The sequence below is a fragment of the Cygnus atratus genome, chromosome 1, assembly GCF_013377495.2.
Source record: "Cygnus atratus isolate AKBS03 ecotype Queensland, Australia chromosome 1, CAtr_DNAZoo_HiC_assembly, whole genome shotgun sequence".
Lineage (NCBI taxonomy): Eukaryota > Metazoa > Chordata > Aves > Anseriformes > Anatidae > Cygnus > Cygnus atratus.
In genome coordinates this window covers 102985977-103127509 of record NC_066362.1, presented here as the reverse complement: position 1 = coordinate 103127509, position 141533 = coordinate 102985977, and the positions used below count along the sequence as shown (strand labels likewise).

General features: G+C 41.1%; 7 protein-coding genes across 32 annotated transcripts; 3 read left to right on the top strand and 4 right to left on the bottom strand.

Annotated features, from left to right (window-relative positions):
- The first annotated feature begins 23181 nt into the window (after positions 1-23181).
- Positions 23182-42432, top strand: YBX3 (Y-box binding protein 3). The gene is made up of 9 exons (XM_035545725.1): positions 23182-23563; positions 26990-27053; positions 28721-28754; positions 33831-33920; positions 34575-34697; positions 38848-38942; positions 40598-40769; positions 41417-41518; positions 41916-42432. Exons 1-8 carry the CDS (start codon positions 23311-23313, stop codon positions 41480-41482), a joined length of 897 nt encoding a protein of 298 aa, XP_035401618.1. The 5' UTR covers positions 23182-23310; the 3' UTR covers positions 41483-41518; positions 41916-42432.
- On the bottom strand, positions 42186-49596 carry SYCE3 (synaptonemal complex central element protein 3). 8 transcript variants are annotated; one of them, XM_035545727.2, is made up of 5 exons: positions 49462-49596; positions 48198-48319; positions 47945-48053; positions 46754-46900; positions 42186-46504 (listed from the first exon to the last, which is right to left on the bottom strand). In XM_035545727.2, exons 3-5 carry the CDS (start codon positions 48051-48053, stop codon positions 46413-46415), a joined length of 348 nt encoding a protein of 115 aa, XP_035401620.1. In that variant the 5' UTR covers positions 48198-48319; positions 49462-49596; the 3' UTR covers positions 42186-46412. The 8 variants fall into 8 exon arrangements, with proteins under 8 accessions (XP_035401620.1, XP_035401622.1, XP_035401619.1 ...); XM_035545729.2 differs by lacking the exon at positions 49462-49596 and adding an exon at positions 49272-49289; XM_035545726.2 differs by lacking the exon at positions 49462-49596 and adding an exon at positions 49146-49276.
- Positions 49149-73505, top strand: STYK1 (serine/threonine/tyrosine kinase 1). Of its 7 annotated transcripts, none has more exons than XM_035545723.2 (10): positions 49149-49274; positions 60853-60957; positions 61941-62084; positions 63041-63289; positions 63528-63709; positions 68001-68084; positions 68341-68549; positions 68793-68833; positions 69103-69199; positions 69882-73505. In XM_035545723.2, the coding sequence occupies exons 2-10, from the start codon at positions 60891-60893 to the stop codon at positions 70084-70086; spliced, it is 1278 nt and encodes a 425-aa protein (XP_035401616.1). In that variant the 5' UTR covers positions 49149-49274; positions 60853-60890; the 3' UTR covers positions 70087-73505. The 7 variants fall into 7 exon arrangements, with proteins under 7 accessions (XP_035401616.1, XP_035401613.1, XP_035401615.1 ...); XM_035545720.2 differs by having other exon boundaries at positions 49177-49316; XM_035545722.2 differs by having other exon boundaries at positions 49186-49316; positions 60848-60957.
- A 19977-nt stretch (positions 73506-93482) lies between these two features.
- On the bottom strand, positions 93483-102527 carry GABARAPL1 (GABA type A receptor associated protein like 1). Of its 5 annotated transcripts, none has more exons than XM_035545634.2 (5): positions 102250-102527; positions 98460-98538; positions 97340-97458; positions 96152-96213; positions 93483-95861 (listed from the first exon to the last, which is right to left on the bottom strand). In XM_035545634.2, exons 1-5 carry the CDS (start codon positions 102337-102339, stop codon positions 95828-95830), a joined length of 384 nt encoding a protein of 127 aa, XP_035401527.1. In that variant the 5' UTR covers positions 102340-102527; the 3' UTR covers positions 93483-95827. The 5 variants fall into 5 exon arrangements, with proteins under 5 accessions (XP_035401527.1, XP_035401529.1, XP_035401528.1 ...); XM_035545636.2 differs by having other exon boundaries at positions 93483-95390; positions 102250-102488; XM_035545635.2 differs by having other exon boundaries at positions 93483-95878; positions 102250-102487.
- Positions 102528-109902: 7375 nt separating this feature from the next.
- TMEM52B (transmembrane protein 52B) lies at positions 109903-115029 on the bottom strand. The gene is made up of 6 exons (XM_035545952.2): positions 114898-115029; positions 114099-114235; positions 113451-113494; positions 112136-112174; positions 110986-111152; positions 109903-110564 (listed from the first exon to the last, which is right to left on the bottom strand). Exons 2-6 carry the CDS (start codon positions 114144-114146, stop codon positions 110314-110316), a joined length of 549 nt encoding a protein of 182 aa, XP_035401845.1. The 5' UTR covers positions 114147-114235; positions 114898-115029; the 3' UTR covers positions 109903-110313.
- Positions 115030-118254: 3225 nt separating this feature from the next.
- On the top strand, positions 118255-123913 carry LOC118247782 (C-type lectin domain family 1 member A-like). Its single transcript, XM_050711730.1, has 6 exons — positions 118255-118349; positions 120207-120305; positions 120639-120788; positions 122599-122750; positions 123361-123479; positions 123751-123913. The coding sequence occupies exons 1-6, from the start codon at positions 118262-118264 to the stop codon at positions 123911-123913; spliced, it is 771 nt and encodes a 256-aa protein (XP_050567687.1). The 5' UTR covers positions 118255-118261.
- Positions 123914-127784: 3871 nt separating this feature from the next.
- LOC118247726 (C-type lectin domain family 1 member A-like) lies at positions 127785-139140 on the bottom strand. 9 transcript variants are annotated; one of them, XR_004778534.2, is made up of 6 exons: positions 138899-139138; positions 137673-137762; positions 136397-136495; positions 135987-136141; positions 135321-135500; positions 127785-128187 (listed from the first exon to the last, which is right to left on the bottom strand). XR_004778534.2 is itself a non-coding variant. In XM_035545951.2 (6 exons), exons 1-6 carry the CDS (start codon positions 139005-139007, stop codon positions 128178-128180), a joined length of 573 nt encoding a protein of 190 aa, XP_035401844.1. In that variant the 5' UTR covers positions 139008-139137; the 3' UTR covers positions 127785-128177. The 9 variants fall into 9 exon arrangements, 4 of the variants coding, with proteins under 4 accessions (XP_035401844.1, XP_035401843.1, XP_035401842.1 ...); XR_004778536.2 differs by having other exon boundaries at positions 127785-128184; XM_035545951.2 differs by having other exon boundaries at positions 127785-128184; positions 135321-135433; positions 138899-139137.
- Between the last annotated feature and the right edge of the window lie 2393 nt (positions 139141-141533).

Genomic DNA, 141533 nt, shown 5'->3' with positions numbered 1-141533 from the left:
TATCTATTGGCAATAATGTATTTTTGCTGTACAGCAAGCTGTGTACGAGGGCATATTGCCTTTGTATACCTACCTGTCCCATTGTTACGCTCTCACTTAGTGGCCAAAAGCAGACAGAGAGGGAAGAAGATAAGGGTAAAGAAATTCTGCAGTGAGACTACTCCTCCTCCCAACAGCAATCTGTTAATTAATGGCTTTCCATATCAAGATTTGCATATTAGTGTCTACTAGTCCTCCATGGAGTATCAGGTATTTAATTAAGTACTGTAAATGTAAATCTTGGGCTTGTACAGCATCCTCTAACCATGTGTTTGACAATCTATTCTAATAACATGGAAAAAGTCCCTGCTGTTGTTTATTTTGGCCCTGCCATCTGATTAATTCATATATGCCAAAACTGCCAACTGGGAATGTCCTGAACTGTCCTTGTAAGGCAAGTATGGTTAGACCAGTACCTTTTCCATTTGGCCACAGCTAGTTCACCGCCAATCAGTCTGTATGTGTATGATTGTTTTTCATGTGCATCTCTGCATTTTCAAACAATGAATGAGTTGTCATGTGCTGTTTTGTTGTCTAGTTACTTAGTATTTTGCAATTCTTAATAATCTGATTTTGTTTTTATGGTCCTAAACAATTCAGTCTCAGTAGGTTTTGCACCCTCCTCTACCCATTTTTCAGGATCATTCACATGTATGTACGATGCAACAGACTATCGCAAAGTTCCTTTTCAGACATAAATGCTTTCCTTCAACCTTTGTGAAAGTGAACAATTTATTTCTCCTCTTCATTTCTACTCTTAACTAGACAATAACACAATAATACTTTGCCAGTTTTGGGGGTGGGCATTCTTCTTTTCTGGGGGGACATTTCAAGGTATTTCCTTGTAAACATTTAAAACCATCCAAAAATATAACAAATCAGATGCATGTTGGTGAGATGTGATTGCGTCAGTTAAAAGTCCATGGTAGCTCTTCTCATAAGATTATTTTAAAACTGTAACAACTCATACTTCAATTTGAGAGAGGTACCCTATTGCATTCCTCATTAAGAAGGATTCTGATGCAGGAATCTCCTGTGGTTAACTCCGCAATACAGGCCAAGAGTTTCTTTCACTTTTTTGACATACTTTTGTCTTTTCTTTGAGTGTTTCCTTTACACATGGACCATCAGTTGGTCCTATGGACCCTCGCATAGGATACATTACTGTGAACCATGACAAACAAACAAACAAACAAAAAAACAGTTAGATCCTATGCTGTGGGGTAGCTTCTCCTGAATTATTCTCCTTCCAGATTTTAATTGTGTTTCTGTAACCTATTGGCAAAGTACACATTCTTTTCTACTTTGTTTGCCTGAACTTTTTTCAGGATTGCTTATTACTCTGAAATGTCTACTTTACTGGGGTGCTTAGTCTTTCTGATTTTAAGATAAAATTCAGAGAGTGTCTTTTTGTAATATTTCCTTGAGTCTTTTCCTGATTGCTTTTTATCACTGTCCAAGTTGCTTTTGAAGTACTAAATCACTTTATTTGCTGGTATTAATTTCCTTGTACTTGCTCAGTGTAGTTCTTCCTGATAGTTAACATCAATTTAAAGTATTTGGAGGGATGCTGAATTAAATTACAGTATGGTCATTTTTCTAGAGAGGATCTTCAGTGGTATTAGTCTGAACCATGTCTTGAACACTTCTTAGAATTGCATGAGGGCTTTTCCGTCTTGTGGGTTTTATGACACATTTCTAAAGAAGCAGCCATGAGGGTGTCTGAAATGTCAGTCTTTTCATTAATAAGTTAGAAACATAAACAGATTTTAAAACAATCATTCAGTGTGTTAATATATTTCTCAATGTCCTGAGGCTGAACTGCAAACTCTAAAGATTTTTCAGTCAATTTTCAAATAACTGTTGTTGTGTAAAGGCATAGCTGTTGATGCCCTCCTGGCTGAGACCTTGGTATATTTAGGTCTCTTAATGTAACTGAAGAAACTGAAGGCAGCTGTTTCAGTGCAGGAACTCACTATGGAAGTGAAGGTGTTTTTCAGCAACTGCCCTTAGCTATTCTCCTTCTCTCTTCTGCAGCTGGATGTGTGGAACCATCTCTTCAAAAGCTGTGCTTTTAGTTATGCCAATGTGAGCTGAGAAGCATAGTTAATGTAAATGAAGATGCATTTGAACTGTAAGACTGCTAAAGACTATTTGGTACTGGGTAGTAATGACTTTTTTAGAAATATAAAAAGTTTTTCAGCTCTTAGTTTTCAGTTTCCATCTGGAATGGAATGGTAGCGCCCAGTTGTTCATTTTGCCTGTGAAGTAGTAAGCATGTTTGCTGTTGATTGAATAGGCGTCTAAACTACAGAATAAAACCACTGCCTGCTGTATCTTTGCTTGTTGAAAACCAAAGCAATGAAAAATGGGTCAAATTCACCTCAGCCTCTGGGAGGAGTGGTTGAGTAGCACATAGTTCTATAATCATTTGGGCAGAAGAGAATTTCTAGGGCTACAAAGCTGGCATCTTACTGCCAGCATTGTGCGAGTTCATTCACAACATTATGTAAACACAACTTGGAAAATGTTCCTTAAATGATTTTTTCTAAAATAATTTGTTTTTTTTTTTTTTTTTTTCCTCACTACAGCTTTATTGTAGGTTAACATCTTATTAGTCCTTTGTGAAGCTTAAGAAGACAAACTGATCTCCAGAGCATTTTTATATAGCTACTTTTGGATTGTGTAGCTGTGCACTGAAAGGTTTCACATGCTGCCTAGTGGGCATTTGCACAACACTTGCATTCATTCACAGTCTGTCATTTCCATGTGACATGGTTGAACATTTAAGGTAGAATGGAGGAGGACTGGGAAGAAGCAGGTATGGAAAGGTGGGTGCTGATCCTCCCCAGTGCTGAAGACAGAATCCTCAGGCAAGAAGCTATTCAGATGCCACACGTAGTGTTGTCACACACAGGGATTCATTTGGGCCTCTGAGGAAAGTGATCACAAGGTGAAAGATGTCATGAAATGCTGGTGACCTGGACTGAACCTCTTTAATCAGTAATTCATGTTTCTGCTTCTAAAAAGATTATTATTTCAGAGCTTTCAGAATAAGGGTAAATGAAGGAAAATAGATGCTTGCCATTTGGTTTTACATCCTTTCTTCTATGTTGTATTTGTCCTAGGAAAGAAAGCACATGTGATGCAGAAAACGTCTGATTTTTTAGAGTTTAAGTAGACTATTTGTAGCTGGGCCGAACAGTGAAATGTCTGGACGGTCTCTCAGTGAGAAGTATAGCTTCATCCACTGAGTCTCTTCATTTCCAGGAGGAAAAAAAAGAAAAGAAAAAAAAAAAGAAAAAAAAGATATAGTAGAGAGTCATTCCCAGGGAGATGACTTCTAATGTGACCTTTTCTTATGAGCCTTTGAATCCAGGGATAGAAGAATGGGGGCTTGCTTAATCGCATTAATGATTTCTAAATAAAACAATTGTAATTATTAAAGCCAGGAATGGAAGAATGGGAGCTTGCTTTATTGCATTAAAATAGATATTGCTGAGTGTCTTTGCTTACTACTGTGCAAATTAACCAAAACAAGGAGTCTCTGGGCCCCTCACAGAGGATGTTTCCTGACAAAATGGGGAACCTGTCTCAAAAACCAGCTGAGACCGACCTTGTGGTTTGGACAAGAGCCAAGGAGCAGCTGAGTCTGTACAAAGGCAGGGGGTCAACTAGTGGTGATGAAGAAGAGTTATCAGCCTTCATCCCCGTGACCCCCCGACGACCACCACCAGAAGGCACTGCGCAGGCGCAGATGGGAGGAGTTTATGGAAATGACTTCTTGGAGCTAATTTTAATACAAAGCGGGGATAGGTTATGAATATGTATAGGCGTATTGGGAATCTTCATGCATATTTAACTCTTTACTGCATATAACCAAAGCAAGTTGCCACGTTAGGGTGCGCATGCCTTTGGGAGCTATCCCACATGCACCCGGCACCAAAATAAACCACACACCTACTTTATAACTCATTTGCTTTGAGTTGTAGAGTTCTTCCATGAATTACCTTGTTATTTCAATTCCTGATTCTTATTTGGACCACCATGTGGAACTGATACTTGTCAATCTTCTGTCTGAGAACACCATTTTACAAGGTATGTCTGATCCTGCTTAAGCCATTGGCACTTCTGTAAGTGAAGACTGCAGCATGTGAAGTAAAAAGATGGTAAGCAGGATGTGATGTTTGCTGCTTGTTCTGATCCTGACTCTGGTTTCTACGTTTCTCACAGATTCTAACTGGGAGTCACTGGAGATAAAAGAACAGTAAGAAGCTGAACAGTAATAGATTAGGGGAAAAAACAGAAGTGAAAAGGACTTACAGATTGTACTTAATTCTTCAGTTGTCACAGCGATGTACTCGATGACCTCGATGACAACAAACATGGTGAGTCATGAGAAAAACTGATACATCTGGGAATAAGGTTTTACTGAACCCATAATTAAATTTATTGGGTTGCTTTCAACCCTTACAGGAACCAAGTACTAATCTCATTGGTTCGTCTCAGAAGTATTCCCAGATGAAGAGTTTATGAACTGAGATTGAAGCATATATGTATGAGATATTTTTCATAAGCCTCACAGGACTCGTCCAAGACCTGAAACTTGGATGGACTAGATTGCAGGATATGGTACATACTACATAGTAGTCAAGAAAGTTAATCTAGGATGTGGTAGGACTGGTGGCTAGAAAAGAGGCTCAGTAGGATGACAAGTCTAGAAGTCATTCCTCTTCTTTTGTGTGCCTCATTTAACATATCCCAGACTCTCATCTTCTTCATTTTACCCATTACTGTCACTCAGGAATATCAGGATGGGCAATTTACAGCATGTGGGTTGCAGTAGCAAGCCTACTATTGGTGTCCTTTTTAAATGAGACTGACTCAGGCCCAGGGAGGAGCAATTCTGTATTGACAGATCTGCTACAAGGAAGACAGTTGAGTAAGATTTTACTGAATGTGATATATTGCCAAATCACTTTCAGGCCCTGTGAGATATTTGCTATTTCCTCTCAGTCCAATTGCTGGTTCTAACACTAAGGTACAGCTAGAGCATACTATCAGATACATGAACCTGAAGTTACTGTTGTGACCTGTTGTTGCTGAGCTCTGGTTTAGAGCCATACTGGCTGTGGTACGGAAGTCCAGCTATTCTAGGTTATAACAATGTCACTCACACTGACTGCAATTTTGAGAACATTTGAGAATATCCTAATTACCTGAAGAGCTGGTGGATCATACCACTGTGCTGTGACAACAGGGTACATGCATGTCATTGGTCTTGTTAAAAATAAAGTTTTTGCTCCTTTCATGTTCTGAAGCACTGCTGCATTGTAGGAAGGAGAGTGGTAGATTTAAAAATACAGCATGAGTATGGGTAGATATTTTGCCTGTGGGTTCATAGGTATGTGTCGGAAGCCGAGTACTGGTATGAGTCAGTACAGAAGTGTCATCAGATAAATATAGCTCTAGGGTACAGTAGGATTTAGTAGTTACCAAAACAGATGAGAGCATGGCACTTTCATGGAGGGGAGTTCTTCTAACATTCCTACTCTCCCCTTACCCTCCCTTGTTTCCAGCCTTTGCATTTTCCCTTTAGCTCCTATCTGCCTGGATCACCAAGAGCTTACTTGCTTTGCCTCACGTACAATGGACTGGGTCATCGCTGCAACAAAGGGTCAGATAGCACAGAACAGTTAGTGGGGTTCCTATAGATACCTGAATTGTGGAGCAATAAACATCCAGGCTCACAGCCCAGCCTTCACCCCTCTCAGTAGCCATTTTGGCTTGGCTACCCAGTGGTGGCAGAGAGCAACAGTCAATGGTTAGGTGGCTGGATGCAATGTACTGCCTGGTTGAGGCCAGACAGAGGCTAGAAACAGTGATAGCACCGAGCACAAAGCCCTCTAGGACTGAATTACTACAGAATTGTTCATTTCTAAAGCAAACTGATTCCTGAAGACATTCTCCTGAAGGAATGGGAAAGTCATAAAATATAGAGAGTTTACAAATGGGATGCCTAAACAAGAGCATCTAGAGTCATCTTATATAACCTAGGTGTTCCTTCTGGCCTCCAGCTGCCTCCCCAGAAGGGAGAAGGCCTCCTGTAGATCCCTGTGTCTTCTTCTCAAAGAGAACTATTTGAAACCACTTTCTCTAGATAACGCATTTCCTAAGTATTTTCTTGATGAAAGTATTGTGATGTAGGAAATTCATATGGAGAATTGCAGCCCCAGGGGAGCAACAACCTTACCAAAAATGCTTGTGATTGATGCTTTCTGAAGGAGAGCCATGGAGCCTCTGTCTAATGCTGGTCATTGAAGTCTCCCAACATCCTGTTTCACCAGCTCTCACCCTGACTAGTAGAGCTTGCTGGAGAAACAGCCATGCTACCCATGAATATTGCACTGGGAGGTGGTCCTGTACGCCTGTGTAGAGATTCCCTCACCTTAGGAATGTAATGCCTTGGTGTTTGCCAGCTACTCTGAAACCATCCCTAAGAGCAGACAAGAACTAAATTAGGAATGAGGAAGTGGAGCATTTACTACATGCAGATGCTGACAACACATTTAATGTGTGCACAGGAACAGTCCTAGTCTCCAGTAAAGTAGATGGACATCACAGGGAGCAAGCCTTCAGGAGCAGCGTGGGAAGACCAGGCTTGCTGCTGCTTTCCATGAGGGAGGGCTTGGGAGCTGCTGCTGGAAGGATTGTGTCCTGCTGCACTCTCTCCCCTGCCTTTCTCTTCCAGTTCTGCCCCTTTCCCTCCCCTTTCCCCTTCCAAATTCAAGAAGTCTGGTTCACGCACCATATTTTGGGACAACAACACAGGCTTTGCCTCCAGAGTGTAGAAGACTTGAATTGGTTCTTTGTATGCAGAAAACGGAGAATTATGTTCATTCAGTTTACATATAAATGTAGATTAGCTCCAGAAGGTTTCTCTTTCATGGCACTGTCAAGCTATCCCCAAGCAGAATTTTTTTCAAATGCAAACTTTGTAGCCCAAGCCTATAAGGGTTCTCCTGTGATTCATATCTTAACCTGGTATTCAGCTTTTAACACTCCTTCAGAGGACATCTGACCCCCAAATTTAACTGCAGAAAATACCTGGCAAGGCAAAGCCACCTCCTCACCAGACAGTGAGCAGAATTCAGTAACAGCTGTCATGGCATTAAAAAATATACAAGTCACTACCATCAATAAAGACTTGTCTAGGTATGTCAGTGCGTTACTGCTTTATATACTCTAACTTGTGTTTTATATATGCCTGGTGCAAACTGATGGTTGTACTTTATACAAAACAGGAACAGGAATCACCTGCAGTTTACACTGGTTCTTTGCAGAGACTGTAACAAGAAAAAGTAATTTTGTATTAATAATGGTATGTCAGTGAATGCCTTCAGCTCTGCCTTAAAGAAATGCCATGACAAAGAATTTCCTTGTCATTCAATGAGCTTTTCAGTTGTCCTATTTACAGTATTTTATTAAATTTCTCAGCTTTACAAGAAAATATGAGTGACCTGATCAAACACTGAAGTTAGCCCCACTTTGAGCAGGGAGCTGGACTAGGTGACCTTCTTCCCACATTTTTTTTTTTTTGTGATTCTGAAATGGTGACAGTTGTGAAATGGAGAGGAAAAGGAACAATAGTACATTTCAAGGAGAAATTCATACAAATTGGGACTTACCAAAGTGTCTTGTTGAAGAGTCTTCAGTGAACACGTGTTCCTCTGGGGTATCAGGCAGAAGCCATTAAATTAAGTTCAGCCTCCCACAATGCGTGTAAGGTAGAATTAATTTAAACCCTTGTAGGGTCATGACATGGGAGATCTCTCACTCTCAGCAGAGGCAGGCCTAGAACAGGAGTCTTTGGTAGCTGGTGACTCAGCTTAAGGATGCTCTTTCTTCTAAGTGTTACATATAGCTTGTGATTAAATGGCTTTCCCCTGAGAAAACCTGGAATTAATGCTTCTATTTTTATTGAAAAAGTTTCTCTGAAAAGTTTTACCTGCCAAAAAAGTTGCAGATTTTGAAGAACTTTGAAGTAATTTTCTCTTGTCAGAAGACATTTTCTGTGAAAAATGTCAACCTGCTTTCAATCTGAACTGCACATTTTATTATTTAGATTTAGATTTTTAATGTATTGTAATGACATTAATTATATTAATTCTGTATTTTCTATATTATATAATCATAATTGTGTTATGTTCATTACAGTTTATATAATTATATGTCACAGCTTTAGCAGATTGTAGCATAGAAGTATGGAATACTACGGGTGATAATTAGAGGGCATTTATGGGGGAGAGGAGGAGGGGAACAAACTGGTTTGGGGATGGAGCATGATAAATCTCCTAAAGATGTGATGTGATGAGCATGGCTGCAAAGTCAGGGTAAAACATCTGTGTCCCAGGATTCCCTCCAGATTTACACTCTCACGTTTCACCTCTCTTGCTGTGACAGAAGGTAGTCACGTCCCTTAATGCCCAGGTGCTCATCTATCCCAGAGTGACATTGTAACTACAATGCCCAGCCTTTCATTCAGCTCACACGATGCGTGCCTATGCAGTATTCTGCTGCACAAGGCTTTGCTTTGTGTAAAATGCACAGCCTGGGCTTTGACCACTGCACTTGTTCAACTTCCTGGGATTATTTTTCTTTGCCATATTCAATTTGCTAATCCAAGTGCTGACCAAACATTACTGTGGACAAATGGGCTCCCAGTTGCTTCCACTGGGTATATCTGTACGTCAGCTGGCAGTACTCTTCACTTTCTCTATGAGCTGTTGTTTAGTTGCTGGACCATACTTACTAGTTACTGATAAGGGGAAGCTGAGTTTCAGCCGTTTGTGGGAGATCCTACCTATAAATTGGCCATTGTGCTTGCAACATTTCTTTAGGAAATCTTATTCATGGGATTAAATTGTGAAAACAAAGATTTGTTGTACAGAAACATTGACATTCTTGTGCATCCAAAAAACCTAAGGAGAAAGACACAAGTCATAATAAAAAAAAAATAGCTCTCCCAGAAACTATGCAATGCAGCCTTTCTAATCCGACTGTAAACAGAGTATGGCACCAGGACACAGTAAAGTCTCTGAATAGAAATGAGAACCCGCAGGCCGTTTCTAAATTACGGGTTTAATCTTCATTACTCCCCATCTTTTACTGCCATCTACTGGCTATGACTGAATATACTCATCATTGTCTCTCAGATAAACATGTTTCTCCTCTACTGTTTATTTGAGAGCTACAAGTTTTCGTTAAAATCTTTTTTCTACTGGCCTTGGAAAGTTTGTCTTCCTTTCCTGCTTAAATCATTTTGATTCACTGTTAGCTTTCCAGCACAGCTATTGAGTTACTCTTGGGGAAAAAAAGAAAAAAAAGAAAAAGTAATTTTGGCAACTAGAAATTACTGTGAAATGTTTCTTTATTTTCAAAATATGAACAAAACCTTTTAAATTATACAAAAATAACAAAACCAATACAGTTTTCCAGAATCTCAAAGTTCTTGGTGTTTATTCCAAATACTCTTGCTAAGAGCTAAGTTCCCTTTCCTTCAACAAGCTGGCAAGACTCTTCCCTCCCTTTTGACCTCCTCTCCACATGCCCTGTCACCAAGCTCCCAACACAAAGATCCAGTAGGAACAGTAAAGAGTTGTATGGTTTTGGAGTCCACATCCAGGGACCGGGCCAGGAAGAAGAGGATGTCTGGGAAGTTTTAGTTTTAGGTAATGAAAAGTGATAAGAGAGTAGCCAAAAAAGCCACTTCTCGGTTAGGACTCACTGGTGCAACAGGAGTAAAATGTCAGAGAACAGGGAAATAATTCAGGCAGCAGAAAAAAAAATAACAAAAACAGTAAAAAATCCAGCTTAAAAGGGGACAGGAGGTAAAGGAAGTGTAGCAACCTTTCTGCATGTGGTGACTCTCCTAGCAGGATTCCCGTGTGAGTTCAGCAATTCCTAAGAGGTAAGGAGGAGTGTTGTATAGGGTAGGGGAATAGGATTGGCTTTAACAGGACCTGACTTCTTATTATCTCAGACAATACTGAATGTTATGTTTTCAGAGGAAAGTAAATTCCACCACCACCTCAAATCTTTATTCAGTGTGGGGTGGAGTAAAGCAGAACATCCCTCATATTCATGATGATGGCTGGCATTCGCACACAAACACACACCCACACCCAATTTTATAATCACAAAACATCAGAGAGAGGCTAGGACAGGAGAAGTGAATTGCTTCTGTCAGCAGGGTTCCTAGTGTGACCATATCACTTCGTGGAATACATTTCTCCCGAAAAATAGTGTACCAATGAGGAAACCGCAGAAAGGATTTTTGGAATGAATTAACTTGTGGGAGTGTGGCCATGGGGGTCGACAAGCCCCATGGTTGGTGATAACATCGGACTCTTAACGATGAGGCCATCAGGAATGTAAAGAGTTTAGAGGGAACAAAGAAGGGTGATTCAGGAGACGCCTTGCTGTCTTGGGTTGCTTGTTCTCCAGCCGTTAAGGCATGGAAGTTGCTGGTGTTTGCTGTTGCCGGGCAAAGCTGTTGACCAATGAATAGTGAGTGGAAAAGTGCTGCTGTGGGGCGAATGGGATAAGAAGGGAGCCTGTCCTCAATAAAGATGATGAAGTTATGTCCTCGAGAGGAGAGAGTTGAAGTTATGTCATCAATAAAGCAGTAGCAGTTACTGATCCTAAGAGAACCCTGGTGTCCGTGTGGTCATTACGCAACATTAACTGAGATGCAATGCTTGCGTAATGGCAACCTTGGGCTGTATTTGAGGAGAAATTATGATTAAAGAAAGAAGACAAGATCTTTTTTTCATTTTGAGGCAAGGCTTTTATTGTTAAAAAAAAAAAAAAACATACAATCTCACAAAGTTTAATTTAAAACAGGCCTTTATCAAAGGTGCTGAAATCCACCTTGAGAATGAACCTCAAAAGCATCACAGGTTTTGTGGCCTAACCAGCAACCAGGATCGGCGAAATGGCTCCAAGGATCTTCAAGCTCCCTCAGGTGAAGGAAAGCAACTTGCTCTTTGAACATCAACATCCTGCTGCATGCCAGACAATAACATCATTCAGGTATTGGTTGATTTCATTGCTTCAGGAAACTGTCCCTGCTCTACTGCCCCAGTTAGTGTTGTAGCTTTAATTACTCTCCTGTAAACAATCAGACATTGTAAGGTAGAAATTGTTCAGAAAAGGTCAATGCTTTCATGTTCGCTGTTGACAAAAGGAAACAGGACAGGATGGATTTTAATTATGGGTGGCCTTTGATGGATTTCTTCTCTCCTCCTACGAGCAAGCATTAGATAAGCCCACCTGAACGCACCAGAGCTCCCTGTGCCAGAACAGAACAGCAGGTTCCAAATCCTACTGGTGCAACACAACCTCCCAGAAAAGCTGTCTTGCTATTTTGGCCTCTCAGTCCACTGGGAACTGCTGTTAGTCCAACAGGATTTAGCTCATGTTGCCTCTTAGGAGGAATTTCTAGAGCATATGCATTTCATAAGGTCTTATAAATGTCTAATGAGAAGGTACTGTATTAGATCACACCTTGGACACTTTTCTTATGTGGCAGAGCAGGATTCTTCTCTGCAATCTGTTCTTTGTGACTCTGATATGCTTTTATGCAACTTAGCTTTAAAGTAAATGGGATTTTTGCCACCCCCACAGAGACTGAGACTGTTTTTTTTACGAAAAACATACTGAATGACTTAGCTATAGGCATGTCTCCTTATGCCAGGTACAGAGTTGCTACCTGCCTGCAGATACTTGCCCCACAAAGATAATTCTTCTTTATTCCAGTGCTTTTCGTTACTAATCATAATCATAAACTTTTTGCACTGCTTCAGACAACTCCCCTCTTCACTTGCCACTTCTAACCTTTAAGATATCTTTAACGACTTGCCATAAAGCTTCGAATTGAGTAGGTTCAATCTCCCTACCCATTCTCCCTGTAGGCAAGTGCAGCCATTAGGTACATTACAGTTACCGGGACCTGGCTCAGAGAAACCAGAGAAAGGATGTCTCCGAAGAGCAGGCTCCAGACTAGAAGAGAATCACAGAGCCCATGCCTGCCTTGACACATCCTTCCTCTGCAAAACTCCCTGAGGACAAGAAAACAAGCCAATGACATTCTCAGAACTGGAGAAGGAATTTATTAACTCTGTGGTCTTTAGTCACTGTGACAGGCAAAAGGAGAATCCCGTATCGCAGACAGATGCTCTTTTAAACTTAATCTAGTACTTACATATAATACGCTTTCTACAAAGTGCATGTGTAGACAATACTCATGGGTAAAGAAGTATGTTATTTACTCAGTGACAGAGGCCAGTTTATATTCCTTTCATACTTCCACTCAAATACACCAGATACTTACTGCCATTGTATTTGCCACAGCGATATGAAAAATAACACTTTGGAAAAGATTAAAAAAGCAGTCAATATTCATGACATCAAAAATAATCATGAAATGCAAGGGAAAGACCACGTCAGAGAGACATGTTAGAGGACACAGTAAGATGTTCCTATATCACCTAAGGAGTGTTGCGTGTTCTACACCTCTCCATTACTTTCTCAACCTCAACTTTTCTCACTGCCGTACTGAGCTGAGCTTCTTATGCTGCACCTCTGCTTGAGATTTGACCTGCAGCTCCCCATCTTAGTCCAACCAAGGTTCCACATAGATCTGTGGTGCTCACTGTCAGTTCACTCTCATCTTTCTTGACCAAGCAGGAAGGGTGATCAGGGTTTCTGCCAACCCGAGTTTTTGTTTTGTAACACAGGCAAATGCAAGTTCATCTGTAACCTAAGAAAGGATGTGTTGGGATAGTTCTCTGTGTGTGTGGTCTCTGTGTTTTTTATGCAGTCAGATTTGTGAATGTGTGGTTTGTGGTATATGTATGTGGCTGAGGAATGGTTTTCTGAGTTGAAATTTAGGTACATTGTACTCTACTTGTTTGTCACTGTAACACAAATTATAGCTTCCAAAGTTCATTGTAAATGTAGACATCTTGTTCCTTTGCCTTTTCACATGGAGCCAACAGCTGGCTTTCATCCAGTCTTCTTAAAATTGTAAATAAACAAAGATACGGAAGCAAGCCAGTGTGACTGTCACTACACAATTCAGTGCTCAAGTGAGCAGATTCCTCTTCTTGATAAGGTCCTTCCAGATACTCAGTTAGAAAAACACCTCCTATTGTGCATTCACTTTATGTCACGTTAACCCATAAGACTCTGCAGGAAGCCTTGGCTGGAGTAATGATACAGGGGAGCATCCAGAGAAAGGAATGGAGGATGAAGCCAAAGCAGATAGTTTGGATAGGGAAGAAGAAAATGATGGGTTCTGTGGCAAGGACCAGAGGTAGGAGTAGTTAACAAGTAGGGGAATAGGCTTCCCCTCTGTTAGTTGCTATTTAATAGATTAGAAAGGAGCCAAAGACATATGGGAAGGTTCAGTGCCTGGGTGTGTGCACAAATGTTTGTTTATAAATGCTACTGCTGGAAAGTTAGCTCAGCGGCTTTATCAGTCTGTGGTCACTAATGCTTGCACCTTTTTTAACATGGTTAGAAAATGTATGGTCTGATGTAGAGAATGGTGTGATTTATCCAGGAAGATAAAACTCTGCATTAAGCTGAGCCCAGTTCTGCAGGATGATGTGTGGCAGGGAAACTAAGCTAGGGCAGTGGGCAGCAGAGGCTCACCAGGCACCGAGTGAGCTCAAGAACGGCTCTAGCAAGCTTGTGCTAAATTTCTTCCTCAGTTTCTTCATGAAAAGGCATATTTGCATGGCAGTACGGTACTATAGTTTAGCCTTGTCAACTATTCAGTTTTTGATACACTCAGGAGCTGATCAAAACTTTTTAGATGTCAATCTGTCAACAGAAATTGTTCCATGGCCTTCACTGACTATTGGTCAGGTCCTTGATTTCTTAGCAAAGAAATTCTCATTTTCCATCATCATCAGCTTTTTCCCAAGTTTATCCCAAACTTTTTCCCAAGTATTTCCCAAATAATCAAAATTATTTTGCTTATAGGCTTTTCTGCATTTTACAACACAAAAATCCTGAAGGAAAACACTGACAGTCCTTTTAAGTTCTTCCACCTAGAGGGATCCAAAAATTCTTTATTGACAATAATTCTCAGTTACTTCAACCAAATTTGAAACACATCTTCTGTCTGGTAGAACACAGAAGCCCTCAGAGGAGAGCATTTGATCCAACACTTCCCAGAACAGCGCCAAGCTAGGTGTTAAATTGGGATGGGTTGGTCTTCACTTGCTGTGCTGAAGCAGGTGTACTGTACGTAGACTACCTACATATTCATTTAGCATATTCAACTGAATTCTTTAACAATTTTTAAGTACTTCATTGATTTTATTTTGGCAAAAGTTATTGATGAATGTGATCTAATTTCATTGCAATCTCTGATAAATTTTCCACCAGAAAAAAATTAATAATAATAAAATAATACCAGATTCAGTATCATTTTTCTCACTGTGCGCTGGGAGTATCTTGCAGAATAACATGAAGATCAAGGGACAATGACTTCTGAAGTCTGTTACCTTTCTACCACAGTAACTTTGTTATTTTTTCCAAGATAACCTTCCACAACTTTAATGAAGATATTCTTTACTTCTCTCTTATGCCATTACTGTAAAGTATTCTTGATACAAGTTAGTGGAGCAGCTTTTTGCATTTGACTACTCTACCCTGCAGATATTCAATCTATGAACAGTTTTGAATCATTCTAGATTAAAGGATTTACAAGATTATCAATACTTTCCATTAAAGTCAGTGTAAGGTGTTTTTTTTCATAATAGAAGTCTTCAAAAAGAAGCAAACAAACAAAACAAAGAAGGAACAACAACAAGAAAAAAAAAAGGCTGGATTCTGTAAAATGTCAACAAACTGGCTTCAAAACAATATTAAAGATGTTACTTGAGAAGTATCTGTTGATGTTATAAGATGTAATGTAAAAGTAATTAAGATCAATCAATCCTCTACATTTTAGATCCAACCATACACTTCAATCACAAGCCTATTTTTCCACTGACTCAGTGGATCAAGTCTTGTGTTTTTTAATTTATTATCTTCTCCTTTTAAAACTTTTCTGTCTTTTGATAAATGCCATAACTTTAATTTTTCAATAAGGAATGTAAAATGGAAAGTTTAAGTAACCTCCTTGTGGTAGAGCATTGTACTTCCAATTTTATGACAACATCAACATAGGTACCAGCTGCAGTGAATATAAGGTCCCAATTATGCCAGCATGTGTGTAAAAGCATACTGTAGGACAGCTTCTATTTTGAAGAATTTGTGGTTTAAATTCATGCTTAAAGCCCATACAGTCTCTTACTTTTCCAAATAGATCTGAGAAGATATGGGTTTTCCAATTTAAAGGCAGTTCTGTTGCTTTGAATGTCTTTCTTTTCCAAATTGGAAAGAAAAATATGTATTTCTAAATTTCTGTATTTTATAAAATATATCCCCAGAAAAATACTGTTTACTATAAAAAAAAAAAAGTATTTTTTTGTTTTACGTAATAATAATAATTTGGAAATTCTGTATTGAAATGTTACTTTCTGCAATTGTTGAAGCAAAACCTTTCCCCTTTATTGAAAGTTATCACATTTTTTTTCCATGAAATAGCTTACAAAAGTCAATTTGTATCAAAGTATTTGCACATATTTCAGCTTCAGTTAACACTACATTCTCTAATTACAAAACTTGTTAGCTCAATCCGCTGTTTGAACTAGTCTACTGCATGAATGTGCTGTTTCAGAAAGATGGATACAGATACCTTGCACATCTCATGTTGTGCAAAATCTTCAGAACTCCTATTTTCCCCTTACATTTCTCAGTAGAGCTCAAGGCCCCTAAGGAGCTACTTTATAAGCAGAAAATGTTATTAATCGCTACAAATCCTCAAACAGACTCTACCCATCTGATCTAGAATTCTTATAGCATACCATTGTCATTTCCCAGCACTCAAAATTCATGGGGGTTTGTTTAAAATCATGATTTTTTTAGAATAATGATGAATTTTAGCACTTCCAATCTGTCTTTTAGTATCTAAGCCCAAAGCAGTACAAGTGAAGAGTTATTCCATAGCCAGCATGGAGTATGTTAGTTCTGTACAAGGGAATGCAAACACAGATTTTTAGGTTAACACAGAACTCCAGAGGCAAGGATTATGAAAGAGAGCCCTCTGGATAAATGTGATATTTGTTATAAAAATCACAAAGTATTTGATTTTTAGGAGCTGCACAATCTAATGCAGGTACCTGGGGGATTCCAAAGATGGAGCTGGGTTCCCTGGGCTGCCCACACAGACCATGGGAGGAATCAGTAACCTAAGGAGAGAAACTCACAGGACACAACGAACGACAACTTATGCACACCAGTGCGAAAGAGTAAGAGAAAAGGTGGGGTTCAAACCCCACGCCTCCAAGAAGGCCAGGCTCCCAGCCTGACGCAGCAGCAAGACATCTCCTACCACTCAGGATCTGCAAAAGCAACCTCCCCTTGACTCAGGTCATAAAGCAATCCTTCCTCGCAGTACCCAGGGTCTTCCTAGCCGCCCCTCAGCCTGTGTGCTCCCATGCATAGCTAAAGTTGATGGGAGCTCTGCTTGTGTACACAATACACATAATTCAGTGTGTAATGACACTCTGGGTGCTTTAGGGTATCTCACCTGACCTCCATCTGCAGGTATGAATCTCCCATGTTCCTGTGCCATGTGTCCTAGCCTCGTGCAGGTGTCTCATGTCCCACCCAGCTTGTAAGAAGAGCAAGTTCCATGGAAAAGAAACACATGTATTATTCAAGCAGCTACCCAAAATCAGCAGATACTTGAAAACAGGAGCATTGATCTCTTTTTGACTCAGTTCCCCATCCCTAGAATGGGATAATAATCTCAGCTGTTTGCAAGAGCTGCTGGATAAAATGCATCCATTAATGCTTATGAACCATGGATATATAGCAGTACAAGCCCTGCAGGATAAAAAAGAAAAAAAAAAAAAAAAGAAAAAAAAAGGAATGAATAATTCTGCATCTAGTCTGTTATATAATATGCATTAAGTAATAGCTTGAGCTGCACATTGAGTGAGGATGAAAGGGACTACTGAAAGACAGCCCAGTTGCTGAAAAAGGAAGGATCCTGTGGGAAGAGGAATATGCAATCATCTAATTAAGAAATGTATAATTATCTCTACAAATCAGGGGGCTGAACTTCAAGCTTACAAGTAGCATCAGTTCTAGTATCTCTTTACTTTCCCTTGCTTAACTTTTCTGCTTCAGTGTCTTTGTAAAATGTGTTTCAGTTCCCTTCCAAGAGTAAAACCTTAACAGCAATAGACCTCATCCTGAGGAATAGTGCAGTTGTCACACACACACGCCGACCAAGCTGCATGGGAAACAGGGTCTGGCTCTCCAGGGCTTCAGGTCAGACACCTTCCAACTGGGGAGCTGGAGCAACAGCAGGCAAAGCACATGGAGCATGAAACACTCATGGCCTTGTGGGCTGCTCCTGGAAGGAAGCTGAATTGCAGAGTCCCAAGTCCCAAGCTGCTGTCAGGAGGGTGCTCCTTCATTCCCCCTGGCCTATTCATCATCATCTACTCTCCTTCACACCTTCTTATGCTTATTTAGTGCCTTCATTTCTTTTTGTTTGCTGCCAGACCTTAAACTCTGCTCTCTCAGCCACTGTTTTCTCTTGGCTGCTATGCTGGTATTTCATCCCCTGCTGACAACATGTTCAGCCTGGATGCTTCAGTCCCTGGCAAACCCTGCTCTTGCGTTCCCTGTAGCCCATGCTCCCCAGCCATCTACTGCTTCCTGTCTTCATTGTAACTTGGGCACCAGGAAATGCATGGAAGAGCACAGAAGGGATAGTCTTCTCGCTCCAAATATTGGTGACTGGTGCCACAGTGACAAACAAGAATTGCAATAGCAAGGATGGTTGGCCAGTCGGAGTGTCCTATGGTACTCGTGCGGGAATGACAGACACAGAATTCAAACAGCAGGCATGAGCTGGAGCATGCTCAGTGCACCTCCAGACAGCAGCTTCAGATAATTTTTCAGTTCAACTCCACAAATCATTACTAACTGTAATGAAAATATTTTTTCAGAAGGCGATTACCTGGAGAAATTTGATTGCTAATATCTGGAGGGTGGAGGGGCTTTGTTCTCCCTTCAGTTAGGAACTATAAAACACATACCACACCTAGATTTTGACTTTCCATTCAAAAGCATGGAATCACTGCAATTTACGAAGCCAAGACCTAAAACAAATTCAAACGAGCAAAAGCAAAGAATTTTTACCTCACCTCATTTTCAGAACTGTGTCTTCTGCTGAACTTTTCAAACAAAAAGTACAAATTTCAGTCCAAGCTATCACAGTTTGGCCAATTTACAAGTAACTCAAGCTTGATATTTCCACCATTTGCAGTGTTAATTCTAGGGTCATAGTCAAGGGCATGGGGGCCCAGGTGGTGTTCTCCTCCATCCTGCCAGAAAGGGGAAATGGTGTGAAAAGGAGGAGGAGGAGGGGTTAGTGTGTTGACAACTGTTTGCAGAGCTGGTGTCTGCAACAGGGTTTTGTTTTCTTCTGCCATGGAACCCTGTTGGAGGATCAAAAAACAAAACAAAACAAAATAAAACAAAATAAAACAATAATAGACCTTTTCTAGGAAATCAAGGTGCCACTCTGAAGTGCCTGCACACTGATGCATGTAGCATGGGGAATAAACATGAGGAACTAGAAATGTGTGTGCAATTGCAGGGCTACAGTCTCACAGGGATCACAGATGCGTGGTGGACTGGCTCATATGACTGGAGTGTTGCAATGGAGGGATTCGGGCTGTTTAGGAGGACAGGTTGGGATGACGAGGAAGTAGAGTTGCCATTTATGTGAGAGATTGCCTGGAGTGCCTGAAGCTCTGCCTGGGGATGGATGAGGAGCCAACACAAGGATGTGAGCAATACAAGAATTAAAGAGCACACCAGTATGGGTGACATTGTAGTGGGTGTCTCCAGTAGGCCAACTGATCAGAAAAGAACAAGCAGATGAGGCCTTCTTCAGCCTCACATTTGCAAGCCCTGGTAATTGTGGAGGATTTTAACCATGCCCCATACCTATTGGAGGGGCAACACAGCAGGGCAGAAGCAATTCAGAAGGTTGCCAGAGAACGCTTATGACAACTTTTTAATGGAAGTGATAAAGGAGCCAATGAGGACAGGTGCTCTGCTGTACCTCATACTTAAAAACAAAGAGGGGCTCACTGGGAATGTGGAGGCTGAAGGCAGACTTCACTGTAGTCACCATGAAATAGTGGAGTTCCTGAGAGGAGGCAGCAGGCCAAAAAACAAGGAGACAACCCTCAACTTCGGGAGAGCGGACTTTGGCCTCTTCAGAGAGCTGCTTGGTAAGGTCCCACAGGATAAGGCCCTGGAGGGAAGAGGGGTCCAAAATACCTGGTTGATATTCAGCAGTCACCTCCTCCAAACTCAAGAGAGGTCTGTCCTAGTGTGCAGGAAAGAACAAAAATGCTGGGAGGCCTGCATGGATGAACTAGGGTCTCCAGGTCACACTCAAACACAGAAGGAAAGCATACAGAGGGTAGAAGCATGGATGGATAACCTGTGAAGAATACAGAGACAATGAGCATCCAGGGATGAGGTTAGGAAAGCAAAAGCTCATCTGGAACTCAGTCAGACCCAGGATGTCAGAGACAACAATAAAGGTTTCTGTAAGTTCATACGTGACCAAATGTAGACTAGGAGAAGGAGACACTGCTGAAGGAGACAGTGGGCCTGGTTATACAGGTGATGGAAATGGCTGAGGTACTGAATGCCTTCTTTGTCTCAGTCTTTACTAGTAAGACTGGCCTTCAGGAATCCCAGGTCCTAGAGTCCAGGGAAAAAGGCTGGAGCAAGGAAGATGTATCCTTGGTGGGAGAGGATAAGCTTATTAGATAATACTTAAGCACATTGGACATACATAAAGGGCCCTGATGGGATGCAGGATGTCATTGTGAGGCCACTCTGAATAATCCTTGATCGATAATTATGATTGGTTGAAGTGTCTGAAGACTGGAGGAAAGTAAACATCACTCCTGACTTCAAGAAGGGCAAGAAGGAGGTCCCCAGGAACTACATGTCAATCACACTCAATTCAGTTCTTGGAAAACCACTGGAGTAGGTAATCCTGGAAACCATTTTCAGGCATATGAAGGACATCAGGCATATGAAGGACAAGATCAGTAGTGGTAATCAGGAGTTGCCAAGAGGAGATCATGCTTGACCAGCCTAATAGCTTTGTATGACGAAAGGAGTGGCCTAGTAGATGAAGCGAGAGCGGTGGACATTGTCTTCCTGGACTTCAGCAAGGCCTTTGACACTATCCCCAATAAGAATCTCACAGAGAACCTGTTGATGTATGGGCCACATGAGCAGACAGTAAAGTGGACTGAAAACTGGCTGAACAGCCAGGCCCAAAGGGTGGTGATTAGTGGCATAAAGTCTAGTTGGAGGCCAGTAACTAGCAGCATACTCTCAATGGTCAATGCTGGGTCCAAACCTGTTTAACATCTTCACTAACAATCTGGATAATGGGGCAGAGTGAACCCTCAGCAAGTTTGCTGATGACACAAAACAGAGAGGAGTGGTGGATATAGCAGAGGGTCATGCTGTCATCCAGAGGGACCTCCACAGGCTGGAGAAATGGGCTGACAGGAATCTCATGAAGCTCAGCAAGATGTGCAAAGTCCTGCACCTGGGGAGGAACAACCCCAGGCACCAGTACATGCTGGGGGTCACCCAGCTGGAAAACAGCTTGGCAGAAATGGTCCTGGGGCCCTGGTGGACACCAAGTTCAACATGAGCCAGCAATGCGCCCTTGCAGCCTTAGGCAAAGTATTGCCAGCAGGCTGAAGGAAGGTAACCCTCCCCTCTCTTCAGTCCTGGTGAAGGCACACCTGGAGTGCTGTGTCTGGTTCTGGACTCCCCAGTACAAGAGAGACATGGACATACTGGAAAAAGTCCAACAGAAGGCTTCAAAGATGATTAAAGGACTGGAGCACCTCTCCTATGAGGAGAGGCTGAGAGAGCTGGGACTGTTCAGCCTGGAGAAGAGGCTCAGGGAAGTCTAATCAGCACATATAAATACCAGAAGGGAGGGTGCAAAGAGGATAGAGCCAGGCTCTTTTCAGTGGTGCCCAGTGCCAGAACAAGAGACAGGCAATGTGTGCAAACTGAAAAACAGGAACTTCCATCTGAATATTAGGAAACACTTCTTTATGTTTGTGTTACTGAGCAATGGAAGAGGCTGTGGAGTCTCCCTCCTTGGAGATCTTCAAAAGCTGCCTGGACGTGGTCCTGGACAACCTGCCCAGGTGTCCCTTGCTTGATCAGGGAGGCTGGATCAGATGGACTCCAGAGGCCCTCTCCAACCTCAACCATTCTGTGATTCTGCACTGTTCTAAATTTATAAAATACTTGCAAATAGGTGATCAAAACTGTTCAGAAAGCATAGAGATGCCGAAATTAGTCTCAACATATGATAGTTATAATTATTATCCAAGTTGGCAGATTAATTTCTTCTAACATAACTTTTGAAAAGGGATGGAGTACCAAAGCAAAGGAAATGTGTTACCAACTGTCAGCAAGGGAAGGAAAAATGAGACTACCCTGTAATTCTTAAATTTTCTAATTATTAAAATAATTTAAAACATAGAGGAAAACATTGCTAAATTTCTAAAAAAGGATGTAATAAAATACAGTACATTTCCATGGCTTGTACATTGTAATTTTTTGCTGTTGAATGCGTTTTTCAATAAAATTCTAATATTAACATGAGAAAAAAAATAATTATCGACTGCATTGAAAATTTGAAAAATGTCTGAATTTTGATAAAGCATTTCATAACATTTAAGCGTAATAAGATTTCCTTTAAAAATTGACTCAGATAAGCATCCTCCAAAATTTTGTGCCTTGAAAATTGTTAAAGTTCACAAAGTTCACAAAGTGACATAAAGTAAGAAAATAAACATAGAGTGGAGGATTCAAAATTGTGGGACAAATTATCTTTTTGTTTCTTACGTGTATAGTGGGGTGCAATGAGGAGAACTGCAATAACAATTTCCATACAGGATTTGGAAAGTGGAGTAAGTAATTGAATTGGGAGCATTGATGCCTGTGTGGGTGGAAGTACCTTGAATGCTCTGATGGCATTTTGAATTTCAAAACAGCTCACTAGTTCAATTTTGGTCTCTGGGGTAGCTAAGGCTTTGCCTGCTTGCAGTTGTGGGAGGGTCTGCATTACAGATTTTTTTTCTTTTTGTTTTGATATCCATCAAATCCAGGTTCACAGTTCATGAAGAAGTAGGTGATGCCTCATGCAGTCCAACAGCGTCCTGGCTTGTATGAGGAATAGTGCAGCCAGCAGGACCAGGGAGGTGATCATCCCCCTGTACTCTGTCTGCTCTGGTGAGGCCGCACCTCGAGTACTGTGTTCAGTTTTGGGCCCCTCACTACAAGAAGGACATCGAGGTGCCTGAGCGAGTCCAGAGAAGGGCTACGAAGCTGGTGAAGGACCTGGAACACAAGTCCTGTGAGGGGCGGCTGAGGGAACTGGGGTCGTTTAGGCTGGAGAAGAGCTTAGGGGAGACCTCATTGCTCTCTACACCTCCCTGAAAGGAAGGTGTGGGGAGCTGGGGGTCGGCCTCTTCTCACAGGTAACTAGCAATAGGACTAGAGGGATAGGCCTCAAGTTGCACCAGGGGAGGTTCAGGTTGGAAATGAGGAGACATTTCTTCTTAGAAAGAGCAGCCAGGCATTGGGACGGGTTGCCCAGGGAGGTGGTGGAGTCACCGTCCCTGGGGGTGTTCAAGGAAAGGTTGGACCTGGTGCTTAGGAACATGGTTCAGTGGGTGAAATTGGTGGTAGGGGGGTGGTTGGAGCAGACGATCTTGGAGGTCTTTTCCAGCCTTAACGGCTCTATGAAAGCATACTCCAAGGCACGGCTTGCCAGCACACACTCAGCCCGGGACTTGTTAGCAGTCTGTCTGGGCACTGGCACCCGAGCACCGCCCAGCCCGGCCGACGCTTCCCCTTTAAATGCAAACGAGGCGGCGGCGCCAGCCCCCGCGGCCTGCGTTAAAAGTTCGGCGGGGCCATTTTGGGGCAGTAAGACCCAGCGCCGGCCCCGGGACGCCCGCCGAGCGCCGCGCACCCACCCCGACCCGCCCTGCCGCCATGAGCGAGGCGGCGGAGAACACCCCTGCCGCCACGGCGCCCACCGACACCACCGCCACCACCACCACGGCGGCCGACGGAGCCCCGCTGGCACCGCCCGCAGCCGCCCCGGACGCCAAGCCCAAGAGCCCCGGCAGCGCCGCTGCCGCCGCCACCACCACGACCACCGAGGCGCCCGGTGCTGCTGCAGCCGCTGCCCCCACCGCTGCCCCCGCCGCCACCGGGGCGGCGGAGACGGAGAAGAAAGTGCTGGGTGAGTACCGGGGCTGCACGTGGCCGGGACGGGCGGCGCCGCTGTCCTCATCCCCCCCCCCCCCCCCCGCCGCTCCCCGCCTCCGCTCCGTGAGTCAGAAGCGGGGCTGGGCGAGCTGCCCGCCCGGTGCGCCCGCGGCCCCTGTGGGGGCTCCTCTTAGCCCGCTGCTTCATCGGTAGCAGGCGGGGAGGTGGCTGCCGAGTTGCCTTCCACATGCTCGAGCCCAGGGTGGCGGCGTGTGTTGTCTTCCTGACTGCGATTAAACTGGATCAACCTGTTGAAAAGGGCCAGGCTGCAGTGAAGCAGTTCTAGTGGAAATAGGCTGCTATTTATACACGGCTAATCTTATTTATAATCTACTGCGTACAACTGCGTGACTCTAGGAGGCTAGCAAGATGAAAGTGAGGCTGGCTGGTAGTGTACAGTCCTGAACTTCGCTAACACAACATCTCTGAAGAGAAAGTGTAGAGCCCTGAACTTTGTGAAGACAGTATCCTCTCTCCTTCTCAAGAGAAGGATTGAGGTCACAGTGTGGCAGGTACAGGAGCTGAGGTAGGAAGGAGGCTAGCAAAACAACTGTAGGTGCAGCCTGCGTGGTTTTTCCCTCTTCTGTTATCAGATCTGTGAGTAATCAGTTGAGGCACACTGGTATCTTCTACATCTGGCTGGTTCTGGCCTTAATGCGGCTTGCTTTGCTCTTAGTAATGTTTTTAACTAGTTCACCTTTTACTATTGCTTCATGGGGGAGTGAAAGAACAAATGCCTGTTCTGGTCTAGCAGAGAACATAACCTATCACAGCAATGCTTTTGCAAATTGGTCTTATTGCTAGGCAAGGTCTTTAGGAGATGTGAGAAAATGACGTTTGATGCCAATTCAAAATGGGCTTGAATACCTGCCTACCTCAAATGTCCCTGCTAACGGTCTGGTAAATACGTTCACTTAAGTCTCCTCTTAAAAAGATCCCATTAGAAGCAAGGTCTGAGACGTGCTCTGAGTATCTGATTTCTAGGCGTAAGGGCAAAGATTAATCAGCTTTCTCTTCTATTTTTCTTAGCCATGTTTTCATTAATTTAGTAATTTGGGCATGGGTAGGAGTAGTTGATGATCGTTTCCTCTGATAGGTGTACGGTGTCTTGTAGAAGAAATATGTGGACTTCTGCTCCGTAGTGGGGTAGGACTCATCGCATCAACTATCTTTGAATTGTCAGTAAAACTGGTTATGGTTTCCTCTGGGCTTGTCCTTCTTCCTGCCTGATCTCTCCACTATGACAGCTCAGGCTTAACAATGTCTGTGCCATGGTCACGTGGACATAGAGTATAATACTATTGTCTGGTGTTCTTCCCCTCACAGTAATGCTTAGGGGAGACTGTAAGACTAGTGCAGATAGGGAATATTTCCCCAGTATGCTGTCCTAGAGACTGACAGAAGTCTCCAGTATATTCTTGACGGCTTGTGCAAAATGATGCTGTTTGAGCCAGCTCTGAAACTGTGTGTGTGGATTTCCATTTGTCAGCAGCCAGCTGGCCACACAGAGTTTTGACTACTGCTCCTCACACCAGTTCTCTGGCTTCTCTGTGAGGGTTTCTGTTAAACTTCTAGGCTTCTCTTCCTAATCTGATTGAAATAGGCCAACAGATTCAATGGCTATTTTGAGGGGGAGGATTGTGAGGGAATCAGTGGTATTAGCCTTGTTTATTACAGCAGGCTAAAACCTGCACGCACAACTGGCTCCTGTTTCTGTGCTGGTTCCACCCCCTTCACTTTTTCCCCTCTTCACTTATGCAGTGAGGTCTTCCATGTTTCCAGTCTCTTCATGTTAACAGTAAGTGTCTGTACCTGGTGATGTCCCCATGAAACTAAACCTAAAAGCACACTTATAAATGTTGATGCCAAAGACGGTTATTGTTACACAGTCAATGCTAGGCAGTGAAACTCAGGTTTTTCTTCCTTGAAAATAAGGAGAAAGCTGGGAATGGATGCTGGATTAGGTAGTCTTTTCTCTAATAACAGTCTCAGTCTTAAATTGGTTTTGTTTATTCTAAATATGAACATTTGCCAAAAGCTTCACTTCTGAAAAGTGAATAAATAGTAATGGTATGGTAAATAGTCTGTTACTATTTTCAGTAGACCACAGCAACAGTACAACAGTGGACTGCTACCAGCAAACACTGCTTCTATAGCTGTGTATTGAGAGGAGGAGGTGGTCACTCTTCTTGTCTCTCAGGTATATGAGAATGGCAAGACTGTATGGGACTGAAAGTCTGTCTAGCTGTGTAACTGCCTAGTGAGTGTTCACAGAGAAGAATGCAGGTGTAAAGCAAATGAACTTAATTGTTTGCAGTGTGTTCTTCTTGCCTTTAGCAGACTGGCTTGGACTTCTGAACTGGAGACTCTCTAGACTTTTTCCCTTTAATTGATGCTTGTTTTTCCTGAACCATATGTTAGGCTCTTAGCAAGTAGGCATTTGCCTGATGAGACCACTTTCAGGTATCTGCTGTATAAATTATAGGATGACTGCATGGTCATGCTATGTAGTAAATAACATCTGTTAAAGAATAGAGCCCAAAATTCTCTTTCCTACAGGTTTGGAAAGTACAAGTTTGTTGTCCCCACCCAGTTGCTGACAGGGAAGGAGAGGCTGAACTTCTTCCATCACTCTTGAGTTCCTCCCACAGGAGGAACCTATATGTTGGAGGAACAGGTTTCACCAGATCCTATAAAACTCTGCAGTATGGCTTCTAAATAAGATGCAAATTTGGTATTGTATGAGACAGGAGCTTGTCTTCTTCCTAGAAGCCTCAGGACATGTAGTTGGTCAGTTTATAGCTGATATTTCATGGAAGGCTTCCAGAAGTAGGAATAAAAAGAAAAATGTTGGGCTCTTTTGGTTAAAGTGAGGTTGACAATGCAAGAAAGAGCTCATCCAAAATAAAGATGTGCTGCCTTTTTCAAATGAGAGTTGTGTGGTGTTTGTGATACTGCTTCTTTAGTCAGTTCTCTTTTTCCAATGAAGAAAGGGTGACACTGAGTGAAAGAGGAGACTTCTAAATAGCTTCAGCTAGATGTGAAACATAGCTACTAAACTAAAGAAAACTGGTGGATGGCAGGTTTACAGCTTCATTGCCTGTTTCTGGGATAAGAAGTAGAGAAGAGATGAATAGCCAATTCTGAAAATAGAGCTGGGCTTCATTTTTAGATGCTGCATGCTAAGTTCTTAATGAAGAACAGTAAGTTAAGGCACTACTGCCTGCTACCACATTCTTATAAACTGAAATAGAGATGAAGGTACACCTTAAGCGTTAAGGGAGCAGAATCAGTCTAGTCTGACTTCATGGGCCCGTATAAAAGTATTTTTTGTAATACTAATCATAGAATCACTTCTTCTATACTTATGTTCTAGAGCAACTTTAACTTTTCTTTCCAGCCACAAAAGTTCTTGGCACCGTCAAGTGGTTCAATGTGAGAAATGGGTACGGCTTTATCAACAGGTATGTTTAAACTATTTTGTATGCACAATGTACTAAGACTTGTGGTACAGATAATATGCCATACATTAGTAGTTGCAACAACAGACCTGACTACAGGCTCATGCAGTTAGTGGCCAGGGTTGGCCAGGCATTTAGTAAACTTGAACGCCTTCTCTGGGCCTCTTTTCACCATATACCCCTCATAGGGAGTGGGGTGTCAAACTCTGTACAAATGTAGTCTGAGTAAACATACCTCAATTCTAATGAGCTGTATGGTCTTTCATGACTACCTGGATTCTTTTAAAGATGTGAGGAAGGCAGGAAGATGGGGGAAGGGAAAAATTTTTGGATAAAATATCAAGTGTATTTAGAGACTAGTCAAAACACCCATTCTAAATGCAATTTGAGCTTCTCTCATATGAGAAGATACTCCAGGCCTGGTTTCACAGAACTTCATTCTCTGAATATAAATGAATATCTGAATGGCACCAATAATAGCTGAGCTGTAAGTCAGGTTCATCACATTCCAACCTTATGTGTTTGAGACCAATACTTCCAAGTTACTGGAGGGAATTCCAGCTTTTAAGGCTGGAATATCTGTGGTGTTGAGCTTAAATCTCTTGTGTGACTTATGAGAAATGAGGCCCCTGCATAGAACAGTTGTCTTGCAAAAGACATACCTGGCATTTCATTTTTGTCCTGCAAGTTCTTAATCTATTACACAACAGGTAGACTTGGTGAAGTTGGACACTGTAGAATGAGATAGTCCAGTTTAATGGATCTGAAGCCAGTTCTGGTACAGGAAATACTGGAATTACTATTCCAGTATCTAGTGACTACTATCTGGTGCTATATAAAAGAAAAGCTTGAATTAGGAAATGCTCTTAGTCTTTTGTAGTGCTTGAAAGTGGGAGCCTTCAGCTGGATATTGTGAGACAGCTAACAAGTTGCTACACCAAGCTGAAGTCAGTCAGACCAAGGACAGGAGAGTTAGGATGACATCTTCACAAACTCTTTGTGAGGGACCCAGCCATTCCCTCTGCAGAGAATTGAGTGACCAGACTGTAGGGTCTAGTTGTTTCTGCTGTATGGGAATACAGAATCAAGGTCTCTGACATCTTCATGTTTTGCTTGCAGGAGTCTGAACTGGCTGGTGTAATCTAGACAGTCTAATGACTTCTTATCTGGTTCCCCCACCAGTGGATGCTCCTAGCAACTTTTGTGTGGAGTTGCCTGGAGTTTCTCTGAAAGAAGAGCTCTGTTAACAACTGTGGCCAGTCCTGTTGATAGTCTTGCTTGACCTCTAGGATAGTAGCTCAGGTTGCAGGTGCTGTAGAAGATGGGGGGGGGGGGGGGGGATAGTGAAAGGCAAGTAGTCTAGTCATTACTCTGTCCTGTGTTGAAACAAAATACTGAATGCTACCCTGCAGATTACAGGGAACCTCCCTCCTGTCCCCCTCCCCCCCCCCATCCTTAAGAAGAGCTGGGGGGGGGGCTCCTTTCTGCTCTTAAACATATGACTGGAAATTCTGAGCAAGGTCTCGATAGTACAGCCTTCCACAGAATATGTGGAATTCAGGGGATGTACAACAGCCTGGGGGAAGGGAGGCTTTTTATTTGTAAAGCCAGGGGTTTCTATCTAAGCATGTTAGTGTGAAGTCTTATGACTTATCACTTTCTTTTCACAGAAATGATACCAAAGAAGATGTGTTTGTTCATCAGGTAAGAGAGCAGTAATTATACTTGCAGATTTGTGTTATCCTTGGCCTGTGGTAGGCTTCTTGTGTAGCTTATGGAATAGCTGGGTGGCTGAGGTCAGTTTATCTTTGCTGCTCCTTAGAATATTTACTTCAAATATCACATCTTGGCATGCATGCATTTCAGAGAGGAATAGGAGGGTATGTTTTCTTTCTCTCTGAAGTCATAATCGAAGGAGTAGGTATTATAAACCTTTGTGCTGTCTTCTGTCTGCTCTGATTCGAACACCAAACTTCTCCCCCACACTCAGGGAGATATCCTATGTTTTGTAAATACTTCTGCTGTTTGTCCTTCTTCCCTTCCCCCACTTTATAATGCTCCTCCTGTGTCTTCTGTTTCTTCCCACCCTTTTTTTCACTTGGAGGTCTGTTCTGTCTGCCCTCCCTGGTATTGGAGAGAAAGTGATCTAGCCTGGCTCTTGACCAGGCTGGGTTGCCATCAGCTGTTGCTGCATGAGGCAGCTGTTCTTGGGAAGAAGGGGAGGAAGGCTATGTGCCAAGTGTGCCCAAGTAGGGAGAGATTGCCAAGCAGCCTGCCATTGGCTAACCTTCCTTGAACTGTCAGTAGGCTGTTCTAAGTTTGTATTGTGAGTCTTGGGTCACAGACAGCTAATGGGAAGGCAGAGGATGCTGCTTCCATGCTGATGTAAACCGATTGGCTGGCATAGATCTGGTTTTGCATCATCTGAGACTTCACCAGCAAATGAAATACTATCCTTGGAGCTTGTCCCTGTGAAAGGTCTGCAGGCCACGTGAGCCTTAAAAGCAGAGCTTTCTTCATGGTATGACAGTATTTCCATGAAATGTAGCTGGTGAACCTACACTCAGAGTTGGTTACAGATGGAGAGGGTATGTGCGTATGTAGTTAAACATCTTTGGTAAACATCAAGAGTCAGTTTAGCTCCTGTAGCTTCATGACTAAATACCCCAGGCTAACTGTTTCTCTGGGTCAAGGGTTTAGACCCATTATCCCTAAAATGGGTGGAACCAGGAGGGAGTAAGACTTGTGTCTGTAACAAGTGAAGATATGAGGAAGTATTCCCAGTACACATTCCCAGTTTAGTTAGTGGTCTGGGAGCAGGAGCTCTCAATGCGTATACAGACTTCTCAAGAGGTCTTAATTCATATACAAATTTCTAACAGTTAACCTCCTTCCTTAATGAACATGTGTTTTGTGCACGCTGATATACTCCCTTCTGGCTGCTGGTACAGCATCTGTGCGTGGAGGGAGATGGGAAGAGTTCTCATAACTGAAAGGTGTTTTGAATAGGCAGCACTGTAAAACTGTCCTGAAGGCAAACAAGGTCTCCCTGAGACCTGTGTGAAGATAACCAGCTGTCCTACTGATGACAAACATGACACAGATCGGTATTTTTCTTTAAGACTGCCTGTGAAGACTCAAAACAGTGAAGGCCCACAGCAGGATGCTATTATCTGTTTTGTCTCACCTGTGGAGATGATTATTTACCTGTATGTAAACTGGTGGTGGCAAGAACTTGATTTTCAGCTGTGGAAGATAAGATGCTCTAGGCATGAGCACTGAGCAAAACTGGCTTGGTGTTTCAGAAATACCGCATCACTTGCAAGCTTGCATCTGATTAAACCTGTCTGGGGGCTCTGTATGGCAGTGTAGATTCCTCCAGATGCAGCCTACGTCAGCTGTGATCAGATGTTCCTAAACTTTTCCGTCCCGAGCTGTTCTGGTACGTGGACAATGGCAGGAAGCGGGGGTGCGAAGGAGTGATGGGTCTGCTCTCTGCTTGGTGGTGCAGTGGGAGGAGGTCCTGGCTGGGGCTTCTGCCCTGGCGCCCCTGCGTGGTGCTGGGGAGCTGCTGCCTGGCCACTCAGGGCAGGAGCTGCTGGGCAGGGAGTGGTGTGAGGAAAGCAAATCTGCGAGGAAGGCGATTCAAACATGGCTAAGCAAACATCCTGCTAGCAGCTCCCTCGCTGTTCTGTGTTAGTGCCTGTGCAGCTCCTCCTCCTCTTCCCCCACGCCCTGCCTGGGGAGGGGCTGGATTATACATCTAATCCCTTTAGAATAAGGTTGACCTAGTTGAACAGAGACACCCTCCTCCTCCCTCGGTGCGCACATAGTGGGGAGGGAACAGCCCGGTCTCATGATCGGAATGGGGGTTAACTCTCAGTGTGTGTCTATTGGATGCTATTTATAAATGAGCACAGATTAAAATGCTTTTCTCTTTAGGGCATGCATGGCTTGCTTTGAATTAACCCTTTGTCTTGTGGGGGCCTGAGCAGTGGTTTGGGGAAGGGCAAGACTTGCTTGGCTTTGTCTTGCTTGTTGTCCTTGTGCAGTTTGCTCGTGTGAGGTGCTGCTGAGGGCACTGTGTCAGTTAGGTGCAGTGCAAGCAGTGGGCATTCCGTATCCTCACAAAGGAGTGTGAGAGGGAAGGAGGAGGGAGTTCTGCAATTTAACACCATTAAAAGCGTAGGTAGTTAGAGAAGCTTTCCTTGAGGCATAGTTTGAATCAAGAAGCAGTGAGGTGAAGCTTGTGCAGCAAAAGAGATTAATATCTTTTTCTACACTTCAGCAGACTGTATCTTCATGCACAGTGTTTATAATGCAACCTGGTATAGATGTACCACTAACTGATGTGACAAATTTTGGCTATCACTGTGACAATGCTGGATGTGCACATGATGTGGTGATATCATGAGGGTACAGAAAGAACTCTTCCAAACAAAGTACTGAACTAGCTCTGAAGTTTATCATAGCTGTCTGTTCATCAGTGTTCCCTTGGGAAAGGAAAGGCTTTGTGTTAATTGTCAGTGCTGCCTGTGTTAACACAAAGGCGCTTGAGCTTGCAGAATGGTGGAGAACACAGTAACAGGGAGAATAGTGCTCTCTGCTCTCTGGATATACAGAGTACAAGTCTTTTCTCTAAGCTTGGAGCTTAGGCTTGTTAGCAGCTTATTTCTTCAGTGTTTACCTACAGCTGAGATAGTAGTAAAGCCATCCACTTACTGTTAAGTTTTGAGATATTCTCAAAATTCTTTGTGTATGCTCTTATGAAATAACCCCAAAGTCTACTGCGTGGCAGCCTCTATCACCAATTGACAGATCATTCAATTGCAAATCCTGAATTTTGAAGCTTTTGTCCATAAGTCTGAAACAGTATGCATGAAATCATGTTGATTTCATCTTCCATTATCTTTCTTGAAAGCTTTAATAGGTTGATTAATCTTAAGTACACCCTCTGCTGAAAGGATGTCTAGTAGTCCTCTTTCCTCTGCCCTTACAAGGAAGGGGAGGAGTTTGAAATGCAGCTTGTTGACATCCATCATGTGCAGAGTGTGAGACTTCAGAGTCATGTCAATTGTCTCAGTACAATGGTAGTGAAATAATTAAACCCTTAATCTACAGTGAAGGTAACAATTTTAGTGTTAGTACTTAACATTTATGGAAAACCTAGGACTTCCAGGTGGTTTTAGTAATGGGGCAGTTACTAAGAGGTCAGCAAGAAAGCAAACAAAGCTGTCCTGGCTGAAGGTGGGAGTCTCTGCTTGTTGTGGTGGTGGTTCCCAAAAGAATGTGCTTGAGCAGCTCGTTCTCTTCCTTTTCTCTATCTCATCTCTTCCTATCTGTTTTCTTTCCTATCAGAAAAATTCCTGGATTGTGTTTTGCTTTGGTAGCAATACTATCTACACTTTCATGTTCTTCTAAGGCTTAAGAGCCTTTCAGGGACACTGCAGTGTACAGAGAAAAACTGGATAGATGTAGAGCTATAGGGCTACAAGGACAGGCTGGCCTGTTGCCTGAAACAAAGGGGATTGTTTTCAGCAACAAATGAAAATACTTTTCCTAAACTGGTCAAGCTCAACTTTAAACTGACTAGAATTTTTCTTTCAGTACTTCAGTGGGAAATATTTTGGGGCTAGTGTTGACTGAATGACTATAGTTGCCATGCGCTGGTAATAACTTCTCTGATCTTCATTCTGCCTGCCTTTCTTCGACTGCAGACATATTACAATTCTCTTATTTTACTCTGTAAACGTACTTCAGTTCTGAAGCAGGATTTGTGCATTTCTATGTACTGGATCTACATCTATCTCCTTCATGCTAACAAGACATCCATATCAGGAGACTTCGAGTAGATTGGTCTTTAATCAAAGAGGACTTTAGTAAAAAGCTGGTTCCCTAGATTGTATTCTACAATGTATGTATGCTTAATGTTTTTTGCTCTCTTTCAGTTTGTGAACCTGTACTTAATGAACTGGCAGTAGCCTTCCCTTGCTATAAATGCCTCTGAAATCCTGGCAGTGTTCTACTAACTGAAAGACATCCATAGCTGATAGGCTGAAAATCACTCTAGGATGTTTGGGTGTTTCTGTGAGTCTGGGGTTAGAGGATAGGATGATGTCAGCTAGTTCTGATTGCAAGCAATGTTCATAGTATTTTGGGGATTCTTGTCTGAAAGAGATGACTATGCTCTGGTAATATTCCCCTGTGTTCAGCAGGGACTTGCTGAACTTTCTAGGGTCTCCCTTAGAGTGCTTAGGTAAAATGCGTATTTTTGTTACTCCATAGTTCATAATTCTTTTCTAGTTACAAAGAGCTGTCATGATACCTTATAGTTAATGCCACCTCCTACAAAATACTCATGATCTAAACATCTTTGTACATGGTCAACAGGTCTCCCAGTGATTGTAAAGGAATGGGTCACAGTTGTTGCTGGAGCTACTTCAGTATGGCTTGCAGGAGACCAAATGCTCCATTTGAGTGTATGGAAATACAGAAAGGTTCTGATACTTAGTAGGCTTAAAAGGGGGAGTCCTGGGGCAGCAGCAACTTGTAAGCTTGTGAGCCTTGAAAAAGGAGCAAGCCCTGACTAAGGGAGGAAGGAGGCCCTGTAATAAAGTGTAGGGAGGGAATCAATATTTTTGAAGTATTTTGGTGTGGTGACTGATTTGGTATGTGGAGTTGGGACTGTAACAGGAAAATATAATTCTTCCCTCATCTATAGTGCTATGAAGGAGTAAGATAATGAGTAAGATTAACTAATGTATTTTTCTTTATCTAAAGACGGCAATAAAGAAAAACAATCCACGGAAGTATTTGCGCAGTGTTGGTGATGGAGAGACTGTAGAATTTGATGTGGTCGAGGGAGAGAAGGTAAGATTATAGAGGTGTAATACAGAGTTCCCATCACTGTCATGGGAAGTAACACAGAGCACTGTCTGTACATCTAGTGTTTTTGTCTGATTCCTGGGATGGGTGGCACTCATACAGCTTCTCTGTAGAAGATCAGGTTTTTTAAGGCTTTATTGAAGTGTAAATAAGTTCTGAGAGATCCAGAAACACATCTTATTGCTCCTAGAATTTCTAACTCTTACTTGATAGAACAGTTAATGCTTATTTAGCAGTCTGTAGGCCACAACTGATATATATATATATATATTCCCCTGAATAATTTGGTTTGGAGTCTGGTAACTTGAAGGTTCTTGAGCTTCTACTTTCTCACTCATTTTCTGAGTTCTGAGCTTTCTGGATCTTTATATTTTAATCAGTGATTTTTTTCCTTTTTTTTCCTACCCTCTGAACTTAGTCGGGCTGGTAGGATCTCAACTCATTAGCTTATACAGTTGTAACTCTTGTGTTGCAGGGTGAGAATAACAGACCTGCTTTTGCACTACAGGAGGAAAGGATCTGTGTAGCTGGGAACTGATGTTATACTCATGCAAACAAGTTTCTCCTTGTTTCTTTCTTCCCTTTCTGGCTTGGGTTCTTTTCTCACAGAACTGAGGTTTACTTTTTCTGGCCTTTTAGGGTGCAGAAGCAGCTAATGTCACTGGTCCAGATGGAGTCCCTGTAGAAGGCAGTCGCTATGCTGCAGACCGGCGCCGCTATCGACGTGGCTATTTTGGCCGACGCCGTGGACCACCTCGAAGTGTAAGTTTGACTTCTTAGTGATGGTTGTCCTACCTCAGCTGTCTTCCATTCTTGTCAGGAGATGGAACAACAGGTTCAACAGTGGCATGTGCTAAACTGTTAATGCTTAAGTTGTTAGTGTTCTTCAGTAATATTCTCATTTTCGCTTTGTCCAGCATATCATTGATGTTAATACTGATAGCCTTATTATTGGGTGTCCTGCAGGCTTTTTTTTAGCATCTTTCAGAAAGATGCTAGAGCATTTTTTTGGGTGTTAAGCTATTTCGTTGAGGAGCAAACACAGGAGTAAAACTCCTGATTGTTTCCTTTTGCTCTCCTAAAATTAATCTCCCTCAGCTCACTTTAGTGAATGGTTTAGTTAATAGTATTTGTTTTAAAATTTGAATCAGCTCCAAGATAAATGAGCAGACATATCAAGGCTTTGACACCCCTGTGTACTGCTGAGTATGGAAAGCAGCTGTTTCCTTCTGCCTGAAGAGTGATAATGTGAGACCTGTCTTGGACATGGGGAACATTCAGTCTCAGGGTTCTTGCACTGGAATGTATTCTCTTGGATGTCTAATGGAAATGTATGCAGCTAAAACTCTGGCTTGCATGTGATGCTGTTTGGATCCCAGTAGTTGAAAGTATACACAAGGGGGACAAATTGTGATACACTGTTTTTCTTAAGCTTGTTTATATCCAAGCCTCCACATTAGTGTTGGGAGGGGCAGTACTAGGCCTTAACTGCTTCATGACCTGGTGATTGATATAAGGCCCCTTTTGAAAACTGAAAACATACTGGGCTTTCTCTGGTATCGCTTCTAGAAGAATTACAGCCTTCAAAGCTTGCAAATGCTCCACTTAAAGTTATTAACCTGGGTGCTTATTGTGCATGGGGCTTTTTCCTTCCATTTGGGTTGAGATTCCTTTGAATGTCAGACCTGCCCACCAGAGCATTGATATGTCCTCTAGATCTGGTGTAGTCTGTGAACTGACAGCAGAACAGAACTTACTTCTAAGATTTTGGACACATCATAGTACCATCCCCTTAGCATACCATTCTTTATCAAGTAACCAGGTAGACTGTGCGACTGCAGTGACTTCTCAAAGATGATAGTGGCCAGGCAGTGACACTGGCCAGCATCTTTAGCACTCTTAACTGTATCCTATCTAGTCCCATAGACCTGGATGTGTAAGATTGTCACAAGTGACACTTTCTCATAACCTTAGTTATGAGTTCTCCAAGAATGCCAGCTTTGGCTGCAGCTATGCCTGCTAAACTCCTTGTGTATTGCAGTGGAACACTCTTATGTTCTGAGCTAGCCTGAGGGCTGACCAGTTCTGATGGGCCTTCTTTACCGACTTACTGATTGATTAGTTGCCTGAACAAGTAAAAGGTCCATTCTGAGTGTCCTAGTGGAGCGAATCCTCTTCTGAAGCATTGTTTCTTTTGGGGAATTTTTTTCTTGTATCAGTTAACACATTCTTCATGTTGCAACTGTAAATCTACTGCATTTCAAGAGGCTTCTTTCCAATATCCCTTTTTCTTTAACAAGGCCTCTGCTTTACCATTCTGTTTAGATTTGCAAAGGGGAAAAGGTAGCAATGTCTGAGCCATAGCAGTATGTATACGCTATTTCCGTGGTACTGTTCACAGCTGAACTAAAGGTGTTGCTGATTGACTTGAGGAGTTGTTTCCATCTAGTTATCTTTCAGAACTCTTCTGAAACTTGTTGGGTACTCATAGTACACTATTCTTAGACTTCAATGTCTCAAGGAAGTTCAATTGTTTATAAGCAACTGTTGTTGCACATCTGAAAAAGAAATTTCACTGTACCTTCGCCTGATACACTTTAGATCTACTAGGCTGCAGAGGTGACTCTTCAAGAACTCAGTTCCATGTCAACAGTACTTTCTTTACTAAAGAGCAAAGGGTTCAAAAAAATTTTTACAGCTTAAAAAGAACCAACAGTGCTATAGCTTAAGAATGGCAGTAACATTCAGCTTTAGTTTAAGGTGAATTTTGATGCAGCGGCCTTCCAGGTTTTAGGAACTTCTCATTGCTTTCACTTAGCAAATGTAGTTCAACCTTGTAGCCCAGCAAGAGATGATTTTTCTTTGTTTATTTGTGGTTTTTGGCAAACTTTAGATGCTATCCATTGTTTGCCATGCTAACTCAAATATGTCTGTATTCTGGACGTAATTTGCTGGGCCTGTTCCTGAACACCTGTGATTTTCTTTAAGAACAAGAAGAAACTTCAAGAATATGAATCTTTTAACCAGCTTCAATGGACATTTGTCTGGATTGCTTGGAGGGCTCTGTGGAGAGCAGAGATGCTTCTTAATTGCATTCACTGAAGAAAAGAGGCTGTGGTCTTCCACAAACTGTGGTAACAGACATGGCATGGAGCTGTAGTCGGAATGTTAATACAGGCAATGAATCACGAATAACCTTGAACTGATGAGGTCATCTAAATCCTGTGAACGAGTGAGTCAGATAGGCAAAATTGTTTGGGAAACACTTTGAAGCCTGACACTTCTTGTGCAGATGTGAAAATATAAATGGCTCATTCTGTAGCTTTTGTACAGTACTGAAATGGAAGAACACTAAATTGGAGGAAGCAGATGAGTAAAAAGCACCTTGCAGTTACAGCTAATGCTTAAAAATACTTTCATTTGGGGAGAGAATAAAGCTTCTTACCTTCATGGGAAGTTACAGTATGCCTGCCTATTTTGTAGGAGGAAAAATGTGGAGTGAAGCTGGCTAGGCCAACTTCTTACATTCATCTTTTAGGATGACCTAATGTATTAACAGGTATCCTACATTAGAAGCTTTCAGTGGAATATGTTAAATGAACAGGACTGTGTGCTAGAGATGTAGTGGTGTTTTAACAATACAGATGAAGCTTTCCCAGTCAATGAATCTAATAAATTTACTATTAGTGTAATAAAACAAGATCTCAAAGCTCAAGTTTTGGCTTCTCGTTACACTGTCAGAAGTTAGTGAAATAGTGTAACAGCTTTATTCTGGAAGCATACTTGACCTCTGGCCAGCAGACCTATTTGACTTTCAGTTAAATGAATGTATTACTTTTTGTGATACTACAGAGGATGCAGGAAACTACTGATACTTCTAGGCTAAGCAGTTCAATGTTTTCAACTAGCTGTGCAACCCAAGCACACTTAAAATACTGAAGCATCAAAATTCAGTTCGAGGTGAATAGGAAAACAGTGTCTGCATTGTATTCCAGTAATGCTTCATGAAGTTCAGTCATTCCTTTTTGTCATTTTCACTGTGGGAAATGCTGTTCTTTATCTGAGATTTCAATGCAGGTTTCTGTAGGGAGAATGCAGGCTTCTATAGGGAGGAGTGGACCTAGGTTGTGCCATTAAAAGGCAATATTGAATTTCTGTGTGTCTTTAAAGAGCAGTGAATGTGATGCTAATTGTTAAGTCCTATAGGAGAGGTTTTGGCTGAAAACAGTTTTGCATTCCTCCTTACTGTTAGCTTTGCTTTAACTTCTGGCATGCTGTCCTTTTTGACAAGACCTAGGTCTTCATGATTTCTAACTTCTGGTACTACATGTTAGAACTGATTGAGATTCCAACTGTTAGCTCACGTGTTGGAGGAGAGAAGTTATAATTATGCTGGGACATGCACAAAAGGGAGGGAGATGTGAGGGAGTGTTTTCTCTAATGGAGCCAGACCAGAAGCAGTCTGAAGCAACTTTGAGCATGATGACTTTCAGATAGCTATCCCAATTCAGAAGTGTCCAGATCAATGGCTACCTTTCAATAATGCATTTACCTCTTGCAAGTCAGTGACACTTGTTTTGAAATGTACTCTGGTATGTGTTAGAACTGTTGGTTTCTCTCTTCTCCTAGAGAGAGGGAGGCAGCATCAGCAGGTGGCTTTATCTGCTACTAGGAGGAACAAGGACATCTGTTAACTCTTGTTTTGCCCCCACTGTCGCTTTGCTAAAGCAAAAGCCTTATGGTATGGTATCAATGCTTTGAATGTAGAACCTAATGTGTTGGGATCCTTGTACAGGTTTACTGTTCTGTATGAACTGGTATTCAAATCCTTGGGCTATAGAGTCAACATATACCTGTGAAGAAAGATAACGCTTCATCTTTATCTTGGTCTTCTGATTTACTTTGCTTGCAGGGTGTTGAGGGAGAAATCAAGGATGGGATCACAGAAGGAGGACAACTTAATCAGCAAGTCCATAGGAATCCTACGTATCGTCCCCGCTACCGCAGGTTTGTGCTATTTTCTCTGCTTGTTATTGCAAATAAATGTGGTCTATAAAAACTTAGAGTAGGAAGTTGTATTCCCCAACATTCATGTGCATGTGAGTGGTAGGGAGAGGTGAGAAGCATTTTAATATTGATACCTTTCTCCTAATTATTAGGAGTAAGGAGGTTACTGTAGATGTAGTTTAATGTGACTGTTACTCAGAGCCAGGAATAGGTCAAGAAAGGGCAAAGTTTTGTATTGTTACTTCTCACAACTGAGCAACATTGAAGTGAGTTGGAAGCGCTCTTGTCCTAGCTGAACTCTTATGTCTCCTTGAATCTAGATTCACCATTGTTCCACTTGATCTGGGACAGGTAGATTCAGCATCTGCAGGGGCAATGTGTGCTCTAATACTTCACATAGACTGCATCCACGTGTAGTAGCATAGGAGGTTGCAGTTCATTGCTGGACTACTGGTCTGTCTGTATCTAGCACAGTCCTGTGTGTTGCTTAGGCTTGTTTCTAAGCACTGGTGTCTCTTGTAGGTACAGAAAAAAGCCTCCTGTTCAGGAAAAATTCAAGTCATGCCTTATCTCTTAGAGGCCATTAGATTGTATGGTAGCATTTCAGTGAACTTGTAGTATCCTGTGCTGGTGAAGGGATCCCTGTAGGGATTCATAAAACTGAGCTAAATGGGTGTTTGAAGACCAAACAGGCTGTTCTTGGGTTAAGTCAAAGTTTAGATTGTACATGAGCACTCATGCTTTCCAATGGGATATGCAGCATACCTTGCTGAGTGACATGTTAGTCATCCCTTTAATTGGCCAGCATAGGATTTTTCTTTATTTTTTCAGTCTTAATTCTGACATGGCCACTCTAGTTTCCATGTGTTTGCACTGAGGGAGCAATTCCATAATTGAGTGATTCAGTGTAGTTCAAAATATCAGTATATGAAATACCCAGCCTCTGACTGTTACATATTCTGAGATGTTGCCCAACTTTTTTTTTTAACTTCCTTTAAGTGGAAAAGCTTATTCAGATTCCTGACTTCTTGTGACTTGTTTCTGTTTCCTCTTGGAGGATGAGTGACAAGGCACCAGCGAACACAATCCAGCAGTTGTCTTTCATAATTCCTTATAGAGACTACTCTTCAGGAGCTGAATTGTATTAGTATGCCATTCAGCAGACCTCACTTGCTCCTCTAAATCTTGTCCTTGTTTTGTGGTCAAGAGGAGCAACATTGTATTGGTTACTTCAGAGGGAATATACAGAAGTGGTTCATGGGTGTAATAGGAATTACTAGGAATTAAACCATTTGATTACAAATAAGGCTGGGCTAGTCCAAGGCTAACTTGGTAGAGTTGTGTGGCCACTGCTGGCTTGTTTCTTCTCTTAGCCAGCAGTTCAGATGGCCTAACTACCTCTTATAAAGACAAGCAGCAGAACGTTCTGATGTAGTTTCAGTGGTGAAGAGACAACCAGGCTGCTTGTCTATTCCAATGAAACAAGTTTTTCCTTTAAACTACATGACAGCCAAACTGCAGAGGGATTGTTTGCTAGCATTTGAAACCATTAAGATGGCACTTGGTTAGAGAGGTCTTTCGCTAGGCTGAAGTTAAGGTAGTTTAACCTTCTCAGGATTCCCATGTACTTGATACATATTTCCCTGCCTCTTCAGAGGTCCCCCACGTCCACGCCCTGCCCCAGTGGCAGGAGAGGCCGAAAACAAAGAGAACCAGCATGAAGCCAATGCTATGAGTCAGCAGCCACTTCGCCGTGGGTATAGGCGCCCGTACAACTACCGGCGTAGACCTCGTCCACCCAATGCGTCAGCTCAGGATGGGAAAGAGGTAAGCATGCTCCTAGCAATGCAGCAGAAACTGAGTTTTGATGATACAAATATTCACGAGCCTCTGTTCTACTGGGAGGATTTACCAGGTGTGTTGGTGTGTTGGAGGTTACTGATGGCTGACTCCAAGATGCTGACAGTAGAGGTAGCTGTTTTCATTGCCTGTTCCTTATGAACTTATTTGAGCAGCTTACCTTAAATGGAACCAGCAGTAGGATAAGAATTGCTTCTGGATAATTCTTAGTTGGAGTCACTAACACTCTTTTGAAGTAGAGAGAAACACTTTGAGCTTCTTCAAATATCCTCAAACCATCTCTTTCTAGGATAAGAGAGCTCTGAAAGCTTTGGATCAATTTTCTGAGCTGCTTGAACTAGATGAATCCAGGTTGTAAACAGACTTTACCTAGTGAGCAAATCTCTCATTCTGTATCCACCTGAGGTAGTCTCTTCCATATTGGAGCTGTATTGAAAAAAGCGTACCAGAAATGATTTGTGTAATGCTCTAACTATAAGAAATACGCTAAAATTATATTTTCTGAAGCTTCATCTTCCTTGCTTGTATAAAAACCTGGGTTATATTGGTGCTGCCACTGAACAGAGAAGGGATTTTTTTAGTCTTTGTCTCTAACAAGGTTTATTGTGTCTCAGACAAAGGTGACTGAAACACCTGCTGAAAATCCTGCTCCGGTGACTGAGCAGAGTGGTGCCGAGTAATGTCCAGCTTCCCCAGGCACCTTTACCATCTCTCAGGTAAGGAATATGGGTAGTTCTTGTACTCAATCTAAAACAGGATTGTGTATATTTCTAGTACTTCAGGTTGTGGCTGTATCCCCATATGTCTGGCTATCTAGTAAGTTACATGTAACTTCTGAGAGCCTCGTGTAGGTGAATCAAGGAACTGTCTACTGTGCTTTCTCTGAGAAAACAAGTCTTGCTTTATCTGTATCTTCAGTAATAGCATCTGTTAATGAATTGGTGCTGTTTTGCTGTAGGAAAATGCTGTATTTTCAGTTTGTAGATAGATTAAGCATGACTAGCATATCCTGTTAATCAGAACACTCACCCTTCTGACATTCCACCTTTTCAACAGTGAAGTGAAATTAAGTTACATATTCTGTAATATATTTTCAATCCATCTTTTCAACAGGTGTCCTAAAGTACAACTCAAAAGTAACACCAAAGAAATATTCAAGCAATAAATAGTCAACAATGATGAAAGCAAAGATTTGAAACATCGGAACTTAAAAATAATACCAGCAGCTGAGATCCAGGGAACGCCTGCAAGACAGATGCATGAAGAGAAAGAGAGCGAGATTCAGAAAGAGCAACCTCCCCAGTTTCAACAGCAACTGTGGGTTTTTTCTTTTTTAGAATTTCAGTGTTTTGCTAGTATTGAATTTTTCAGTTTTTCTTTTGGTATCAAACTGAAAAAAGGGAAAAATACCCAACCAAAGAACTGAAATTGAAATCAAATGCTTTTTTATTGGATGCTGGTGCTAAACCTCCCAAGTGTGTTGAGTTTTCTTTTTTCTGTGCCAGTCCTGTTCACTGCAGGACATGGGGAGGAGAAATTTCCGCTTTCCTTGGTAAGATCTATTTGAAACTGTGCAGCATGGGTGACGTTCCTCACAAATAAAAATGATTTCAAGTACCAAAAAAGCAAATCCATTGAAGTGTTTGTTCATGTTCTCCTTTAAAATAATGAATGACTGTATCTTACTGCTTCAGCATTTGTGTGAAAATGAGGGCTACATCCGTAAATGTATAAAGATGTGTCTTGTCTAAAACTATGGTGGATGATACATGAGCAGTGTTAAGTAGGGCTACTTGAATGCAAAACAACTTCTACAGAAAATTATGGCTCCATTGTATAACTTAAAATGCCTTCTGATTTTGTGACTCAAATAGCTAGGTTTTTCTGTTACTGTCTTCCAGCAGGAGTCTGGAGGATTGGGAAAATTATCCTGCTAATGCATTCCAAATCTGTTTTGCAGGGCTCTTGTGTTCTGTAAACAGTAGAATCCAAGGTTCTTTGAGATCCCTATCTGCTCAAAAAGACAGCTAACATAATAAATGCCACTTCATTCAAGCTTCTGTTCCAGAATAGTGGCAGTAAAATTTATTAGCCCCCCCAAAAAACTTTTTTATTGAAAACAGTAAAATATTGTATGTCTTCTGTGTTGAAGAGCAAAGTTCTTAAAGTTCTTAACTGTCGTACTAATGCATGTGTTTGTGTTCCTTCCTGAAGTTTGGCCTTCATGAAGTTTGGATATCTTGCGGGTGTTATCAGTCTCCTTCCAGCTGTTGAATATGGGTGTGTTCCTTCAGCGATCTTGTTGCATGCTTCATTCTCCAACATGTCCAACACTTTTCATGTTTGTCTTACAGTTGCTGTTACTCAAACCTTGGGTAGTGTATTTGTATCCTTAAAACACCTCTTCCTGAACTTAGCTATACAATCCTCACAATCTTTATTGAATAGCACTTCAAGTAAACCCTCTTTGTATGGAGCAACACTGTACATGTGTATGACAAAGGAGTAGAGATTCCTGGCAGGTGAATTCTGTCCTCATCTACTCTAGTTCCCATGTTCAGGAAAAAGGCAAGGATTTGGACTGAGATTTCTAAACTTATATCAATCTGTAAAACAGCCCAACTTTGTAAAACATCTAAAACATGGACTTGCCTCCTAAACCTTTGTAAGATAACATGAATTGGGTTTATAATAACTGGGAAGCAGAACTGGTAAGCACTAGTATGGGAGGAAATAACATTCTAATTGAAGTGTGGGCTAATGTTCTGATGAGGACTGATAAGCTGAAGCATTACATTTGAAATGAGAAGTTCCCCCCAGGCCAGGCCTTGTCAATTCTATTTTATAGTGTCATTACAGCCTTGTTGTATCAGACAACATATGACTTGGTTTGCTGGTTCTTGGTTACTTGTAGGCATCCAACTCTTTCCCTGCAGACAGGTTAAGTACATAACAATGGACTATAAATTTTGTTGTGGTGAGTACTGTAAAAAAAAGTGGCAGTGCTAAACATCAGAGCACTTACTGGCCTTAACAAGTGTTTAAAGATCAACTCTGTGCCCTCCTTGCTAAGCTTCACACACTTATCAGCTGTGGAATTAAATTTGATCTATCCATTCATGCAAAATGAACCAGCGTGAATCTATTCCAGTGTCTGTCCAGGTCTCTGCATTAATGATAACTTAGAAACAAAACAAAGTGAACTGATTTGTGATGTGCCTATTAAGTGTTACCATAAGTGGATAAGGGAAGAATAACTTAAGAACTGAGGAAACAGAATTCCGTACTGTTATATTTGAGTTTAGAGTGGCAGTGTACCAGTGCCCCCTTCTCTTATTTTTGTGGCTGTTTGAAAAAGCATGCTCTTCCTTAAAATACAGTACAGGAATCACCTATGGATAACTGCTGCACAGGCTGAAGTCACATCAGTGGAGTTCACTGAGAGTGAGCATAAAACTAAACTGCTACTTATAATTTCCATTACAAAAATCTTCCTACTGGATGGTTAGAAGATGTCAACCTAGCAGTCATAATTACTGTTACAGTTTAAGTTGTGAACGCTAGATGGGGATGTTGATCCATGTACTTTCTACTTCTGTAAACAAAATTTGTATTGTGCACCCCTGTCACAGAAAAATCCATACTTTGATGTGGCTTCTGTGGCAAGTCGTAAGTATCTAGGTGGGCTAGAATGTGGTAGATGCATACAACAGAACTGTCAATTTCCACAAGATGATTATCAATCAAAAAAAACTGTAAGTTATTTTTAGAAGTAAAAAAAAGTCATCTTGCTGTATTGTATTACAAGCAGTATGAACTGTTCCTACTCTGGTGTATATCCCTGACTCCTCCAGTTATGTACTTGGGAAGAAAAGCTTAGGGACAAGGCAGCAGTCCTAGTCTATTTATCCAGCCAGATTCTCTAAGCTAAGTATGTGCTGTAGTCCCTACCTGCAACCTTTGGTTTTCTTCCTAACTTTTGTCCCTACTGCTCATCGTAGTTAAGCATTTGTTGGGCACGTGGTTACTAGTTTAAAAAACTAGTTTAAAAACTTTCAAGAGTAAGAAAAAGGATAGTACAGACAAAAAATTTTCATAGGTATTCACAAACCTGTCCTGTGAACTCAGTTCACTCACAGAGGGGTGACCTAGTACCTTAGCATGAGCATCTGTCCTTAAGACTGTATTGGTGTGCTATCATCTCTCTGCTTCCTGGTGAGAAAAAATTTAAGGTGTGCTTAATGGTTTCTGTTGCTATAATCCCTACCTCTGCAGTTATACAGAAAAAAAAAATCCAAGAGTGGGAAAGCTGTAAAATGATGAGACTTCAGGGCTAGGAAAAAAAAATCATACTAGATGCTTTCTCTCCTGACAGTTATGCTCCCTGGCTGTGTCTATTTGTACTGGAGAAATAAAGTATTCAGAAAGACTTACTTACTGTAAGATTCAACATTACATAATGATAGGTCAGGAGAGGGCCACGGGTATCAATATCACAGAGGACATTTTAATGAATAAAAGCCATATTTTGTTTTTTCCCAGAAGTGGTGGTTTTGAGCAGTATTCTCTCAGGACTGCTGGATTAAAAAAAAAGTTTTATTGCCTTTGTTTTTGCTTCTTGTTTTCTTTTAAACGCTGGCCACTTCGTCAAGTGTCTACATGAAAACTGAGCTTTCTGGAAACCTGTAGTCAATCTATACTTAGCACTTGGTAGCCAAAAGGTCACACAAAATTTGGTAAGTTTCTACATAAGTTGTTAAAGACAATGCCTCTTCAAAAAAATAGTTTTTAATGCAGCATTAAAGAACAATGCCAATGCTGTAACAATGCCAATGCTGTCAAAGGTACCAAAGTGACAACATGCCATGAAAATCTTCCAAGGATTAATCAAAGCGCAAGATTCATCATGCTGTTCTGCTGTTTTGCCCTACCTTGGCAGGAATGAAGACCTATCTGCTGGAGCAAAAGTCAAGAATATAGTTCAAAGTTAATATTCTTTACCATTTATGCCTCTAGAAATGCCAGCTACCATTGCTAAACTGCATTTTAATGAAATGGGAATTATTTCTCAAAGCTTACGTTGACTTCCAGCTCAGGTGAAATACTCATTTATGCAGTAACTACAAGCCATGAGGTGATGCTCTTAATCCACACCTTGACAACAAAATAAATTTCTTTTTCTATTCTTTTTTAATATCCCACAGTAGGAACATATGGAGAAAAGCATGTTTTGTAATAATGTTAATTTGGTATTTGCAGCAATCTCACAAACCATACCACAAAAACTACGGTCTATAATTGTAAACATTTTTTTCTTAAATAAGACATGTTACCTTCAGAAAGTTTGAAAGAAACAATCTTTCTGGGATAACCAGTCCAAACAAATGGTTAAAAATCCAAGGAAACGAAACAGGTGAGCTATCTAACAATAACATTGTCACTGAACACCTATTAGGCAATCCCACATCAAACTAACCTGATCAATCTGCACATCTAGAGTTTTTCATTTGGGGAAAAAAAAAAGTAATTCTTCAGTTTTCCTTGATAGGTATATGCTGGTGCAATGCAGTTGTCCGTTGTACACAATCTTTCTCGCTCCAACACATTTGTTCAGAGGTCAAACTCTTCCATGTGTACGTATTGACTATGAAGTGAGTGTGATCTTCCAGGAAGTTGTATATGCACATACACTACAAGGATGGCTGATGAATGCAGTAAAAATAGACACATTGTTACCTTGTATATTCAACAATATTAATACATGTATGTATACTCATCAAAATATTTCCATAAATGCATACACATAAGTATTTCTTAGTAAAATGAATGGCAATCCATTTTCCATGGTGTTTGTGAAACCTCCATGGCTGGAAAAAAAAAAGACTGGAGAGATTTTCCAAGGGATGTAGCTCTGACAGCATGACTAATTTATTCCTATTTTTGCTCTTCACCTTTAGATTCCCTTAGCACCTCTTGCCATCTTTTCTCCATCTCTTCTTTGCAATTCAGGAAGGCATCTTCCAGACGCCTCATGGAATTGGCCAGGTCTGGGTTGGTACGCATTACTACCATGTCATATGCCATCCAGGTTGCCTGCACTTTAAACCAAAAGATATTACCAAGACAGGAATTTTGCTAAAAAAAAAAAAAAAAAGCAGTGGCTGATTCAATAAAAGAATAAAGGACATTAATTATTATCAGATCAGATTTTATGTCAGAGAAGGCCTGTAATAAAATAGCAGAAGCTGCTCACAGTAATGCTCAAAATTAAAAAATATATATATGTTTGGTGTTACTTTTTTATAAATGTCTCAAAATACTTCAGAATGGAAGTATACAGATGTAAAGTACAAAAAGGAGATGGACACTTTTACCTAACGTTTACAACAAAAAGGGTAATTAAAAAAGGTGTAATGGACTTTTTTAAAATGAATGAATGAAACCCAAGAATTCTAGCTCCAGACCAGTAACAGTTAGGAGGCTCATGTTAGGTGAGGAAAAGTAAAGCCAAAGATCACAGCGTGGAGATGGAAAAACGATTAAGAACAACCTAATTAGATCAGTTCTTGAATTTCATACTTTCCCTTTTATTTTACCATAAATTGACTAGTTTTCTCAACAACATTCCTAAATCATCATTAATTACAAATAGTCTAATTATCAATTTCCATCTGTTTGTGTTAGCTGTACAGTTTCTGATAGAATTGTTGCAGAATATGAAGAGGAATATGCAGTCCGCTCCATACATAAGGGACTATGATTAAATTTGCAAAGAGTCTTCCAACAGGGTAATTGTCATGCATTGACTGGAGAGTTACCGTGTACTCCACCATTTTTTAAAATTAAATTTTCATTTTATGTTTTTATCTATGTTTTAATCATTGTAAATTAAATGTCTTAATAATATTTCTGCTTTCAGCCACTACTCTGAACTAAGCATCATCTTAGTGTTAACGCCCAATTAGATTATTTGCACTCTTTTTCTCTCAATTAAGAACGTTAGGGCATTTGCTGATGGCAATTTTTTTTCCAACTACATTTCTATCACATGAGGAAGTTCACAGCAATAAATATAAATAATAAATCTTCAATGTCTTCACTCTAGTAGACAAATCCATATTGTTCTTAATAAAGACCTTTACCTGTCATTTTTTCCATTTCCTCCAGAAGTTTCTCTAAGTCTCTGTTCAGGTCCTCTACCATCTTTACCACATTATCATAATTTCTGTCCTGAGGTTCTGATCTGGCCATCTGCAAGGAAAGCAAGTATTTCATACTTTATTTTACTTTGAGGTGAGTTGATTTTAACAGTTGAGGGAAGACAATATTGGAATAAAAATTAATAAAAAATGTGTAAGTTTCTCAGTTTACATGTTAATTCATTAAGAATCTGACCTGGAAGTTACTGGTTATCAACTGTATGTCACATGCTTCCTTCAATCCATTTTAAAATCAGCTTAAGTCGAAAGAATTACACTGAAATATGCTGTATTTGTGTGAGGTAAAGATTTTGGTATCTGTAATAACAAAGATTACTGTGTCAAAGAGATCATTAGAAAATTTTATCTATTTTCCCGTTACAGTTGTCTTCAGAATATCTCCCCCAGATATTCTGACCTAATTTTCCAATGTATTGTGAAATCTCCATTTATATTGAGCATTTCACATGTGTTTCTCAAGCCAGATAACTGCATATAGTAAATTCTGTACCATATAAGCAGCTAAGTTGCAGGAAGCAACCTCAGCTTAACTTGTAGGATGTAAATTTTCAGGAAGCAAAAAAGTTTAGGGGCAAAACCAGAGAGACCCAGTTTCAGAAATTAAGTTTCAGAGCATTGGTGTTAACCAAAAACGGGACATACAGCCTGGCCTTTGATTTCCTTTTCTGAAAGCCACAGATGGATGGGGTGGAACTATGGAGGGAAGAGCTTCACTGCCGCACTGAGACATGCCACGCAGCAGGCATAGGTTTTGTCAGAACAAAAAAACAAACAAACAAAAACACATAATTTGTCTAACGCAATTAGGGGGTATCCCTTTTTTTTTTTTTTTTTTTTTTAATTGTGGATTGACGTTATGTGGAAGAAACGCACTGAGTTACCAGGGGCTTAAAGCGTTTTAACGGAACACCGAGCCTCACGAGGACGCTTCGCGGTGAAGGCTCTCAGCGCACCCCCAGCTTTACCAGCTGCCCAGAACCCCGCAGTCTGGCACCAAACCGCCCATTCGCCCCCCGCCGTGCCACCGTGCAGCCGCGGCCCCATCCCCGCAGCTCGGGGCCCCCCGCAGCCCCTCACGGAGCCGCCGACCCCGCCTCGCCCCGGCGGCCGCGGACGGCCTCACCCTCCCCGCTCCCCACCGCCAGCGGGGCCCGCGCGACAGGGGCGGGCGGCAACGGGACACGAGAAAATGCCGTTCCGTCCTCCCCGCCCGCCCGCTCGCGGCTGCGGCGCCCCCGGGCTGAGCCACCCGGTAAATTTTGTGGTTCACGGAAACGAGCGCTGCGGCGGGGAGGTAGGCGGCCGAGGGAAAGGGCGGGGAAGGACACGGCTTTTTTTGGGGTGGGCGGTTGGCGCGAGACGCCCCGCACGTCTGCCCCTCCTGCCAGAGCGGCCACGGTCCGCGGCAGAGCCGGAGCCCCGCCGCCAAACGTAGTTACCCTTCCCCGGAGGCCGGAAGGCAGGAGGTAACCCCCCCCTTCCCTGCTGCCGCCCGGCCCCGGCCTCCTGGGGGCCGTGGGCTCCTGCGGGGCTGGTTGCAGGGGGCCGGCGTGGCAGGTCCGAGGGCAGCCCCGGAGCCGTGCCCCGAGGCCAGGGGCTGAACGCTTGTTCAAGGCGTCTGCTTGGCCTCCTGCAGGAAAGTCTGCCCGTCTCCCTGGTCTTTGTCTTCAGATAATAACAATAATGGAGTAAGTGTTTGCAGGGCTAGAAGTATTCCGGTTACTGAGACACGACACGGAGTCTGTCAGGAGTTTGTAGGTAACAGTCCTTAGGTGGTGTATAGGGGGCAGAGAGTCGGGTCCCTTTGAACGGCTCGCACCCCAAATCGTGGCACAGACCAGAGCAGCGTACAGACCTTCAGCTGTCTGGGCTGCCTTTTACTTTTTTATCTGCACAACCACGAGCTTCGTCCCGTTTTTAAGTGTTTTAAGTATATTAACGCTTTCATTGTGCACAAAACTTTTATTCGTCTCTTGCTATCACCGTTTCTTTCACTGCCAGCTGAGCACAGTAAGCAGCTGGTTTGAAGGCTGGAGTCCATCTTCAATACAAACAAAAAGAGGCATAACACTTTTCACGGAAGCTGAGGAATTTGTCACGGAGCACTGTGTTGCTAAAAGTTTGCAGGGGTTTGAAGGCAGTTGGGCAAAATCCTTCAAGGCATATGCAAGAAAAGGCCGTATCTGGCTAAATAAATGCTTATACCAAAGGTGGCTGGAGGCAAGGGAAGGTGTTGTGAGAAATGTCATTTTATGTTGTTATGGTCTTTGGTTTCCCTCACACTGCTGGCTGTCTGAGGAACAGTGCTGGGCTGACGGCCCCCTGGTTTGAGGTGGCACAGGCATTTCAGTGTTTGGTAACCTCAGCTCCTGAATTCTGTGCTACTAAGCTGCCTCCCAGATGCTGCCTCCTGCTGTGTATGTGTGTGTTTGTCTGTGGTTAGCAAGCTCTGGTGTTGCTTTTTAATATAGTGCTTCCTTACTCCATGAAAATCTGGGCAGCAAACATCGTCTATTTATACAATAATTAATGTACGCACGTAATTCCAATAGTTTAGTAATAGGTACATTGCTAGTGCATAATAATAAACGGGCTAAAATCCATTTCCAGTGTCACTGGCAGACAGGAACAGTATTTTTTCAACATACCTTGGTTTGTCATTCTTCTTGGCTGTCCTTTAGGACACAGCGATATGGTAGAGGGTGAATTACAGGTTAAAAAAGGTGTTATTAAATGGAAACAAACATACTTTTATGTAACAGTGTTACATTGAGTGAACTTTTGTGATATACATACTTTTTAGTTCTTGTGAGGTCTCTATTGGCATCCTTGCCAGGGAAGAGCCGGCTTCTCTGCTTCTTTTTGTGTGAAGTGATGCAATTTATTCAATAGTTAGACTGGGTGTTTTAGGCTATTATACCTCTGTTCAACAGCTTCCAAGTTTTGCCAAGAGGAGCTGTTGTATTCTCACTTGGAAATGTGAACAATGTGAAAATGCAGTGGCAAAAGAAATGGAACTTAGGTGGAAAATGTGTATATCTAGCAGAAAGAACATAAGAAGCTGAAAGAGAAAAGGTAAAAGTAACTGAAGAATGTGCATGCCTATTGTGCTCAGGATGTTAGTTGCTAAGGTCAGGAGCACCAAGAAACTACACAAAGCTGAAGGGAATGCAAATGGTATGTGCTGCACCTAACTTCCAGTCTAACAGTTCATCAATTGATAACTACTGATTTGGGGATCCCAATGAGCTCTCGCTCTGGGAAATTATTTATTTGAAGAAGAGGAAAACAAGAGAATCTAGCTCAGATGCATGTTATCTAACTTCTGTCATTTGACAAAGATGTGAATTAGGAGCTAGGCTACCCTTTATACCTGTCATGTAGGGAGAGAGGATTTTAGTGCTTGACCTGCTTTACAGAAGTGCCTATGACCTTGTATTAACTATAACAGAGAATCTGTGGCAGCTATGCTCCTAACTTAGTTTTTCATCTCTGTCAAATGAATCCAAGCCTCTGGGCCTGGAAAATCTGCCAAAGAAGCCAAAGGGGAAAACTAGTGTAACCTACTGAGCTTATGTACTTAGAGCATCTAACCATCCTTCAGGGTCTTTCCTGAGCATCTGGTTTGAGTAGGGAGGGCTGACCACCAAGGCAGAGACTGTAAAACTGCAAAGGAAATTTCCATTTAGATTCATGAAGAGAGTTGGGAAAGGTACGGTCTAGTTTGGCTGGAGAGTGGGTGGAAAAGATTACTATTAGATGTGCCTCACCCTAAATAGTGTAAGTGCTGACAAACTACTGGAACTTCAACTGGCTGATGAGGATTAATCCTTCGGTCATTTAGTTTTTATATGGAAGAGCTCTTTTTTTTTCTCCTCATTTTTCTTCATGTAATGCAGCTCCTCCTAGTCTTCATTCTTATGGAAATTTTAAATAACAAAAGCAGTAGGGGTGAATTGAAAATCACACCATTTTCAAGAAGAATTGAGGCAAATGAATTGTTCTCAAGTCAGAATATCTTGTCATCATGAGAGGCAGAGCTCCTGAGGCAGAAGTGACTTGGGATAATGATGGGAATGTTTCTTTCACTTCTAGATCATCTCTTCTTACCCTGCTCAGGGATTCTTACCCTGCTCAGGGGTGAATGGCTAGCTTGTAGAACCAAAGGAAGAGGTGCTAAGCCTTTCAACCTCTGTGGGCTTCGGTTGACCAAAAGATCAGTCATGGTCCATCATCTATGGGCATGGTTTTCAAATCTTACAGTAGGATGTGAAAGTAAACGTCAGAAAACTTACTGCCTCTAAGTTACTGCAGAAAAAAATGTAGATACCACAGCAAGATTAAACAAGAGGATCCCTTCATGTGAAGCTTACTTCCTGGACCAGTGACAGTTTCTTGGAGTTTGCTGACTTTCTGGAAGTTGAACTACAAAATTAGCAGCCTGCTTAACAGTCTCATCACATAGGACAGAGACTGAATGGTTTGTGGCTGCGTTGCCACTCAGTCTCAGAAGCATTTTGTTGAGGTTACTTAGCAGTTGTGTGTGGTTTGCATGGTTGCTGCACGTGGTAAAGAGGACGTTTTTGTTAGCAAGACTGACAGTCCATCATCTTTCAGTGCACCTAATCATACATAAGGAAAAAATTGCATAAGGGAAAAAAACAGAAGGACATTTAAACAGGCAATGTTTTCTTTGTGGATGTGCACACAATAGAAGACTTGTAGCAGAAGTTTGCTTTTCACAGGACAATAAATGACTGCTGTCCCTTAACCAAACAGGGGGAGGGGGTTATGATCTGTGAGGAAGACTGTAGTTTAAAGTCTGAACTCTGAACTGTTAAAACATCTTCTCCAACCAGTCTGACTGGGATCCCAGCAGAAAGATTGACTGGGGAAACTAAAAGCAACAGGGGTTGCTGCTTTTGCATATGCATACCTTGAATATTAACCCCATGCCTTTCCTACTCTTTATTTCTACAGGTGTGGGCTGTAGAAACTGTGAAAGAAGGAGCAAACGGAGAAAGACTATCAGTTATTATATTTTATTTATATTTAACATTATATTTGAATAGGTTCCCCCAGCTGCCCTTAGGGAAAGTGCCTGTGGAAAGCAACGCATTTCAGTAGTGAGCACATTTAAATGAGGAACTATCCTTTGCAATGTAGCCACTTCTTAATGAGGAGTGAGGTATAGATCCTCAGATCTTTTACTTCTTCATGGAGAAAATACTGCTAACAGTCAAAGCAAGGTAGCACCAGAATAGGAGGAAAACAGAAACCAGAGCCTGACCCTACAGTCTGCAGCTGTAGTGATCTTTGTAACTCAAGAAAATTTTCAGTCTAGAGGATGTCTCTGCTGGTTTCTCGGGGTACAGAAGTCCACATGACGTGACTATTTCACTAGTATTATTTTGCTCACTTCTGCCAGGCTCTGTAGAGATCAAGCCATAAAGAGATCCACTCCTGAGTTTAACCATTCTGTACACCTAGAAAGTAAATGCCAGGTGTAACAATAATCCCAGAGAGAAGTTTGGGAGGTACTGCTGTACAGATACATGGATATGCAGTCGCTCCTATGGATAAATTAACTATTGTGTTTCAGTATCTAAAGCTATTGCCTCTACCACAGCTAAAAACTTCCCAAAATGAATGTACACAGCACCAAAGTGTTAATAGGAATAAATCAGATTTTCTGAAACAGTTGTCAGAGATCATATGATTTTTTACTTTTCCAAAGCCACCAGTAGAGCGTAATGACTGTGCAATGAACTTTGTCTCTCAATGGTAGGTCTCATGTTGTTTCCTCATGTAATACAACTGCCTCCCACTTGTGTGAAGTAGATAAGCAAATAATCTTCTACAGGCTCATATAATCAGGAGTCAGGAATCTGAAACACCAGATGTTTTGGTGATAGCTGAGGGCAGTCTTTGAGCTGATAGGGGGAGCCTACAGCCCAGCAGCTGGGATTCAAATACACTGGTTGGTTGGGAAGAAAGTCCCCAGGGCAGAAATGCTAAGGAACTGAAATGCAATGAAGAATACACCACATGGCTGCTCGGGACTGAGGGCACTAACAGAGCTGAACAGTGACTTCATGGGCATGGTAACAAGACGAGGTTGCAGGGATGTGTTCTAAAATATTTAGAGGACTTATTGGGGAGATTAGGATGGATTTTGAAGGGGCTTTGTAAGTGGGAGTCATCGTCAGGATTGTGTGGGAAGCTCCAAGCTGGGCTACTGAGAGGAAAGGGAAAGGGAAGAGCTAAGCAGCAGAGATGGAAAATGCTGGCAGAATGCATGGACAGCCTGAGCAGGAGGGATACAAGGAGCAAGCCTGAATGTGAAAAAAGCTTGCCTTGCAGCTATCTGTTTGAGTATTATTAATCTTTTCTCCCTTTGTTCATTTTCATGTTCTCTGCCAGGTTGTGTTCCTGCTAGAAAGCTTTTACAGCATGTGGAATTTTTTAGGGGGGTTGTCCAAATGTTCTGTTCTGAGAACCCATTTTATTTCTAAACGTGAGCCATTAGTCTGAAGTGTGCAGTTTCCGCTTGTTATGTTAGCCCGTCCTTCTTGATGGGTGCTTGCCTGCCCTTCGCATTATGCTCGAAGGCCCCCGCCCAAGGAGTCTTTGCCTTGCCTGTGTCTGTCATCAGTGGGTGAGCAGCTGGTGTGTGCAAGCCAGGCAGACCCGTTTTACGAGTGTGTGCCTACCTGTCAGCTTGCGTGTTGGACTTAAGCTCGTGCGATATCCCTGGGGAGACGGCCGAGAAAACCTCGAGGAGTGAAGAACTGAATCTGGGCAGGTCAGGGGCAGGAAAATCAGTGAGGAGGAACTTAGTCATAAGAAATACAGCTGCACGAGGTAACCATCAGCATTATCAGGAGTGGCCTCAGACAAACAGGGAGCTGGCAGCAGGCAAGTTCCAGGAAAAGAGTACTGCAGGGCAAGAGAAGTGGTGTGATTGAGGTAAGTGAGAGAAAACGCTGCTAGAAGACTAGCTGATGATTATTTAAATATTTGAAAAGACTCCTGTTAACATAAATGTGACCTGAACTAGGATATAACTGCACTGTAAAATCTATACGTGTGTACATCTATGTGTGTGCTTACTGCTTGTACAGAAGTTACTTACACGTTTCTGTGACAAAATCTTGTCATAATGGTATTGGGGTTTGAGAAAATAGAAGAGGTGATATCCTCTACACACAGCTTGATGAAAAAACTAAAATAATGAAATAACTTCTAGGCACATTTTAAACAGGGAGAAAATAAGAAAGGAAATAAGTTCTGTTTAAAATTAGTCTCAGTTCACTGAAACAATGCAAGGCAATGCAGTACCCATGTATGTAAATATGTTCAGTGCTCAGTTAAATAATATGTGCCTAGGTGTGGATTCAGAATTGATTAGCATTTGATTTCTGTCACTACTGCTTGATTGTAAGGAAACTAAATAATCGTATGTGGTGCAGATATCTAGCTTTTTCTGTGTATTTACCTGTTTCCATCTATGTGCGCACGCACATAAGCTACTTAAGCATAAAGACGATCTACATTAAATGCGCCAACAAACAGCCAAAAGTTAAGGACTTGTGAAGCTAAAGTTGTGTGCACAACTTCAGCTAAATTTCCATATGGCCGTGTGTCTATGAAAGCAGGTTCACATTGATTCTTAAGCCATTATGCAGCAACATAATATGCAGTATTTTTATCATGCAGTGTTTTTTACAACAAGAACTACATGTGTATGTGGTCCTTTGAAAAACTCTCAACTCTTCTTATGTCCTGGTACAGCTTTTTCTGTCACAGTATTTCCGAATATCTGTATTAGGTTTGTGCTGGGGTTTGGGTACAGGCTTAGTGCTTGCAGCTACTACTACCAAAATCAGTCAGTCAAAAAGATACAGCATGGCTGGTACTTTCAAAAGTAGCCTGTGATTTTGGAACTACAAAAAAGAAGGTAATGGGTAAGTGTATGCTTGTGAATCTGGCCTCTAGACTTTTCATATTCTTTCTCACTAAGGGCTTCAGGTTAATGTATTTGTCAATTTTTAAAAAATTATTTTAACTTATATTTTGCAGACTACCTATGAGGAATATTTTTTGTGGCCTTAATAAAGGGGAGTGTGATTAAGATGTATGTTAGTATTTCAGAAACTATAGTAGGGCTTGTCTGTATTAGAAAAAATATTTTTGTCTTAATCACCATTCAGTTTCTGTACGATTTCACACTTCTATACTCAGGACTTCCTTGTGCTGTACAAATAAATTCATTTTTTGTGAGATGATCTAAGTTTTGCTTAAACTTAGCACCATGAGATCTTGCATATCTCCACTGACATGGTGCCAGTTTGGACTAATCTCATTAGGATAAAAGCACAACAGTGCAGAGTCCTCTTCACTCATATTTTTCAGTGCAGTGGTGACTGCTGACTTTGCCCGTTTTTTCTGCTCCCTTGAAAAGGAGCCAGGTTTGCCCTAAGTGATCCACCTGCCCAGGTAGTAGCATGAACCTCATTATTTGCTTTTAAGGTTTAATGAAGATCTGAATTAATCTTAGCCTTTATTTTTATCATAGTTAATTAATTTAATCACCTGTTCCTTTAGCCAGAGTAGCTAATCAGTACACATGGATTTGTTTTAACAGTGGGAACTGATGTTGCAAGTTAGATACATTCACTGGCAAACTGTGTACCATGAATACATACAGCATCTTATTTTCCTGAATGTGTCAGGTGCAGGCAGCAGCCAGTTTGTGTGCGCAGTTCTCAAGCCAGTTATTCCCATATATTCCATTGACACATAAGACTTTATATTTCTGTTACTTCTCAGTCTTCACAGCAATGTCTGTCTCTTAGGCTTCATGACTTTTAGGTGCTGGCACTTAAATAAGCATAAATTGAGTCTGATGAAAAATGCAAGAGAAGATTATTTATTTTAGGGCAGATCACCTGCTCGATTCAGTTTACCACATTGCCATGTAAATTCTTGTGCTAGCACTATAGGGGCAGCATGAACATGGGAATGAGTGACAGGGAATTGAAAAATTCATAGTAGGGCTTATGCTGGCATACAGTGCCTGTGGCTTGGTGCTGACCTAGGGAATGGTGTCATGGTACAGCTTTAGACAAAATAGTCGTTCAATATTCTGGGTAGTGGAAGATCTGTTTTCCCTGTTCCTGCTTCTGGATGTATGCTCTTGCCACTTCCTTGAGCCTGTGTTGGCACTTGTTAAATTGCTTGGTGAACTATTACCACTCACAAAAATGGTAGGAAAGTACCGTGCCAAATACAGCAGTGAATTATTCTTGTCGGCATAGTGGTTTGAATCAGTTTACCATGTGATCAGTTGCATATCTGGGAGGAAAACAAGGTGTGGGAAGACAGCAGGGAGGAGCGAGACACTCCGCTGGTTTGGTAGTGGTGAACACTTAATTCAGCTCAGCTGCATTCACAAAACCTTATTCGTATTAAGCATCAGGGCTTCCTGAGCCTATTTAAGCAACCCCCACAATTGCCATCTTTTAGCTACTTATGCCTGTGCTCATGTTGTTCTCCATCCTTTGTTTAAATCACCAGCGTGTCAGACGAGCTTGTCAAACAAACTTGGCTGAAAATAATACAGCACCTTTTTCCCCAGTGCTCATCATGTTGGCAGATGTACACAGAGGAATTAGTAAGTGGTCAGTGTAAGACAAATATGGGGGCTAATTCACCTGGCACTGTCAACAGAGGAATGGCTGTGGAACTGCTGCTTCACATGCAGCTTGCCCATTGGCTTCCTAGTAGCACTTTGCAAACACCATTGACTGTGGGATAGATTCTGCTTAAGTATTGCTATGTATTTCTCACTGTCTAAGGGCAACTACTTTTGCTATGTCTAGCTACCACAGTCTTGATTATGTGTTTAGCTTGGATGTGGGGCTTTGGATTCAAGTATTGGCCAAAGAAAGGCTTGATTGTTGTTGTTACGGTCCACATGGAGCCATGTTGTGTCTGAACATGGTTAATAATACATTGAGCCTTACTCTTAAGGGCACTATCAGCAAAGCTATATTTCCCTTTGCCACAGCAAAAGCTCCCATGTCTCACCGGATCTTTTCAGTGAAACTCCTGTCCCCTCTTTCTGAGCCCTTATCAGGGTGCCTTTTCAAAACTCTTCTTTACAGAGAACTTCACAGCCTCTTGTTGCTTTCATTCAGTTCCTTGTGTTGAGAAGCTTTGTTGAGAAAAGCTTTGCATTCTGGTCAATGTATCAAGGGGAATGTGTCTTTCAGGAAGTGTTCGGAGCCTGAAACTGCACAGAAACATATCGCTGTTACCTTGATCTTCGGCATTCTGAAGGAAGAGTAGCCTAGTACTGTGGTTGTTGCCTATCACATTTTATTTTTATGTTTCATTACCAATTAGTTTTCTTGTATAAGGTGTTATCACATTGATGTGCTGCACAACAGGGGATCTGGTGAAAAAAGTGCATGTCGTAGGAAAAAAAGGAAATTCAAGGATTTGTGTAAACAACAAAAATCATGAGTTTCAATGGAAGGAGAAGGAAATCAGAATAACCTGAAAGTTTAGATAGGCTCAGGCAAGGAGAAGCAAATGCATTTTTGGAAGTAAACAATTAAGAGAAATGAAGATCCAAGAGTTCCAGCAAGTAGATTTTAGTATATGCAAAAGAGTACTAAAAAACAGTGGAATAACTAAACTGATATTTACTTGTGATTGCACAAATTGTCCAATACAAATTCTAAATTGAAATAATACAGGATATGTTTTCCAGGTGCTCATGATTGAAACAGCACTGGTATTGGCACAACATAAGACATAGACAAGGAAAAATACAATTCCAATAAGGTGTAGGTTTTGAACCTCGTAACATATTTTTGTTCCGCATATCCTTGCTTGATGCTGGAAAATTGACTTCATATATTAAAATAAATATTTGAGCACTGTCTGTATGCTTTCTGCTCTGTGGTGAGAATGCACCTGTAAATTTAAAAATGTTAGTTCCACATAACCTCAATGGGTGCCTTACAGGTATACTGTAAAAAATGTTTATTAAATATATAAGAAGATCTGAGATCTGTGTATTTCTGAGTTAGCAGAACAGTCCACAAGAGTGCTAACTCAGGATGGAAGTGCAGGAACTGCAATGTTGTTAATGTTTGACCAGTAAGCCACAGAGCTAAGTACAAGAATTCATTTGTTCTTGTCCTGGAAAGTAGCACTGAGAAGCTTTTCAGAATTATATCACTAAGTGCAACTTCTTTTTCTATTTCTCTGAGTTTTGGAAGAGGATAGAGTGTAAATGGACTTATCTACTGTGACTTTTACATTGGTAACACCAATGCGTCTCTGTAAGCAATAGCAACCAGTGGGAGTGCCAGTGCAATTAATGCGCCAGTGATTTTATTTCTGGATCACATAGTTCTGCCTGGATATGGTTAGAAAATGTGGGTGCCACCCACTGACATTGCTAATGGGAGGTACCTAAGGTAGGTAGGAACCTTTTCTACAGAAACAGGAGCAGTATATACATGGTTCCTGCATCAAGGCTTTTTTTTGTGGATCTTTGTGAACATGTTTCTGCGTAAGTGCCAGCTGGTATGCACGTGCTTGTATGAGCCTGTGCATGCACCTTGTTTAAATACAAGCATGCATTTCTAATGAGCATCTGTACAAAGCAAAGCTGTTGACTAGTGGTAAGGTAGATCTTGGACTGTTTATGATTTAGATTATACAACATGATTGCTTGCTAATTCTCCTAAAGTCAGTTGTCCTGTGATGCCATTGTGTCTGTTTCCACTCGTCTTTTGTATCTGTGTATTTGTCTGAGAATGAAAGAAGCTAGGAATGTTCCTCTTAGGGTGATGCCTGTGTATTTGTGTGTAAGTATGTTCATGTGTTATAGTCAAGGTTGTTTGACTTTGCTTGCTTTCAGAGTTTACCTGAAAAGCTTGGTGTTATTTCTGTATCGTTGATATAATTCACTTTGTAGCCATGCCCTGAAAACAGGTGATTTTGCTAACATATTAGGAATCAAAGGAAATAAAAAATGAAGTAGACATTTTTCAATATCTTAAAATGCAGATATACTGTTTTCCTCTTTCCACCGCATCTTTTGTACAGCTGATAAAACATAAATTCATCCCTTAATTTTAAGCATGAGAACAAACTCTTTAATGTTTTATCTATCACCAAGTTCCATAAAGCCATGTTAGTATAAATAAGAATCCCATATTACTATTAGCATTTGTTGTTGAGATTAATTGCCTTAAACCCATAGCAAAAAAAAAAAGTACTTCCAGGAAAAAAAAAAAGTCCCAATATCTTTAAAACATTCTAGATGATACTGTTTGTGAATCTAAGTCTTTGGCAATAATATGGGTTGTGAAAAGAACTCTAGTCAAGCACGACAGACATCTTGTATTCATGCTTCTGATTTGTTCATTCATTATGGACCAGAAGATAAAAGACCAAGTCATTCTGGCATCTAAGAAGTACTAGGCTCTTTAAATATGATTGAATTAATGACTATGAATGTTTGTGCGTATGACAACCTTCAGATCTATGGGTACCAAATTGTTTGTGTAGCACTGTAGAAAAAACTTAATTTTAAATTCGCACTGATTGTACAGTCTACAGTTCATGGGATTTGATAGTGGATATCCTGGGTCATTCTCTAAGCCCTGTCCCAGCAGTCCCTGTGCTGCTTCTTCGCACTACTACTGAACTTAAGGGGTGGAAATCTCCATGTTCTTTTCACTAGTTGTTTCCTAAATCATCCTTCCTCCTGATAAATTTCATTAATATTCTTCATGTCAGTGCAGACGGCAGAGGTTGGAGATTCACTTGCTTGTGATTGAACATGGCAGGGGATGTGAAAAGATTCACACGCATGCTACTGGAATGCAACAGCAATGACAAGCTCTGTGGTAAGATTCACAGATTCCTTTAGTATCTTTCATATGCTGAACTTTGTTGGCCAGCTTTGCTAAAAGGGGACCAAGCTTTTTCCCCTCCTCCACTTGCATCCCAGCCCAAACAGAAGGATTTGACTGAGCTTTCCCTGCATTGTCTCAAGGTGGAAACTGCTATAGGGATTCCATCCTTTACGGTGGGATTCATCTCACATAATTTTAGCTATCTTAGAGTATTTCTACATTGAATGAGTCATAAAGGTGAGGTTAAGACCTCATGACATAGTCAATAAGATTATCTGCTGTTTTTCTAAGGACCAATTTTGTGAGATTTTGATTCCATCACTTTATGTAATCTTTGGAAACTGAAATGGTGCCTTGCCCCAGTGCAAAAATAGCACCACCCCCAAATCTGAGGATACAAGAGAGTCGATCACCTGCAACATCCTTGTTAATTATAGTGTTTTGGGGTCAAATTCTAAACCAGGTGATCCCACCCTTTTTTCTTTAAAATGCTCCCTATAGTTTTAATGGAAGTAGTTGAACCTGTATAGCACTGCTATCTAGATTTCTGATAGCACAGCAATGTCCTGCCCTTCCCATATCCCTGCTATCCCTCTGCCAGGGCCAGCTATGTTTCACTGGTGGGATATTTACACTCACAGTTACAGTTCCTCACCTCTGTATTAAGGCATCTAAATAAGTGACCTGAGGTGCAGGAGTCCCAATGGGACTCCCAAGGAGTCCCAATGGCTTCATGAGGTTTTAAATATTCAGCACCTTTGAGGAATAGGGTTGCAGCACTAAAACTGTTCCGTTGTTATTCCAAGGAGCAGCAGGTGAATGCCCCCACATACCTTTAGGGTTGAAGTTTACTGAAATGGTTCATTACTGCTATGTAATACAGAATTTGTGCACATCAGGTAATGCTGCACATAGTCCTTTTCAAAACAGCAATGCTTATGCCTTGGCTTCCCATTTTCTTTGTCTGCTTGTAGTTGTGCGTGAATATCAGACCGAAGTGATTGTTGTCCCAGCTCTCCTTGTGGGTTTTTTTGTCATCCTGCTAACCGTGATCCTTTGGCTCCATTGTCGAGGCTTGCGAACAAAGCGGGAGGAATCACCACCATCTGGACAACAAGGTAACCATCATAGTTTTCAGAGAAAAGCGTGTTGGTTTCAGTGGTCCTAAGTCAATCCCATTTCCTCATTATTTGAGCTGTTAGGCAACAGTATTTCTGAAGATCCCGAGTGGTATCCAGCAATCTAGTGAATGTAAGGAAAATTGGGGAACCGTCATTTACCCCACTTGTGGTAGCAATAATGGAATCTGTAGTACAGATGGTTCTCGACAAACCTGAACCAACATACCGTACTGTGGTTACATCAAGTGAGACCAGCAAAGTGTGCTTATGTAAGAGTCTTCATGGATGCTAATGCAGGGAGAGTTTCACAGAGGTATGACAGTCTTTTGGATGCAGATCACACCTAGTTAACTTGTTATATATATTGTCATTTAAGAAATTTCATTTCAAACTCCTGTATTCCACTTCTTATGGGGACAAAAGGAAATAGAATAGGGAGTGGTGAGAATGTGAGGAAAGGGTTGTCATTACCGCAAGCACATGCTGCTGTGTGGAAATGAAAGTCCAGTTCTGAACTGTTCTTGTTTCTGCACAGGAAAAAAGCATCTGCAGCCTATATTAAAGGAAATAATTGAAAACAAAGATAAGGCGTGTGTGGGAGCACCCTATGTGTGTCTCATAACAAACAGTAGGTGGTAATAAAAGAAAATGGCTGTTGCTTCAGCACATGAGAATCAAATACAAATTGTCTTATCCAGAAAGAAAGTTTGTATAGTTAAATACAGTACAGATCTCCAGACTTGTTCTGCCTTTTCATCAAGTAGAGTGGGAGATAAAGATCTTGAACTCCTCAGGGGCTGGGGTAAGTATGATACACTAACATTTCTTTACTTCATCCTGATTTCCAAAAACAGTATGGAGCAAAAATCAAAAGACAGTAGGATGGGCATTGCCACGTATCGCAAGAGTTCATCTGTCTGTTTTTATGCATCACATATATTTGTTTTTGTCAGTGAATGACAGGAACCAGCAGGAATCTAGCTCACCAGAGAACCACTATATACAGCTGAGTGAAACATCTGTGGAGAGCCTACTAAGTTCTGCATCCCTGACTCTGAAAGAACTGGAGATACCACGAGAGAAACTCTTACCAGGCACCTTCCAGGTGATAAAACATGGCCGCTATGGGAGCATCTACAGAGCAGAATTGGAAACTGGAAACCCCGGGAAGACTATGTCTGTCATATTGAAAGCCTTACAAGGTAAGGCACATGGCCAGAAAACATATTGTTACATATCTGTGTATCAAAGACATGATGTTGATCAGAACTTTGCAGTCATTACTAGGAGAGATAGAGCTGTGTTCAGTAACATGTTAGCTAGTCATAGTAGCATTTTAATTGGACCAAATGAAACTGCAGTCGTTGATTTTTAAGTTACTTGCCCTTTTCTTTGCTGCCTCCATGTGGTGCTAGACTGGGATTTCTTTGATTCTTTCAGATCTGGCTGGTCCCCAGGAAGTAAAGGATTTCCTGGGAAGGATTAAATTCCATCAAAATCTTGGCCATCATGAGAACCTGGCTGAATTGGTTGGATGCTGTGTAGACCGGTTCCCACTTTATATGATCATGGAAGATGTATCTCTTGGTGACCTGTTGACATTTCTATGGACGTGTCGGAAGGTGAGTCAAAAGAAGCGATGACAGTACATCTTAAATTGCTTATGTGCGTATCTATGTGTAAGTCACGTAAGATTCTTTTAATCTCTCCATGCATCCATCTATATCAATCTAAACTATTTTCATCCCCCAAAGATGTTCTACAAAAGCCTGAACTGGTCTATAAATAGTGTATTTCTGTACAGATGTGCTGTAGTTTGGAGAAGTTGACATATTTTGTAAGTCCTACTTTGCAGGCCATTGGAGTTCCTTGAAGCGTTAAACAGGCATTGGAAAAAGAGTGAGAATGAAACAGCTACTTGGATTTACAAAAGTTTTAAGTGAAGTCCCATTCCAAAAGCTTTTAAAGAAACAGAGTACTCATGACAATAGGGAGAAGGTCCTTGAATGATAACTAATTGATGGAAAGACAAGAAATAGAGGATAGGAGTGAAAAGTAAGTACTTGCAGTGAAGAGGGGTCACCCATGAAGTTCTGCTGGGAAAAGTGCAAGGACCTGGTGCTTTTCATTGTATGTGTCAATATCTTAGAAAATGGGTTGCGAAAGAGGTGGTGATGGTTGACAATGACAACAGCCAGTAAGGGCAAGGGCTGACCTTGAGCAATTGCAGAAGAATGACTGTCCAATAAAGAGAAACAGATGAAATTCAGCACAGACAAAAATGAAATAATACAGAAGCACAAAAGCAATCTTGGCTTCACATATATACTGATGGCCCATTGCTGACAAGAAATGTGAAAATCATGGGACTGATTCTATGAAAACGTACACTCCCATGAAAATATCACCACAAGCCAAAAACAGAAACTAAATATTAGGACATTTCTTCTCTAGACTTGCAATGCTCTGTGATTTCAATAGTGCAAGGGAGTTGCTGAGCAACCAGGCAGTGCTCTGCGATGTCAGCACTCTCCCAGAGGCTGCTCTGGAGGTCCAGCTTGAATAAGACACTAAGCATGCTTTGTGAATGACAGAAATGGGAGATGTGCAACCCCTTGCTTCTTTGATTTGTTTCCTATGCTTTTATTCGATATTTTAGAAATTTAGAAAGCAAGACAACAAAATCAATGGTGCTGTCTAAGCCTTTTACATCACACCCCTCTTAGAGTGCTTTTTCTGTAAAGGAAAGGTTTGATGTCTGGATGCAGGACTCAAATGCATACTAAGGAACTTTGCAGATGGAGAAGATGCTGACTCCTTGAGGGTGGAGAGGCCTTGCAGAGAGATCCTGACAAATTAGAGGGCTGGGCAGTCACTAACTGTATCAAGCCGAACAAGAGCAAGTGCCAGATTCTGCACCTGGGAAGAGGCAGTGCTGGCTATACATACAGACTGTGTGACGAGAGGCTGAAGAGCAGCCCCATGGAAAAGGATCTGGGGCTTCTGCTTGACAGCAAATTGAATATGAGTCAACAGTGTGCCTTGGTAGCCAAAAGGGCCAACTGTACCCTGAGGTGCATCGAGCGCAACATTGCGAGCTAATCAAAGGAAGTGACCTACTGTACTTTGTTGCCTGGTGCAGCCTCACCTCGAGCACTGTGTGCAATTTTGGGTGCCACAATAAAACAAAGACATAAAATTGTTAGAGAGTGTCCAAAGGAGGGCTAAGAAGATGATGAAGGTTCTAGAGGGTGTCGCGTTAAGGGGCGTAGCCGGTTAACCGTTATGGGTCTGGTCGGATTCAAGGAACTGAACTATCACGGTCGTGGATTCACCAACAACATAGCACACCCTCACTCTAGCTGCATTCAGTGAGAACTATCACAGCTAGGAACAATGCAATTAAGTGCAATTTATTACAGCAACAGCTACACAGGTTCTTTGGATTGCCAGTGATAAATTCACTGTCTGCAAAAGCAATCTAACATGCATGAAATACACAGGTACACAGCCTGGCTATTAATGTGTTAAAAGGCACACAGACTCTAGAGATTTCTAAGTTTCTGCAGAGATACCTGGTATAACCAAGTCTTCAAATCTTATCCCACGGTGTCCCAATGGAGGGGGGAAGAGAGGCTCAGCCTGTTGACTGATGTCAGAAGGTATCCTTCCTGATGGTGTCTTCCCTAACATCCCCTTTCTCTTAAGCCAATTTATATTATTTTCTATCTCTTAGGTGGAACTTGAGTGACTCTAGTCAAGCATATCTTGGTTATGACTGGTAAAAAGTTTTCTTGCTTTCGTTTAAAGGTATAGGCTCTGAGAAATTCAGAGCGCGTGCTCAGTGAGGGGTGGTTGCACCTTGGGGGCGGGTAACTTTTGGGATGGAGGTGTGTTTTGGTATTATAATGATACTATAATGAGCAAAAGTTCACTAGAGCACAGCATTTTGTCAAAAACATGACAGCTCGTTGTCTCAGGGTAGCAAATGTGCAATTTATCGGTCTCAGTGTGCACAAGAACAATCGAGTCCCCATCTTGCCACAGAGCCTAGCCGCGGTATCTCCACTCTGCTCTACGCTCCGTACTGTTCCTTAGAGTCAGCACACCAGGTTCCCCTAGTGCAATAGCATCTAAGGTTGGAAGCCTAGGGAACGCTTAGGTAGTGCAGCTACACTCCACCCTGAAAGCTTCTTCAATGCTATACATTTTCTTTAAAACGTGAATATTAGTTTAATTTTCGTAGTTACTTTACTCCACAGAGGGCAAGACATACGAGGAGCAGTTGAAGTCACTTGGTTTGTTCAGCCTAGAGAAGAAGAGACTGGGGGGAGGCCTCATGGCGGCCTGCAGCTTCCTCACGAGGGGAGTGGAGGGCCAGGCACTGAGCTCTGAGGACAGCAACAGGACCTGAGGGAATGGCATGGAGCTGCAATGGGAGGTTCAGTTTAGACATCAGGAAAGGTTGTTCACTGAGAGAGTGGTTTTGCACTGGAAGAGGCTCCCCACGGAAGTGGTCACAGCACCAAGCCTGTCAGAGTTCAAGAAGCATTTGTTCTACACTCCCAGATGTATGGTTTGATTTTTGGGTGGCCTTATGTGGAGCCAGGACTTGGACTTGATCCCTTCCAACTCAAGATATTCTGTGACTTAGTAAGAGAGGAATAGAAACAAAACACTTCTATGTTATTGTAGAAATCTGTCATTCTCCCACCTCAAGAGCACTAAATTAAGAGGGATTGCTCTTTGTCTTGTTCAGCAGAAAGACAAGATGGTAACAAATAAAGTTAAAAAGTGCCATGGTCAAAACAAACAAGTGTATATGATTTTTCAGAAAGTAGGGATTTGACTAATGGAATTCCTTTCCACCAACTAGTGTGGATACTTAAGCTTTACAAATTAGTTCAAGACAAGACTGAATAAATTCACTGAAGATAACCTGTTAAAGTTTACTGAACATATTGAAACCATAACTATCTCGGGAAGTCTTTAGACTGAAAATTGTCAGGGGTGGAAAACTACTCAAGAAAAGCAACATATGCTTACTTTGTTCTCTCTCTCTTACTTGGGTATCCAACTAGGGTTAGTGTTACAGAGAGATGGACTGTTAGTCTCATCACAAATATTCATTTGTATGTTACAGACATGCTTTTCTACTTGTCAGTCTAATTTGTAGTATTTCAGTCACTCATATATATTTCATTCATATGTATTTGTCATTCTTTACTGGTATTCTGCCAATTTTGTCTAACCTATTCATCTCTCCTCTATACTTCGGTTTACTCATCAGTCTCTAGTGTGCTTATCTTACCAGCATACCATATATCCATCCTTGTACCCCTATCTTTCAGCCAATTTACAGTCAATCTATGAAATTATTTGAGGGAGCATAAGATTATAAAATATTCATTTTATTAGATTAAAAGGAAACAAGAGGGCTAGAGTACCTGTCCTATGAAGAAAGGCTGAGAGAGCTGGGGATGTTGAGCCTGGAGAAGAGAAGGCTCCAGGGAGACCTCGATGAGACTTTCAGTACTTAAAGGGGGCTTATAAAAAAGATGGAGAAGGACTCTTTTTTCAGGTAGATAATGATAGGAGAAGGGGGAATGGTCTTAAACGAAAAGAGGATAGATTTAGACTAGATATTAGGAGGAAATTCTTCACTGTAAGTGTAGTGAGGCACTGGAACAGGTTGCTCAGAGAGGTTGTGGATGCCCCATCCCTGGAGGTGTTCAAGGCCAGGCTCGATGGGGCCTTGGCCAAACTGATCTAGTGGGTGGCATCCCTGCCAATGGCAGGGGGGTTGGAGTTAGATGATCTTTAAGGTCCCTTCCAAGCCAAGCGACTCTATGTTTCTATGAAGTTTTTCAGTACCCTCCAGCTATGATCCAAGGTCTGCTCTTTTATCTCTAGGATGTAATGACAATGAATGGTATCCTCTATGACCTCACTGAGAGGCAAGTGTATGAAGTTGGACAGCAAGTTGCAGCAGCTCTGGTAAGTCTGCTCACATTTGCTGCATTTTTTGCTTCCTGCTTGATTGCAACACAAGTCTGCATGGTGGCTTAAGTTTTCTTAGCCTAAGCTGTGAGGACGTAGTTTGTTAAAGCTGAGCCAAATATGCTTGCATCGTTTTGGTAAGCATACACCTCTGTTCTGCACTGAGGAAGATGGGTGCAAACTCAGTAAAAATTTCTGCCTATTAGAATTCCTTTTAAAATGATGAAGGTCTCTTCCTCTTCTAACTTTTTAGGCATACCTTGAACAGAAGAAATTGTTCCATGGTGACATTGCTGCCAGGAATGTCCTCCTTCAGAACAGCTTCACTGCCAAGCTGTGTGGTTTGGGGCTGGCCTATGAAGCTCATGCATACGGTGCCAGCTCAGTCACAGGGATGGTACCAGTAAAGTGGCAAGCACCAGAGCGGCTCCTGAAGAAACCCCCTAGCATTAAGGCAGACATGTATGATTTTATTTTTGGACTATACATTAATCTATCGGTCAGACCTGTCTCTTTCACTTCTTCATGTACCATTTCATGTCCTGAAGTTCACAGTAAGGCATACCTATTCTCAGTGCAATGAGTGCTTTACATCTCATACCTTCTCTTCTCATTTCTGCAGGTTGTGCCTAGTCATTTGTATGTTTAAGCTAGCTAGCTAGCTAGAACGGAAACTTAACACTGCTTTGTTTTCTTTTCTTGCAGCTGGTCTTTTGGAATTCTATTGTATGAAATGATTACATTAGGTAAGAAGATTTAATAATAATTAAAAAAAATACAGAAGGAAGTGACAAATTAACAAGTTCCAAAATCTCAAGAATGCAAAGTTGGGGCATTTAACTATGCATCCTGTTTTTTTCCATCTTGCAGAGTCTCAATAGTTGCTTTTAGACTTTCTCTCAGTGTGAATTGTGATACAAAATGAATGGATTTTGATAGGAAATGAAGACATTCTTACACGGAAGTTGCTACCTTTATCTCATAGTTTTCTACTGTTACTCCTTTCCCCTTCCAGGTGCTCCACCATATCCTGAGGTACCACCTTCTGACATCTTGCCATACCTGCAGAGACGGAACATTATGAAACAGCCTTCAAGCTGCCAGCAAGCCATGTAAGCCACTTGCTTTATGGATAATTGAAAGTGAGATTTGCAGAGATAGATGGAAGTGGAACACACAAAACTGGATCTTAACAAAGATCTCTAAGTCTAGACTGTACAAAATAGAAACCTGATAGTTGAAGAGACTTGTTCTCATGCCCGCCACATCTTACTGAAACCTTGACTGCCAAAAACTCTCTTACGGTCTGCTTTTGAAAATTGCTCTTGTTTCTGTTTCTTTCTCTGCCCTTGAATTTTGTTGCTCCACTGCTTCCATGCAAGGCATAGGGCTATTCTAGAGTAATCATTCTCCTGTAAATCTCCAAAATGATCTAAACATCCACAGGGGAGATCTGAGGCATTATACTTCCTCTCGTGAAGACTTTTTTTTTTTTTTTTAAATATTCATAGGCTTTTGTATCTATAAGAATCCCAGTTACTGTTTCAAAAGGTAATGCCAAATGTAATCTTTTCCCCTTTTCCCATACTCACAACTGACAACCTGGCAAACAACTGCAAGTCTGCCTTTGTCCTCACACGTTATTATCTGGTTGCAAATTTCACTGAAAGAACTTTCTATGAAGCAGAAAAAGTGGAAGCCTCTAGACATTCTAAGTATGAGATGATTTGACTGTAGTAAAATTTGGTGTTGGTGCTTTTCATTCCCAGCTCCTCTCTCTTCTTCATCTTACAGGTACAACATCATGAAGTCCTGCTGGCAGTGGAATGCAACTGATAGGCCTTCTCCTGCGGACCTGATCCAGTTGCTACAGAAAGCTGTAAAGACCAGCAATGACCATGCAGTACTGCAGGTGCCTGAGCTAGTGGTGCCTGAACTCTATGCTAGTGTTGCTGGTGTTGCAGTAGACAGCCTAGTGAGTGAATACACTGTACTCTGAAGGACCCTTTCCCATATTGGTAAAGGAGTCATCTCTGAATTTGCCCTTTCTAGACAGTTTGCAAGCTCAGAATGAGGTGTGTATGTTGTGAGGGATCTCTTTGTTTTTCACTCACATGATATATTTCAGATCTCTCCTCCACACCTGAAACAATGAACTAGTAGTAGTAGTAATATTAAATCACCTCGTTGATACCACTTTGATAGTGGTCATTTGGAAGCAAAGTGGGTCTAGGAAGCTGTAGCAAATGGAATGACAAATTTCAGTTGAAGGATATTTTGGGAAATATATCCTCATCTTGCTGTCCCGTAAAACTGCATCATTTAGAATACGTTTCTGAGTTGTATTCAGAAGAGGAGGTGTCCTGGGGAATATGGTAGGGGGCACAATCCTATTAGAAAAAGTGGACTGAGTAGGTAACATAAATGGGTAGTTTTCTGTCCATTACTTACACATTCTCCAAGGACCTATTCAAGTTAGTTGCATTCTTGCCTGTTAAGTGTTCAATAAATGTCTCATAAATGGATAATGTTAAGTGTCCAATAAATGGATAATTTCAGAACAAGCTGAAGACTTGCAGCATCCTACAAAGCCAAAACTAGGTTTGTTAGCCACATAGGATATGCACGGCTGGAAGAAAAAAAAAAAAAAAGAAGAAAAAAGGTTATGTCAAAAAAAGCTAATCAGTGGCTCTTCTGAAGGGCAGTATGCATCCTGTAGGAAATGTTCAACCATTAGTAGTACATCAGTATGGGGATAGTTATATACTAAGAATATATAGCTGTACAAAAGAGCTTAGGTTCTTTTTTTCCATCAAAATTTATTAATCCTCCCAAGACAATGTAATTGAAGTTTTCTCCTCTAAATGTAAAATAACATGAATAAAATGTTTGTTTGTTTTTTTCCCTGTATGGTGTAGGCTTTTAACAAAACTGTTTACTTCCAGAAATAAAGGTAACTTTGGTTTATAATGTACATACATCACCACTATATACTGGAATATTGCAAACTCCATTAAGGAGTTGCTCAGTTAGCTTTCTAGCTTGAGGAATTGAAACATCTTATTTTTTTTAGAATGCTAAAACGTGCTAAAAAATGTACAATAATATCCTCTTCTCTATCCCTCATTTGAGAAGAGGGTTAACACTACCTGGTAAACATAGGTTAAACTCACAATTACCAGTCAGTTGATATTATTTTTCATGTGTGAATAAGCTATTCATTAAAAAACGTTTGCTTGGCTCAAACCTCCCACACAAGAATAGGATACTCTCACAGGTTTTGCCAGCGAAAAGTGTACGGCGATTGCGGGTACGTAATACAATCTCAGAACCTTGAACAGCATCCATAGTACTGGTGCAGACCTAATGAATAATGCACGGTTGTTCAGAGGGAGCTTTGTTAAATGGAGAGATAAATGTGACAAATGCATCACTGTTCTTAAGCTCCCTGTCTTGTTACATCACAAAAAGCAAGGTTCTGGTTTACATGAAACCTCATACTTAATCAAAACTTTGATCAAGGGAATCCATGGGAATTCAGGATGATGAGCAACTTACAGCCTCTAAGAAAATATCTGCTTTAGTTTCATCTGAGAGCAAATCTGTGCCAAGACACTGTTTATGAATCTGTCCACAGAAACACATATTTCTGATATATATTAAAGTCTAAAATCATTTATCTTTCATTAAAGTGGCTTGAGTCTCAGCATGTGCATTCTTATGATGATTTGACAGCCTTTTCCCCAGGTTAGTTCATACAGGTTTGGAAGTGACTGAATCTAAATCTGGTTGAGTTTTATAGTGGCATAGATGAATTAAACACGTGTAGATGCCCTACAGTTCATGATAATTAAAATAGTCTATATAGCAACCTTTTCCACATGTCAATCTCCATTCATGCATGGGATTTTTAGGATCAGTATAGACTCATGCATGAATTCCTCGTTAGTGAAACCACTGAGGGCTTTGTGAAAATCTTTAACAGTTGTTTCGTGGAGAAGAATGGGTTTTCAACAAAAGACTTTATTTAATTGGGATATCTTGTTCCCATAGAAAATATTGACTTTTTAGTATTAGACTGTAATTTTCCCTAAGATGGCAGAGTTGTCTGCATAATTCAGTCAGCTCCTGCTTTCTTAGTGTGAAATGCAGCCACAGAACTGGAAGAATGGACTTTGCTCCTGAACTTTACCTCTCAGATTCACAATACTTCCATCAAACAAGTTGCTGTTACTGAGAAAGCATGACTATGATGTTATTGAGAATGCATGAGCATCAGGACAGTAAAAGTAGCTGAAATTTTTATTACATGAATTAGAATTGGTTGAGTTCATTTCTCTGGATTTATCATCCAATATACTAGTGCTTTATCTAGAAACCATCTCCCACCATTTGGCATCTCATCTCCAGAGATACCATATGTGTACACTGTGGAATGGGAGGCAACACAGACCCCCCCCCCTTAGTACTAGAGCTAGAGGCAGTGGTACCATGACAGTAAGACAGTGCCTGAGCAAATTAGTTCTGCTGAACAGCAGTGTATGTTAATCTGAATGTGGCACCTCCACAGTAACCCTGTGGTTTGATGTCAATCTCCATTCCCACCCTGAGGATGATTCCCCCTCAAACAGTGCTTTTCTGCCTGACTGTGATGTCTGTAGAGGAAAGAATTACTTTGGATAGTACTTTTGAGGAGTGTTTTGTGGCCTGGTTAGTCTTTTAAATTACATGTTCAAAAAAAAAAGTTCAAAAAAATCTCCCCTGTGCACTGCTTGATCTAGGACAGACCTGTTTTGTCAGTTGGAGCGCCAAGAGGCCAAGGACAGCTTAGTCCTGCTGCAGGGGCTGCCTCACCACCTCAGAGCTGCTTCCATGGAACAGAGTAGGAGCACGAAGGTGCATTAATCACTGGCTGCTAGGTGTTTTGGGGTGGTGGAATTTTTTATTTTTTTTTGAGAGATAGTTAAGGGGCAGTAGTCATTGACATTTGAAAAATAACTGGTCAGGAGAAGGGAGTTCAGCAATTTTGCCTTGACTGGTTAGTTCTGATTATGGTACCACTGTGCAATTGCTTGAGTTCTTGCAGTGTCTGGTGTTTTTCATGTACCAGCTGCACTGTGTAACACGACTGATGTGTGACATAGAGAACCCACATGTTGTGTTGCATGATCTCTGCAAAGCATAATTCTTTAAAAGGGAATTGTTGGAGATGCACTTTGCAGTAAAAATTGGCTTCTGTCTCTGAGATGAATCAAGAAACTGTCCGCAATACCCTTTGTGGCATTCTGGTCTCTTCTCCACTAGGAACCAGAGGAATTCCCTCACCATTAATAGCAGAAGAGAAGATATGCAGATTTGGAAGGGTGTTATGTTTTCTGGCATTGATTGGAAGAAAATAATAAAATAATACCTTAACCACTAGTGAGACAATGATTGTCAATTATTACAAAGTTTTTCAGGAGTGTTTGGCGAATAAATGATGCTCATAATGCTTATAAGCATGCTTCTGATGCCTGTGTATATTAACCATTAAAATGTTGCTGGTCACACAATAACCTAAAGAGAAAGACAATGTACCCCCATCACTGCTGAAACTTAAAATGATACTAGCATAAAGCAGTTCATCAGGACAGTAAGGAACGTAAAATATAGTCAGGAAGGAAGGAAGGAAGGAAGGAAAGAGAGAGAGAGAAAGAAAGAAAAAGGAAGGAAGGAAGAAAGAAAGAAAAAGGAAGGAAGGAAGAAAGAAAGAAAAAGGAAGGAAGGGAAGGGAAAGGGAAGGGAAGGGAAGGGAAGGGAAGGGAAGGGAAGGGAAGGGAAGGGAAGGGAAGGGAAGGGAAGGAAAGGAAAAAAGGAAGGAAGGAAGGAAAGAGAGAGAAAGAAAAGAAAGAAAAAGAAAAAGAAAAAGAAAAAGAGAAAGAGAAAGAAAGAAAGAAAAAAAAGAAAAGAGAGAGAGAGAGAGAGAGAGAAAGAAAGAAAGAAAGAAAGAAAGAAAGATGATCTTTGTAGGTCCAACTGAATGAACTAAACTTTATCCTATCCTATCCTATCCTATCCTATCCTATCCTATCTTATCCTATCCTATTCCTAGAAATCTTGAGTCTGAAATAAGCAAAATCTACAACAGAAAAAAAGAAAAAACAAAAAACCACCAACAAAAAAGAAACAAAAACAACTAAACGAACAACAACAACAACAACAACAACAACAACAAAAAACAGCAACAGGGGTTTTACATAGGTTTTTAACCTATGGAAATGTTGCAAAGCAGGCCTGTCTGCTGAGTCACACGAAAGAAAAGTCATTATGACATAAATCATAGAATCATAGAATCATTAAGGTTGGAAAAGACCTCCAAGATCATCTGGCCCAGCCATCCCCCTACCACCAATGTCACCCACCAAACCATGTCCCTAAGCACCAGGTCCAACCTTTCCTTGAACCCCCCCAGGGACGGTGACTCCACCACCTCCCTGGGCAACCCGTCCCAGTGCCTGGCTGCTCTTTCTGAGAAGAAATGTCTCCTCATTTCCAACCTGAACCTCCCCTGGTGCAACTTGAGGCCATTCCCTCTAGTCCTATCGCTAGTTACCTGTGAGAAGAGGCCGACCCCCAGCTCCCCACACCTTCCTTTCAGGGAGGTGTAGAGAGCAATGAGGTCTCCCCTAAGCTCTTCTCCAGCCTAAACAACCCCAGTTCCCTCAGCCGCCCCTCACAGAACATGTGTTCCAGACCCCTGAAAGAGAAGCACTTAGATTTTCCTCATTGCCATTCTTATTAGTCATTCCTTCATATGAGCAATCTATTCAGGCAACAAATCTTTCTGTGAAGCTAATAGTTCCTGACTGTTTAAGTTAATATCTTCAAAAGAAACATTTTCTGTAAGCTATTGCTGTCTTTTCAAATTGTGGATTTGATGTGGTTTATACTACATGACGAGACAGAGGAGCCAGAGACAAGTTGAATTATCTGTAACCTACACTTTTTGAATTTTGTAATTTCTGCACAGAAATACTCTCGAGGACAACATTTAGCTTCATTATGTTTGAATCAGTTTAATTACTTAATTTCTTATATTGATTTATAAGAATAAAACCTTTCATTGAATATAATCCTGCCTTCTATATTCAAATTTGTTTCAAAAATCCATGTTTTAAAGGAGGAATATTTTGCCCTAGATTGTGTGGTCAGTTGCAACAGAACAGTAAAGAATTCAGGGGCTTGGGGGCAGAATTTAGATCCAGCTTGCTGAGGAGTATGATAAGTCTGATGCTTCCCACAAGCATCTGTCCAGAAGGGGCCTCAGATTTGTAAAATAGGACTAAAGTTCTTCCTCAAGTCAGTGTTCATCCTTTATATGATTTCTGCTGTATGCAAAATTGATTTCGATTTTGTGAGTTAAAGTGCTTGGTATAATTACTTGGAAATAAATGTACTAGCTTGTTTTGCTCCCAGAGAGATGTTTTATATTATAGTTGCTACATTCTTTGTCTGGCTGAGTTTGAAATATTGAAAGCAACAAATTCCTAACTCTTTCTATGAAAACATCTCAGTAACATTCCACAGCACACTCATACAGAATTGTGCTGGAAACTGGAGTAGATTTGCCAGATCCTTGAACCACACGTAGCACAAAATGGAGTGAGGGAGGAGGAGGAAATCTTTAGGATGAAAAATATCTCTTTTAGATCTTTCCAATGGGACAAGACAGAGCAACCTAAAGCCCATTTTAATTTCCTAAGTCCAGAGAGCTCCTTACAGTAGACAACAATTTCTTGTATTGAAGGACTCTGGATTATCTGCATTTCCAAAATTGCTGTAGATGTCTGTTCCATTCAGCCTTCATCTTCTCTTTCATATTGAAATTTCACTACTTGTCACAGAATCACAGAATAGTTGGGATTGGAAGGCACCTCTGGAGATCATCCAGTCCAACTGCCTTGCTCGAAGGATCAGCTAGAATGGGTTGCAAAGGCCATTGTCGAGTTGGGTTTTGAATATCTTCAAGGATAGGGGCTCCACATTCCAGTGGTTTTGTTTTGGTTTGGTTTGGTTTTCGTTTAGTTTTTACACCCTTCAGGTATTTAGATACACTGATAAGATTCTCCTTATGACAGATGAAAAAAGTATATAATGTTATTAATCTGTAATAACTATTTACCATTTTCTATATTGTAAATGCTTAGTGCAGACATAATGTGTAAACATTCAGCTCGGTTTCAGTAAATACTTGAGGCGTAATGGACCACACGGACACCAGGGTTCTTTTAGGATCAGTACCTGCTACTGCTTTATTGATGACATAACTTCAACTCTCTCTTATTGAGGGCATAACTTCATCTCTCTTACTGAGGACATAACTTCATCTTTATTGAGGACAGTTTCCCTTCTTATCCCATTCGCCCCACAGCAGCACTTTTCCACTCACTATTCATTGGTCAACAGCTTTGCCCGGCAACAGCAAACACCAGCAACTTCCATGCCTTAACGGCTGGAGAACAAGCAACCCAAGACAGCAAGGCTCTCCTGAATCACCCTTCTTTGTTCCCTCTAAACTCTTTACATTCCTGATGGCCTCATCGTTAAGAGTCCGATGTTATCACCAACCATGGGGCTTGTCGACCCCCATGGCTACACTCCCACAAATACTTATCACCAGGGAGATCCTGGGAATTGTATAGCATGGAATGAAACCCAGCATGACAAGACAAATCAAATATGAGCTTGAAGTAGAATTTTTTACAACATGTGACCAAGTATCCTCTTCTAAGGTAGAGGAATATGTCCCTTTTTCAAGCTCTTCAAACACAAACTTGTCAGTCTCTGCCAGTTAGCAATAAGATACGTCTGAAGCTGATTTGGAGTAGGACAAAGCTCTGTCGTCTGAATACTGATAAGAGGATGAATCGCCAACCACTCTAGAACAAGACAGTTTTCTATTATACTCTTTAATCTATCTTCATATTATAGAATATATCAGGAAACAAAATCTATTTCCTCAGAATCATCTACTGGTTTGGCAATAATGGGTGTTTTGATCGAATCAATTTTAATGACTAATACACATCTTAGAACAAGAAAGTTATGAGGAGTAGTCAGCATGGATTCACCAAGGGGAAATTGTGCTCGACCAACCTTGTTGCCTTCTATGATGGCATCACCAGCTGGGTAGATGGGGGGAGAGCAGTGGATGTCATCTACCTTGACTTCAGCAAGGTTTTTGATACTGTCTCCCATGATATCCTGCTAGCAAAGCTGAGAAAGTGTGGGATGGAGGAGTGGACAGTAAGGTGGATTGAGAACTGGCTGACTGGCCGAGCTCAGAGGGTGATCGGTGGTGCAGAGTCTGGCTGGAGACCTGCAACAAGCAGTGTTCCCCAGGGGTCAGTGCTGGGTCCAGTCTTGTTCAACATCTACATCGACGACCTTGATGAGGGAATAGTGTCTGCCCTCAGCAAGTATGCCGATGACACAGAGCTGGGAGGAGTGGCCGACACGCCAGAAGGCTGTGCTGCCATTCAGCAAGACCTGGACAGGCTGGAGAGATGGGCAGGAAGAAACCAAACGAAGTTTAACAAGAGCAAATGTAGAGTCCTGCACCTGGGAAGGAACAACCCTATGTATCAGTACAGGCTGGGGGATGACCTGCTGGAGAGGAGCTCTTCAGAGAAGGACCTGGGGGTCCCGGTGGATGACAGGTTGACCATGAGCCAGCAGTGTGCCCTGGTGGCCAAGAGGGCCAATGGGATCCTGGCGCGCATTAAAAGGAGCGTGGCCATCAGGTCAAGGAAGGCGATCCTCCCCCTCGACTCTGCCCTGGTCAGGCCTCACCTGGAGTACTGTGTCCAGTTCTGGGCTCCCCACTACAAAAAAAGACAGGGATCTCCTGGAAGAGTCCAGCGGAGGACCACAAAGATGACACGGGGCCTGGAGCATCACTCCTGTGAGGAAAGGCTGAGAGACCTGGGTCTGTTCAGCCTTGAGAAGAGAAGACTGAGGGGGGATCTCATCAATGTGTATAAATACCTGAGGGATTTGGCCAACCTCTTTTCAGTGGTTTGTGGGGACAGGACAAGGGGCAATGGCCACAAAATGGAGCACAGGAAGTTCCACACCAACATGCAAAAGAACTTCACGGTGAGGGTGACGGAGCACTTTAACAGGCTGCCCAGGGAGGTTTTGGAGTCTCCTTCTCTGGGGATATTCAAGGCCTGTCTGGATGCCTACCTGGGCACCCTGCTGTAGGGAATCTGCTTTGGCAGGTTGATCTCTTGAGGTCCCTTCCAACCCCTACAATTCTGTGATTCTGTGAACTACCAGTTATTTCTGCTGTACTTTGTTTATATTAGGAACAAACCAAGAATTAGAAATCAAGCGAGCTCTCACTCATATTTTTTCTCTGATTTTTTTTTTTTAAAAAAAGCTTCATGCCTTTGAAAGAATTTATAAATAACATCAAAACACTTAGTGCTTTGCCTGCAGAAATCTATGTAATCAAATTTCCCCCACTACATCCACTGTCTTCATAGTGAAGTGGTGAGTATCAGTTTGGGAAAGTTTACTTCATAAGCACAAAATGAAGTGTAGCTACACCATGGTGGCAAGCCAAGGAAAAACCTGTGGAAATTTGTGATATATAATCTGTATGTTTGAGTTTTTTTACTACTAATCTGCATGTCTGAAGTTTGCTATTCAAAATTAATAAAGCAACATAAGAAATCCACATTTAAGGAGAACACAATCCCTATATTTACATTACCGTGGTAATGAAATTATAACCTTAACTCTGTACTCAGAAATAAAACAGTTGAAAAAAAACAGGTTTGTAAAACTGGCATTTGTTTTAGGTTGCTCATTTTGCTCCAATGCCAATTTAAAAGATACCTTTCATTTGCCCCTTCAGTGAAAGTAATGCAGATAGACACTACCTAGCAATCTAAACTGTGGGAGATTTCAGTTAGTCATAGAATCACAGAATCTTTGAATGGCTTGGGTTGGAAGGGACCTTAAAGATCACCCAGTTTCAAGCCCCCTGCCATGAGCACGGACACCTTCCACCAGACGAGGTTTCCCAAAGCCGCATCCAGCCTGGCCTTGAACACTTCCACGGATGGGGCATCCACAGCTTCTCTGGGCAAGCTGCTCCAGTGCCTCACCACCCTCATAGGAAAGAATTTCTTATATCTAAACTAAATCTAATCACTTTTAATTCAAAGCCATTATTCCTTGTCTTATTGGTGCACTCCCTTATAAAGAGTCTCTCCCCATCTGTCTTGTAGAATGGGGACTGTAGTATTTTTGAGTCCAATAAATCCTGTACGAGGTTTGCAGCGAAAACAGGCAAGATTATTTGCAGTCTTGCAGGTGAGTCTCTCCAAAGATGTGCAGAGCGAAGGTCCATGCTGTATAGCTCCTCTCTGGAAACCCTGGGTTCTCTGTTGAGCCCGGTGGGAAGGAAAAGTTGTCCCCCGCCTGGGAGCCGAGGGGGGCCGCTTCTGACTCAAAAACCCGTACTCAGTTGCCACCTGCTGGAACTTGGCCATCATTGCATTTTCTTAAACCAAAACTTCGTGTTTGTTTTAGTTTGTTTGTTTGGTTTGGTTTTGTTTTGTTTACTTGTTTTATTTTGGTTTTCTTTCCTAAACTTCGTTCTACATTATATTAGCACTACTTCATCTTTCAATAATTTTAATTCAACAATACTGTAGGGCTGCATAATTTATTCCAAGACATTTCAGTACAGTCAGCTTCCATCCATAGTTTAATAATAAAGCAAATAATTTTACAAGGAATTCTGACAAAATCCACTTAAGTACATATTCTACTACTTTTTTACAGGATTCAGACAATTCTAGGCACTTTCACAGATCATAAGGTCCTTGCATTATTACACCATAACATTAGTATCATTACAATATACATTATTTCATAAATAGAATTCATATTATTATTTATACACCTTGAAGCTGTGATAGGAACTGTATAAGACTTTATAAAAGTGGCTTTAGAAGTATGTGTGTTTTAAAAGGTGCTTTTTGCATTGATTTCAATGAGGCCGTGTTTCCCCAAGAATCTCGTCTGCAAAATTTTCTGTATAGGAGTGCTGGTAAAAGCAGCAGCAAACTGTTTTGTTTCATGTTGTGAAATCTGAAATGTGTTGCTCTTCCAGAGAGCTTGTTTGGGGTTAGTTTGATAGGTGTGTAAAGTGAGTGAGTCCTTCTTTCTGTTCAGAAGTCTTCCTTTGCTGCAAAATGAGAATGTTGTAGGGGTGATATCTGTAGCCTTTCATAGGACCTTTCATAGGCTTGCAAGGTGAGACTTTTGTTGAAGAGCCCTAGGTCAGAATTTATATAGTAAGTACTGCTTTTAATTGAACATTATTAGTTAAATCAGAAGAGAATGTCTCTGTCCTGGACTCACCGCTCACGGCCCTTTCCCTGGGATCTATTTACCAAAAATGAGGTGTGAGATATTGTTTGTTCCCCCACAGGATTTCAGAAAGCTGCTAGCATTTCCTTTTCCCCATAAAGAAATCAATGTCACCAAGATTTAGAGGTTTCAGGGGGTGGCAACACATTATTGCTCAGAGTACACTCTGTGAGGTGTAAACAGAGAGAAATGGTGAATCTCTGCAGAGTGCCATGGGGGAAATGTGGGGATCATCACATTGTCGATGATGACGTGCAGGGTACTGTTACCAGGTAGTTCACCCACCATCCAAAGCAGCAAAGCGAGGAGGTGAGTATAGAATCATAAAACCATTGAATCATTCAGTTCGGAAAAGACCTCTAAGGTCATCTAGCCCAACTTTTAACCTAGTACTAAAGTCCACCACTAAACCATGCTACTAAGTTCTAAATCTACACGTTTCTTAAGAAGACCTCCAGAGATGGTGACTCAACCACTTCCCTGAATGGAATGGTTGGCAACACCATCGACCTTAGTGTTTGCTGTAGAAAATGAAGACATGCATACTATCGGAATGTGCAATGCATCGTGTAGAGCTGGCAGCTTAGTCACTGCTGAAGAGTTAAGTGAACACATAAGAGGAAACATAACTAGATTTCTTTATGTCAAAGGAGTACTTGTTTAAAAAGGAAATCCTTGTTTCAGGATGCCTGGAGCTTTCCTTAGACAGACTGTATACTTCCTTTGAGTGACTGGGAGTCTAGAAAATTCTCCAAAGTCCCTGGCCTACATACGTGTCACTTATATGGTCTTTGTCCTGCTTCTTATTTTTCTCCTTTGTCACCACTTTGTCTTCCCCAGCTCCCAGTACCATGACCATAAATTCTTCCTTTTGACGGGCTTTACCCTCTGTGCCTACTAGCCCCCATTTCCAGGGCTATGAAGCAATCCTGGGATGTATTATGTAGTGCAAACTACAGCAGCAATGACAATTCTTGGGCTCTCTCTTTGGAGAATATTAACTGCAACTCTTTTTTTCTCTGCTGTATACAGATTTCTGTGAAGGAGCAGAGCCTGGTATGGCTCTCCCATCTGCTCTTTGCATGCTGAATCCCTATAAACTCCAAGACAACTAGGCCTACCTAGAGAAGCAAACAATGTACCATTTCTTAATGTGCCTTTTGTAGCAGAATATAAAAGTTATATTTGATTCCTGATTCCAATTTCAGATTTCAAATGAAACAGGATTGCATAGGACACCAAGCTGCTTTCAGAACAGAAGAACCTTGTTCCTTTCGCTATACGTAAGCACTAGCTCATATTTGTGAACAAAGGCTTTCTAAGCCAAGCTCCACAATAAGCAGAGAAAATCATGCTACTGAGACTAAGGCTGAGGGATACAACATACCTAAGAAAAAAATCCTACTGCAGTTGTAGCCTCTCTGCTTTTCAAAATGTTCATCTCAGTCACCTTGGGAAAATTTTAAAAATTTCAGCAGGCATTTCAGCAATTTTCCAGATTTTTGTACCTTACAGTACAGAATAAACAGCATCTTTGGCCCTACTCCACACACTGAAAGTTACTCTCCAATCAGAGAGCCCTTCTGTGACTGTGCTTATCATATAGATACAAAAGGAGTTTACTTTAAAAGTATAATCAATTCAAAAGTAATTAATAAACATTTTGCAATGTTACTCCTTTGTGCTCACTGGTTTTCTTTAATAGCTATTCATTTTGACTTACAGAAACTAATACAGCATGTGAGAGATATAGTAAAGGTGGTTCAAATACCTTCTGATAAATACTGTTGTTTTCTGTATTTCTCCCCAGTAGAACATAAAGAAAACCAGGCAGGATTCTGGGCATGTAAATGCCTCTCATCTGGGTGTTGTTGCAGCCTTTTAGGAGCACTCTACTGTTTAATATGTATGACAACACCTCATGAATATATCAGTCTTTTCTCAACACATGAAATTTCTTACCTGTTTTCCCTGTAGAGCCTGAGGAATGGAAGGAAGGAGTCTGAGTTACTTGTGCCTTTACCACACTTTAGCACTTGTGTCTTTACCACAACTATTAGATCCACAAATTATACTGACAGCACTGTAGGGGTGGGAAATTACTTGGGCTCTGGAAGGAAAACTGATATTTATACATTCTAAGACAAAAATAAATATTTTGGCACAGTCTTGCTGTAAAGACATTGTGCACTGCTGAGTTGCTTCACTGGGCATCAGAGGACGGGGAAAGAACATGCTGCATTCACAGAATCACAGAATCACAGAATCACAGAATCGTCTAGGTTGGAAGAGACCTCCAAGATCACTGAGTCCAACCTCTGACCTAACACTAACAAGTCCTCCAGAAATTCAGAAACAGAATGTGACCATCAGTCCCCAGTTCTTCAGGAAGCACAGAGATCAAATGCATTTTAAGAAGGCATTGGTGTGATAAAGATGATGTTATATTAAGAAAAGAGGCTAATCCAGGGGAGGGTGGTCACAAAAGAAAATCTACAAAAGTATAGTTCTGTTTTTGAAAGTGGTTACCTGGGTATTGTTAAAACGTGTTGCCACAGACATCAAGATGAGAAACTAGTCCATGACCTACTTGCTTGTTTTTTTTTTTTTTTTTCCAATTTTGTTAGACTGACACCTAAACCCTGATTTTTTAAATATATATATATTTTTAATTTTGACAAATACACATACAAGCACTATGCCACCTGATGATCTCTCCTAATGACTTGGTTTGTGGAAACTTTATTGGCTTTCTGCTCTAGAAAGCCGGGAATATATTAAAAGCCTAAAAGGGGCTGAATTTTTCTTGCAAAAGCATATAATTTGAAGCAGTCCTGCTGTGTATTTAGTGTCAGGAAACAAAACCCTGGAGGGGAAAAAAAAAAAAACAGTGTGGAAAATCCAACTCTTTGGTAAAGATTTGTAGCTGTAGTCCATTTCATTTGACAATATTTGTCACAAAGCCAGAAAAGAATTTTGCACTGTGATCTGACTTCTTTGGATGGCCTGGATAATTAAAGCTGTGCAGACATCTTCACTGAAGGCGTAGTTGCTTGGAAATGTAGGGGGGAAGCTCTCAGGAGCTGTTAACAGCCATCTGTTAATAATCTGATATAGTGTTCAATAGGAGTTTGAGGGCTGCAAACACCCTGACATGGGGACATGTGTCACACCTAGCCAAGCAGATCATATCTAATGCTTTGCTGGCCAATAAGACCTGTCATAAAATATCAGTGCACCCAGATCATTTTTTAACACCTATCTCCCAGCCTGCTTTCTAAATCTTGCACCATTTCCCTGCTGACAGCACAAAAGCAGAGGCATCAGACTTGCTTTTTATTCTTTTAAATTGGTTGTCATAGAGTGGGATCTATCCAGTCTAAAATCCAATATTAATTACTTCTCAACAGCATTTTCCAGTCTGATATATGATGATGGCTGAAATGGGAAGTGAAATATGAATGGAGTTTGGCACCATCCGATATGCTAAAGTATTTGTGATGGGGACTTGCACACTACCACCATAAACCTTTCTAGGGTTCAGTTTGACCTCCCACTAAGAAAAAAAAAAAATCACCTTTGGACAGAAACAGATTTTTTTTTTCTTGGACACAAAAAGCTTCAATTTTTCCAGCATTTTAGGTATCAAAAGTGTGGAATATCCACTTATTCCAATACTCAGCTATGTTTTGGAGTGGAATTTTCAACTTGATTTTCAGCTGAGAACTTATGAGAGTGTTATTTTTTTTTTTCCAGCTATTTTGGAAAGTAAAAGAAAATATCATGTGCATAAAATATTCCTTGCTTATCAGCTTCCTACAGGAGCAGATGTGAACGAGCAGCATTCTGCCAGACCTAACAGTTCTTAGCACTTCGGACCTTTAAAATGTTGCTCACCAACAGCAATTAACTAACAGGAAATGATTTATTTGAAATAAACCTTCCCTTCAATTAAACATAACATTTCTTCAGACTTCTCTCTGTATTTTTAATTAATGTATATTTTACTTTCATTTTTCTTCATCGGGTCAGAAAAAGGCTAAAATCATTCCTTTTTTTTTTTTTTTTTAAATTTCTCCTTGACTGGTATATTGTTGTTTGTCTTCAAATCTTCTACACAGGTAGGTCAGACCAGCTAATTAATTCTGTTGTTCTGGTTCTGTTTGCAAATAATAATGAAATTAGGTAATTATGAAATCTACTAGTATCTCTTTGTACAAAAGATAAATTGAATAATATTTAGTAATAATGCACAGGTTTGATTGAAGCAGCTCCCAAGTATTTTAATGCAAATGTTTTTGACTAAGTTAAAAAAGTGTTACAGTCAACAGGAAAACAAAAGTTGCTTAGAACTGTCTTTAGCACAAAGAAAACTTTTTATTTTATTTTATTTTATTTTATTTTGTTTTATTGTTTTGTTCTAATTTTATTTTATTTTATTTTATTTTATTTTATTTTATTTTATTTTTTAAAATTACGTTTTTTTTGCTGGAGTAGGAGAGACTCTGTAAGCTGGTGCTTGCAGACAAGCCAAGATATCAATGTCAGTTGCCTCTGTGCAACTCTACCAACCTCAGTGCCACGAATGTACTTTAGAGCAGAGTCTTGTCTCTGCTTTCTAATGCAGTCTGCTAACATGAAATTGTTCAGTAGTGTCAGTGAAAGCAGAATCAAGCATCCAAAATTTTCTTCCACTCTAAGCCCTTTATGTCTCTTTTGATGTTTTTCCCTTCCATTTCGAGGCTCTTTGTTACTTCCCTTTCCAGGGGAGTTTATTAGTTACTGTTCTTGCCACCCTAGCTCTCTGTGCTGACATGTCTGTGAGCAATGCTGATGTGATGCTCTTTGCATGGCAGAAGTTGGAGAGACGATGGACATTTACAAAATGAAAAGTGGGTTGGAAAGGAGCAAACCCACATTTTTTTCCCTTCCTTCTGGGAAATAATAAGAGTGGTCTTTAATGGGGTTAAAAGGTCAAAAGACTGCATGAAAGAAAGGAATAACATTTGAAGTCTTTTTTTTTTTTTTTTTTAATATATTACTGTTGTTAACTTGCACAGCATCACACGTAGCACACATGTACCTTCAAACATATATGCAGAGACAGCCAGCCATGCACCTAGCTGTCCTATGAGAGGATACAATGCTCTTTCTGGACTGAATGGGAAAAAAAGATGTCTCAGACATCTGTCCCGACTCTCCAGCAAAAACTGCAGTGCAGAAGTCCAGCAGCAGAAAGACGCAGCAGGGACTAATGCTTTAGTACCAAACAGCCTCACACTTGTTTCTCCTACACTGGTATGACAGACCAGTACAAAAGTCAGCATGCAGGGCTGGACAAAAGAGAGTCTTGCTCTTTACATTGGGAGGCTATATTAATTTGACTCATGCTTTTGGTACTTTCAACAAACAGAGCTTTTGTGAAATCTACCTGAAAGGATAAGGATATTCTCCTTCATAGTGTAAACCCCAGAAGAGTCAAGTTTTGGCTATAGCCTCTGGACTTCGTAGCTGTTTATCCTACTGATGTTGGTGTCTTGGGTCCTGCAGTAACATGACTAAATCTGTCCAGCAGGACGACTTTTCAATGTCTTTTCTACATTTTGGAGATTCACAACTCCTTCACACCATCAGGCAGACAAATAAATACCTTACGTAAACAGTGGATGTTTCAGTAATTTGACTGAAACAAAAGTTTGTAAAAGAAAATACTTGTAACAGTTATCTGAAAACCAGGATAGCTAGGAGGTTTCTGTTTCACTTGCCCTGGGTTAGACTAGTTCACCTTGTGTACACTTTTTATGAGGTTTCTAAATCATTTGAATCCTTTCGCAAATTTTACGAAGCATCTCCATAATAGAATAGAAGAACAGACACTAAACACTTGTAAGTTGCCAAAAAGTCTGACAAAATGCAAATGACAAGAAGAAAATGCACTTTTTTTTTTTTTTCCCCAGGCTTGCACTGTGATTTGTTATTTTGTTTGAGAGAAAGAAGGCACTGATAAATGTATCAAAGAGCTTTGAATAGAGCTGTTGCTCAAAGACAATTCTGCAGTGTTTTCTTGGCAGTATGTCAGAAGAGGAGCTACCTTCTTGTTGCTGGTTCTGGCAAAGAAATCAGAGCTTTTCCAGTCTGCAAATGGCAGAACACCAAAATGTTATGTGGCTATGTTCCCAAATATAAAGAGGAGTTTCTTTCATTAATGAAAGATAATAGGGATATACAGAATCCATGTTTCAAATTTTCTGTCTGGTGGATATAATCCTGTTACTAGAAGTGCTAGAGATGAGGGGAATAAGGCTTTTTTTGTTGTTTGTTTTCTTCTTCTTCTTTTTTTTTTTTCTTTTTTACTGACTCTGCTTCTAATTTGTTGTGTGGCCATAAAGCAAGACAGTTCACATCTCTGTGCCTCTGTTTCCTCATCTGCAGGTTGGAGACAATAAGTACTACCCTTCCGGGCTGTTGTGAGGCTGAATTGGTCAGTATTTTTTAATGACTATCCTATGAAACATGCCAAATAAATCCAAAATAATGAAAAGTAAATACGATCAGACCCATCACTGCTCCTTTTCTGTTTTATGTCCCTTGGAGCAAATTAAATGTGCATGAGACCTGAAATATTCCAATGTTACCTCTGAACAACCACAGTGAAATTGAAAAATATTTATTTCAGATTCTAATTGAATTAGCTTCATTACATAATTTTCACTTACATTATTAAGTAATGCATTTGCCTGCTATATTCAGGTTGATCTCTCCTAAATAGAACCACAGACCTGTGCAGGTTGGAATGGACCTTGAAAGATCATCAGGCCCAGGCTTTTGTGGGAAAAGTGAGCCTAGATGAGATTATCTAGCACCCCTTCCACAAGAATATTGAAAGCTCCCTGTGATGGGAATTCTAGCACATCCCTGAGGAAGTTATTACAGTGGCTGATTATTCTCATTGTAAAGAAATATATATATATTATTTCTTATATCGAGACAAAACCTCTCGTGGTGCAGCTTGTAACTGTTTTCTTCTCTGTGAAGAGAGAGCCTCTATCCTCTTTTAGGCACCCTTAGTGCCTAAAGTACTGGAATACCATGATGAGGTCCCCGCTAAGCCTTCTCTCCAGGGTGAGAAGCCTTCTCTTGGCTCTATCACCCTTCATATCTGCATGGTGATTGACTGTACATGGTGATTGACTCCTTTGACTATATGATTATTTTGCTCATGGGCCAAGAATACCTCTTAAGAAAAAGAGGGACCACGCCTGTGACAACTATTTACTTCCTCACCCTGCCACAGTGTTTGTGTGTGATGCCAGGGAGCTTGGCTGTAGTAATGACTATGCATGAAAGAACTAGATGGAGAGAGAGGTAGTTAAATAACCACAGCCTCACCAGATGCTCAGCTTTGCAGATGAGCTCTATGTGCAGTTGTCATTCTACTACTAGTTACAGCAATCTGAATGCACAAGTACCTGTTGGAGCCACCATACACCTGATCTAGAAGAACATTTTTTCTGCAATACATTTCCTATTAGTTTAAGCCATCTATATCTTTTCACTCCTTCATTGGAGCCATTCTTTTATTCCAGTGCTGCACTTCCCACACAGTTCTGCCAGTTTCACTCATGTCCTGCAGCCCTTCCACCAGTCTCCTCCCACACCTTGCTCTGCAAGGCTACCGTCTCCATCTGCACTTCACAAATTGCCAATACTCTAGTTTTGCCTCCATCCTATTCTCCCAGTCCATCCCAGTCCCTACCAGAAGGGTCCTGCTTTTCCAGACACTATTTTTAATCTTCATTTGAAAATGATAAAGAGGGACCACTATTTCACCTCTGAAGTACAGCTGTAGGTAGTGGGCTCCTCTCCTCCAAGGTTTCCTGTGACCTGGCACTCCATAGAAAAGCGGCAGGTGTTTAGTGGCTGTAGATTGCAGGTATCTTCTGATCACTCCAGGTTCCCTTCTCACTCCTTTTGCCCATGTAAATTGTCCTGTAACCACTTGAAGCCCATGACTGTATATTACTCTGTGCATTTTTTCCATCCCATGTTTTCCTGCTGATTTCCACTTCTTTATGGCCTATTTTGCCACATGAGTGTTGGCTCCAGTTGCACTGAATGCACGTTATTGCATGGGGTGTATTTTTCTGTCATCCTAAGGGCTGGATGAAAGCCTGTGAGCACAGCTGTGTGGTAAGTTTTGCTGTATTTCTTTCTCAATTGTCCAGATGTGCTATACTCCAGGCATGTAAAGTGTCACATTCTGTGTGTGTGTCCATCCTCTTTTTTCTTTCATTTCTGCAGTGTTTTCCATATGTGCTGTGTGGGGAGCTGAACTATATCCTGTGTGTAGCATATATCACTGTCTCCATTACATCCCTTCTGCTTACCTAGCACTACAGCTGAATATGCTGGACTGGTATGGTTTTGCATAACTGCTGTGATATGGCCTGGCATAGGAAGCATATGTTTTTTGTTGGTGTATTATGGGAATGTATGCAAATTCACTATGGTGTGGGATACAATTAAAGACATGCCAGGGTTTTAAAATGCTAATGTTTGTACTGTGGCCAGTGTAGCATGTGAAGATACATGCGTATTTGATGCAGTGTGAGGCATGGTGGAAGAGGTGCATATGTGTATTTCCAGCATGAGGTGCAGGATGTAGCCTATGCTTCTGCATACATGTGGTCAAAGTGGTGTTTGATGTGTTCATGGATGTGTATTTATTGTGAGAATGATGTGCAATGCATTTGTCTATTTGATGTGATGAATTTTCATCCTCTCTCCTCTTCACCCATTTCCCACTACCTTGCTCACTGCATATTTGTCAGCAAAGTGTCTTCTAACTCCAGGTAATGGAGGTAGATGCTGCTGCTGGATGAGAACAAATCTCAGCCTTCTGTCACCTCCTGTGAGACAGAAGGCAGCTGGACAGGCAATGACATCAAAGGGTGAGGTGTGCTTTCTGTTCCTGCAAACCTTGCTGCAGTCTCAGGGGAAAAAGGGCAGTTGCTAGTGGAGGAATAAGAGGATGTTGGAAGAGAGAAGTGGCAGAATCAGTCTCTGCTACAAACTAAACAAAAATAAAGGGTTTACTTCATGGAAGAGAACTCTGCTTGGACGAGGATATATACCATCAACTGCTGATCTCCCTGACATGTTAGGAGACACTCTCAAATCCCCCAGGCAGCTGTCACCCTCTTGCAGACCATTTGTGCTTCTAGACTGCTCTCTCTGTCAGTCTCTCTGTCACTGGCATTGATGGTGCTGAGCAGTGGCAGAAGAGCTCATATCAGGGAGAGAAAAGCCAGATTTCCAGCAGGAAGGAGGCAGGCTGTAGATTTGGTGGCAGCTGTGAGACTTGCCATGTACAGGTTGTACGTGCTGTGAACACTGAACGGGGATGCTTTCACCCAAAAGTTACTTTCTCTGCAAACACCATGGATTTACATTCCAGTGGATGTAAATGTCAGTACCTAAAGGTACGGTGCTACATGGACGACTATTCCAAAGACGTCAAATAGCAGACTAGCAAAGACAAGGAGGAATGCTGACCAAAAATATCTTATGAATTTGCTCAAGAGCAGTTAGGCACACCAAGGAGTGAGAGAATGTCCTGCAATAGGTAACACGGACCACTACCTCCTGAAAGCTCTCCAGGTTCCCTAGTGGGGTGTGGACACTGCAGAAGACTGCTCAGATGGTTAGAGAGGATTTGTCGATGAACAACAGAACAAGGTCCTAGGCTCTGACAAAGACTTCTTCTAAGCTGTGCAAGATAAAAATAAAAAGTTGACAGGAGATGAATCAGATCAATTTTTCCTTCAGCTACTAATCCAGTGCATTCCACCTTAATGCAGTTCTAGCAATGCCTTCATTTGAAAATGAGAATCTTAATGTTCTCCTGCTGTTTTCATATATCACTATTTACAGCACTTCTTAACAGCCCAATTAAGGCCAATTAATTAAAAAAGACAATATCCAAATGACGTTGACCAGACTGCAAAATCAGGGAGAAACACACCCTTACGTCACAAAAAGATACTGCAAAATCCAGCTTTTTCAGGAGAACGTTAACTAATTCCTGTAACACAGGTATAGCCAGGAATAAGCTATGCTCATGCAGGCTTCCAGGAACACAAATACCATGGGACTTGAAACATCCTCCTAAACATTGGCAGCATAGGCTGGGGCAGTCGCTGTTCATGGTCTCTGCGACTGGGTCAGTCCCACAAGTGCCCTGGCAGCAATGAGCTCTCTAGTCACACTCTGTGGCACATCCTGGGGGAGTGTTTGATTGTCAGAGGTTGAGTGACAGGAGTGAGCTGAAGTTTCTCCCTCTGGTAGTTTTATTTCAGTGTTTCTTTCATCTTGGACATGATTGTTTTATGGGAATGAAAATATGAGTATTTAATGTAATTTGGGACCTGTTATGTTAGTCCAGATCTGCTTCATGGTGGTGTTGTGATGCCCTAATTCCCAAGGTCATCTTTTTCCTTAGATACTCGCTGATCTTCTCTGTCCCAAGAGAATGTTTTCTTTGAAAAGAAGCATCAAGATCACTGGAGAGAGAATCCCAGCTGCAGTGACAGTGACCTATGCAGTGTATGAATTACTCAAGCTCTCTTAACCAGCTGAGCCCTTAGTTTCCACCAGGCCTTGCTCAAATCCAATTTTTATAACCTTATTGGCATGACACATGAGAATAAAGGTGACAACCTTTGAGCATAGGTTAACATTTCAGATATGAACCAGTTATACCATATTCAGCAAGTGTGCTATTTCTTTTGTGAATGGCACTGACACAAACATGCAAGCAGCATGGCAGGTAAGAGGCAGACAAGCATCATTGATATACCATTTTCCTAGGAAAAGGGTGAGAGGGGGAGTGGGAGAGGTCTGGTTGGTCAGATACAACTCCATAGTGGTTTTCTACTTCAGCCAGCAGAGAACATCATAACCCAAAGACTAAAACATGCACTACATTTGAAGCTAAAATTCAAGGCTGAAAACTGCAACTATTTTGAATGATTTCAGTGGGTAGTATAAGCTTTTAGCAGATCTTTGTCTAGCTGGAGTCACAGCACCATTATGCTATACAGAGGGGACTTGTTTTAGACCTGGTGGTGTTTATAAGCACAGAAGCTCTGCTAAGGGTAGGCTCTGTGTTTACATAGTGCAGGATGAATTACTGTCTGATAGACCTCAGTACAAACAGCAAAACCTCAGACAGTGGCTTTACCTTTTACGCAGTGGGGAAGAAAATATCCTCTTGGGCCTAATAAATTTTGTTCCTGTGAGTTTCAGTGTTACAGTTCTTGACTTTGGTACTTAAAGCAACTTTCTCGCCCACTCCATGTGCAGCCTGCAGAAGCCATGGACTGCAAGGCAAAAGCTGAAGGTTGCTCCTTGTCAGCATTGGCACAGCTCTGGGTCTGGTTGGGATGGAATTAATTTTCTTCATGGTAGCTTGTATGGTGCTGTATTTTAGATTCATGACCAAAACAGTGCTGATAACACATCCATGTTTTAGCTATTGCTGAACAGTATTTGTACAGTGTCAAGGATTTCTGTTTCTCACTCTGTCCCCCCATTGAACAGATTGGAGGTGTGCAAGAGTTTGAGAGGGGACACAATCAGGCAGGTGACCTGAACTAACCACAGAGATATTCCATAATATGTAACATCATGCTCAGCAATAAGCAGGGAGATGAGGGGTTTTAGGTCAGTTAGACATCTTCTGCTTGGGAACTGTCTGGGTATCCATCTGCCCATGGGAAGTGGTGAGTGATTAACTTTGCATCTCTTGTTTTATTTTGCTTTCTCTTTCTTCTTCCACTTCTTCACTTATTAAATAATTTTTATCTCAACCCACAAGTTTTTCATGCTTTTTGTCTTCCCCCATCCCACTGGAGGTGGCGATGGAAAAGTGAGGGACCAACTGTGTGGTGCTTAGCTGCCTACCATGGTTAACCTATAACAAGTACTTCGGCTCCATCCTGGCTAGCAGTACCTGCACAAACCCACATTTGTGATGCCACAGTGGGACAGGCATGCTCCAGAGCCCAGCTTGGCCTGGCCCCACAGCCTGGAAGGATGGGTGAGGTGGGGGAAACTGTGTGATTCTCACCATTGCCTTGTGTTCTGCATGTGCCCAACCTGGAGTGGCTGTGCTAAGAGCAGACAGCACCTGCTAGGTTTGCCCGCTCCCATCAGGGCTCTTTTCCTCTCAGCATACAATTAGCCATAAGGGTATGCCCAGAGAGTTTGTGTAGTCTGCCTCCCTGGAGATATTAAAAAACTGTCTGGTCATGGTCCTGGGCAGACAGCTTTAGGTGGCCCTAGGGTTGGACCAGATGACCTCCCGAGTTCTTTTCTAACCTCAGGTATTCTGTGATACCATGATTCTGTGAAGCCCAGATCTACTACTAGGTGCAGGCCTACCTCTCAGTGAATTCTACATTTCTTTGTCCCTTCTTTTCCCGAGAGATGGGGAGCATACTCTTTATAGGGGACTGGGCTCACACTGCCAGGTGCTGAGCTGCCTGCCTGGCCCTCCCTCGTGCCCTCTGCCTTTGCCCAGGAGCCCCACCTCAGCCCAAGATGTCATGGGGCAGCGAGGAATGGTGGTGCCCCAAAGGACCAGGAGCCAGAGGGAGAGCACAGCCAGCTCAGGGCAGGGCCTGTCCTACAGCTCCCTGTGGGGGGCACAGGGCAGGCCTAGGAATGGTGGCCAGGCCCAGTCAGCAGCCTAGACCACAAGGCTCATCACAGTGGTGAGGTGGGCCCAGAGTCCAGATGGAAAGCCCATCCACAGGTCAGGGTCAGGACCAAGTCCAGTGATGGCTGGGCAGGGAAAAAATAGCAGTGAGAAGTTCTGACAAAGCTGCCCTAGTTGGACAGGCCCTTTATTTACAAGCATACATGTGGGGAGAAATACTACAGTCACCTGTTTTGAACCAAATCTGTGGTTTTCAAATGCATCTTTATTGATTGGCTGATTTAGCTCAAGTAATATGAACTTTATTTTACAAGAATCTGCAGCTAACCAACTCAAAAGGAAATTACCATAATTACCTTGTACAATATTGGACTAGCACGCAAAAACAGAAGTAAATGCCACAATCCAGTTAAAAGAAACTTAAAATAACTAAATTAATGTGTAAACTCTAAATGCAGCAAACAGCTGAGATTAGTGCCATACTTATCACTTATAAACCCATCAGTGAGAGGGTAGAGGTCTGAACAATTTAAAAAAAACACCTCAGATTCCAATTGATTTCTCCCGAGTGTGCCTAAGCATGGGTTAGTTTGAGACAATACACAACCATGTGCTTAGCAGTACATGTGAGTGAGTGGGACAGTGGCAGAGAGATGTACACCATCTGCCCCCATCTTGTCTCTCACCCTAAAAAGCCTTCTGGGTTTGTTCTCTGCTTTAGAACATTCAGAACTTCCTAAAACAAGAGACCGATGTGGATTTGCACTCAAAGGATGTGAAAAGAGTCTGACCATTGGAAGAAAGCAGGCCAGTAAGAGAGGACTGAACACTGCAGGCAGAAACTGGTTATCTGAGCTGGCAGTAGGTACAACTCATCCAGACACATTTATTCCAGATGAACTCATGATGGAACAGCAAACCTGAACTTCTGGATGAAAAAACGGGTAGAAACCCACCTACTTCATCTTTTGCCCCCCCATTCTCTGTCTGTCCATTCTGACCACCCTGCCTAGATCCTTTGCACTTGCTCCCTTCTCTCCCATTCATCTGCTACTTTCCATAACACACAGTCAGTGACTCTCCTGCCCTACCATACTGCCTCCTTGACCTTCACACAGTTCTGTCAGTGACTCCCACTTCACACTCCCAGCCCGCTTTTCTGCCATGTACAACTCAGTGGAACAAGTCAAAAAAGCCTGAAATCTGATTTCCTGTTTCCCATAATCCGAGAAGCGCTCATCTTGACCTCTCATTTCTGAGGAACAGAGACCTGGGATTTAACTTCTTCATGTATATACAGTAAACACTCTCGATTTATTTTGGACTCCATCTCTCTTCTCCATCTATCTTGTCTTTTCCTCCATCCTGGTCCCTCCCCTAAATCTAGGAATGTTTACAGTAATTCAGGTCCAGTTCTCTGACTTTAGATAAAACCCCAGAACCTTCCTGAAAGTCAGCTCACTCTGCAAACCCCAGCCCCTCATCAGAGTTATGGCAGTTATGGGAAAATCTGCTGTTTGTGCCACCAGGAAGAAACTGCTTTGGCATGACAGCATAAGGCTTACACAGGACAGAATCTATCTGGTACCTTTCTAAGAACAACACTGGCTTAAAGTAATTAAATAAAAAATCTACAGAGAGTCTTTTCCCCTTCATGTCTAAAAGCACCTCTCTTGTGTCAGAGTGGCACTGCTGTCCAATCACAAAAAGCCAGCAAAAGACACACGGGAGGGACTGATTTCTTCTGCTTGTGCAACTGGTGCAAGATCTGTACAGGGATGAGACATGGAAGGGAAGGCTAAGCCCAAAGGACTTCTGCTATCTTCAAATCTGCAGCAGACTGGTACAAGAACAACACTGATGGCTAATTTTCTGTGTTCACCAATAACAAGACCATTAGTAATTAATCACCTTAATGCATTGCAAGGGAGAATAGTTAGATAGCAAGAAAAGCTCTCTCACTTGTAGGTTAGCTGGGAACTGGTACAAGCTATCTAAGCAGCCTCCAGGATCCACCTACATGAATTTCACTAAGAACAAGTTGATAACAGTCATGTTTGGTATACTCAGCCCTGTCTCAGAGCTGGAGTGGGCTAGTTGTTCTCATGAGGTCCTTTGTAGCCCTATGCTTGTAAATTTAACAGTTGGCTTCCCTGAAAAGAACAAAAGGGTTGTTTCATTTTTTTTTTTTGTCCAGCATTTGCAATTAAAGCAATAAAGGAAAAAAAATCCTTCCTTTTTTCCCCCATCCCCTCAATCTTTATGTCTCACAGCTGAGGAGTTCCCAACCCTCAAGAATTATCCTTTCTAAAACTGCTGAAGTGACAGAAAATGCAGTAGTCTTGTAATGCTTCACAGGTAGCATCTGGAGTGAGGACTGTCAGCAGAAGACAGCCTTGTATGGGCAGGATGAAATATTTCACAGCTTGCTGAATGCTCATAGGAGTGTGGTCTGTGCCATGGGTAAGGTGTGAGACGGTCAGTGTACGATACATGTTCCAGGCATGCCTTCCTCATCCAATGAAAGGGTTACACATGAATGGCCATTTCCGTCCTGTGCAGTCACTCTCCAGGAGCTCCACTGGCTTGTCTAGCAGCCTCCAGTTCTGGCTAACAGCTTCCAGCTGTGGCAACAGAAGAGCTACAAACAGTGGAGTCTCGCCACTCCTCAACCCAACACTCCTTGCTAGCCTATCAGTTCACCCTTTCATTCACTGTACCCTTAACCTCCCTCCCCTCAATTAAAAAATGATGGTTATAATTAATGCATGGAAGGTGATAGCATTTGTGCATGTATTACACTTCCAGTTCTCTTCCCCTCTTCTCAAGCATTGTCCTTCCTCCTCTCCAACCCCCCCCCCCCATCAGTTCCATCAGTCCATCTCGCCTGCATGCCTGGGGGGCTGACGCTCACTTGCCATAGACGCTCTCATCACTGTAGGCCACATAGAGAAAATAGTCCTCCTCGTGGTTATCCTGCAAGGGAAGAAAGGGAGAAAGTAACAAACCATAGCCCTGTAACTCACTACATGTGAAAAAGCCCACCAGGAGATCACTGTAACAAGAAGAAAGGTTAATCCACTACATCAGAATGTGTGGAACAAAGCTCCCTGGCCACAGCTCTACCTCTAAATGCAGACATGTCACATTTCTGGACACACCGGATTTACTAGAAAAGCCACAGCCAGAGCATCCTGAAAACACGCAACAGGAACAGCCCTGACTGTTGCAGACTGTGCAGCAGAATGTCAGCACCTGTATGGCCTTAAGGTCAGGGGGAGTGACTTGGAGGGCTTTAACTTGTCAAAAATAATCTCTGCATACTTTGGTATTTGATAAATGTGGTTACATTCGTCATTTTTCAGAACACCTTGACAAGTCGCTGTCCTGTTTTATATATGGACAGTAAAACAGATGTTAAGTGATTCCATGGACACAAAAAGTCTGCAGGATGCCAGAAACAGAGTCCAGATCTCAGCTCTGGACAGTTAGACATACTTTCATCCTACATGTCCAGATCTGCGTGTGCTAATCTTATATTATCTTCATTAGTTTATATACACATTGTCCAGTCATTGTTAAAAAGCGTCTGGTCAAATAAGGCTTGCAGCAACAAATTGGAGCTCTCATATTAAAACACACCAGCACAGTCAATGGAGAAATCAAGGAGAAATCAGCTAAGATTGGCTAAGAGGAAATTTCTTTTGTATAAACAGGAAAGATAGTGCTTATGTTCTGTTTCCTGTTCCCGACACTTGTGCATCTGAAATACAGGTAAATGGTTTGTTTCAATAGCTCGTTATAGTAGTAGGACCAAACATATAACTGCTGGGGAAACTATTCACCACCTGATATAAAACACTTTCAACTAGCAAACAATTAATTACAATTACTAGGCTCCCTGGACTCCTCCGTATAACCGCAGAACACAATTTTCCTGAAGAGATGAAGGAATATAGCCCAGGCCAAGGGCTTCCATGTTCAGGGATCTGTGGCCAAGCTGCACCTACTGTCAGCTGAGTGGTGCACAGTTGAACTTCAGTGAGGATATGCGTTCTTCTGGACACTCCAACAAAAGGAGAAAGAGATGGGCCAGGCTTACCTCATACAGCTGGCCCATGGTAGCACTGGTGGGGGGTATGGTATTATTGACAAAGAAGAACAGCGCATCCTCTGGCCTCAGGTGGATTCGCTTTCGGATTAAGAAGTAGAACTGCCCAACTGAAGAGGAACAGAGGAGAACATCTTAGATGCACAAAGACCTTCATTTTTTTATTTTTTTAATTTATTTTTTATTTGTTTTTGCTTTATTTTATCCTAAACATGGTTGTTTTCTTTTGGGAAAGAAGAAATCACATACTATATGTAAAAAATAAGGAAAAACGGACAATGGGGAAAAGCAAGTAGGAACTTCATGACTGTAACCACATTAGCAGCCATCCTACTCAGTGCTGGCAAATTCTCTATGTCATCTTAGGCCATTACATCCTCTATATTCACACCTCACCTATTATGGTAGGAAATGCTCTACTGCAGGGATTGGTGAAAAGACATTTAACTTGCTTAACCTTTGAATCCTATACATCAATAACACCTTGGAGAATTTTGCCAGAGTGTTTTATATTTATATTTCCTGAAAATAAATTCCTTATTTGCTTTAGCTATTTTCCACAAGAAAGTATTCTGCAATCAATTTTATACTCTAAGGGAAAAATAAAAGCTGTTTCTTTAACTCATTCATGTTCTCAAATGAAAACAAAAACATACTAAATGGCCATGACCACTCAGAAAAGGAACTTTGTGGCCATGACTCCAACCCTGGTGGTGGAAAACTATGACACTCTTTCAATAACTTGTCTCTTCCTGCAACAAGGATACAGCCTCTGGCAACCTGAGCTGCAGCTAAGTCATCATTGATTGATACTTAGGCTACTGCCTATGACACACAATTCAGTCATTTTCATCATAGCTAGAAGTCAGCAGTGACATGTGTGTATTAGTTAAGTTAATGGTATACCTCAGACATCTCAGACAATTCTGCATGCTGGTAATCCAGACTGTAAAACACGTAAATATAATGAGTATAGCTAAGTAAACTGGGGTAATGATAAGATACTTAGCTCAGCCTGCCTGGATATTTTTAGGTGATGGTCGTATGAATAAAAAGCACTTCTAAAACCTTCTCACTGAAAATCAGGAAGAAAGGAGGTAGACTTTATTACCTGTGAGGTCAGAAGGTACAAGATACTTCCTTTTGTCTAGGTCAGGTACTCTGGCTTTTGGTGCTTTTTCTACAATTACCTGGAGAGACAGAAAGCAAGAGACAAGCCATAGCTATCATAAAAGGAAACAGATGAAAAAAGCATCAGTGTGAAGAGATATTACCCTTTTAGAGAGCTGGTGCTAGCAGACCTTTAAAAATTTCTTTAATCTATAACAAATAGACAACATTAAACAATAGACAGCTGAGAAGAAGACTGCAAATCACTGACAATGGCTGTGCTGGGAGCCTGGGATGTAGCAGTAAGCACAATGAGTGTGCTTACAAAAAAAAAAAAAAAAAGAGAGACTGGAATAGGCATAAAAATAAACTACAATAACCAAAAAAAAAATAAAAATCAGGTCACCTTGAAGGTCCCAATGCAGGTTAATTTTGTATGAAGGAACTACCAGGAGGCCAATACATGAACACAAGTAAATTGAACTGTTTCCAGGTTACATTTCTAAACTGCCTGGCACAAAATCAGCCCTAGTCCCAGTAGTCCCATATCCTACTTTCCAAGTTCACCCATACTGAATGCTCTAGAATGAAGTACAGAATTAAAGAGAAACTGAAGCTTACTGTGGAAGGTTGTGGTTTTTTTTTGGGGGGGGAGAAGGGAAGGAGCTGTTAATCCCCAATTCTTCATGTAGTTAACTTCTATCCTGAAATTCATCTCTCTTATTAAGATAATTATTTTCCCTACTTAATATAGTTATGTACATTTCCTTATTCATATAAATAAATAATAAATACAAAACCGGGTACCATCTGGATCTACTGAGACCTTTGACACAAAATACTAATCCTTACTATATGACATAGAAAAGCGTAAGTTCAGCAGCTTTAAGGTCAAAGAGGCAAAGAGATCTTCTGCTACATAAAAATATTTGTTATGAGAGCTAGCCAAAATGTTTACCTCTGAAGTGGGAAGAATTCCAAAGTGACCTGACCTTCTTCCATGAAAAGGCTTGGAAATCTTTCCAGAGCTTGGAGGTATGTTTGCATGGAAATACTGTGCATGTGTGGAAAAGAAGTGCAGACACTGATAGGTTTTTTTTGTACATATTTCTAAACAAGTAGAGATATATTACATGATTCAATCTATACAGTTTGCTGTTCTGCAGAAGCCATTTTGACCATCTAAACAAGAAGCTGAATTTCCAAAACTTTCTAAACTTTTTCATTCCACTATACCCCATGATTGAACATAATCCGTATGAGACACTGTGGGACTAATTTCTAACGCATCCTGCTCCCATAGCCCTTTGGCAACCATAATCAGCAGGTATGTCTGCTGTACGATAGCTGAACTGCTGTGGACTAAGACTTCTTTAGAAGCAAAATGGTGTCACATCAGCGAGACACTATGTCAGAGAAAAAAACATAGTGATCAGCTTGGTGTATTAGCCTGGAAAATGTGCCATGCCAGCCAAACTCTCCTCCAGAGACGCAAGTGAATATCTGCAAAGCATGTCACACAGAAGGGATGCTGGCTTGGACTTCTCTTCACTGTGCTCCATTTGGATGCTGCCAACACAGCCAAAAAACCCTGGAAGTTCTAGGTTTATTTCTGAAATAGAAGTGCAGTAATCTCTGCTAGTTCAGGAACTTCAAGCACCTCAGTACAAGGCAATTGAGCTCTTTTAAGTTTGTGGTAAGAGATGCATTTCCATACAAGATGCAACTGATAAGTATTGTGAAGGGTAGCCAGTTCCACAGCCTTGCTGCACAGGTGCAGGCTGAGCAGCAACAGCACTTTGCCTATTTTCTTACCCTCAAATCCTACAAGGCAATATCTAATAGAATAAATTGCAGTGGAGAAAAACTTTGAGTTCTTGCCTCTGATTTCAAAAAGAGACAAGCAGAACTTCTAGGCAGTAGCAGTGATATGACCACACTGACTCAAAAGGATGGCATGTAGCTTGGTCGCTAGATAATAAGGAAAAGAAGATGGGGGTACCTCAAGTTATGCCATGCTGAGGATGAGGTGAAAGTGTTGGGGCTTCTAAACCACTAAGAAGGATTCAAATCAAATCACCGCTGTGCTTGAGAGAGATCTCCCTCTTGTGAAGAGCAGGAAAAGAATGGATGTGTTTTGATAGACTATCAACTGTAGTCAATGTGCCTAATAACCCAAATATCTCTTCTGAAGGTTTCTTCACACACACTGACAAACCTACAAAGAAAATCCAAATGGCAGATACAGATTATCTCCTTATCTGTTATTGCTGGGTGGTGACTGTGGAAATGTGGGACTGTGCCAACATTACAATCTCAGCAAAATGCTGAGATGTATCAGGGCACTGCAGTGTAATCAGCCAAAGGGACATCATCTTCAAGGATCGTGCTGTTGGGAAGGGCAGAGGTGGAAGTGATGCAAAGAATGTTGTCTGCTGCATTCATTTGTTCCATGGGCAGCTCTGACAACAAGCTTCCCCTAGCAATCCACATCTGGGCCTCTCCATGAGGTGTCTCCACTCCTCCTCAGTTCCTTAACTTAGCTCACCTTAACTATTTTGGTCCTGACTTTCTCCATAAAGCTCTGCGGATGGCCCTCTATATTGATCTTACCTCTTGCCAGACAGGGTCTGGTCCTAGGCTCCCCACACAGCTCTTCCAGACACATCTATCATGATCTGCATTACCTGCCGTGCTGATCCTCAGTTTACAGTTTGTCTTACTCCTGACCTGCAGAGCCCTCTGTGGTCCTTGTCTCAAAAAACAGAACAGCATATACTTAATCACTGACTTGATGCATGATTAACCTGTCATGCTATGCCAGGGGTCCCCAAAACACATGGGCAAAATGCACCCAAATTCCGACTTTCAAAAACTTCTGAAAAAATAGTTGTGGGCTACTCCCAAGATTAAAAATGGTCTTGACCTCTGGTATAACTGCTCCCCCTTGCCCTTAGACTTACAGAGAAGTCTCACTTTGCTTGCACACTGTACCCCTGAGCAGTAAATCTAGGACAGACCTCTCCAGTGGGGATGGAGAGAAAGAACATTTGCAAAATGTTTATTAAAAGAGGACCAAAAAAAAAAAATCACAACTAATCTTGCTATTTTTGCTTTGCAATTATTAGTAGTAATTATAAAGCCAGGAGTTTTCCACCAGCATTCCAAAGAGACCTATGGACCAGTTTAGCTAGAAGATGACCTTGTTTTCCAAGTGACCTTTTTTCCACAGTTTATTAAAGAGGAGGGCAGAAAGACTAAGAAGGATCATTTACTACCATTTTTTTCTCACCTGGAAAGGAAAAGGACAGAGCAAAACCACACTGAACTGCCAAGCCAAACGCCAGAAAATAAAAATAAAAGCAAAGCACCTGCTGACACGGGTGTACATCTTGTTTTCTGCATCTCGCTCATTGTTCTCCTCCATTTTCAGAGCGAGTGGTAAGCTCCTTCCCCACCCCCAGCCCCACGCACACAGCCTGCCATAAAAAGATGAAGGGCGATCTCGCTGCCCAGCCACTGCGGATGCCTGAAAAAAGGCGGTACGGCACCCCAGCACCCCCACCCACCATCACGGCCCCCGACATACGATAACCTAACAGCTATCGGTCCGCGATAAAGAGAAACGCGGTCTGGAATTAATATCGGAACATCGCGGTAGCCATCATCTTTACTAATCCCGTTTTTTTTTTTTCTTTTTTTTTTTTTTTCCATTTTTTTCCCCTTAAAAAGAAGCACAGCGGCGGGCGGGGGGTATGGCGAGGGCTGCAGGGCGAGCCCGGCACACTCACGGGGACTCTGTCGGGGTATTTCTTCCGGATTTTCTCCCCTTCTTTTTTCCTGTACTCGAACGGGTGATCCTCCTTGTACTGGAACTTCATGCTGCGGCGCTGCCGGGCTCCGCGGTGCGCTCCCGACGGCTGCTGCTCGCTCCGCGAACCCCCAAAAACGCCCCCAGCGCCGCAGCCCCGAGCCGAGCCGAGCCGAGCCGAGCTGCGGGAGGAGCCGCGGCCGGCAAATGGGGCGCTGTGACGCTACTGGGAGGCACCCCCCCCGTCCCCGCCCCCTCCCACTCGTGTTACCCCCCCCCTTGACCCACGCGTGTCCCCCGCTCCCGACGTGCGGGGTGGTGGCTTGCTGCCGGTACGTTCGTTTATCGCGGGTTTTGTCTTCAGAATGAAATGAAATGAAATGAAATGAAATAAAATAAAACAGAATAATACAATAAAATGCAATAAAATGCAATAAAATAAAAAATGGAATACAAAATAAAGTAAATAAAAAATAAAATAAAATATGGTTGAACAAACTCTGGCATGTCTCAGGGGCTGTACGGGTACGCACTGCACCGTGGCCGAGGCCCGGTGTCCCCGCATCATGCTGGGGTCCCTCTGCTGGCCTAAACCTGGGGGATCGAGCCCCGCTACGCTCCCCCCCCCCCCTCCTCCCAGCCTGTTCTTCACTTCTTTAGGTTCTTTAGGCTGTGGGATGTAAAACGAAGAAAAAGGGGGCGGTGATTTTTCATGACTGTCCCTGTCGTTGTTGAATCTGGATTCTTCTGTTTATTTTTTGTTCTCTCTCTCAGTTAAAAAACAGGGAGCAGAAAGTGTGTCACGTAATGCACCAGACCAGATGCGCATTACAGACAGCAGATAGTAAAGGGAACCGGTTGCAAACAAGCCCGAACAGCCATCCAATTTTAGCCCAGTTACTCAGCTGATGCATTCTTGGAATATCTAAATATCTAATTTTTTTTTTTTTTCTAGCAGTGGCTAGACTCACAATTACTTACTGACCAGCAAAAGACACAGTATTAATGAATGGATCAGCATGGTCAAATCAGCACAAAAAATTAAATGCTACTGCCTTAGGCACAATGGATGGGAATGCATCAAATAATTATTTCATTGCATGCCTCATCCAGAGAAGCAGAACTTTTCCAAGGATGATCTTTTATTTGTGCAGCGGTTTTGGTTGCAGCAATAGGTGCTGAGTGAGGCAACAGGCTGCCTTGGATGCCATAAGGCAGCTCTCCGAGGCCACGCCAGTGGCAGAGGTGAGAGAACCCAGGCTTCCCATATTTGATTCAACCCTGTGCCAGTGTGTTGACACGGAACGAGTAAGAGTAGGAAAAGACACGCTTGCCATTTTGCAGGATTCTGCTTGTACAGTGTGGTTAGAATGGAAAAAGTCCAGAATGGAGTGAAGAGGCAGCTTGAAATCTGAAGAAATTGAAGAGCAAGCTGGATGTCCCTTAATGATGTCCTGTAAGGGTGCTCCTTCGTGGTAAAATCAGAATCAGAGGAACGTAAAGCCCTGGTCTTTTTCTAAAAGTACTCATACAAATCCTTTAGGCTGCTCCAGGAAACTCATAATTCAGGCATTACTGGTGGTTTTATCCCTGTACACTGATACGCACACCTGATTTGCCTGCAGGGTGGGACTCAGGCTGACAACAGAGTTTAGGACACGCCTATTACAAATCCCCACAGCAGACTCACAGTGTGAACTTGTGCCCTCTGCCTTGTAAAGAGTTGTTTCGCGTACTGCCTGCCACCCACTTTTGCACTCTATAGCCCATTGCTTCTTGAACTTGGAGGTCTTTTGGTGGTGCTCTCTCTCCAAGCCCTGGCACACTGTTATCTCTCACATTGTGTGAAGGAGACATACAGATGAAACTCATTTACTTAGATGCAGATATGCTGATGGTGGCAGTTCCCAGAAAATCTGGTCTGGCATGGGAATACAAATGGGTGTGAGATAGAAATCTCACCTACACTTACAAATTAAGCAAGTACAATGGGGCCTGTCACTTTAAAATGCCTTTATAGTGAGAGATGATGAATAGGCAAGTTAGGGGTGTGTTTTTTCTCACCTGAATCATGACATCTACTCTTGGAGGGCTGAAGTGGGCTCCTTGAGAACTCTGGCAGATGTTTCAGTGCCTATAGGGTTACTATTCAACACAGTGCTGTGTGACCTCCTGCACAGTGCAAGGACCAACTCCAACAGGCATGTGCCAGGCTCTGTTAAGGGCAGAGCAACCAACAGTGGGAATGGCATAGATGAGTGTGTTTCAGTCTTTAGTAGTTCACATGCGTGAGGTTAGTACAGGAAGCATCATCATCTTGTTTCTGTCTGTGCTTAGACACGTGGACATTTCCCCATGGTTGCAGGTAGTGTCAGAGGATCTCAGAAGGGTGAATCAGAAGCAAGGCATCATTTTTGTTTAGACCTGGAGAAAATGCTGGTTTTGTGGCATAGTTCTTTTCACCCATGTTTGATCTCCTTTTTGCTTCCTAATTGCCTGCATCATAGCAGTTGCGAAGTTTACAGGTCTGTAGAGATGTAGCTGCCTTTTCCTCTAGAGAAGATTTTTTTCTTGTCTGTTTCACCCAGGCCACCAGCCCATTGTAGCTATTTTACAGACCGATCTCAAACTCCTGTTAATCACTGTTTCCAACTCCAGGATTTTATATAGATATATATATATGTATATACATACATGTATATATATGTATATATAGGATACTGAGCTAGCATCTAGGTTGAAATTCTGTTACAAATAGGTGAAAAGTTTCGGGGTTCTTCCCTGGTCTGACGCAAAGACATGGCCCATGAGAGCATTGCTAGGTGTCCTCTCCTCCCCCAACAAATCCCATGTGAGGATTACAAATCCCCTTACTGAACTTTTTCTGTCCTGATGATGCAGCCCTGGATATGCAGCCACAAGGCTCCTCCCACTTTCTGCTTCCTCCCCATCAGGCACTGAATTCCCAGCCCTCTCCTCCGGCTCAGTAAAAACAATAACGTCACTGGCACAACGGCAGGCAGGAAGATGATACATGCAGAAGCAGTAACAAACAGCTAGGCATCTGACTTAGAGTTCTTATTAAAATGTCAGCCCATGGGCATGTGACAAACCCCACATTCTGGGTCCATGTGCTAGAGGGAGGAACTGGAAATGAGGTTGGTTGTTTTTCCTACACTGAACTCCAAGCACAAAGTGGTTCCCAGAGTGGCCAAACAATGAGTGCTTTCTTAACTTTGAGTGTCAGAAGAACTCTGAGCATGTAGTGTATTGCTGTGTCTGCAGATCATGCAGGCAGAGCTTCACTTTAAAAGAGATTCCCTAAGTACTGCCAGTGCTGTAGCCATAGAAACAGGAGATAAAAATATTTACTCAGAATCCAGGGGCAGGGGGCTACAGCCTCTGCTGTGCTACGCAGTGCTCCAGGGGCAATGCTAGGAGCTCTGCAGTATTCGACTGTGAAGTGTATCTACATAACTGGCCAAAATTCCATGACTTAAACATAAAATTATCCCTGTTATTTGCCTTATGTTTTTTGAAGATGTCATCATAGGTGGATATCGCTTGGGCGACCTCTGGAGCTGCTCTTTACTTATATCAGCCACCTGTAACTCAGGATTCCCATGGATATCTCTTTCATTAGTACCTCCAGTTGGGTCCTTATTCCATTTGCACCTCCACAGGCTGATATATATTTTTAAAAATATTTTATTTTATTTATTTTAATTTATTTTTATTTTATTTTATTTTATTTTATTTTATTTTATTTTATTATTTTATTTTACTATTTTATTTTATTATTATTTTATTTATTTATTTATTATTTATTTTATTTTATTTTATTTTATTCTTTAGTGTGCTTCAGGCATATCAAAGCCTGTCATGTCAGAAAACTTCTACTTTGTAGGCTAAATCTCAACCAGAGAAGGCATACCTGAAGTCACTTGCAATTCTGCTCTGCTGTCCCCCGTCAATCCTGTAGTTCGCCAATCCTTACCTGACATGTCTCCTGTATCTGCTGTGATCAGTCACCAGTTTCTCTTCATGCTCAATCTAATAGCAGCCACAAAAACAGTATGGGCATGTTGGTTCTGTGTAAGGGCACACGGCTAGTCGCTCCCAGCAAACCATGACTAACTGTGTGGATCTTTTCCTTTCTTCTAGGAAATGTCTCATTATTTTCTATGCTGAAGTCTCACCTCTCTTCTCAATTTTCTTGATTTTCTATGGTTTCTTATTTCTGCTAAAAAGCTGCTCATTCCTCTCAAACTGATCGCATGGACCTCAGCTCAAGTTGCTTAAATGCATACAAATAATGTTATAAGGTGATAAACGGAATAACTTGTACCATGGTGAAAAACAGCAGGAAAGGACAGCAAACAGATCTTACTAACACAAGTTTGGGATCCTTTAGTGAATGATCCTTTAATGATCCTTTAATTTGGGGATCCTTTGCGACCCTTTGTTCCAGTCAGGTAATTAGAGTGGCCTGTTGGTGAAGGGTATTATTACCACTTATAGTACTGTGAACACAAAGGGGAGATGGAACAGTGGGGCTAGTGTTTCTGAATGCCAGCCTTTCTCAAGTACCACATGTTTTAAGGGTAGAGAACCTAAGGGAAGTAAGTAGACACCTCTATCACAGAACCTGGTATAGGTGTACTCTTGGTTCCCTCATGTGTTTCCAGCACAAATTACTAAGGCTTGTCTGACACTAGCAGTTAGACAAGGTTTAAGTTAGCAAAGTGCATGGGAATCTTTACATGCAGATCCTTAGTTACTTATTCATTGCTAAAGAGAATTGCTTTTGCTATCATCTTTCTCTTGTTGTGCAGGATATTGGAGTGCTCTGTAGAAAATGTGTGCGCCCGTCCATCCAAGTTGACGCTAGTCCCTGTACACAGCAGCTAAACAAAGCCTCAAATTATGTTATGAAAACCAGAACCCTTTCATTTATTTTCCAGGTATGTCATTCTTTATTTGGGGGCAGTTCATGTCCTTATTAATTTTAAATGAGGGGAGAACTGTTGCTACTTGAGTATGTGTTTAAATATTGCATAAAAGTAGTAGTTTTTAATGTTCAATAGTATTTAATGTTTATATTTTATTTTCATTCTGAAAACATAAAAGATCCCAGAAAGCTTATTGGCCATTATAAAATGACACAGAAGATGATATATTCAACATCTGTGCTCTACAGTGAGATGTAACCACCTCCAATGGAGAACAAAACCCAGCCAAATAACTGCAAATAGCAGAACAAAGTAGTAGCTTAGCTCTGTAAATAAGCATAATATACTTTTATGGAGTGTGGTTCTGCTTTACTTATTTATTTATTTTTTCTCCCCACAAAGTACACGTGATCTTTATTGATTAAGTCCTCATTTTTAGATTGTTTCTGGAAGAGAGAACTTTGTCAATTCATAACAGACCTAAGAACAAGAGTAAATTGTCTCTAGTCAATGACACCTAATTGTTGCTTTTAGATACCATCTCATATCATTATGTAGAGTGTCTGTAGATGTTACTATTTTATTTATCTATTTATTTATTTATTAATCTGGTTGTTTCATGTCCTGTAGGCTCTGAGTGTCTGATTCATTGCTAGAGTTATAAATATTTTTTCTGAAATTGCTCAACTGAAATTACTTTAGTAGGAAACTATCCCTTAACAAGTGAAGTTATGTCTATCATTATTGTCACATTATTTGATCTCTTGCCAGCAAAAAAGCCTTGAGGTGTCTGCTCCACTATGTTACAATTAAGTGTGAGACATGCGAAGAAGGATGTGAGCAGATGGAAAAGTGCAGGAGAGTTAGACTATACTGGTTCTGGTCAGGGGAAATAAATCAGCAGGTATTACCCAGCTCTGGGTACAAGTGACATGTAACTTTTTCCTTGAAATGGAGAAAGGAGATAGTAAAGGTAATGTGTTGTGGAGGAAGGGGAAATCAAGAATTTTAAATCTTCCCTTTTTATTGCACATCTTATCAAAATTACAGTGTAATTATTATTTAAAATTCTTAAAAACTATTAATTCCTGTTCTACTAGTCATGGGAGGAATTCCAGCAGCAGGATTGCTGCCCTGTGGAGCATGTCTGCCATCTCATGTTAAATGCACGCACAAGTCAGTTCTCGGCCGCCTGTGTTCACAGGCAGGAAGAAAGGGGTGGAGGCAGTGGAGGAACGGTATGTTCCTAGTGGAAATGATTGTGAAGACTTCCAGGAAGTTTCTGGTCTTGATAGTGCTCGACACATGTTCAGCAGATCCAAATGTCTGTGCTTGCTTCAGGCTCTGACTGTAAAGTAAACAAGAGCCTTCCAGGAAATTTTCTGCAGCTTGCTGGAGAAGTCAGTCTTGAACTGGACTTCAGAGACCAGTTGATGAAATAGGTCACACTATTAGATGTTTCACAAACAGTTACTATTATTTCAAATGTGTTGTAGAGCAGAAAAGGCATAACCTTATATGTCACTTATTTATTTTATTCTAGATTATCATTCATTAATGGTACAATTAGCTAACAACTATGTAATTCAGGAAAAAGTTTGCGATCTAGGAAATCGAGACCCTCTTTCAATTCTCTTCTTGGATATAAAATTTCTGTGACTGGGCAAGGTCTGGGACATCATCAAAGATGTTTTGGTTTTTCAGTTCTGCTTTATGTTGTCCCTGAAGGTATCTTAGCAACCTTCTCTAAATTCCTTTCTAAAATTTTCCATGGTTTTAATTTCAACAGCAGTTATGTTCTTAAACACATTTGGCAACATGGTTCTTTCTCTTCTTATCTTGCAAAATGACCATGTGTTTCTGTATTTCACAGGAGTATTGTGAAGATCAACATATTAAAGTCTGTGAGGATTATAGCAGGAAGGGCTGTGCAGGCACTTCAAACAGATGTGAAGTCCATGATCTGTGCATTCATATCAACATCAACACACACATGCAGCTAATTCATGACTGCTTATTATTTGATATTGGATGTTTCTTATCCTTTAATGTTTTTGTTGCTGAACCTGGGATAGAGACAATACCAATGTAATTCAATTGTCACCTTGTCATGATTCCCTAGTCCAAGGAACATTTAGAGATAGTCCATAACTATGCTCATCCAAACAGTTTGATGAATATTTCTGGATGATTCAACATATATGTATGGATCAGGAAAGACTCACAAATTATCTCTATCTGAGAAATGGCTTAAATGTTTTAAATGATCTTATTTAGCTTGATCTGCTTTTGACTGCAACAGTAGGAATAACTAATATAAGATACAATATGAAGGTAGCTAAATTATGATTGAATTTTATTTCAGCAGTTGTGTTCCTGCTCCTCCCATTGTTTAATTTGCTATCACATATATCATAGGTTTAATTCAAATGCCAGAGCCTGTAACTGCTGTTTCAGAAGTGCTATACATCCTATTCAGGACCAGAGTGTGCTCGCTGTGTATATCCTATAAATCATTTACTGTACTGCACATACTACCAGTGTATCCTATCATTTGCTTTCATACAGACTGTGTTCCTACACAGCTCTTTTTTATTATTATTTTTTTACAAAATTTACTGTGAATTGTTGGCACTTTCCTAGAGTTTGGTTTTATTACTGCGTAGTAAGGCCTTTTCACATTTTTGTTTTTCCTGGTATGAAAAGCTCTGCCATCTCCAGGAACCTTAGGCTGGAGGCAAGTACAATGAGGTAACATCTGCCATCTCCCTGCAGGTCTCCAGCACCAGCGTGCAAAGTATCTCAGCACCTTGATCCTGCTGCCTGTTTGATTGTACATGCAAACTGTGATTCTAATGACATCTGTGTGTAATAAATGGACCTGGGGAATGCCAATGGTTGATTATCTCAAGGAGGTATCAAAAGGAACCATCAAAATATGCTGGATCTTGAACTGTTTGGAATTTTAATATCTTTTTTTGCCTTTGTCATTAGACTAAGGAGTTTAATCTGGTATTCCTAGCCCTGCCCAGAAGAACTAACCTCTGAATGAAATCATTCTCTATTTTACTGCCATTCAGTAAAAACAAGCACTAGCGTCCTGGGAGGGCTGGCTGGGCATCCTTGATCTCAGCAGATGTTTGCAGTTTTGCTTTGGGCACTGGATCCACATCTGTCGCTTTCTGCCCGGCCTTGGCAACTGTGAACCTGCTCATGTGCAGAGCTTCCTCGTAGACTGGAGGGGTGTCTGATGCCGAGAGGGGTGATGTTCCCTGCACAGTGTTATGGGAGTGTGCCACTGCTAGTATTCTCCTGGCAGCAGGTCCAAACACCGAATGGAGAGCTGGAAGGGAGGACACAAAAGCCATTTGCCTCATTCTGAAAGCACCATACGATTAGAGCACAGTGCACAGGTTTTCTGTCCCCATGGCCTGAATATTTTCCTTTTCCTACCCTTTCATCCTGCCCTAAAGGGAGGAATGAAGCCCCCTCAGCAATATCCCATAATTGCTCCTTCATCAAATGGCACCAAGACACCTGTAGCTGCCCTTAGTTCAGCCAAACACATCTTACAACCAATTCACCATCTGACCATATTTGCTACATGAGGCTTGGTGAGCACCTTAATTTATAGTATTTACAGATGCCACTTTCCCAGCATCCTGCCTGGGATTTCCCTCTGTCAGCCAACCTGGGCTTTTTACAGTACATCCCTTCACAGCTGAGTGTGCTGAGGTCTCCAGCCTCTGTCAAAGCCAACTCACAGGTAATGGTGTTCTGGAGGGTGCTGTCATGATCAAAAGCAATGACGGTGACCTCGTAGGGCTGAGGACCTGATTCATCCCCTCCTTGATGGCAATGAAAACAGCATCTCATGCAGACAGAAACCAGGCCACACAGAAGAAGCAGTCCACCAATCACAACCACCAGCCTGGAAGGGGAGAGAAAACAATTTGAGCAGAAAAATCTTGTTTAGAGAGGGCATATTAAGATCTCTCCCTGCTTAAAGCAGGGCTAATATCAAAGCTAGACACAATTATCTGGGGCTTTGTCCAGCAGAGTTTGGACAGTCTGTGGAGATGGAGATCCCATCCTTTCAGGCACCCATTCCAGTGCAGCATCATCCTTAGGGTAAACATTTTTTATTCTATCTGATCTTCTGCCTAATCTTCTGTCTGATCAGAACTTCCCTGGATGAAGCTTGGCCCATGGTCTGGGATCTTTAGGCTGTGCAACTTTGTGAAAACTCTGGCTCTGTCTTCTCTTCAGATACAGTTTAGCTTGTAGAAAACTGCAGTTAGGTCCCTTCCCCCCTGCCTCTTAGCCTCCTCCAGTCTGAACAGACCTAGTCCTTTCAGTCCCTCCTCACATATCATGTCCCCTGATTATTTTGTTGGCTTTCCAGGAGCCTTGCTCCAGTTTATCAACACTTCTTTTGTACTGGCGGACCAAAACGGGACTAAATATTCCAGAAGTGTCCTCATGAGTGACAAGTGGAGAGGAAAAATTATACCTCTCAATCTGCTGGCTACAATCTTACTAATGCAGCCTTGTAGACGTCCAACAACTGCCACACTTTTTAATCCCATCCTTAATTACTAAGGAAATGGACTGGAATTAGTAAAAAAAAAAAAAAAGAGCCTTTTAAAAGGCATACAGTGACATGAAGGCTTTATTAATATTGCCCTTGCAAGTATGCATGGAATAAAAAAGGAGGCCTGTGGTGGTAAGTCACTGTTTGCCAAAGACAATGCAATGTCTAGGGGTTGGCTTGCTACTACTGCAGAAGGTGTAAAGGGAATGTGGGGGGTAGCATCACCCTTGAGTGAGTTACAAGACCACATTTAATCCCACCATTTGCTACTGGAATTGTCCAGTGATACAGATCTTTAAAGTAATCATATGTCATCTTACCAGATATACCACAGACGGACCCACTCTGTACCTGAACAGCTGAGAAGAAGAGGTACAAGAAATAGTTAGATATAGAACAACAAATAAATGGAAAGATCCCTACTGTATCCTATTCCAGCTTCCCTCACACCCCTGAGTTACACTCCAGCTTGTAAATGACACAAAATATGAGAAAAACACAGTATTTCATATAGGAGGCAGTTGTCCAACCTCATCGATCTTGTCAGGTGAGTTTCCCTTCTGTTTGGCTCTACCTCTTTATTGTTCCCCTGATATTTGTGCCTGACCAATTTGGTTTGCAAACCTTAGGAACTGCATCATGTTATAATTTCTGAACTTCCTTTCTTTTTTTCACAATTCAGTCTGACCAATGTTATTATGTTTTACATTTTTTTTTTCTGACTTTCTCGTTGATTTTTTTCTGTCCCTGTGGGTACATTTTGGATACTGTGTTGTATGTTCCTTTAGTTTCAGTCAGTACACCTGCCTGTGCATTTTTAAAGATATTTATTTAGTCAAAACAGAATCCTTGTAGGACATTTTTCACATTTGTTTTAGAATGGAACAGAACAGAACGGAATGGAACGGAACGGAATGGAATGGAATGGAATGGAACGGAACGGAATGGAACAGAACAGAACAGAACAGAATAGAATAGGATAGGATAGAATAGAATTCAATGCAATAATTCAGTTGGAAGGCATCTTCAAAGGTCATCGTGTCTAACTGCCCGACCTCTTGAGGGCTAAACAAAAGTTAAAGCATATTAATAAGGTCATTATCCAAATCCTTCTTGAACACTGACTGTCACGGGGCATCAACCAGCTCTCTAGGAAGTATGCTTCAGTATTTGACCACCATCATGGTAACGAAAATTTTCCAGATATCCAGCCTGAACCTCCTCTGGCACAGCTTTGTGCCATTCCTGTGTGCCCTTCATTTGTCTTATTTTCTATTATTCTTACAAATAACAACACCATTCAGCAAAGAAATATATTTAAAAAACAAGTTTTTAAGGAAAGGTTAATTACAAATTCATAATCTCAGCTAATCAAAATTACACCAGAACACTATTAATCATTACAGTTATCCAAATAGGGAGCAGAAACAGTACTGCATGATGAATATGTTGAATAGGTAGCAATCAATGCACTTAACCTTCAAAGCAATGGGCATTTTATGTAAGTTTTCAGTAGTCAAAATGAAAGTAAGCTTTTATGGAAAATGTCTGTCACCGTGTTATAACACTGATGTCCACTACCAACTTTGACCTTCACAGTTTTCTTAAAAGAGTACAAGATCTCCAAATACTCACAATTCAGCATTGAGACACCCTTCCTCGCCCCTCACTTGGGGAAACTAGAAGGAGAAAAACAAATAAGATATGCAACATTTTTCTCTGTCACCTAGACAGTTACCAGTCTGAATTCCCTATGGAAAGGTCTTGCTGTTATCTTCAACAATTTCCCTGTATATTCTGCTGTAGATTTAAAGTTACTGTGATGGCAACTTCACCATTTCACATCTTAACTTCACATAGTCAATAAAATCCTATTTAACATTGTTTCTAGCGCAGACTCCAAATTCCCTTTGCACTCACCACAAGTTTCCCTTTTCCCTTATCTGTAGCTATGCCATACTACAGATGTAAATCCTTCTCCATGCTCAAATATTGGGAGTGTATATATATGGGGATTACATATTACACTCACATCAATTTGAATTCGTCTCTTTCCCTCCAGCACTCCTACCCTTCTCATTCTTCTGCCTTGGGTACCCTGACCTCTGGGTTATCATCCCTGGAATAACAGCAAATATTCTTCTCTTCTGCATTTGATATGCCCAATTCTTTCTAGTATAACAGAAATTCCTGTTATTATCAATTGCTAACAGCCGTCCAGCTTTCCAAGGTAACTCCACAAATAAGTAGAGACCACGTGAAAAGGAACTTGATGTGACTTACCCATAAGAAACACTCTAAAACAAAGCAGATCATGACAAGGCTATGCATCCTGAAGGGGTGGTTCTGTGGCCTCTTGCTGGCTCAAGCTACTCGGTGACTATCCTTCTTGTTAGATTCTGTTCATCCTCACCCATTCACTGATTGGAATAAAGAGCACATTCCTTGTATGTTGAATCCAGTCTCTTCCCACTCTACCTCTTTTAATCTGCCTCTGGATCTGTCCTTTGTCTCTGCCCTTCAGGTTTTTGTTTTTACTCTTCTGTTCTCTGTCACTGACAACTCCTGTTTGGTTCTGCCTGTCACCTTTCGTTATTTTCTTGATGTGCTTCTTCCTCTCTTTTGAAGAGTTCTGTGAAACCTTCCAGTCAGATCAGGAGAAAAGCGGTACCTATGAGTTCTTACTTTAGATGTTGAACTAGTTCAATGAAGGGCATCAAGAGATCTCTGCAGATCTGAACCTTCCCTTCTGTGAGCAGAAAGGGTCCGAGTTTGTTCATTACAAATTATTCCTCTCCCCGCCCCTACCCTGAGGGGAGTGGGTTGAAGGTCATGTTATTGACCTATTTAAATGTGTATCAGATTCTTCTCTCTCCTCCAGTACTTTTTCTGCCCCTTACCTCTGCAGATTCAATCTATTGACTTTATCCATGTGATCAATGTCTAGAGTGTGTTACAACTGGGAAGTTCCTGCTAGTTGAAAGAGCTTGCAATATAATAAATAATTGTGCACATATGTGTATGTGCATATACTATGCCTCCTGGATCTCCCATTTTAAGGCTCTGCCATCATGCCTGTTACCTGGTAGTCTCCTGCTGTGTCAGTCCTGCAACTACCAGTCTGCTTACTTCTCTCTCACAGGTCCCAGTCTTGAAAGTCCTGCATGGCCAGCCAAATCTCCCGAAATGCTTTGCATCATAGGGGATACATGTTGATTCTCCTATCTGGATACAGTAAGTCCTGCTATTAGTTAAATTAGAAGGTTCCATTCAACAACCTGTTAATTTTCTTTATTTTGTAGAGCTGCCTTGGATTTCTGTTTCTGCTTATGACTACTCAGAATATCATTACTTGCATAAAATCATGTTCATGTTTTCTTTCTCTTCTGAACAGCTAAAACAGAAAAAATGTGTTACTATTTGTGTTTGGGAACCACTTGGGACTGGTGTATAAGTATATGTTAAGGGCAGGATAGCAACTAGAGAGACTTGTTGCTCCATGTTGCAGTCACGTTAAGCTGGTGAATCATTAGCCTTGGTGATGCATTTTAGAGTTGCAGAGCAGAACCAATTAATTCATGAACATAATGTATTCTTACAAGGCACGCTAAAAAACATTTACCATTCTCTAATTGTAAAAGTACTGGTGCAGTGTAAACATTCCTTAGCATGATTCTCTGTCTCTTTCTCATTGCTTTTGTTTCTAAATTAGTCTGCTACTGGAAGAATGTTTCTGCATCCTGGTGGACAAATAAGAAACATAGAAACATGAGCTAATGGCTTTCTGTTTATGTGGGAAGTGGACAATATTCTTTTTTCTCTTTCTCCTTAAATTCTTTTGTGTATTATAAGAATTTTATTGGAAGATCTCTGCCAATGACAAGGGTGGTGGAACTAGATGATCCTTAAGGTCCTATCTAACTCAAACCATTCTATTATTCTATGGATCTATGGAATTTAGAAGAAAAGACACAAAAGAACTGTAAAATAGCTTTTCTTGTATGTACAACTTTAAAAACTGTTAGAATAAAATGTGAAAAAGAAGAGCAAATTATCAATGTTTTTCAGGGTATTTTTGCTCTTAATTCAATAGATTACCAGTTGATTTTTAGCTGAAATTTAGTCTCATAAGAATTTCAAATTCTAGAAGGACCAAACTGAAGAAACATCAGATAGAGTGGTTAAAAAAAAATCTAATGAAAAAGCATCAGTGCAACATGAAGATGTGACCCCTCCAAAAGCATACCATAACTCATTCTTGCTGAATTTCATTGATCATTCTTTTTCTATATATATGGCATTGCCATCAATACTATGTTTCTGATAACCCGTCTGTGGCCGTCATCCAACAATGATTTCAATTTCTCCACTTTCCCTGGATATTTTGCCTCAGTTATCTCTATATTTTATTTGTCTTTGCTTTATTTTAGTATTTTATTTTATTATTGAAGTAAAAGTTGTTTTTCATATTTTCCCTTGGCACCTTTCAAAAGGTTCTAAAAATGTGATCAGACTCTTACAGAATTGTTAAAACAAACAAAAATGTCCCATCACTGACTTTTCATTGTTCTTTGACATAGTTTAAAATCTAATAGTCCGTGCAAGAGTAAACTATGTGATTTCCACATATCTTTCCTTGGATTCTAGAGAAAGCAGATATGAGCGTGGGCAGAAGATACTCTTGTCCTGTCTCAGCTATCCTGTTGTGGTTGTATCAAGGGATGGATGTCAAGCCTGTTCTTTTATTTCTTAGGTAGCATGATTTTAACTGGGAGTAAAACTTCTTAAAGCACTGAAAAAATGCTGCTGTACTGCTTACTCTTGGAAATCTTTCAGAAATTGCTGCTTGTTCCCTCTTATTCTTCAAATGAGTATTCCACTAAAGCCAGCTTGATTAGTCATACCCAATACTTCTCCAGGGACATTTAGAAATGTAAAATACAGAACACATTTGGGACTCATGAGGACCCCTGATACTATTGCTGGTGTAGCAAGACATCATGAAGGTTTTTATATATTTTACAACGGATGATGATAATCCAAAAGGGTTCTGTCACTTGTAAAACAAAACCGGATCTTTATCAAATGAACTAGGTGCAAAGGAGCAGAACACTTCCACGTTTCATGTTCCTTCCACTGATGACATAATGGTTGTTGAGAGAAGGTATGACAGAAAATTCACAAGCACCATCTCACCGGGGACAGGCCAAGACACTCCTGGAAATTAACATCTATTGACCTGTCTGTGTCTTCTGCCCAGATGCTGTGGTCTAAGTTACTGTACTCATTTCTTCCACTCTAAGATAAAAGTTTGGGATTCTATGCTACTTGGTGCTCTTCCTCTGTCCCAGAGATTCACAGCTGGTGAGACCAGCAGTTCTTGAGCTGTGTGCAGCAGTGCCACATGCAATAAAACAGAAGGTTCAGGTTTCATTCCTGCCTTTTTTTCTGCAGACATAGAAATACTGGTAAACTTGCTAAACTTCTCCATCATACTACCAGCACTCAGTGTTCTAGAGACCATGGGGCAGACTCTCAAGCTGACAGGTGACTCCTCCTTGGATGCAGTGTCAGCTCCTATCACAGTGACTTGCTGCTGTGCTCTGTCAGCTGTTCTTGCTAAAAGGAGGGAATCGTGATGTGTCATATGTGACTGTGCCTAGGCTGCTTCTAGGCCTGAGCTAGTATAGGAGCACAGCATCATACTCTGGCATGTGAATTTTCTACCTAGACTCTCCATTAGCTGATTTCTTCAGCTCACTCCCTTTTACAGTGCAGACATAACTGGAAGGACAGCTGGGAAACTTTTTCATGTCCCAGGAGTGGGCAATGGCTTTAACAAACCTATGTGCTACCCCATCAGGACAACAGAGATGTGCTCATAGACAATAAGCAAAGGAATAGTTCCCACTTAATTTTACCTCCATTCCTCCTCATAGCAAGTAAGGCTGGGGAGCCATTTTGGCTAAATTTTCTGAATATTAATCACTGGAGAATAAAGCTAGGAAACAAATGTTCCTGATGCTGAAAAACTTCAAGGAATAGTTTAGACATAATCCAAAATTAACATCAGTTCCTCTTCAACTCTTGTCTTCCTTCTTTTTCTTTCTACAGAAAGGATGCAGTCCCCAAACTGGGTAACTATGCATTTGTTCCATGAATTGAAAACTGGAGATTTCCATGCCCTGTTGCAATCTGCATACACAGGAGAGTTAAATACTATTCTGGGACTCCATTTTAGAAGCTTCTGCTGCATGTAAATAACCCTGGCACCTCTGTGTCATGAAGTCCTTGAGAATGAGCCAAAAAAACCCTTCTGACTGCTATATGAATCAGTCTCTCAACTCCCAGTGACACTGAGCGTATATCTGATCCCAGCCAGAACCTAAGCTCTGTTTCTTCTGTGGAATCAACCCAACCTTTGATTTCTCCTGTAACCTTCAGAAATGACTGAAGAAGTGACATACGCAGACCTGAAGTTCGTGACATTGGAAAAATTACAAACCAAGGACATCCAGACTGCCAGAGCAAAAGGTAGTGTTGATGTTGGGGACAGTTCTCCACAGGGCAAACTTTCACCTTGGATAATATTTTTATGTGGCACTCAGAGGAGATTGTCACCTACGTGTTTCAGCTCAGTTTCTGGGAGACGTTTGGACTCAAATCTTCAAAGAAATTGAAGGGACAGAAAAACGGCAGGATGTTAAAAAGAATGGAAGTCTGGAGAAAGGGGAAAAAGTGCTTGAAATTGAGAGACTTAATAAATTTGTGGGATGCAGTTAAGGAAAAAAAAGCATGTTCAGGCTAGATATCAAGTGTCAGGTCCTGGAAGTTAGTGAAGTAATCTATCTAAGGAACCCTGTAAAAGTCTTTCGACTTTAATCATTTAAATATGAGTAACTGAAATAAATGCTAAGAAAAGCAGGTTATATCTCAGGGGGAGGAGCGGATGGACAAATACATTTTTGTACTTAAAAATCATAAAAAATATGCTATCTAGCTTCACAGAGGACACCAAGGGAGGTGGGAATGTGGCTGATCCCAAATCTGTATTCTGTACTCTACACGTTAGTGCTTTAAAATTGCTCTGTATGAAAGGTATGAGAAAAACAAAGAGATTTTATGTTCCAACCTGAATAACCAAATGAATTTATTAGGCTAGCAGATTAAAGAGCTCTTTCTGAAAGAAATTTTCCCTTATTAGCTAGCCTGTGATTATTTCATACTCATTTTTCAAGTGTTCTTTTTATTTTATATTTGGAGGTTGAAGCTGAATTCCTAGTATTCTAGTAGGGTTAATCCCAACTGTTAGGTTAGAGGGTTAGGGAACACAGGAGATAAAAGACAGAAGTATCAGAGGCAGGTATCCCAGTTATTTCTGTTGGTGACCTCAACATAATTTAAGTATTCTCACTGAAGTGTTGTATTGGAGTCTACCAAAAGTCATGAATCACAAGATTCATTCCCAGTTTGGCAGGTTAGGCACCCAAAAGTCAAAATACACCAATACCTCGCAGCATATGAAAATTTTGACCATGTTTTGAGCCCAAATGTTTCCTTGATGGTCTTTTCACACACGTGAAAGTCTATGCTGTTTAGCTTTATTTATTCAATTTGTATTCTCTTAATACTTCATGGCTAAGCTAAGCTCTATGGCCTACTCACTTCTTAGCCCCAAATTCTTGAGCTGAACTGGTCACGGCCAAATGGCAGGACAATTTTTTAAATGTAATACCACTTACTGGTATACTGGAATCTCAGCAATTTACGGGGCAGAGTACTGGTCATGTTGTCTTGTGCAAGGTAGGATCTGGAGACATAAAGATGAGAGGTGACAGTGTCCAGTTTTGGGATCCTCAGTACAAAAGTCACGGACATGCTGGAGATAGTCCGAAGAAGGGCTATGAAAAGGAGTAAGGGAATGAAGTGTATTATATATGAGGAAAGGCTGAGAAAGCTGGGACTCTTCAGCCTGGAGAAGAGAATGCTCGGGGTGGTGGTGTGTATTTGTGTGGTTCTCTTTAATGTATGTAAATACCTGGAAAGAAGCTGTAAACAGGACAGAGCCAGGCTCTTTTCAGTGGTGCCTACTGCCAAGACAAGAGGCAATGGGCACATACTGGAACACAGGAAGTTTCTTCTCAACATTAGGAGACATTTTATTGTGAGGGTGCCTAAGCACTTGCACAGGTTGCCCAGAGAGGTTGTGGAGACTTCTCCTGTGGAGGTATTCAAACGCCATTTGGTCATGGTCCTGGGTCACCTGCTTTAGGTGTTCCTGCTTGAGCAGAAGGGGATGAACCAGACGACCTCTAGAGGTCCCTGCCAGCCTCAGACATTTATTGATTCTGTGCCTGTTCTTGATGCTTTCCTTCTTTTTGTGTATCTCAGATTCTCGCAGTCGATCTTCCTGTTGGCAACTGGCTACAATGGCACTTGGGGTCGTCTGCCTAAGTTCAGTGGCAGCTACAGGAGTTTTGGCAGCCAAGTGTAAGTATGGTCACAGAAGGGGTGGTCAGAGCTGTATGAACAACTAGAAGCAATTTAAGGAAAATGATTAGCCTAAAGAATTAATGGAGAAAAAAATGATCCCTTTCTGGAAGAATTTACCCACTCAGGAGACTCCACAGACATCAAAATCATGATGGAGTACGTGTCAGGATGTAGATATGTCTTATGAAGTACACACAAAATGTAGGTAGGTCAAGTATATTTGGTTTTGGGGAGAAATATGCGTCTTTGGTAAGTTTATTTGGGTGACATTGAGCTCTTTGCCTTTAATATTAATGGAACAAATTCATTCTTGTTTCACTGTCATTCAAGTCATCCTGGTCTGCCATGCTGTGCGTGAAAGGGATGAAAACTTCACCCTGCAAAAGGCAATTATGGAAAACCTCAGCCAGCAGTTGGAACACCTCCAGGCTCAGAATTTGAACTTGTCAGAAACTGTAAAGCAACTTGCCACCTCCAGAGGTACATACTGGTGGGAAGAAGGTGATTCCACCTCATGGTAACCACAAATATGATTGTTTTCTATCAAAAATATTGAAAGGAAAATTCAAAATCTCTAAAATTGCTCTGAATTATTTCTTTGGAAAATTAATTTCTGGTGAATCAATGAAAAGACTGCATTTCCATTTCTTAAGTATCAGTCTCTTTGAAGTATGCTTATTGAATTTTTGTAATGGACCTTTTTTAAATCCTAAAGCAAATAAACATTTTAATTCAGAAAGTACCCCAATGATGATACTTTTGTTTTTATATTAAAAAAAAGTGTTTTCAATAGGCAAATTCATTGATGCCACCATTCCCCCTTTGTTGTTGTCAGTTTCAGCAAATTATAATTAAAAAAAGTGGTGGAAAATTCCCACTAGTGCTAGTTTTCTGGAATGCTTTGACTGCTCAAGACAGCTTCATTCTGTTACGTATTAGTGGATGCAGCAGAGCAAATACTGATGACCTCTACCAAATGGGATTGGAATCACTGGCGTTAACAGTTTACAGACCATATCCAGAGGGTATATTTTAACTTGTGTAAAATAATGGTTTGAATCTTTAATATTGAGTGGGCTTAATATGCTAGATTGTCACATAGTGGAGGGAAGAGAATCATTATAAATGAAAGGCTTGTGAAAGAGTGACAAGATTATTGTCTTTGTAAAAGTCTGCATTTGAATTTAACAGAAACCAGAAGCTACTTGTAAGAATCAAGTGCACTGTGCTGTGCTATCTGTTGCCATCCAGCATCAAGTCCCCGTATTCCCAGCTGGTACTGAGTTGTTATAATATCAAATTGCCTTGTGAACTGCAAAACAATAGTCATGATCCACCCAGTAGTTTGGACCCAGTTCCCAGAGTTCTCCAAAATATTTTATCTGGCAGGTCTTTTTGCCGCTTGTGATTATTTCTGTTTCCAACTAGAAAAGGGATTTTCTAGATTGTGCAAGAGTGGTGGAAAAATTAAATATTTTGAATTCTTACCGGCTTCAGTATTACCCAGGGTCCCAACAAGCAGCTAACAGAATAGTGTGGCAGAATGAGCCAAAGTCCAGCTGTCAGAAAGGTATTTTTGGAAGAACAATGGGTGCAATATCTTTCACTTTGACTGGCCATCACTATCTGCCATCTGCATGCTGAATCCATAGCATATATGAAATGGTGCCAGAGAAGTTCCAGTATAAGTTGCTTTGCAAAGCATATAGGAGGGAAAAGCTGACCCTTAAGTTGTTAGCAAGAAACTGAAAGTTCACATGAATAGAGATGACCCCATATGACTGAAAGTCTAGGTTCCCTCTACCTGTATGTCCACCTAGATCCATGTCTCTGTGAACATAACTCAATCGTCAAAATTTCCTCTAGTTGTGCAGTACTAGCACTCTCCTACCAGCAGTTATCCCATTGCATGGAGAAGAAAAAGAGTACCCCAGCACTCCATCTCATTGTGAAGCTGGAAGGCTTCAAATACAGTGCAAAAATCAGTCATTATCAGTTCTACAGTTCTGGATTTCATACACATATTTTCACGTGCTTTCTGCTCATATTCTGAAAATCTTTAGTATTTGTTTATCTGATTTTAATTTTGAAATGTTATTCTGGTCTTCTGGCAACTGTGTTTATAAAGTCTCCCCTGAAGACGTGAATTTAGCTGCAGAATGAAAGAGGAGTTGCTGCTTCTCTGTGATAGAGAGGCTGTGCACTGCTCTTGTGATCTTGCAGAAATCCGCTAGACTAGAAGAGACTGCCATCACTGACAAAGCTGATCAGGTGCTGTTTTGTTTTCAAGGATATAAATGTACTCCTTGTCCTGAGACCTGGCTGCAGTATGGGGAGAACTGTTACTACTTTTCAAAGGAATGGAAAACTTGGCAAGAAAGCAAGGCTCGGTGCTCTGCTCTGGAGTCCAGATTTCTTAAGATAGAGAGTAAGAAAGAACTGGTAAAGATTCTTTTTTGTTGTTCATTCTTCTTTCTAAGTACATGCACTACATCTAATGTGGTCTGAACAGTCACTCCATCTTTCTGCTGGAGCAGTATGCTATGGCATGCATGTGCTGGACCAAGTTGCAAAAACTTGGTCCCTGCCTCTTTGAAGTCACTCTGCTTGTACTGTGGCTGTACTCTCTCTTACACATCTTCACTGACTTCAGGAAAGTTCATTGAGACACACCAGCTTGGGTCTACATCTAGATCCTCACCCCACCTCAGGTCAAATATAATTGAGCTAGTACTCGTTAGCTTTAGAAGGGTGTTAGAACGGGGTCATTATCCTATATCCTTTACCCAGCTACGTGCAGTCTGTGGTTATCTCAGTGACCATTTTAGCTGATAACTGCTAAAGGCTCTCAGCAGGTTCATTTTTCTTATCTCCAAAATAGCACTTACTGCCAGGAGTAGGAGGCACTGCCCAGAGTCACTTGCAAAACAATGTCTATTACACACAGGTGTGAATACTTCACTTTAATTTCCTTCTTTCGTTTTCCAAATCATAGGCCGTTATGAATGAAGCAGGGATGTGATTCACAGGCTTCATATTTATTTCTGTACAGGACTTTGTAATGCAATCGGCACAGTCTTACAGTTCGTATTCTTTCTGGACTGGTCTGTCTCACAATGGATCTGAGGGGCCCTGGCTATGGGAGGATGGATCAGCTTTCTCCATGGATCTGTAAGTGACTATGCAGATAGGAACAGACCAAGGCCATGCATATTTCTTGTGAACCAAAGGCAGGAGCCTTTAGCCACCACTTAGTACTCAGCTGCCCATCCCCACAGTTTGTCATCAGATTGTTCATCACTTGTTTATTCATCCAGACAAGCCTCCATAAAAGAGTTTATATGCTCGTGTGGGTCAAATAGGTAGCAGCCATCATGAATTATTATATTAGTCTGTGGAATTTTTCATGGGATGGTGAAAATCTTTGTTATTTTTTTCACAGGTTTCAGATCCAAGAAGTCAGCTCAAGTCCTTTCCTAGAGTGTGTGTGGCTTCAAGGTTCAAACATAGGCACTGCACAGTGTGGTGAATACAAATTTTGCATTTGTGAGAAAATGGTGGATCCTGCAGTGATTGAGCAAGTGAACTACTTAGACAGGCAGTAGTGTGCAGAGCTTTGCAGAAAGCCCCACCCTGTGATATGCTGTTGCAGGGACAAGTTCTGACCCTGGGTTTGCAATAAAGACAAAGAGTCTGAGCTCAGGTTAGCATAATGTCAGAGATACTATAAGCTTGTCCTCTGGTGATGCACATCAGCCAGGCTCCTTTTTTTTTTTTTTTTTTTTTTTTTTTTTTTTTTTTTTTTTTTTTTTTTTTTTTTTTCCCAGCAACTTAATTCCCTCTTTTTTCTTTCAGGCCTTGTGTTCTTGTGTAACCAGTTCTATCCACTTCTTATATATTCCATTCTAAGTGAAACAAAATTAAGTACATGATTCCAGAACTCAATTTTATGGATTGATTCATATCACCCACAATCTGTAATCAATGTACATTAGCTAGGACAGCACATACATGTTTTCAAAATGCATCCATTGGGTAATCACACATGACTGACACGAATGCCCATTTTTCAATAAAATGCCAAATATTTAATTTCAGTCCCTACCAGCTGGTAACTGGATGGTACAAAGAAATCCAAGCCTATATTAAAAGACAAATAAAAATACTACTAGTTCTATTGGTTAGAGAGTAAAGTTTTGAAATGAGATTGCATCCCCTATAGGCTCATAAACCAGAAAGCAAATACAGAATACATCTTTATTGAGGAAAGTCACCAATTTTTAATGCCAAGTGTGCCAGTCCAACTGCTAGTGGATTCTGCTTCATCAGGTATTAGGGAAGAAGGCACATTCCTCTAAGACATCTGTCTTAATAATTATCTATGTCACATCTGATCCAGTTCTTTGATATCCCAAATCCATTTTCTATCCTGTTCTAGAATTTCACAACTGAAATAAATATTGCTACAACTGACCTTTTCTGTAGTGTCTTCTTGGTATGTCACTGCACACAGTAGGCTGAATAACCACCAAAACAAGGCCTTTATAATGATGCAGCAGAGATGTTCGAAGTCCCACAGGAACAGACAGGTTTATGTTTTGGGACTTCTGTTCTTGTGTGTATTTTGTTCTAATTTGAGCCATTTGATGAAAATTGGACTATAAGTTCCTAGATATGGCAGTATCTCGGCAGGCTTATAATTATGATTATTTCAGACTTGAAGCTGTGCATTGGAACACTGCAGTAAGAACAGCCAACAAGTGTGCTTCATTCCTTACTAGATGAGTATTTAGCAATATGGCAATGATCTTAGTTATCTTAATTATGGGTATGAAGAAGTAATTCAGAGGAGCCAGGACAACAGAGTGTCTTGTGTCACAGTTATCTCATAGTCTGGAAATGCTGCTTATTCTAAGTCTAAGCACGGGGCCTCAGCAGCAGTGGAGATGTTACCTGGGATCCCATCACTTACCACTTACCTGTCTACAGGGGATGCAGGTAAGATGTGAAGGATGGAAGGAGTAATCCATACAGGACTGTTGTACTAGGACATGCTGCGAGGCCCCATGTTACAGCCCTTGACTATACAAGAGTCTCCTAAGGATCACACCATGAGGAAGCAGGAGAGCCCTCACTGAGGGGGCTGGTATGAGGAGGAGACTGGAAAAGCTTGAAAAGTGGGTCCACATAAACCTAATGAGGTTCTACAAGTCTAAGTGCAAGGTGATGCAGCTGCTTCAGGGCTATCCCAGACATGGGTACAGAGTGGGAGAAGAATTCATTGAGAGCAGCTTTGCAGCAAAGCACTTGGGAGTTCTGGTAGACAAAAAACTCGGCATGAGCCAGCAGTGTGTGCTTGCAGCCCAGAAGGCCAACTGCATGCTGGGCTGCATCAACAGAGGGGTGGCCAGCAGGTCGAGGGAGGTGATTGTCCCCCTCTGTTCTGCCTTGTGAGGCACTACCTGGAGTACTGCATCCAGATGTGGAGCCCCCAGCACAAGAAGGGTGTGGATCTGTTAGAGGGGTTTATAAAAAAGATGGAGAACAACTCTTTCATTGAGCAGACAGTGACAGGACAAGGGAGAAAGGATTTAAAATAAAAGAAGGGAGATTTAGATTAGGTGTTAGGAAGAAATTCTTCACTCAGAGGGTGGTGAGGCACTGGAACAGCTTGCCCAGAGAAGCTGTGGATGCCCCATCCCTGGAAGTGTTCAAGGCCAGGCTGGATGGGGCCCTGGGTAACCTGATCTAGTGGGTGGTGTCCCAGCCCATAGCAGGGGGGTTGGAACTAGGTGGTCTTTAAGGTCCCTTCCAACCCAAGCTGTTCTATGATTCTATGATAAGATTCTATGAGCTGAATCAGTGAGCAAAACTGATGCGAGAGCACTGGGGAGAGGACCAACAGGAATTCATCATCAGGCCAGGAAGAGCAGCTTGTCTGGACATAGGGTCAAAAACCAGGGAGGGGAACTCTTGCAAAGACTTTCTGCCAGAGTAGTGGTTGATTGTTGGGCTCTGGCTGAGGGAAAAGTGTCACTTGAGCTGCAGAAAGCATTTAAAACTGACAAAGATCAGAAGGCAGAATCCAATCATATCTTCAAGTGAACTGAGTCATTTCAAGTCTAGTACAATGCTCTTAGACAATTTTTTTTTACACACTGAAAAAGACAGAAGGAGAAAGATTTTTTTATAGCCACCACTAGAATAGTAATTGTTTGCTGTTTGTTGTAGCCATAAGGTATTAGCACAGCTAGAGCCTTTAATTTTTTTGTATCCTTGATGTTAATTTTTGATAAAAAAATCTTGACTGTATGACTAGCCTTTTCAGCTTGATATGATGCCCATTAAAATAGGACTATAAACACTGTATGCATACTACCTTGTCACAAAGTATACCTTCAGCTTATAAGCTGCTCTCAGTGCTTCTTGGTAAATTATTTCCTTACTGTACCCAACCTGAATACTCATCCCAATAGATCTACCAAATTAATCAACTTCATAGTACTTATGTGTTTTAATGACAAATCTTTCTTCTCACTTTGTTTTCTTATGATATAGAGTAATAGAATCATAGAACAGTTTGGGTTGGAAGGGATCTTAAAGATCATCTAGTTCCAACGCTCCTGACATGGGCAAGGATGCCACCCACTAGACCAAGTTGCTCAAAATCCCATCCAACATGGCCTTGAACACTTCCAGGGATGGGGCACTCACAACTTCTCTGGGCAACCTGTTCTAGTGCCTCACCACCATCATAGCAATGAATTTCTTCCTTATATCTAATCTATATCTACCGTCTTATGGTTTAAAGCCATTACTCCCTGTCCTATCAGTACACTCCCTGACAAAGAGTCCCTCCCGAACTTTCCTGTAGCCCACTTTAGGTATTAGGCTGCTATAAAGTCTCCCTTGGAGCCTTCTCTTCTCCAGGCTGGACAACCCCAACTTCTTCATCCTGTCTTCATAGGAGCAGTGCTCCAGCCCTCTGATCATCTTCGTGTCCCTCCTTGTGGCCCCAGAGCTGAACACAGTTCTCCAGGTGGGGTCTCATAAGAGCAGAGTAGAGGGGGACTGACAATCACCTCCCTCAGCCTTCTGGCCTTGCTTCTTTTGATGCATCCCAGGATGTGGTTGGCTTTCTAGATTGCAAGCACACATTGCTGGCTCAGATTGAGCTTCTCATCAACCAGCACACAAGTCCTCCTCAGAGCTGCTCTCGATCCATTCTCTGCCCAGCCTGCATTTGTGCTTGGGATTGCCCCAGCCTAGATGCAGGACTTTGCACTTGACCTTGCCAAACCTCATAATGTTCATACAGGCCCACTTCTCAAGCCCGTCAAGGTCCCTCTGGATGGCATCCCTTCCCTCCAGCATGTTAACCGCACCACATAGCTTGGTGTCATATTGCTTTCAGTTGCTCATAGGTGTTTTTCTTCATAGTGCTTATTTGTTTTAAAGACAAATTATTCTGCTGACTTTGTTTTCTTATTTTTATTTTGGTTGCATTGTATTGACATGTAGCTGCACAAGTGTCTTATTTCTTGGCAAACCTCAGAGATGCAATGTAGAATAAGGTGTCACAGTTTTACTTATTAATGAGTTTTCTTCTCTCCATTGAACTCCTCTTTACCCTTGCTGACAGACAAACAGTAAACCATTTCGATCATAAAAACATAAAGAAATCTAAGTGGGAAAATATATTCTTGCAGCAAGATTCCAGTTCTCACATTATCAGAGATAATATGTCTCTGAATTCATGCTTATAAACAGAAGCTGTTGTCTTCAGACATCAGGACTTGCAAAATACACTGCCATTTTTCAAGTTGCACAGCCACATGGTACATGGAAAATGATTCTCAGTCAACTCTTCTAAGGACTGCTGCAAGAACAAGGAAACAATGGTAGAAGTACACGATTAAGTGCTGACTTAAGCATCTGTCCAGGCCTGAAACCCACAAACTTGTAACTGACCTGTTTTTTTCATGTCTTACTGAGAGAAACAGAACTGCTTTTCATGACTTTGAGGACGAGCATTTTAGATCTATTTTCCATGCTGCGATTAGTTTGTTAAAAATGAATTACTGAATATATCACACATTATTTCTCCTATATATTCATTATAGGGAACTTGCAAGTATTGCGTGCTTGTACAATTTGGGTTTTTAAAGTAGCTTTACAAGTGTGCTAATTTTTAGACATCATGATTCCCCTGAATGTTCTGAATTTGCTGCTGCAAATAAATTTTTATTCAGAGGAAAATTATCTTAAGCATCTTGCAATTGCAACCTCAGAACTTATAATTCTCTGGAATTTCCTGAGTAATATACATATATATTTTCTGATGATAATTTATTTTTAGTTATATAGTTAATTTCTTGCAGAACTGTATCTGAACATCTCCAATTACTTGTTAGTCAATCCATACTCAGTATAATTATTCAACCAATTACCCTACAGATATTGACATTTTCATTTACATGGCAAAAGAATTGGGTTTGTGTCTAGTCATTGTGAAGTAAACACAAAGACAATCCAAATTCCCTGCAGTCATAGCCAAACCACTAAATATATAATGATTTGTAAATATAAGGTTAACCCACAAATTACCCACTTGCTTTATCTATAAAGGTTAACAAAGTCTTGTGTCAAAGCAAAGTTTTTTATAGAGGTTATTAATGCATCCCAAAAAGTATTTCTGAGCAATATACAGAGGTCTTTGTATTTCATTTGTTTAATTTATCTTTTTAACACTAAAAAATGTAAGAGCTAGATTAATTCTTTTCTGCTTCCCTGTCCGCACAAAGTTAGCCATCACTAAGCAATTTCTTCAAAAAGTAGATGGGTAATGTGGCATATTACAGCTAATATGCTCTGTAACCAGCCCCTGACTGTGCAGTGGTTAGCAAAGCTTTGTCATGGATTTGAAAGAATAACATATCTTCACCATACTTGTTTGCAGTCTTCTTTAAGAAGCAGAAAGAGTCTGCCACTGTTAGTATAATCATCAGATAAAGAACAGATTATCCTTGAAATCACTGAAATGAGTACTATAGCCAGTTCAGAATTTAAGTGTCTAGACAGAAGAGAATGTGACAGAGACTTTTGGCTTCAATGGTTCATCAAGTAACAAAACAAACAAACAAACAAACAAAACAGATGTCTTTTAAAATATTCACATTTAACAAGCATTTTATTGAGTAGAAGGACAAACATGATCAGCATCTTTGACTACACTGACTGTTGGTCATAAGCTGTTGTGCAAACTAACATAGACAGTCATATCCTGTTCCGCAGTTCATTGTCCATTAGTCAGTGAGCACAAATCAGCTTAACTGCACAAACTTCTTTTGATAGGATTGGGTGAAACTGGGATTTAATTTTAAGCTGCAGAAATAGTGCTACAAGAGAAGCAGTACACTCAGTTGTGTTGTGCTAAAAGTTGGCTGCTGTGATTCACTCTACCTTTCTTGCAGTCAAAGAAGCAACAGTTCTAGCCTAACACTTTTCAACCATATCTTAGTAAATGTGGTTTTGATTTGCCCTCACTCAGCATAAACCAGATGTCACTGTTTAAATCACTGGCTTACAATGATAAAAAGTCAATATAAGAGTTTTATCTGGCCACAAGAAGAGAATACAAAATCCCTAATATTTGATCTTTCTATTGTTCTCACTTGTACTGATTCCTGCTTGGTAAATTCCCTCCATGAACTGCTGAATTGCAGAAGAACAAGAAAAGAATGAGTAAATACAGATGCATATTTCTTTGGGGGAAATTTGGAGTCAGTGGATTGCAATCACACATCTGCCTGCTATCCTGAAAACTTACGTACCCACTCTACTCCTCACCACTCTGAAAACCCACCAGAAAATTGAGAAGAAATAAATGTTTACTCCATCTGTAGAAAGGCCACCCTTTTATTTTCTGATTTCAAACAAAGAGTTGCAAAATATTCTTTCACAGAGAAAGACCTACTGAGTCTGATTAAGCTATCAACAAAAGAGTCAGTATTTCCTCCCTATTCAGTATTTCCTGTGTTTTCTTTCTCTCATTTTCTAGATTTATTGGAACTTTTTCCTGCATAAACACCAAACAAACAGACTCAACCGAAATGTGGAATTGGAACACACAATTAGACCACATTGAAATGCGCAAAGTGCATAGGTGACCTTTGTGGGTAGGACCTTTCTTGGAGATGGATGCTGAAACGACCATGCTGCAATCATATTTACTGCTGTTTATAATGTCAAATAAAGTTGAATTCTGGACACAGCACAAATTATGGTGCAAATATTTAATGGGAACAGTATACATGAAAACCAGTATTTTGTAGCAGAAAGTAAATAGATAATTAATCAACTTGCCTATGCTGTGAAGGCAAAAATCTTACGCATTTCAAAAATCTGTATTTTGAAGTATAATATTGCAACCCAAGGAAAGAGAGCAGTTTCTTCTGCTGTATGATTGTGTCATGAATATCATAGAATCATAGAATCATTAAGGTTGGAAAAGACCTCCAAGACCATCTGGTCCAACCACCTCCCCTACCACCAGCGTTATCACACATTCATAGACCAAGAAGTGTCATTGCTGAATGTGGTGGTTCAAGCTGCATCCCTATGCACACTGTAGACAAATCAAATTTCTAGTAGACTGTAAGTGTCATAGAAAGACATAAAAATATATTTTCAATTTTGTCTGCTCAAATCTGTTTTCCAACATGAAGAAAAAACCTCAGTCAATTTCAAACTTAGAACAAAACCAAAGGAAGTTCCCTAATCAATGTTCCTACTCAAAAGTAGCAAGCTCTATTAAATTATCAACCTCTTTTGAACACAGCCACATGAGTATCACACTGAGGTTTTCTGAGACTAGTGTATATAAATTTAAGCTCTTGAATCAACCATAGAACTACAGACTCAATAGATGGTTTATGTTGGAAGGAACCTCTGGAGGCCATCTGGTCCATCCCATCTGCTCAAGCTGAGATACCTAGAGACAATTGCCCAGGATCATGTCCAGATGGCTTCTGAGTATCTTCAAAGGGCCAGACTCTGCAACCTCTATGTGCAAACAGCACCAGTGCTTAGTCACCTGCATAGTAAAGAAGGGCTTCCTGATGTGAGAGGGAACATCCTGTGTTTCGGTTTGTGCCCGTTGCCTCTTGTCCTGGCACTAGGTACAACTGAAGAGAGTGTAGCTATGTCTTCTTTTCAGCTTCTTTCCAGGTATTTAAATACATTGATAAGATTCTCCTAGGCCTTATATTCTCCAGGCTGAAGAGTCCCAGCTCTCTCAGCCTTTCCTCATAGGAGAGTTGCTCCAGTCCCTTCATTATCTCTGTGGCCCTCTCCAGTATGTCCATGTGTCTCTTGTACTGAGGAGCCCAGAAATGCGCACAGTACTCCAGGTGTGGCCTCATCAATGCTGAGGAGAGGGGAAGTAATACCTTCCTCAAATTGCTGACAATACTTTGTCTAATGTAGCTCATGATACTAACAGTCTTCTCTGTGGCAGGGGCACTTTTCCAGCTCATGTTCAACTTGGTGTCCATCAGGACCCCAGGACGTTTTCTGCCTACCTTCTTTCCAGCTGTTTTGCCCCCAGCATATATTGGTGCATGGGGTTGTTTTTTTTCTCCCCTGGTGCAGGACTTTGCATCACTCTTTTGAGCTTCATGAGGTCAGCCCCTGTCTCCAGCTTGTTGAGGTCCCTCTGACTGTCAGCACAACCATATGGTCACCTCTCCTTCCAGTTTTGTATTATCTTCAGAGACGCAGAGGGTACACTCTGCTCCATCATCCAGATCATTAATAAAGAGGTTAAACAGGACTGGATTCAATATTTACCACTGACATACACTGTTAGCTAGTGGTCTCTGACTAGACTTTACAACACTGATCACTTTCTTCTTGGGCTGGCTGTTTAGCCAGTTTTAAATCCACCCCCGTGTCTGCTCATCCAGCCCATACATATCTTCTTTATGAGAATCTTATGGGAGACAGTGTTGAAAGCCTTACTGAAGTCCAGGTAGACAATGTCCTCTGCTCTCTCCTCATCTACCAGCCAGTGATTTCATTGTAGAAGCTTATGAGGTTGTTCAAGCATGACTTCCCCTTGGTGAAAGCATGCTGAGTACTCCTGATCACATTCTTGCCCTTCATGTGCTTGGAAATGGTTTCCAGGATTATGTGCTCCATCACTTTCCCAGGGACTGAGGTGAGTCCGACTGGCCCTGGGTCTCCCTTCCTGACTTTCTTGAAGATAGGAGTGATATCTGCTTTCCTCCAGTCCTCAGGCACTCTCTCAGTAACCACGATCATTAAAGAGTTTTTGAAGGTGATCTTGCAACAGTGACATCTTCCAGCTCCCACAGCGCTCATGGGTGCATCCCATCAGAGCCAATGGATTTATGTATGTACAGTGTGCTTGTGTTCCCAGACCAGAACTTCTTCCTTGCTCCAGACTTTCCCTCTACATTCTGGGACCTGGTATGCATCAAGGCCAATCTTGCTTGTAAAGACTGAAGCAAAGAAGGCATCCAGTACCTCAGCTGTTTCCACCTCTTATATAATCGAGTCCACCGTCTCCTTCAGCAGTGGGTCCATATTTTTCCATCTACATTTTGTCACCCAGAAGCCCTTCCTGTTGTCTTTGACATCACTGGCCAGAGTGAGTTCCAAATGGGCTCTGGATTTCCTAACCTCATCCCTGTCTCTGTATTACTCCCAGGTTACACATCCGTGTATCTACCCTCTCTGCGCTTTCTTTTTGTGTTTGAATTTGGCCAGGAACCTCTAGTTCATCAAATGTCTCCTGGCATTTTTGCCTGAATTTCTGCTCATTGGGACAGACATCTCTTGAGTTTGGAGAAGGTGACAGCTGAATATCAACTAGGTATTTTGGACCCCTCTTCCCTCTAGGGCCCTATGTGTTAGCTAAAGAGATGGAGATATTCCCTCTTAGTTGAAGACCAATGGTCTTAGGATGGCAATCTTGGAAATATCCAGTCAGTATTTCCATTCTCCCTGCATAACGGCTATGGCAATTATGATAACAGCATACTGTTTATTAACACTTATTTAACAATGACTTCTGGGCCTTCATGGAAGATCACATTATTGCATGTAGAGGAAAAGCGTCATTACCTGGATCTAAAATTTGAACATACTTAAAATTCATATTCCCCAGCCGAGAGGAGGATGAGGGTGCTAACTGATGTTTTGCAGCTAAGCAGCAAACAAAGAAGCCACACATATTTGAGTAGTAAAGGAGCGGAGTGTTTGCTTTGGAGTTTTAGAGTAATTTAGAATAACTGAAAATTGGTGCATTGAAGAGAAAACTGTAAATAGTTAAGAGTTTTTGGAGGTGAATGTATCTTTGTAAATAGAAGTGAGAAAAGACATCATAAGAGTAAAGTCAAATGGGCTAAAAGAAGAGCCCTGGTAGAAATGGATATATAAGAAATTCTAACCAGTGACAAGAAGCAGCCCCACAAACCTTTACGCTTCTGAGTTATTTGGCTATGTTGACATGCTTGAGATTAACAGCTTTGCTAAGGTTCAGGTTTCTGAGCTAGACAGATGAGGCTAATATCTTGTCTCTGATTCATAAATATTTGTTATTGCTGATTCTATTTATCTGGAAAGGCTTCCTTTCTCTGTTATATTTTAGTGTATGTGAAGGATAGACTGCTTTGAATTTCTATTAAACATTATTTTACATCATCTTTTTGAAAAATCTGAAAATGACAATCTTCTTCATATGCTTCCAGTTCTCCTTCTGCTGATCAGAAGAATATTTTTAGATCAACTGGACTGCTGCCTTTTCACAGATCCAAGGATATTTCTCATAACAATCCTCACTGTAAACTTTTAATTTACGATAGTATAGGTACGCACAGTTTTTCTTAGAGGACAAATCAATCCTGGGAAAAGGAACAAAAACCACCATATTGTTAAAAACTCACGCATACGTGTTTTGTACAAAGCATAAAGCCCTTTTGGATGATCATACTTATTGTAAAATTTGCACAGTCATGCAAGTTCTTCTACAAAATGTTGAAGAACATGACATAAAACTCAAGTCAAGGCAGTCTCCCACCTTCCTTCAGTGCAAAGATGTAAAAAAAAAAAAAAAAAAAGAGCATACTCAAAACAGAAAATAGCACTAATTCCTCACCAGTCATCCAGTCATTATTGACCCTCCAACAGTTGATTTATACAGTGGTAATTTGAGTCTGAAAATTGAATAACAGTGGTCTGCCCAAACAGAAGCCAGATCATTTAGCCTGATATCTACTAGCCACAGGAATTGCAAGAGTTTGCAAGACAAAATGAGCATATATTCCTCAGGAGGCACTGTAGAATTTTCAGTCAGAAAATGTTGGTCCTGCCTGTGACAGCTCTCCAGTTTGATGAGGACTCTCATATTACTGCACACAGTGGTCACTTCATGTAGAACAGAATAGGAATTCATTTTTCCCCACAGTTTAAATAAAGGAGAAAAAGCTTGAATAAGCTGATGATAATTTACAGAAAAAGTAAATGGGTTCTTTTCACATTGACTATTGTTACGTAATAAGGGTTTGAAAAGTTGATGAAAGAGATAAGTGAATTTGGGATAACTGTGGCTGAGTAGAAAAGGCATGTGCAGGAAGGTTGTGCATGAGGCAGTCTATCTTGAAAGAAGTGTGGGTTACTTGCTTTAGAGCTCATGGGATGTTTCATAAAGAGAATGGGTTTAAATAGTGAGAGGAGTCACTGATTGCACTGGTTCATTTTTTCTTTCTCTTGCTTTCACTTCTAGTTTTCTAAAACTCTCTTTATCTTTTTCAGGGATTCCAAATCTATAATAGTATTTTAATTCTGAAAGTGTCTGTGGCTGTATTCTGCATTGAAACTTTGCCATTAATAGGATTATTTATTTTTCCCTCCTCCCTAAATGCACAGGGATGATATTGTGCAAGAAGAGATTAAAAACTACCAATCATATAAGTTCAGAAAACCTACCAGTCCATCCTCTGTGTAGAAAGTTTTGTATCATCCATCCAAGACCAGCCATCAACTCCATAGGATAATCCAGTCCAATACGATTGTTTTTGTAATATATGAGACATTCTGATCTATGAAAAATGCAAAACCTTTAGCACCAAGGAGTTTGTGGGTGTGGTTTTGCTTAAATAGCTTCTCCTGAGAAGAGGTAATCAAAGAAAGAACCAAAAGAGATAGGTAATTTGACAATGATATTCTGAAGTCGTTATCTGAACATTCTGAACTTCATAACATAGTTTCCAGGAGACAGTGTCTTTATTTGACATGCAAACAGGAATCTTTTGTGTCTGGCATCTTTACAAAATATAAGACCAGGGCAACAATTCTCTCTAGAACTCTATTACTTAGAGTATTCAAAGAGATTTTCTGAATTGAAAATCATCACTTCTAACTTTCTCAGGATTCAAGACGCTTGCATCCAATGACTGTCTGAATAACATCCCATGTTATTAGCTTCCTCATCATTATACTTTTATGATTAAATGCTCTTCAGTCCACATTGCCTCAGACCCTGGGGACAGTATGTCTATTAATGTATATCTTAAAGAGGTATTTGCTGAGTGGTGAAGAGTTTTGAATAGTTGATACCATTGCAAAGAAATACCAGTATGATAGGAACCGTACCAACTTGCTTTTCTTTTTCAGTGTAAGAAGGGTGGAATTCTGAGAAAAGCAAAAGTCTTTACTTTCTTGCCATGTTGCCTCCTTTTCTGAAATGTAGAAACAGGTGTCACCTCCAATCCATTTCCAGTTTACAGGGCACAGTGAACATGCTGGTCCTAGAACAGTAAGAAACCATCAGTCCCTTATAAATAACCGAAGGAAGAGTAGAGAAATGTACACTTATAGGCCTGGAAAGTCAAAGATACGTAGAGCTGAAATGCATATGGCACTTTATGGGTCATATCTACACTCATTTTTTATTTTTTTATTTTTTAGGTCATTATTTAATTTCCTATAATATATAACACCCTTATTTAACTATGTAAGACTTAACATACACTTCAGGCTGTGTGAACGGTAGTTCTACTTACTGTTGTTCTTAATGTTCGTGTCACCCACCGAGCATAATCTCTCTTTTAGTCCTTGCAAGTTTTCATTGTGTTCCACAGGTGCTTGAGAACCTCTGAGACCTGAAGTTTATAAAGATATTCTCCAGTGAGACAAAAAAAGTTGTGATGATACTGCATGATATATGCGTCATCATATTTTGCAAATTTACTTTTTGCAGCTGTGTGTTTACTTACAAATCTGATGCTACAGTGTCACATATGGTGAGGAAACTAACAGATGTGAAAACAACGGATAAAAAGATTCCCAAGTTTTAAATGTATTTTAGTCACTGTTCCATTACAGGTCACTTGACAACCTAATAAAAAACTAAAACAATGCAAAAGAATATGCTTAGCAAGGAGCATCTTGAACTAATCATGTTGATTTTAAAGGAAGACTTTTGATACTTTAAAAAAACACCCTAAAACTCCTAAGGTTCTAAATATAATTCATGTTGAAAAAACCTTTAACTCTTGGTTAAACTTTTCTGAGGAAGGCAGGAGGTTTATATATATATATATTTATATATGTATATCAGGTGTACTTAGATATTAGCTTTTGGCAGTAATGGGTCAGAATGACGATGTCCAGGTTCTGCAATAAGAAGTTATGTACAGTCATGTCACATGATAAAAGCTAATATAAAATATGAAGGTCTTCAATTCTTTTGCACATCTCAGGTAAGCTGGAATAACAGAGTGAAACAGACAGACAGTGAGATTTCCTCACGAATCTGAGTGTTAGAAGTATGTCCCTTTTTTAACATACTTATGTGAACTAATTTAAGACAGTAGTCTTCCAACGCAATAGGTGTCCAATCAAGGAGAAAAGAACTGCTGCCCCAGTAGAGTAAAGAGGCTTGAACAACAAGAGAAGAGGAAAAGAGAAACATCAAACTGATTTATAAAAGTCAATATTAGAATTTCATAATTGAATTCTAATTAGTAAATAAAAGAGTGATAGATGGATGAGGGTAGAATCCATTTCTCCCACTCTTTCAAAAATACACAACCTTGATTTCTATATCCTTGCTCTGGGCACAGGTCCAGAACTGCCTTTAAAAATACTTCCTCAAAGACCTATGCACCAAGCTGCAGTGTTTATTGCAGGCAAATAGGAAGATGGGGAAGAACAGTATACGTGAGGAGGCTGAATTATGACTGTCCTTTTTTGCAATCGGTCTGCCACTTTTCTTCAGTGCAGTTATTCCCAAGGTGTTAATATGAATAAAGGAATACAGTAGGTTTCAACACTTACCTAGGACTATCATTCCTATGATGAGGGCCAGGCACAGTACAAACAAAGTGAAGATAGCTGGCAACCATACAGCCAAGGGAAGAGATCGCCCTGGGAGAAACCAAAAATTTACGTGATAGCAGGCACTCTGTACAGTAACCCTCACAACCCTCCCCCCTTCCAGGAAAAGCCATTTGTTGGCTTTCAAAGTATTTACCCTTCTTGGATATATTATATTTTAAGGATCAGCTCAAATAAAAGTTGTGAAGAACATGAAGCTCTCTGCAGTGCATCTGTTAAAGGGGTCTGTTTGAAATGAGTCACTGGAAGTATATAGTTTAAACAGAACAGGTAGGGGATTCCTTGCCTTTAGAAAATGATGAGACTATGAAAACTTGTAGTGATCCTATGGCTTAGAATTAGGTGATGTTCCCGCTCTCCCTGGCAATACTTTATTATTCTTCTGTGCCAGAATAAAGTAAGGAAATATATCCATATCATCTTTCACTTTGCACAAATCCTTTCTACTCTCAGTGTACACAGTTCTCAGACTGCATGCTAGCTCTGGGTTGAAGTCTGGTTAAGGAAAATCCTGGAGTTGAAAACATCTACTGAAGTTATGCTGTATGCAAAAGTTCCTGAATGTTTCCATCAACAAATGGACATGGGAATGCAATATGAAAGACCTTTCAGCACATGAAATATTTAACTCAGGACTGAAATACCTAGTTTAGCCCATATGGAGATATGGGAATTGAAGAAGAGAAATAATATGACGTGCATTCAGGCCCATTGTTATCTTATCCCTTCTGGCCTCAAAAGCTATTAATCATAAAATCTTCCTAAAAATTTAAGGTTCAGATGACAAAACATGGAAGCATTTTTTGTTTTGTTCTTTTTTTTTTTTTTGTCAGATTATCTTGTCTCTGTAGCAATTTCCTGAAATAATGTAAAACAATAAATAAAACTAATCACATTAGCACCGATTCCCATATTCCAGAGTTTGAACCTGAAGCCATCTGTCTTTTTCTACAGAAATTTAGGGCAAGTAACAGCAGTAATTTCATTCTATGTATTGTCACATCCATGCACGCTTATTTTTATTGGACAAAACCATGTAAATAGTGCACAGAAATAAACATTAAGCCTATAAATACATATTTTTCTCATTTACTTATCTGGACAAGAGAGATCATTCCTGTTGTCTACTATAGCACAGAAAGTTCAAGAACAGGTGTCAGTCATACCTTGGTTGATGTTCACAGACATGTAGTGTCTGGATGGATGCTGTGGCAGGTGATTTAAATGAGAGTATCCATCCTCTTCTGTGTTCATGTTCAGTATCTGAGAACTCATTCGTGGTTCAATAATGATCCTCTTAAAAGACAGACCAAATGTTTTGTGAAGGAGAAGCAAAGAGAAAAGCAGAAAGAAGGAAGAGAGAGGAGAATGAGTCACACTTCAAGTTTCCTGAGTCAAGTTATTCATATTCAAGTACTATGTGTGACTCCTCCTTTTCCTCCCTCAGGGGAAGGAATCCTCCCTTTCTGCTCAACACATCTCAGCTAGATTCTGCCTCCCCAGGTCTAGAGACACATAGAAATGACATGAGTCCCAGTCATTTTATGGCTTCATAGTATCACTCTTTTCCAGTGAGCCTTCCCATGACTTTCATCCCCTTTGAAATTTTCACATTTTGAAACAGAACAAACACCTTCAATTCTTTTCAGAGGCAGGCTGATTTCAGTTCTGTGCCTTTTTCATTATTCATTGTTAAGGGCTACAAATCCAGGTTTTTGTATTCAACTCAGACCAAAATTCACAGCTGTAAATAGTAGCTGAAACTGTGTAATCACACAGGAAACACTGTCCAGAATCTAATGTCATCTTCTCAGAGGGAGAATTGGGAAATCACAATGTGGAAAAAGAAGACACAGAGAGCACTTAACAAATAAGCCTTTGTGGAAAAGGCTAACCACAGATCAGACAAAATTAGCAAGAGCATAGCTAGCAGAGCAAAGGAGGTGATGATTCTCTTCTCTTCAACAGTTGTACATATACAGCTGGAGTACTATGTCCAGCTTCAGGCACCCCAGGAAGAAAAAATTCCAAAAACAAAACAACAAACAAACAAAAAAACCCCTCTAAAGCTCAAAAATACTAAAACTGGTCAAGGGGGTAGCCACAAAGATAATTAGGAATTGCAGCACACGATTTACAGGAATTTGTTCAGCCTGGAGAAAAGAAAGCTACCGACAAACTAATTGAAGTCACTGCATAAAGGGGGGTATAAAGGAGATGAAGCCAGACTCAGAAATATACAACGGAAGACAAGAAGCAATGGGAGTATATTATATGAAGGGGAATTCTGATCTGACACGGGGAAAAACAAATCACATTGACGTGGTCAAATATTGGAACTGGTGCTTGGAAAGGGTGTGGCAGCTTTGTCCTTGGAGATTTTCTGAGCTTGACTGGACAGAGGCTGGAGCAATCTGATCTAGTTTTGAAATCAGCTCTGCTGAGCAAGAGTTTAGAACAGATTCACTTCAGAACTCCCTTCCAAGATAAATCTTTCCATGATTCTGTGATCTATAAGTATGAAGGGAAGACTCACTACAATTTTTAAGGTATAACAACCAAGGAAACAACAGTAGATCACTTGAAATAGCATCATCTGTCCCTCTTTCTTATAAATTAGAAAAATTTAGAAAGTGAGAAACAAAACAGACTGGATACTACTTTATATCTCAACTTCTCTACATCATCCAACTACAGTAGGAGCCCATTCTTCTTTTTGCAAAGCTGTAGCTTACTGTTTGCTGGCGTACTGCACAGTGCTGCGCACTCTGCCCTTTCTTCTCTGAAAGTTCCCCTGCCAGGAGAACATAGGATGTATTAAGGCCATGAAAGCCAAGTAAGAAAGTTCTGAACGGTTGGTGAAATTGCACCTTACCTGTTGCCTCAGGTATCTCAAACGAGTGCATGTTTATTTAATTTAACACAAAGCAATTGCAAATCCTGACCGAGTGAAGGCAGGAACAGAGTGAAGGACTTTTAAAGAAAGAAGATACTGTGGGAAAGACCAGGCAGGGTTCAAGTGACAGGAATCTGTAGGGTGACAGTGAGATGTTGTAATTTTAAACCTGTCACTACAGATGCATGAACCAGGACTAAAACCTCTGTCAAGGAGTCTGGGTACCCCCAATAAAAGACGCATGGCAAAACTCTGGTGTCTTAAGTCTTAAGACTTTTGTCTTAAGTATCTTTGGAAGGACCCTCTGGAAGTCAACTGGTTCAACTTCTTATTCAAAGCTTTGCCAGCTTCAAGCAATGGTAAAGTTGCTCAAGGAAGGACATAGGGTGGGCTAGGAAAACACAGGTAATGAATAATTGGCTGAGAGGCTGGTGTCAAGACAGGAACTTTGGGTTCTTTGACCATGGGGCAGTTTACTCGACCCCTGGCCTGTTGTAGATGGATGGAACTCACCTGTCTCAAAGCAGGAAACGAATCCTAGCACAGAAGCTAGCAGGACATGTGGAGAGAGCTTTAAGCTAGCTATGATGGGGGGAAAGGGATAAAACAGGGCTCACCAGAGAAGAGCCTAGGGGAATGATGCTGAAGCTGGGGGTGAGGCAGATGTCTCATCTGAAGTGCATCTACACCAATGCACGCAGCATGGGCAACAAACAGGAGGAGCTGGAAGTGATTGTGTGGGAGGCTAACTATGACCTAGTTGCTATAACTGAAACATGGTGGGATGACTCCCACAATTGGAGTACTGTGATGGACAGCTACAAGCTCTTCAGAAGGGATAGAAAAGGAAGGAAGGGTGGTGGTGTGGCTCTTTATATTAAAGAGTGTTTTGACGTTGAAGAGCT

What these genes read in the sequence shown, in the direction of transcription:
- LOC118247726 (XM_035545948.2), bottom strand. Translation starts at nt 139,007, where the DNA reads ATGAGTTCTCAGATACTGAACATGAACACAGAAGAGGATGGATACTCT. An exon ending in GTCTGTGAACATCAACCAAG is followed by an intron (nt 137,763 to 138,898) that starts GTATGACTGACA and finishes GGTTTCTCCCAG; the next exon opens with GGCGATCTCTTCCCTTGGCT. An exon ending in CACGAACATTAAGAACAACA is followed by an intron (nt 136,142 to 136,396) that starts GTAAGTAGAACT and finishes TTACTGTTCTAG; the next exon opens with GACCAGCATGTTCACTGTGC.
- LOC118247782 (XM_050711730.1), top strand. Translation starts at nt 118,262, where the DNA reads ATGACTGAAGAAGTGACATACGCAGACCTGAAGTTCGTGACATTGGAA. An exon ending in TAGAGAGTAAGAAAGAACTG is followed by an intron (nt 122,751 to 123,360) that starts GTAAAGATTCTT and finishes ATTTCTGTACAG; the next exon opens with GACTTTGTAATGCAATCGGC. An exon ending in TCAGCTTTCTCCATGGATCT is followed by an intron (nt 123,480 to 123,750) that starts GTAAGTGACTAT and finishes TTTTTTTCACAG; the next exon opens with GTTTCAGATCCAAGAAGTCA.
- GABARAPL1 (XM_035545634.2), bottom strand. Translation starts at nt 102,339, where the DNA reads ATGAAGTTCCAGTACAAGGAGGATCACCCGTTCGAGTACAGGAAAAAA. An exon ending in AATACCCCGACAGAGTCCCC is followed by an intron (nt 98,539 to 102,249) that starts GTGAGTGTGCCG and finishes CTGTCTCTCCAG; the next exon opens with GTAATTGTAGAAAAAGCACC. An exon ending in GATGAGAGCGTCTATGGCAA is followed by an intron (nt 95,862 to 96,151) that starts GTGAGCGTCAGC and finishes CTGTTGCCACAG; the next exon opens with CTGGAAGCTGTTAGCCAGAA.
- YBX3 (XM_035545725.1), top strand. Translation starts at nt 23,311, where the DNA reads ATGAGCGAGGCGGCGGAGAACACCCCTGCCGCCACGGCGCCCACCGAC. An exon ending in GACGGAGAAGAAAGTGCTGG is followed by an intron (nt 23,564 to 26,989) that starts GTGAGTACCGGG and finishes TTTTCTTTCCAG; the next exon opens with CCACAAAAGTTCTTGGCACC. An exon ending in AAGATGTGTTTGTTCATCAG is followed by an intron (nt 28,755 to 33,830) that starts GTAAGAGAGCAG and finishes CTTTATCTAAAG; the next exon opens with ACGGCAATAAAGAAAAACAA.
- STYK1 (XM_035545723.2), top strand. Translation starts at nt 60,891, where the DNA reads ATGGCAGGGGATGTGAAAAGATTCACACGCATGCTACTGGAATGCAAC. An exon ending in GTATGAAATGATTACATTAG is followed by an intron (nt 68,834 to 69,102) that starts GTAAGAAGATTT and finishes TTCCCCTTCCAG; the next exon opens with GTGCTCCACCATATCCTGAG. An exon ending in TCAAGCTGCCAGCAAGCCAT is followed by an intron (nt 69,200 to 69,881) that starts GTAAGCCACTTG and finishes TTCATCTTACAG; the next exon opens with GTACAACATCATGAAGTCCT.
- SYCE3 (XM_035545727.2), bottom strand. Translation starts at nt 48,053, where the DNA reads ATGGCCAGATCAGAACCTCAGGACAGAAATTATGATAATGTGGTAAAG. An exon ending in GGAAATGGAAAAAATGACAG is followed by an intron (nt 46,901 to 47,944) that starts GTAAAGGTCTTT and finishes TTTGGTTTAAAG; the next exon opens with TGCAGGCAACCTGGATGGCA. An exon ending in GGTGCTAAGGGAATCTAAAG is followed by an intron (nt 46,505 to 46,753) that starts GTGAAGAGCAAA and finishes TGCATTCATCAG; the next exon opens with CCATCCTTGTAGTGTATGTG.
- TMEM52B (XM_035545952.2), bottom strand. Translation starts at nt 114,146, where the DNA reads ATGCATAGCCTTGTCATGATCTGCTTTGTTTTAGAGTGTTTCTTATGG. An exon ending in GTCCGTCTGTGGTATATCTG is followed by an intron (nt 111,153 to 112,135) that starts GTAAGATGACAT and finishes CTCCCCTTCCAG; the next exon opens with GCTGGTGGTTGTGATTGGTG. An exon ending in CCTCCAGAACACCATTACCT is followed by an intron (nt 110,565 to 110,985) that starts GTGAGTTGGCTT and finishes CCTCCCTTCCAG; the next exon opens with CTCTCCATTCGGTGTTTGGA.